The sequence below is a fragment of the Ochotona princeps genome, chromosome 14, assembly GCF_030435755.1.
Source record: "Ochotona princeps isolate mOchPri1 chromosome 14, mOchPri1.hap1, whole genome shotgun sequence".
In the NCBI taxonomy this organism is placed as follows: Eukaryota; Metazoa; Chordata; class Mammalia; order Lagomorpha; family Ochotonidae; genus Ochotona; species Ochotona princeps.
In genome coordinates, this window is record NC_080845.1 from 5,720,126 (window position 1) to 5,861,754 (window position 141,629).

At 55.1% G+C, this 141,629-nt stretch overlaps 1 protein-coding gene across 1 annotated transcript; it reads right to left on the minus strand.

The window, feature by feature from the left end:
- Window positions 1-53,905: 53,905 nt before the first annotated feature.
- Window positions 53,906-121,459, minus strand: LMX1B (LIM homeobox transcription factor 1 beta). The gene is made up of 8 exons (XM_004593564.2): window positions 121,201-121,459; window positions 120,292-120,478; window positions 57,419-57,651; window positions 56,312-56,493; window positions 56,078-56,155; window positions 55,877-55,943; window positions 54,930-55,073; window positions 53,906-54,689 (listed from the first exon to the last, which is right to left on the minus strand). The coding sequence occupies exons 1-8, from the start codon at window positions 121,337-121,339 to the stop codon at window positions 54,532-54,534; spliced, it is 1,188 nt and encodes a 395-aa protein (XP_004593621.1). The 5' UTR covers window positions 121,340-121,459; the 3' UTR covers window positions 53,906-54,531.
- Between the last annotated feature and the right edge of the window lie 20,170 nt (window positions 121,460-141,629).

Sequence of the window (141,629 nt, forward strand, 5' to 3'; positions counted from 1 at the left end):
GACTTTCCTTCCACGGTTGCTGGCAGGGCTTGAGCAGCTCTTAAATGTTATTGGCCATTCGTATGTGCTCGTTTGTAAATGGTTCCTTTCTGTCCATTGCCCCCTTTTCTATTCGGTGATTTCTCTTTCATTATTGATTTGTTGAAATTGCCTTGTGCGACCTCTATTGCTGGGGATTTATTGAGGTTTACTTTCAAGCTCATTACTTAATCAATTTGTCTATCTGCTTTACAAGCATTTGGAAAAAAAAAGTGTTTGTTGTTCCAGCTCTACCTAGATATAGTAAAACAGGCTTGTTAATGCTGTTATTTAGACTGTCTGTATGGTTTTAAAATATTTGTTCTGTTAAATTCTCAGACAGGTGTTCTCAAATCTCCCACTCTGGCTTTAGGTTTGGGGATCTCCCTCCTCATATTTCAGTCGGCTTTAGGGATTTGTTCTGTGCAATAATCGGCATGTCTGGTTCCGAGTGACGACTGTTGAGTCAGTCTGTGGTGCTGCTGCTGAGCCATGGGGTCAGGGCCCCTAGGTGCTGCGCTTGCTGATTCCCCTTTAACTGTGTGTAGCTGTGGGTCCATAGAACCTTTCTGGGTCTCAGCTTCCTCAGCTGTGAAATGGGACGAAGGATAGTATCTACCAGTAGGCCTGCTCTGAGAGTGAATAAAATTAGCCTTGTAAGTGTTCAGCAAATGGCTGTTACTGGGTTTTCCTGATGACCGTGTATTTCATCAATGCAATTACCAAAATATGTCTTCATTCCATTTACTGATTTCCCCCTAATTATGTACTTTTAAAAAAAGATTTTTTTTTTTTTATTGGAAAGGCAGATATACAAGGAGGAGAGACAGAGAAGATCTTCCGTCCACTGATTCACTCCCCAAGAGGCCACAATGGCTGGAGCTGAGCCAATCCGATGCGGGGAGCCTCCTCCCGGGTCTCCCACGCCGGTGCAGGGTCCCAAAGCTTTGGGCCATCCTCAACTGCGTTCCCAAGCCACAGGCAGGGAGCCTGATGGGAAGCCGGGCCGCTGGGATTAGAACCGGCGCCCATATGGGATCCCGGCACATTCAAGGTGAGGACCTTAACCACTATGCTACCGTGCCAGGCTCTAATTATATACTTTTTAAAAGTGGAAACAAAGCCATAAGCGTTCTTGTTTGCATTCCCCTGGAACATCTTTATCTACCTTCATAGTTACTTGGCTTGGGTACATCTCTTGTAAACTTTGGTTATAAATGATTGAAGATGGCATCCAGCCAGCACTGCGATATTGCGGGTTGAGCTGCCTGACATGCCAGTGCCCCATATGGCGTCAGTTCAAGTCCAGACTGCTGCACCTCCAATGCAGCTGCCTGCTAGTGGACTGGGAAGCAGCAGATGAGCCCAGAACTTGGGCCCTTGTCATCCACGTGGGAGACTTGGATGAAGCTCCTGCCTTCTGGCTTTGGCCTGGTCCAGACCCAGGTGTCACGGCCATTTGAGAAGTGAAACAGTGTGTGAAAGATCTCTTTCTCTCTGTCTCCCCCCCTTTCTCCATAACTCTGATGCTCAAATAAAGAAAATGTTTTAAATAATTGGCAGGACATAGTAGGTTAAACTTCTGCCTGTGGCACCACAATGGCCAGAGCTGTGCTGATCCAAAGCCAGGAGTCAGTAGCTTCTTCTAGATCTCCCATGTGGACGCAGTCTCCCAGGAACTTGAGCTATACTCTGCTACTTTCCAGGCTATAAGCAGGGACCTGGATTGGAACTGGAACATCCAGGACACGAACTGGTGCCCATATGGGATGTTGGAGCTGCAGGCTGAGGATTAGCCTGCTATGAAACTGCTCTGGCTCCCTAAACTGCATTTTAAACACATTTTAAAATCAACTTAAAAAATAAACTGCATTGATTTGAAAGACAGTGGCGGGGGTGGGAGGTGGGGGAAGAGAAGACAGAGATAGAGACAGAGATCTTCCATCTACTGGCTCACTCTTCAGATGGCCACAGTGGTGGGTTGGGCCAGGCTGAAGCCAGGAGCCAGAAACTCCTTCCAGGTCTCCAGGTGAGTGGCAGGGGCCCAAATATTTGGGCCGTCATCTGTTGCTTCCCAGGTCCTTTGCAGGACGCAGGAGTGCACGTGAAGTAGCCACGAGTCAGACCAAAGCTCTGATGGGACACAGACTTTCCAAACAGCATCTTTTAAAAACTACTATTATTTTTATTGGAAAGGCAGATATACAGAGAGAAGAAGAGACAGAGAGAAAGATCTTCCATCTGCTGGTCCACAGCTCAAGTGACCACAATGGACAGAGCCAAACTGATCTGAAGCCAGGAGCCAGGAGCCTCATCCGGGTCTCCCACGTGGGTTCAGGGTCCCAAGGCTTTGGGCCGTCCTTGACTGCTTTCCCAGGTCACAAGCAGGGAGCTGGATGGGAAGTGGAGCAGCTGGGACATGAACCAGCATCCACAAGGGATCCCAGCACATGCAAGGTGAGGACTTTAGCCATTAGGCTATGCATGCAATGTGAGGACTTTAGTCACTAGGCTATGCCACCAGGCCCTCCAAACAGCGTCTTAATCTGGTGCACTGCCAGGTCTGCTCCTAGAAGTCAGAGACTGAGACAGAGAGAGATCTTCATCTGGCTTATTCTACAGATGTCTGCAACAGCCGGATCTGGGCCAGGCCGAATTCAGGAGCCCCAGAAATCAAGCTGGGTCTTCCTCATAGGTAGCATGACTCCAAGTGCTTGGGCCATTACCTGCTACCACCCTGGTTGCCCATTAGCAGGAAGCTGAAACGCAGAGCGGAGATGGTACTAGAACCAAGGGGTGCAGGCATCCCAGGGGGCACATTCCCCATGGCACAAGATGCCAGCTCCTTGGAGTCTTTGGTGAGCTACCTCCTCATGTAACTTCCAGAGGGGCTATACTGGGGCACAAGTCTGAGATGTCTTCATGTCCTATGCATTCGATCAGGTGTCAGCTAACAGCGCCTGCTTCTTTTTGGCAGGAGCCCATCTTGTCTACCTGGAGACAGGTAACTCTTCTCCCCTGGCTATAACTTTTGTTTTGCAATCACCACAGTCGTGCTATAGGATGCTGAGATGGACCTTCAGACAAACCGGGGCGGTAGACATCAGCACCCGGTGGGAACTACGAGACCAGCTGCTTTGTGGGACTTGCAGGGGGAGTAGGTGACCAGGACACTGGCTGCACAGGTGTCAGCCCTCCCCACCTGGAACGTGTGGAGAGGGCATAGGTGGCTCCAGAAGAGAGGATGTCCAGGCTGCCTCTGCGGGGGCTGTGGGTGTGATGTGAGTCCCTGCTCCCCGGCACAGGTGCCCGCCACTCACTGTCATGGCTGGAGAGCCTGACCTGCAGCACTAGCCCTCGGGAGACGTATGCCCAGGTGCTGCTGGGGCCATCTGATGTGCAGCGCACCTGTGAGAGGGCTGCCCCGACTCATGGTGGGTCATGACCAAGGGTGCCAAGGTGCTCCCTCAGGGCGGGTATAGCTGCAGCAGCTCATGGTGCAGGGCTGAGCAGGGAGGAAGCGAGCAAGCAGCCAGACTGAGGGCCAGTGGTCTCGGTCAAGGAGACTCCATGGGGAGAACCCTGTGAGTGATGAGGACATTCACTCTTGAACTCTACAAGGGTGGTGTTGGCCCCCGTGACCACATGATGATCGCTCGCTCCCCTCACCTCCTCTGCTCCTCGCCTGGCTTCAAATCAGCTCAGCTCGAGCTGTTGTGGCCATTTGGGGAATGAGCCAACAGATGGAAGAGCTTTGTTTATCTCCTCTCCATCTCTCCTTCTCTCTGCCTTTCCAATAAAAATAAATAAATCTCTCTTGCTTGCTTTTTTTTTTTTTTAACGAAAGTTGAACCATTCATTGAAGGGAATACTGACTGGGCCTGGCGTGGTAGCCTAGTGGCTAAATTCCTCATCTTACACACACTGGGAGCCCATATGGGCACTGCTTCATATCCTGGCTGCCCCACTTCCCTTTCAGCTCCCTGCCTGTGGCCTGGGCAAGCAATGGAGGACAAACCAAAGCCTTGGGACCCTGTGCCCACATGGGAGATCTGGAAGAAGCTCTTGACACCCAGCTTTGGAATCAGTTCAACTCCGGTTGTTGCAGCTACTGGGGAGTGAACCGACAGATGGAAGATCTTGCTGTCTGCCTCTCCTCTCTGTAAATCTGCCTTTCCAATAAACATAAATAAATCTTAGGAAAAAAGAAAGGAATACCGACAAAAATAACCAGCAAGGCATACCAGGGCCATGTCGGTCCAGCCCGTCATGGTCCCTGTGGTCTGAGACCTTGCCACACACCAGTGGGCAGGATGCTCCCAGCCGCCAGGCCTCCTTAAGCTGTAGCTTCTCCAAGGATGCTGGAATGGTGGGAGGTTTAAAGCGCAGGCCAAGGTGGGCATTGCAAAGCTTCTGGGTGCAGTAAGTGAGCTGTCACTCCAAGGAGGGGCCCAGCCCTTACCTGTTCAGGTGTCACTCTGGGAGGCCCAGGAGGTGACCGAGTGACTTTGGCCCATCCTGCTACTGTGGCATTTCTCTGTAAGGTCTGGCATGATTCCTGTGACCCCAGGAAGGCAAAAACACAGAACAAAACACACCCACCAGCATGGGGGCCATGACAGAATCTGTTCTGAGGACATTTCTGTCGGGCTTGGATCCCACCAGCAGGTGCAGTGGGAGGCTCTGGCTGCCCTGACGAGCGTCTGCTCTTGTGCAGACTCGTGAAGCTCTCATGGGACAGCGAGATGGTGATGTAGGATATGAAGCTCAGCGGGATCCGGGGAAAGTGCAGAATCGGGGCTTGGGTGTACGCAAGCAATGGAGATTCATAATCATGGATGTGATCCATGCCCGAAAGAAGTTGATGTCATCTCAGAGGGTTTTTTTTTTTCTTTTCAGATTTATTTTTAGTTATTTGAAAGGCAGTTATAAAGACAGGAGAAGAGAGAGATCATGTCTGAAGGCTCACAGGGGAACATGTGAGGTGGGGAGGTTATTTGTGCTGGTCCGGCCGTTCAGTACACGCTGCGCGCACACATGCTATGGTCACACTAATTCCCACACATAGGGATGACGACCACGTGTCCATTACAAATAACAGTGTGGCTGACACAGCGGCTCAACAGGATAATCCCCCACCTGCAAAAGCTGAATGGCATCCCTATGGGTGCCGGATCGCATCCTGGCTACTCCTCTGCCTATCCAGCTCCCTGCTTCTGGCCTGGGGTTGCAGGAGAGAATAGCCCAAGTCCTTGGGACCCTGCAACCAGGTGGGAGACCCAGAAGAAGCTCCTGGCTTGGGTTCAGCTCAGCCACAGCCATTGTAGCCATTTGAGGAGTGTAATCAGTGGATAGAAGATCTTTCTCTTTCTCTCTGTAAATCTGCCTTTCAAATAGAAACAAATAAATCTTTAAAGATATATTTAAAGATATATAGATATATATCTATAAAGATATATTTAACAAGCAGAGGGACCGGAGCACCAGACGGCGGGGCAGACCTGGCCAGGGTGCTGAGAGGTGCCCCCCACCGGGCCTTGCTGGCTCCTTTGGCACGAGCCCTGGTCCGGCTGGGTTGCTCCGGCCTCCTCTTCTCTGCAGCCCCCAGCGCTGCCACCGTGCCAGGTTCTGCGAGCAGAGAAACATGGCTGCTGCAGCTTTGCTGTAGTTATTTCTCTCTCCCCTGTTTAAAATCATTTCAGTTATGGAAGAAATATGTGCTTGGTACACCAAAATCAAATAATACTAACAGAAGCTTACAAGGCACAAAGGGACTCCCTTGGCCAGCTTTGAGCAACCGGCCAATGGTGTAGTATATCCCTTGCAAATTTCACCTACGCACAACACACTTTCTTTACCAAAAGCAGGATGGTACTAGTTTTCCAGTTGCATAATTTACCTGCTAATTGAATAATTTTTTTTTCCTAAACGTATGCTTGTCGCTACCTCTCTCTCCGTGCAGGCTGGGCAGTGCTGCATTCATGTCCAGAACAGCACTGACCGATGGAAATGGAACTTGAGCCACACATGTAACTTTAATTTTCTAGTAGCTACATTGGAAGACAAACAGAATGGGCTGAGTGGGATTTCCTGCTAATCAAACATCTCTCATCTGAAAACCTGAGATCTGAAGTGCTCCCAAATCCGAAATGTTTCAAACATCGAGGTAACACTGCCAGTGGGGAATCCCATGGCATAGTTATTTTTTTTAAAAGATTTATTTTATTTTTATTACAAAGTCAGATATACAGAGAGGAGGAGAGACAGAAAGGCAGATCTTTTGTCCAATGATTCACTCCCCAAGTGAGCACAACGGCTGGGGCTATGCTGATCTGAAAGCCAGGAGCCAAGAACTTCCTCCAGGTCTCCCACACAGGTGCAGGGTCCCAAGTCTTTGGGCTGTCCTCAACTGCTTTCCCAGGCCACAAGCAGGGAGCTGGATGGGAAGTGGAGCAGCCGGGATTAGAACTGGCGCCCATATGGGATCTCAGCATGTTCAAGGCGAGGACTTTAGCCACTAGGCCACGCCACCGGGCCCTATTAAAAATGTAAGATGAACTTAGCCTTGGCAACATGGGACACCCTTGAATGTGGCATTTTGGCATGGGTCTACACCCTACACACCTCCTTATGCGTGTGCCGATGGTGTTAAACCTGAAACAGTGCCACATATCTTTCTTAAAGATTGATTTATTTACTCAAAAGGCAGAATGAAAGGGAGATTTCCATCTGCTGGTTCTCTCCCCCAAATGACCACAATACTGAGGCTGGACCAGGCTGAAGCCAGGAACCAGGAACTCCATCTGGGTGTCCCTTGTGTGGGTGGCAGGAGCCCGAGCACTTGGGCCAGTGGTTTGCTGCTTTCCCAGGTGCATCAGTGGGGATTCAAACCCTAACACCAAGATACAGGATGCTGGGGTCACAGGCAAAGGCTTAACCCACTGCACCACAATGCTGGCCCTGGACTGGCCACATTTTAAGTAACTGGTAGCCACATGCGGCCTTGGTTATTATATTGGATAACATGAGCTTCCACCACAACTTAACAGTGGGCCTGCTGGCTGACATGCAGACGGTACCCGATGTTTGCCATGATAAGCGATGCTCCAGCAAACGTTCCCAGGCTTGCCACATTTGCACATACATGTGACTGTTTGTTTAGGATAGATTTATAGAAGCAGGATTTCTGGGTCAGAGAGCTTAGAGAGTCAGACCTGGAGCCAGCTGATCACTCCCTAGTCGGGTTAACTGGATTGATACTTCAGCGGCAGCACACGAGTGCACCGCCTTGCATGCACACGTTTGTCCATCACTCCTTGCCTGTGTCACAGGGCACCTGTGCATTGCACCATAGAGGGACCGCCCCTTCTGCATCTTATCCTGTCACTCTCAGCCACAGAGGCAGTGCTTGGCTGCCTCAGTAACAGAAAAGCCAGCAGGTGTTGGATGGAACAAGTCATAGCCCTTGGTCTTGTGTGAGAAATCCAAAGAAAAAAGCTCCTTTTGGTGGAAGCCACGCCTGCCCAGTTCTTTCTGGTCCCCCGTGGACATGCTCAGCAGGTGGGGCTTCCTCTCCTGGTCATCGACTCATGGCCACAAGATGGCTGCTGCTGCACCCTCCAGAGAGTGAGTCTGTGTTCCAGGTAGGAAGGAGGCAGAGAAGGCCAGTGCCAGGTGCGTCTTAGCCAAAAGCCACCTGGATGAGTGACAGTTTTCTGGGCAGGCAGGGTCCTGTTGTGCTGTCTGTCCCCAAATGTGGGTCTCAGGCTTTCTTTTTCTTTTAATTTAATTTGATTGAAAAGGCAGATCAGCTTTATGGAGAGGATAGACAGAGAGAAAGATCCTCCATCTGCTGGCTCACCCCAATGTCCATGAAGTCAGGAGTCAGGAGCCTCTTCTGGATCTCCCATGTGGGTACAGGGTCCCAGGGCGCTGGGCCATCCTCCATTGCTTTCCCAGGCCACAAGCAGGGAGCTGGATGGGAAGCAGAGCAGCTGAGACATGAACTGGCAACCATATGGGATCCTGAACTTGCAAGGTGAGGACTTAGCCGTGCAGCCACTGTGTCGGGCCCATGAATGGGTCTTGGGCTTTTGTGTAAACACTCCCACTTCAGAGTGTGTTGACGCAAGCTGTCACATCAGAGACAATTCTTGAGCTGGAGCTGAGGCCCTTCCCACCTGTGCAAAAAGCTTCTGCCAGCATCCAGGTGGGCGAGTTTGGAAGCAGAACTCCCCCACACCCTCAGGGGCCTTGTGACAAGGTGGTCCTAGCCAGTACCCTGAAACAGGGAACCGACTAAATCACACCCTGTGGATGCCAGGGTACAAGGAGCTGTGAGATAGCAGGTGACATCAATCCATTTCCTGTTGGCGCAGCAAGATGCCCTGGGGCTGGGGACTTTATCAGCGAAAAGGCCTGCTCAGTGCACAGCTCCAAGGGGCTCCACTGCGGGGCCTTGGTGTCTGCTGGGCTCTGGGAACAGCCCTGAGGCTGCTTCCTTGAGAACTGGGAGAGAGGAGACCACATGGTGAGATGGGAAGTGGGGAGAGCGACAGTGGGGAGTCTGAAGGGCAGAACAACCTGCCCTCTGGGACTAACAGTCCCTTAGGAACCACATTCTTCCTTCTAGGGGTCGGTGCCAGCCACCCAGCATCCTCATCACCTTTTTTTTTTTTTTAACATTTTCTCTTTCTTCCTTTCTTCCTTCCTTTCCTTTCCTTTCTTCCTTTTTTTTTTTTTTTAGAATTATTTAATTTTATTGGAAAGGCAGATATACAGAAAGGAGGAGAGACAGAGAGAAAGATGGCCTCAATGGCTGGAGCTGAGCCAATCCGAAGCCAGGAGCCAGGAGCTTCTTCCGGGTCTCCCACATGGGTGCAGGGTGCCAAAGCTTTGGGCCGTTCTCAACTGCTTTCCCAGGCCACAAGCAGGGAGTGAGATGGGAAGCAAGGTTGCCCGGATTAGAACCGGCGCCCATATGGGATCCCAGCACGTTTCAAGGTGAGGACTTTAACCGCTATGCTATCGCGCCAGGCCCCCTCTTTTGTTTTTAAAGATTTGTTTTATTGAAAGAGCTATGGAGAAAGGAAGAAAGATTGAGAAAGACTTCCATCAGCTGGTTCACTCCCCAGGTTCCTGCAATGGCCAGGTCTGGGCTAGGCTAAAGACTGGAGCTAGGAGCTTCCTCCAGGTCTCTCACAAGGGTGCAGGGGTCCAAGGACCTGAGCTACCCGCTCCACGGCCTCCCCAGGCACATTAGCAGGGAACCGAATGAGAAGTGGTATAGCTGCACTCCAAGGCGCAGGCGGTACCCACTGCCCCACCAAGCCGCCCGCGGGACGGAGGGAGTTTTGACAGTGCAAGGACTCCTGTTTCCTCCAGGGACAGTCCTGGCTGCCCATTTGGCTCAAGATGTGACGGTGGAGGCTTCCTCCCAGAGGGCCCTGAAAGAGACAGCATGCAATCCAGGAAGGCGCGCCTCGGGCTCACTCCTCCGTGCCCTGCTCTCCAGCTCCGCTTGCTGAGTCACTGAGCTGAGTTTGGGCTCCATTTCTGGAACTTGCTTCTTGCTGGGTCTGCACTCAGAGCAGACACGGAGAAGGCTGATTTGTGGTGTGTATGTGTTGGAAAGAGCTGAGCTCCCTGGAACGGGAGATACAGAGATGGAAGGCCACTGGGTCACTGTGCACGCTGGAGAGGATGCTGAGGCGGGGACTGAAGGAAGTGTGTCTGGCATTGCCACTGTGTCCCTGGGGTGCGTCTCTGCCCTTGGGGTCCCCAGGGGAGTGTGCCTTTTCGACATCCTCCTGCCTCTCTTGTGCACCAAGAACAGTAAATCTGGAGCTTGCTTCCCGCAGGTGTGGCTCCCACAGTGCTGCCCCCTTCTGCAGTTCGTCCCCTGCTTGGTTCAGGGTCTGAGCGTCCTGGCAAGGTTCTGCTGCTTCCAGGCACCTGCTGGCCTGAGCCCCACCTGGCACTGCCCACACCTGCTGGGGAGCTGCACTCCCCTCCACATGTACACACACACACACACACACACCCCGCACAAGCTGCGCCTGCCCCAGCCGCTTTCGGCATTCCCGATCTCTGTTCAATGTGCGATTTTTTACGATCGATCTTATATCCGGCACAATCAGATTTATGGCTCCTGCATCTTATGAAATTACACAGATGTTGCTGCTCTGCTTCTCTCTAGGACAGTAAAAGGCAATAACGTTCTTGCAGATTTCGACAGCAGGCAATTCAATAAAGGGCCATGTATATTTTATAAGTACAATAAAGGCAAGGCTATGTGCCCGCACCGCGGCCCGCCAGGGCCCCGCACCGCCCCGGCCGCATGTCCTGCCCCCACCCTGTCTACTTGTCGATCAGATCTCTCCCACTGTCACACGGGGGACCCGGGAGATTTATTCCCTTTCTGATCCATTATTTAAGTTTGGCTCTAGGGACCGTGCAAAGGGGGCTGTTTAAAATTTAAAGGTGTTTGTGGAACTTAATACTTTCCTCATCCTGATTCACACTATAAAATTTTATCTATATTTTTGTGGCCCCATAAAACGTTTCTATCTTATCAGGGTGGCTTGTCCTTTTATGGGCAGAACCATAAATACCTGATGAGGTGAGAGTTGCTGCAAGGGATCAGAGAAGCGAGGTGAGGCTGGGGGCGTGCGGGGCGGGTGGGGAGATGGCAGAGGAGAGAACTTCCCAGGTCTGGCACTAATGCCCGGAGCTGGGCAGGTGGCAGCATCCACTGCTTGAGCTGTTGTGAGGATGCAGGCAACTGTGGCATTGCAAGAGGCTGTTTGGTCCCTGGCCATTGCACGTGCAACGGCCCAGAGGTCAGAGAGTCTGGGAGGAGATACCAGGGGAGCCGGGGGGGGGGGCTCAGTGGAAAGAAGAGGGGCCCTCTCCAGGGTTAGAAAGGCAGGGAGGCAAGTCAGGCTGGGAACGAGGTTCTGCGTCAGCTTGGGGTGGGTGGGTCACACAGCTCTTGATGCCTTGCCATCCTCACGTATAAAAGGGAGGTGATGGACTCCCCGTCTCACAGGAGAGCTGAGAAAATTGATAGTGCCTGCCAAGCGGCTGGTCCAGAACACATGCTCCATGCCCTGCTGGTACCTGTTCCTCAGGTGTCAGGGGGCCTGGGATCAGGAGAGCCCAGTGGGGTGCCCAGGGAGTGAAGTCTAAAGGCACAATTGGGAGCAGGCATCCAGAATGGCGCTTAAACCCCTATCAGAGGGCCTGAGTTTGAAGCAGCTCAAGTATCAGATCCTTCCATGTGACAGAAGGAGGCATTTGAGGAATGAGTCTGCAGATGGGAGATCACTGTCTGCTGCTGTTTCAAGCAGGAAACAAATGCAAGAGGGTGTTCACAATCCAGGGGCTTGCAGGTGCACAGGGTTCCCCACAGCAGTACCTTCTTAGTGGGCCCCAGGCTCCTGGCTGACCTATCCCTTGTCCCAGCTCCCTCAGCATGTCCCAGGGTTGAAGAAGTGGGAGCAGTTCTCCCTGGCTAGAGACCCTCCTCGGCTCTGTGAGGTTCAGGCATAACTGGGACCAGACCAGACAGATCTTTGGGTGTTCCCAGGCCAGGCCAGTCTTGGAAGTCAAGACCGAGAGCTGACTGGGCACCTGCAGCATTGAGGAGAAGCAAGCTTGAGCTGTGCCCTCCACAGGGCGTCCAGTCTTGATGGGGGACGATACCCACTGAGAGTGTAAAGGGGGCAGGGGGCTTCAATAGCAACATTGAAACAGTGTCTTCCCCCTGCATGCTTAGATAAGGACAGACTTCCTGGAGGAGGCATTTGAGCTGGACTGAAAAGGACTGGGGGAGTTTTCCTCCTGGGGGACAGCGTGAGCCACAGTGTCTGGGTGAGAGCCCTCAGTCCCTTGGAGGTGCAAGTGCAGGACCTGCAGGAATGGCAGAACAGTCAGGAAGCACCCTGTGTCTTCCAGGGCCTGAGCTGTTGGGTGCTGGGGACGCAGAGGGAGGAGTGTCCAGTGGGTGAGGCTGGTCTTCAGAGTCCTGAGCCCAGGGCGGTGACATTGGGGGCAGCTGATGCTCCCCTGGGCCGGGCCAGGGAGGTCCAGCTGCTGTTCCAGTGGTGAATGCCAGAGCTTCGTGGGGAGCCAGGCACCTGCCCCCACCTACTCCTTCCTGCTCCCTAAGATAGAAGTGAGGGTACAGCCCTGGGCTGAAGAAGGGTGGCACTCAGAACAGGGATGCCTGGGCAGAGGTACCCTGAGTTAATGTCAGGGACTGGGCATCTCCCTTCTACACCTGCCATTCCCCAGGGGAGGTAGGCATGGTCATCCTGGAGAAAGGAGTGAAGACCTTGTGGTAGGCACATGGGGTTCCTGGGGAGGGAGGGGTTTGTGGTGGGTCTGGGCTGCAAAGTTGAAGGATCAGCAGCTGAAGAGCGCCCACAGCCACCCTGGTGCAGAGGGGTGGGCAGCAGCTTCCTGCCTGGAGGGGGATGGAGTGGCTGTGGACCCACACTCAACCGGGATCTCGGCTACTCACAAGGTGGAATCAGGCTCTGCATGGCCGAGGCTGTCACATGGCTGGGGGTGGTGGGCGAATCAGGAGACCACAGTTTCCAACTGTGAAGGCTCAGCTGCTCTCGCCCCTCCCCCTCTTAGCTGCTGCTGTGCTCCTCTGGTTCCTTCAATAAAATCCCTGCAAATTATTTGTTCGAAAAGCAGAGTTACAGAGAGAGAGAGAGAGAGAGAGAGGGAGAGAGAGACAGAGAGGGAGGGAGAGAGAGAGAGGGAGGGAGAGACAGAGAAAGAGAGGTATCTTCCATCTGCTGGCTCACTTTCCAAACAGCCAGATCTCTGTGTCCTCCAAGTGAGTTCAGAGACCATATTCTGCTGCTTTTACAGACACATTAGCAGGGAGCTGGACAGGAAGTGGAGCAGCTGGCACTGAGCCAACACCCTGAGGAATGCAGTGGCTTAATGTGTTATGCCACGAAGGGGGCACCTAAAGCTCTTCTTTTGCCTAGAATGATAGTTGAGTTTGTTGAGTTGTAGTCACTCTGACTCTGAGCTTTAGCTAATACGGGGGCTGAGCGGTGTGTCCCATCATGCCCCGCCCTCAGGCAGGCACGGTTCTCCTGCTGGCACCTTTTGGAGTTCGTCCTCCCAGGCCCTGGCTGTGATCAGCAGAGGTGCACCAGAGGCTTCCAAATGTCACCTGCCTCCCCACGGCCGGGGAGCCTTTGGGACAGCAATATGCTGAATGCTCACTTGGCATGGGCTGGGAGAGCTGTCTTCCTGGCAGAGAAGAAGCCAATCCTAAAATCTAGCCATCTTTCCTGCGAGTAGCAGGAAAAAAAAGTAGAGGAATAAGTCGATAGAAGTGCGCTTCTCAGCAAGAGAGAGCTCTGCTGTCAGGAGGACAGAGGACACAGCAGGTGTGAGGAGGCACAGCCCCCCTGGTGTGTGCTGGGGACCCTCCCCACCCCCGGCCATGGTGGGCATCACGGTGAGGGGCCCAGCACGAGGGGGAAGCCGGCCCTGCCAAGGCAGGGGTGAGTTCAGCAGGCAGGAGCAGACGAACCAGAAACCGGAGGAACCCAGGGCCTCCAGAGGGAAAGCAGGGACGCACTGATGGACTAACAAAATGTAAAAGCAGGAGAGCTTGTGCGCAGGGAATGAGGGGAGGGCGGGGGCATAGCGGGTGGGAAGCCTGACCCCATATGGGTGCTCATGCCAGCTCCACTTCTGAATCAGCTTCCTGCTGAGGCAGCAGGTGATGGCCCAAGTTCCTGGGTCCCTGTCGCCCTTGTGGGAGACCCAGTCTGAGTTCCTGCCTCTTGATTTCGGCCTGCTGCAGCTCGGGGTGTTGCAGGCATGTGACATCAGTCGGTGGACGGCTTTCTGTCAAAATCTCTTTGGCTTTCTGTGTGTCATAAAGAACTAGAGGACCAAGCTGAAATGATTTTCCACCATGAGACACAAAGAGAACAGCATAGGAAGGAAAGGTGGAAATATTTTTAATCAAGTTACAGAGGAAAAAATGTGGGCGGTAGGAGGCGGTCTTTCTATGAATAGTGAACGACCCCCAGCAGCGTCAGCAGCGGGCTGAATGTAGTGAGGGCATTACACTCAGCGAAGTAAACCAGCCACAGGAGGTCAGGTGCTGTGTGAGTTGCTTCACTGAGATGCTTGGAGAAGCCCAGGCAGCAAGTAGATCCAATCATCCCAGGGAAAGGAGCTCTTGCTGGACGGGACAGAGTTTCAGTTTGGCAATGTCAATGTGGAAGCTTCCGGACAGCGGTTGTGTAACGGTGTGAACGTGCATAGCACAACTGAACAGTTCAGTGGGACACGCCTGCGGCTCATTGTGGAGTGTCTCGGTTCAAGTCCCAGCTTGGCTTCTGATTCCGGCTTCCTGCCGACGTGCACCTTGGGAGGCAGCAGGTGCTGGCTCAACTACTTTGGTCTCTGCCACACACAGAGGAGATGAGGATGGAGTTACAGGCTCCTGGTTTCAGGCTTGCTCAGCTCTGGCTGTTACAAGCATGGTGAGTGAACTGGTGATTGAGAGATCTCTGTCTCTTTGCCTTTCATACAAGTTTTTAAAGTAACAATTAGGCCAGTGCTGTGGTGCTGTGCATTAAGCCACTTCTAACGTACCTGGAAAAGCAGATGAAGAGAGCCCAAGGCATTGCACCCCATGTAGAAGACTCAGATGGAATTCCTGGCTCCTAGCTTCAGCTGGACTCAGCCCCTACCATCCCAGCCATTTAGGGAGTAAATCAATGGATGGAAGCTCTCTTTCTCTCTGTCTCTTCCTCTCTTGCTGTCACTCTGCCTTTTTAAAAAATAAATCTTAAATCAAGATTTAAGATTGATTTACTTGCCTTGTGTTTGCATGGATCAGCAGTTCGGGCTGGGCTCAGCAAGGTGGTCCCGCTGGTCTGCGTTAGGCTTGGCCATGTGTCTGCAGTCAGCTGCCACACTGGCTGGGAGGTGAATGGCTGTAGCTGGCCCGTCTGGAACAGTTTTCCCCGTGACCTCTCGTTCTTCTTCAGGCCAGCTCAGCTTGTTGGTGGCCATGGCATGGAGTCCCATGAGGAACAGCTCCCAAGTGGCACCCTGCCCCTCACTGGCTATCTTAAGCCTCTGAACAAGTCACAAGATTGGTTTAGAAGTAGAGAAAGTTCCACGTCTTGATGGGAGGAGCCGTCAGATCGCTTGTAAAAAAGATTCTGCAATCTTTTCTGCTTTCTGTGTTAAAACGCATAAATAAATAAACAAACAAACAGTGCATAGCTTACTTATGCCCCCATTTTACAGGTGAAGAAATAGAGATACAGAACTTCTGGGACCCTTCCAGGTCTCGCAGTCAGTGTGGAGGTGGAGTGGGGACACGGCTGTCTGTCCCCAATGCTCTTGCCCGCGTCAGCAGTGGGGATGCATCTTTTGTGGCTGATCTCAAGCCCCTGAAGGGCCCCCCCCAGGTGGTTGGGAAGACTAAACTCTAGGGGAACTTGGCCCTTTCTAGACAGCTGCATGCGCTCTCTGGGCACAAATCAGCTTTGCTCTAGCTGAGCTCAAGGTCAAAGAGCTTTGCATGGGGTCTTACGAGGCCCAGGAAAATATGAGAAGGAGATCACAGGGCAGACAGAGAGAGGAAGAAAGACCAAAATGCGAAAGGAAGATGATTGAGAAAGAATAAGACAAAGAAACATGGTGGGGTTTGGCGCCATGCCTCAGTGGCTAAAATCCTTGCCTTGAACGTGCCAGGATCCCATATGGGTGCTGGTTTGTGGCCTGGCAGCTCCACTTCCCATCCAGCTCCCTGCTTGTGGTCTGGGAGAGCAGTAGAGGACGGCCCAAAGCCTTGAGTCCCTGAACCTACTTGGGAGACCCAGACGAGGCTCCTGGCTCCTGGCTCCTGGCTTTAGATCAGCTCAGCTCTGGCTGTTGTGACCACCTGGGGAGTGACCCAGCAGATGGAATATCTTTCTGAGTTTCTCCTTATCTCTGCACATCTGACTTTCCAATAAAAATAAATAAATCTTTAAAAATAAAGAAGAAAGATGGTGAAGGTGTGACAGATATGCCTGTGTAGGTGATATGCACACATACACGGTGTTTACACATACACATATATACATACATGCATATCATGTTGGTCTGTGATGGACTGGGTTTCCTAGGATTTGCCACCTGGAGGGGTGGGGGTTTTAGATCACTGCATCCTGGTTAGAGAGCCTGGTTTGAGTTCTAATATACTTCTGATCCACTTTCCTGCCAACTCACACCGCTGGAACAGGAAAGAGGCGACAGCTCAAGTGTATGACTGCGTGCCACTCATTAGGAGATCCGGACGAGTTCTGGGCTCTTGGCTTCGGCTTAGCCCAGTCCTGGCTGTTGTGGCTATTTGGGGAAATGGACCAGTGGGATGGAAGGTCTCTGTCCATCTGTCCTTCTGCTTAAAAAGAAAATAACAAAAAAGAAAAATTAAGACTTGTTTCTGAGTGACCTTTGTGGTTTGTGGCAGCACACACTGTGAGGTTTGCATGACGACAAGGTCACCCGCCGACAAGGTCACCCGCCGAGGCACTCATGTCGCTAGGCGACTCTTGGCTGCATAGGGCTAGAGGCAGAGGGATGTGGAACATCACAGAGCGAAGACCGGGAGAAGGAGAGGGAGGGGTAGGAGACCAGGAGGCAAAGGGGTGTGGGGAGGTGACACTGGGGCCTGGAGCCAGCAGACAGGTGGGGACAGGAAGAAAGAGAGAGAGAGGGACAAGGTGAGAGGGAGAGAGAGTGGGAGAGAGAGAGAGAGAGAGAGAGAGAAGGAGAAGAAAAAGTCAAACAGGTGGAAAACAAAATGACAGCAAGGAGGAGATACAAATGACAGCGGAGAGCAGGGACAGGTGGGAGGGGAGACAGAGGAAGTGAGGCCAGGGCTGAGTCAGGGCGTGGCTGTCTGTCTCCCCAATCCCCAGACTGTTGGGATGTCCTCCCACCACTCCCCCACATCAACCAGAGGGAAAGTGCTGAGGGAGGGCGGGGTCTGCAAGCCCGGCTCCCTTCTTCGGAACTGAAATGCTAATGCATTCTAGAAAGCTTTTTAGCCGCGGCCGCTCTGCATGTTATTAATTTCTTTATTACAGATCTTGTTATTTTCAGGGGTCCCCAGGGGCCCATTAGCAGGGGGTTTTATGGGAAAGAAGTTGGTTAAAGTGGTGGGAAAGGCTGTGCCTCGGCCCTGAGCCACGCAGCCCAGCCACACCGAGGATAATGGAGGCTGTTTTAATTTCCAAAATAGCAACAGTTCAGACACTTAATTGCAGTTTTATGTCCTTTTTTTCCCCCTCATACTGCAGAGTGTAAAATATGTGACCAGTAATATATAATGGCTAACCACGGAGCGCCCCGCCTCGCTCCTGGATGGGAGCGGAAGCCAGCGAGCCAAGGGTGAGGGACAGAGGGCTGGCCTCTCTGTCCTGCCTCTGTCCCTCCATGGCATGCTCCCTCCTGCCACACTGCCCCCCTTCCCGTACCGGTTCTTACCACCTTCCTCCATCTCTGAATTGCAAACTTGTCAGATTCTTCTTTTTTCCCCCTTTCTCCTGTTGCCTCAGCTTCTCCAAAAACATGCTCTGCGCACCTCCCCTACCCAGGTGTGCAGTGAGCAGGCGTGATGGCTGGACCCTGCCACAATTTCCCTTCTTGCCGTTTTCAACCGCGCCCTGGGGATAGTCAGTGCCTAGGAAATATCCCGCACTTTGTCCTGCCCATCATTCATCCTGATGCTCTGTTTCTCTCCACCTTCCCTCCCATGTCCAATGTGGTGTGAGTTCCACGCCTGGCGCAGGGCCTGGCACACAGGGAAGTGCCTGACCAAGGAGTCTCCCACCTTTGAGGCTCTTCAGAACACACCGTGAGCTCTTTGCATGGGCAGAGCCTTGTGGGCAGGGCGCTTCACTCTGATGACAAGCAATTGTGCCAAGCTCTTGGTGGCAGATGATAGACTGGGGAGCACCTGTTGTGCTTGAAAGCTGCCTGTTGACCTGCCAGGGAACAGACAGCCTTCAGGCCACGTGACCTGTGTACCTGCGCAGGGCTGATGGCACCAGACTGAAAGCAGGAGCCAAGCTGAACTGATCACGGTCTGAGTGCTTTGTCTCAGACAGTGGCCGCAGCCATCACGTGCAAGGACACACCACTCCCTGTGCTGCAGTGGGCTGTGGTGGACTTGGGTAAGCCGTGAGCCACCTCTTCCACAGTCTCCTTCTGGGCCAGAGTTGACCACACAAGGAAGTGGGGTGTGGGAGGCGGGAGCATGCGCAGCTGCCGTTGTTGTCTGATGGGCTTCATGGTCCAGTGTGGTCCTGGACATGTGCTGAGATGCCCCTAACCCGTCTTCCTTCTTCCTGCTCATCCTAGGAAGTGACTTAGCAGCTGATGCAAGAAGAGGTGGGTACCAAGAGCCAGCAGCCCAAGGACTCCCAGCCACCAGGTCTCCCCTTTGTGACCCCAAGTAAAGTGGCTCAAATGGGTTTGACCTCCCAGATTCCAGCAAGCTGTCAAACCAAGAGACTTGCTCAGACTTGAAATCTGACCCCTGACCCCCTCTGGACCCTCACCTCTCCAACTCCACCCACAATAGCGTCAAACTTATCTCCGATGATAAATGCTTCCCACAGCACTCACACTGCAACTTCCCCGACCAACCGTCTGTTGATGCAGTTCCTGGTGCCGGTGGTGCTGCTGGGAGGAAGTGACCTTGAAGGGCAGGAACCTGGCATGGATATCCAGTATCAGCAAATTTGGGGGTGTTCAGGACACTGCTTCCAGGAGGAACAGGGCCATGTGCTGGTGAAGGTTTTCATCTAAGTGGTTGCCGTCAGACCCCCCAGCACACAAGACTTCGCTTCACTGAGGATCCCCTGCAGACGTGAAAGGCACCAGGACCCAGGGCTCGGTTGGCTGCTTTGCAGTGTGCTGGCGAATTAGGAGACAGTGCTGAGCTCAGAGCTTTGAATTCACAGGAGGCAGGGAAAGGACAAAGCAGCATTAACACCTGCCCAGAAAAGTTGCAGGCTGAAAGCTCTGATAAACTCCAACTCTAGCGCAGCTAGAATGGCAACACCAGTGAGTTCACGATTTGGAGGGAGAGTGGAAGGGCTCGTTTCAGAGGGAGAGGGTGCTGAAGGAGCGGGGCAGGACCCTCAACCCCGCTGTGGGGATGCCCGGACTGGTTCTGAGGCAGGTGGGAACCTAGAGCCCCAAATCGCACCAAGCCTTTCTGGTCAGTCACCCCTGGCCTGAAGAGCCTCTGCTCACAGCCTCCCGTGCGATGCTGTTTCTGCAGGGCAGAGGGCACTTCCTCAATGCCTGCCCTTCCCCTTCATGTCTACAGACCTTCAGGCCCACTTGAACCCACCGAACTTCAGCAGATCGAGTCTACAGGGCGACTCGCCTGTGACATGTCTCCAGGTCCTTAGTGACATGAGAATGGGCCCTCACGGTGCCAGGTGATGATGTGTCAGAGCTGGCTGACTTTATGATATACATGCAGCAGCAGAAATTCTTTTTTTTTTTATAAGATTTATTTTGGGGCCCGGCGGCGTAGCCTAGCGGTTAAAGTCCTCGCCTTGAACATGCCTGGATCCCATATGGGCGCCGGTTCTGGTCCCGGCTGCTCCACTTCCCATCCAGCTCCCTGCTTGTGGCCTGGGAAAGCGGTCGAGGACGGCCCAGAGCATTGGGACACTGCACCCACGTGGGAGACCCGGAAGAGCTCCTGGCTCCTGGCTTCGGATTGGTGCAACTCCAGCTGTTGCGGTCAGATATACAGAGAGGAGGAGAGACAGAGAGGAAGATCCTCCGTCTGATGGTTCACTCCCCAAGTGACCGCAACAGCTGGAGTTGCACCAATCCGAAGCCAGGAGCCAGGAGCTCTTCCGGGTCTCCCACATGGGTGCCCAAAGCCAGGAGCCAGGAGCTCTTCCGGGTCTCCCACGTGGGTGCCCGAAGCCAGGAGCCAGGAGCTCTTCCGGGTCTCCCACGTGGGTGCCCGAAGCCAGGAGCCAGGAGCTCTTCCGGGTCTCCCACGTGGGTGCAGGGTCCCAAAGCTTTGAGCCATCCTCGACTGCTTTCCCAGGCTACAAGCAAGGATCTGGATGGAAAGTGGAGCAGTCGGGATCTGAACTGGCTTCTAAACGGAATGCTGGCACTGTAAGGGAGAGAGATATAGCCATACTATACCATGGTGCTGGCTCCTGAGCTAATATATTATTTAAGGCCTGTGTGGAATGGGCAGTGGGTGTAATGAGTTAATTTTCTACTTGGGAGGCCTGCAACAGCTGGGACTGGGCCATGCTAAAGTCAGGAGCCAGGAACTCCATCAGGGTCTCCCACGTGGGTAGCAAGGGTCCACGAACTTGGGCCCTCTTTGACTGCTTCTTGGGTGCAGTCCAGCAACCTGGATCCTAAGAAGAGTAACCAGGACTTGGCACTGCAATATGAAATGCAGAGTGACTTAACCCACTGTCACAATGTGGGCCCCAGAGAAGGATCCTAGTACTCAGGTGGAGAGGACCTGCCCTCAGACTCTCTGTCAACTTTGTTCCGCAGCTACCCCCCGTCCTTGCTCAATGCCACTATAAATAGGTGACATAGAGATGCCTGGGGGACACTGATGAGCTCAGGATGGGGACTTCCCTTCCCAAAGCTGACCAGAGCATGCCTAGCTGCTGCGTGCCTAGCACTGAATCCCCAAAGGCCCTGCGCTGTAGGGACCAGCCCGCGCCTGGTGGCAGACTGACCATAGGGCACAGCATTCAGCCTGGCCACCTGTGTCTCACACTCAGGCCTGATGCGGGGCTGTTTTTCCTGCTTACGGTGCTTCTTGCAAAACTGCTACTGTCCGTGACCGTAGCCATGATTGCAGTATTTCACACTAGGTCGCTTCTGATGCCAAGATCTAATTTCACAGCAAATGCAATAACGGTGGCAGGTGGCTGGTGGAATTTGCCAGCCTCCTCGTGTCCCTGCTACCCTGCAGCAGCAGCCTGCTGAAGAATGAAATGACCGTTTGGAGATGCCGGGTGTGCGATCAGACGCTTTCAGGCTGGGGCCAAGTCTCCCAATGCTATAATGGCATCATTGGATCCAAAGTCAGGAGCCCAGGTCTTGGCATTGAGGGGTGGAGATGGGAAAAGCTACTCTCCCTGGTGCCTGGGGGGTCACCCTTTACACTCCTGACCTTCTACTTCTGCTGGCTTCGGGGTCTTGGTTCCAAAGGGAATTGTAGTTCTGGTAAACTAGAAGCTGAGCTGGCTACATCGGGCTCCTCACACCAAATGACACACACACACACACACACACACACACACGCGTGTGCGCGCACATACACGGAAAGGCTTGGTGTGCTGATTGTGCTGATTGATTCCAGAATCTTTCAGAAATTTGAGTTTCTATCATGGGGCGGGGGGAGTGTTATTCTTGAATATAAAAAGTGTTTTTTTTTTTAATTCATTTATTTGAAAGGCAGAATGACACAGAGGGATTCACTCCCAAAATGACCACAGCAACCAGGGCTGGGCCAGGCTGAAGCCAGGAGTCTGGAATGCCAACCAGGTCTCTTATGGAGGCATAGGGACCCTCTTGGGCCATTGTCTGCTGCTTTTCCAGGCACCTGAGCAGGAACTGGATCAGAAATGGAGCAACTGGGATTGGAACCAGCACCCTTATGGGATGCCTACATTCCAAGTAGGGCTTAACGTGCTTGCCACAACTCCAGTCCCTGATTACAACCCCTGAATACCTGTTAAATGCTCATGTCCTGGGCCCGGCGCCATAGCATAATGGTTAAGGTCCTTGCCTTGAACCCACTGGTATCCCATATGGGCGCTGGTTCTAATCCCGGCAGCTCCACTTCCCATCCAGCTCCCTGCTTGTGGCCTGGGAAAGCAGCCGAGGACGGCCCAAAGCTTTGGGACCCTGCACCTACGTGGGAGACCTGGAAAGAAGTTCCTGGCTCCTGGCTTCGGATCAGCGCAGCACCGGCTGTTGCAGCCACTTGGGGAGTGAATCATCGGATGGAAGATCTTCCTCTCTGTCTCTCCTCCTCTCTGTACATCTGCCTTTCCAATAAAATAAAAATATTTACAAAAAAAAATAAATAAATGCTCTTGTCCTGAAATAAGTTCACAGAGACTCACTACATCCCTCGCAGACCCTGCAGAAATGAAAGGCCCTACTAGGCAGGAATCACAAGCAAATGGGGCTTTCTGAGGGCAGAGGATATGCAAATGTGAAGGCAGAAGGAAGCTGTGAATCCTGAGTGTGACCCATTGCAGGAGTGAGGGGCTGCAGTAATTTCGAGTACTCTTGTCCTACTTTGATATACATATGCAAGTGTACATGCATATTGATCAGTTGTACTCTGTAAAGAAATCTTAGGAATATGGCAGTCAATTTTGTTTCTATTTTCCTTCTATGGATGCATAACAGTGATAAACTTCTAAGTCCACAGGGGTGTTTCAAAAGCAGGCATTGAGCAGTGGGTGAAGCTGTCCCTTGGAGCACCTCCATTCGGTATTCAACTGCCAGTTACAGTCCCGGGAGCTGTGCTTCCAACCCACTTCCCTGCTAACATGTCCTGGGAGGCAACAATGGCTCAAGTGTTTGGGCTCTTTCTATCTAGGTGGGAGACGCAGATGGAGTTCCTGGCTTAGCCTGGCTCACAAAAATTTCCAATAAGTGTAGAATGATAACAATGCTGCCTTTGAGATTGGCAGTGTCAATATTTCCTGTGAGATGCTTTTCTGCATGTGTTGGTCACATGGCTTTGTTCTCTACTATGTAATACGATGTATTGTATTGTTTGATTGTCATACGTCAACCGACCTTGCATTCTTGCAGTGTATTCCATTTGGTCGAATCATCCTTTTTCGTCTATGATAATCCTTTTCTAGAAGCTGATGGATTGGTGCATTTGGCTGGCTAAGTGTATTTGGGTCTACAGATTTCTGCTTGTTTGAGGACTTTGATCTGGTATCTGGATAGTATTGATTTCCTAAAACACACGGGAGTGCTTCCTCTTCCATTTTCCAGAAGATTTTGGAAGCAGTTCGGGTACATCCTGCTCTGGTAGAATTCAGCCGTCAAGTTCTCTGGCCCTGGGATCTTCTTTGTGAGTAGTTATGTAACGATGACAATCGTTCATTCGGCCTCTTCACTTGGTACGGGTCTATTAAGATTTTTAAAATCATTTCCAGTATTCTGTGTCTTTCTAGGAATTTATCCGTTTACTGTTGGCTATTTCCTTTGTTTACAAAATTCTCTTAAGATTCTTTTTAGTCCTGTAAGGTCAGTAGAACTCTCCTCTCTATTCTTTCTGATTTTAGTAATTTGAGTCTTTCTTCCTCTCACTTTCTCGCTCAGTTAGTCTTACTAACGCTGTCAATTTTGTTGACCTTTTTTTAATCAACTCCTGTTGAGTTTTCTCTACTAAAAAAAAAAAAAGTGGGGGAATTAGCATCCCAGATGGACAATGATTTGAGTCCCAGCTTCTCCACTTCTGATCTAGCTCCCTACTGGTGCACCTGAGAAAGCAGTAGAAGATGGTCCGAGTCCTTGGGCCACTGCTATCCATAAGACCCAGTAAAGGTCCTGGCACCTGGACTGTGGATTGGCTCAACCCCGGCCACTGCAGCTACTTGGGGAGTGAACCAGTAGAGACAGAGACAGCTTTGACAAAGAGAGACAGAGTGACAGACCTTCCATCTGCTGGTTCACTCCCCAAGTAGCTGCAATGGCCGGGGTTCAGCCAATCTAAAGCCAGGAGCCAGGAGCCTCTTCTGGGTCTCCCACACGGGTGAAGGGTCCCAAGGACTTGGCCCATCCTCGACTACTTTCCCAGGCCACAGGCAGGGAGCAGGAAAGGAAGCAGCTGGGATATGAACCAGAGCCCATATAGGATCCTGGTGCATGCGAGGTGAGGACTTTAGTCACTAGGCTACCGTGTTGGGCCCCCAAATAAATCTCTAAAAAAATTTAAATTGTATTTATTTGAAAGTCAGAGAGAAGGGGAGAGAGAGAGAGAGAGAGAGAGAGAGAGAGAGAGAGAGTTCCCATATGCTGAGTCACTCCTTAAAATGTTTGCAACATCCAGAGCAAGGCCAGACCAAGCCAGGAGCAAGAAATTCCATCAAGATGGGAGGTTCCCAAGTACTTACCCCACAGCCTGCTAGCCCATGAGATGAGCATTAGCAGGGCGCTGGAAAGGAGAGCAGGCCTGAAACTTAGATTCTGGCACTCTGACATAGGACGTGGGCATCCCTGGTCACCAAGTGCCCACCCCCTCCACTGCTTTTCTCCTTGCTATTGCATTTATTTTTTATCTTGATTAACTCCATTTTTTAAAAGTTTTATTTCATTTCCGACAAACGCAGAGTTACAGAGACAGAGTGGCCTTGTATCTTCTGGCTCACTCTCCAACTGGCCTCGAGGGCCAGAGCTGAGCCAGGCCAAAACCAGGAAGCTGAAACTCCATCTAGATTCCCACATGGGTACCAAGGCCTGAGACTTGGGTCCTTTTCTGCTGCTTTCCCAGTGCCTTAGAAAATCCATTAGGGAGCTGGAGTAGAAAGCAGAGCAGCCAGGAGTCTAACCAGCACCCTGATAAGTGATGCTAGCATTCCAGGCAGCTGCTTAACCCTGTGTGCCACAATGCCAGCTTCCAAATCTTGTGTTTAAAAAATCTGTTTTCCAGGCCCAGTGGTTACATTCTCACCTTGCATACGCTGGGATCCCATATGGTGACCAGTTTTTGTCCCAGTTACTCTACTTCCCATCAGCTCCCTGCTTGTGGCCTGGAAAAGCAGTAGATGGCCCAAAGCCTTGAGGCCCTGCACCCATGTGGGAGACCCTGAAGAAGCTCCTGGCTCTGGCTTTGGATCGGCTCAGCTCCGGCCATGGCAGCCGCTTGGGGAGTGAATCAGCGGATGGATCTTCTCTGTCTCTCCTTATCTCTGTAAATCTGCCTTTTAAATAAAAATAATAAAATGAATCTTCTAAAAAGTCTATTTTCCCAATTTCTGCCTTTTGAATGGATCATTCAAACCACTTGATCTGCTGTGATTCTTGCTAAGGTCATGTGTATGTCTGCAGACTTATGTGTTTGCTTTATGAACTATGACTTTCTCGTTTCTGCTAGTCCTTCGTTAGTGTCTTCCGATGTACCACTCCCACTCTCTTGTCATTCCTTTACTTATTTATTGGAATTGTTTTCTTAATGGCTACATTCAGGATTAGAATTAGCTTCAGTTAGGGCCGGAATCACAGTGAAGCAGAACAATCCACCATGTGCAATTCTGGCATCCCAGATGGGTGCTGGTTTGTATCCTGGATGCTCCACTTGGTTATTTATTTATTTATTTTTTTTGCTTGTTTGCTTGTTTGTTTTAAGATTTATTCATTTTCATTGAAAAGTCAGAGAGGAAGATCTTCCACCTGATGATTCACTCCCCAAGTGACCGCAATGGCTAGAACTGTGCCGATTCAAAGCCAGGAGCTTCTTCCGGGACTCCCACGCGGGTGCAGGGTCCCAAGGCTTTGGGCCGTCCTCAACTGCTTTCCCAGGCCACAAGCAGGGAGCTGGATGGGAAGCGGGCTGCTGGGATTAGGGCCAGTGCCCATATGGGTTCCCGTAAGGCAAGGATTTTAGCCGCTATGCTATCACGCCAGGCCCTGGATGCTCCTCTTATCATCCGGCTCCCTGTTAATGTGCCTGGGAAAGCAGCAGAAAATGACCCAAGTGCTTGGGCCCCTTTTCCCACGTGAGTCCACTTCCGGCTCGGCTCAGTCCTGGCAGCTGCAGGCATTTAAACAGCGAGCCAGTAGATTCAAGATCTCTAGTTCCATCTCTCATTTTCTTTCTTTCATTACTCTGCCTTTCAAATCAATAAGTAAAACCTTAAAAAAAAAAAAAAAAAAAAAAAAAAAAAAAACACATCTAACTCGTACCTGCGTGCGGAGGCGGTGTGCGTTGGAGCCGAGCGGGTCATGCCGGGCGCGTCGCTCTTCCTGCTGGTCGCTCTGCCATGACGTGGCCAACAACCCCAAGAAGCAGGAGTGAGAGAGGCGCTTTCTCCGCCCGCGGGGCTGCAGGACAGAGTCTGAGGCAAGATGGAGGGTGAGGGGCCTTCACACTTCATCCCTTCCGCCCATCGCGACATGCAAAGCAACTACACCTAGATTTTTCCAAACAACTTTTATTTCCTCAAAGTCTTCCTTAACCCTGTGGAACAGGAAGCTGCCGCTTGAATAGGGTCCAGTATTAGGGGCTGGCTTTTTTCCCTGCTTCTTCCCTAGTGTCCCTCCAATATAAAAATATAGTTAAAAAAAAACCTATCTATCTTAACTTAGAAATGCTCTAGTTCAATTTAATTGCAATATTATGCGAAAACTCTTCCTTTTATGTAACTTCATTCGCTCTTGGATTTTTTTACGCATCGTCATACAAATTACATAGAAAATTATCAGCATTGTTTTATAATTATTGCTTTATTCAGCTGTCTTTTAAGTCCCACAGGAGAAAAATACTTCTAAACAAAAATACATTTACCTTTTTTATATTTACTTTTCTTTAAATCTCTACCTGCAATTTTTATTTCTTCATGTGGATTAGATTTACTGTTCAGTACCTTTCACTGGTGGAAATTATTTCTTTAATTATTTCTCACAAGGCTAGTGCCAATCTGCTTAGTAATAAATTCTCTTGCTTTTTCCCTTTATGTGGGAGTGTTTTAATTTCCCCTCCATTAAAAACGGTTTTACTTATTAATTTTTATTTATTTGAAAAGCAGAGCAAGAGATGCAAACATGTTTCATCCTCTGGTGGGATTCCCTGACTGCCCACCACAGCCCCTGCCTGAGGCTGACACCAGGGGCACAAATCCAGGTCTCCCACTTGGGTGGCAGGAACCCAAGTTCCCAAGCCATCACAGCTCCTCCTGGAGTCCTGGTGAGCTGCATGCCAGACCCAGAACCTGCAGCTGCCCGGGAGGCCAAGCGGGTGTCTGCTAGGTCAGGTACCCACCCTTCTAAGCTTTGGTTTTCTCTCATTTCTATCTCCTTCCCAACGGCCCCTACTTGCCAGGACGTGGTTCTCATGCTTCCCTTTGGCTTTGAGGGAGGGTTTCTTTGAACTCCTGTGAACTAATTTGGAGTCTTTTCTCACCCACCCGGGCTCTGGGTCTCCGCGGACACAGCCTCCGATGACCTCCCTGCCTGTGGTGGGCCACATGTTCTTGGTTCTTGACACGTCTCAAGTCTGTGCTGAAAACACACATTTCAAGTGGCTCCAGCCATTCTGCTCCTCCCCCGCTACCCAGGGTTTGTTGTGGTGGGAGTTGGTGGCGGTGGTTGGTTTAGCAGCTTTTTTTTTGGTAAAGATTTTACTATTATTGGAAAGCCGGATATACAGAGAGGAGGAGAGACAGAGAGGAAGATCTCCTGTCTGATGTTTCACTCCCCAAGTGAGCCGCAACGGGCCAGTGCGCGCTGATCTGATGCCAGGAACCAGGAACCTCTTCCGGGTCTCCCACGCGGGTGCAGGGTCCCAATGCATTGGGCCGTCCTCGACTGCTTTCCCAGGCCACAAGCAGGGAGCTGGATGGGAAGTGGAGCTGCTGGGATTAGAACCGGCGCCCATATGGGATCCCGGTGCGTTCAAGGCGAGGACTTTAGCCGCTAGGCCACGCCGCCGGGCCCGGTTTAGCAGCTTTTCAAAACCAGTTCTGTAGTCTGCAGTCTCTGTCGCGGGTGGCTCCTGCAGTCCCTGTGTAACCGGCTTTCTGGTGAGCTGAAAACTAGACAGGAATGTCCTCATAAGCTTGGAAGTCAGTGCGTTGCCCAGTCTTTGCCAGGGCTTGTGTGTGTGCCTGGAGAGGCACACCTCACACACTCCACCTTCACCCTTGCCTCCTGCTGGCACAGAGCTTTGAGCTTGGAGGGGGAAAGGGTGGCGGATTTAGATTCTCTCCCATCTCTGCCTGAGCCTGTGCACAGCTGTGCTTGTATATAATGTGTGTGTGTGCCTGTATCCTACTGTGCCTATACGTGTGTATGCCTATGTGTGCGTGGGCCTGTGTGTTCACATGTGTGCACACCTGTACCTTAATGTGCCCCTGTGCATGTGAGTATGCCTGTGTGCCCATGTGTGTCTGTGTCTGCATGGCTGTCTATTGTGCTGTGTGCATGCATGTGTACCCATGTGTGTATGCTTGTGTGTGGCCTTCCTGATTTACTGGAGCACGGCTGAGTTTTTCAAAGCTCCCCGTTGGCCATCTCAAGCCCCACATTTTCCTTACAAGCTCTGTCTCTGGCCCTTTGCCTGTCTCAAATGTTATTGCTGCCTCAGGCAGCCAGTGGTCAACAGTTTCCTCCGACTTTTCTGACTTATGCCCCCGGAGGAGGGCGGTTGACCACGGGGAGTGCCAAGTCAAACCAAATAGAGACGGCTCCATTGCAGGGGCAGCATCTGGGGACCATGGCCCTGGTCCTGGGCTGACAGTCCCCAGCCCTGGGGCCCTGAGACCACTGCACTGCTCCCTGCCCTTCCCTGGTGGCGGCCAGGCTGTGGTGGCCTTGTTCCAACTACGGCAGAAGAGCTTCTGCAGCCCTGGGGAGGGGGCTGGGAAAGGGGTGAGTTACATGCTGCAAATCTGGCAGCTTTTGCTGAGTTTCGGGGTTTATAAAACAACATTGTCAAGCTTGCTGCAAGCCTTTGGGTAATTTCCAGTGCTCTGAAACAGTTGTTTCTGACATTTTTTCCCCAGCGCTTTCATTGTCTTTATGGAGGAAGGAGCTTTCAGCGGTCCCTACTCTGCCATTTTTACTGACGTCACATGTTTTCTTCTTTGAGGTATGTGAAATAATAGTGTTTCTTACAATCGATGACATTTGCAATTTGGTAAAATACAGTTACCCTTAGCCATAAAACATAAGTAGCGGCTAATGGAGACTTAAAAAATAAGGTGACGCTAAATGCCAGACAATAAAAATAGAGGTGAATTAAATATTTGGATCTCATATTATCATGGAAAATGGTGGAACTATGGATTACCTCTTCAGTTTGTTGCATCAGCTACTTATGCTACATTTGTAAAAAAAAAAATTACATTTATTTGAAAGGAAGAAGTTATAGACAAGGAGAGAAAGAGAGTGAGAAAGAGAGGCCTTATATCCACTGGTTCATTCCTCAAATGGCCACTGTGGCTGGGACTGGGTCCAACCAAAGCCGAGAGCCGGAAGCCTCCTCCCATTCTCCCATGGGGGTGCAGGGGCCTGAGCACTTGGCCCGCCTTCCGCTGCTTTCCCAAGTGCGTTAACAGGGAGCTAGATCTGAAGTGGAGCAACCAGGAACCCATATGGGATTCCAGCATTGCTACAGTGCAATGTCACAATGCCACCCCTTTCTGTAATATTTAGGGATAACTATTCAAACATAAATAGATTACAAAACTCACAAGCCAATGGAAGGGAAAGGGAAACATGATTAGGTCAGTGAGAAGCAAGAAAGAAGGAAGGTACAGAAAGGAGACCCATACTGAGACAAATAAAATGTGGTAAACAATTTCTAATACATTGGCAGGCATAATAAATCTAAATAAACCGACTTCACCTGTTGAAAGACAGAGATTTGTATATATGGATTAAAAAGCTTAGCCATGGTGGTTGGCTCAGCAGTTACCTTTCACCTGGGACACCCACTTCCCATACTGCAGCAACTGGATTTGAGTCATGGTTCTATTTCTCAGTTTAACTTCATGTATACCGTGGGAGGCTGCAGGTATGGCTAAGAAGTTGGGCCCTGCCACCCCACAGGAGACCTAAATTGAGCTGCAGCTACTGTATTAAAAAGGAATGAAAATGCAGATACAGAAGAGATGAAAAGGATCATACAGAAATATTTTAAATTATCTATGCCAAACATCAAAAAACCTGAAGGAAATAGGGATCTTTTTCAGAAAATGTTTCAATAGTCAATTAGATATTCAGCAAAATAGAAATGAAAATAAACCTATGACAGCTAAAACACATAACCCACAATGAAAAACATCAGAACCTGGGCCCAGCACGGTGGTCTAGTGGCTAAAATTCTCACCTTGAACGCGCCGGGATCCCATATGGACGCCGGTTCTAATCCCGGCAGCTCCACTTCCCATCCAGCTCCCTGCTTGTGGCCTGGGAAAGCAGTCAAGGACGGCCCAAAGCCTTGGGACCCTGCACCCATGTGGGAGACCTGGAAAGAAGCTTCTGGTTCCTGGCATTGGATCGGCTCAGCTCTAGCCATTGCGGTCACTTGGGAAGTGAGCCATCAGACAGGAGATCTTTCTCTCTCCTCCTCTCTGTATATCTGCCTTTCCAATAAAAGCAAAGCAAAACAAAACAAAACAAGAAATCAGAACCTGAATTTTTTCAAAAGAGCTATTCTTTTCTTGAAAGGCGGAGAAGAGACACACATCCTCAGAAAGGTCTTCCATCTGTAGCTTTACTCCCCAAATAGTTGCAAATGCAAGAACTGAGCTGATCCGAAACTGGGAAGCAGGAGCTTCTTCTGGGTCTCCCATATCAGTGCAAGGGCGAAAGGATTTGGGCCATCCTGTATTGCATTCCCAGATTATAAACAGGGAGCTGGATGGGAAGTAAAGCAGCCAGAACTTGAACTTGTGCCCATAAAGGATGCTGGTGCCATAGGTAGAAGCAGTCTACTAAGCCACAGCACCAGCCCCCAGCAGCTGAATTTTTGTAAAAGATTTATTTATTTTTATTACAAAGTCAGATATGCAGAGACAAGGAGAGACTGAGAAAGATATTCCATCTGCTGGTTCACTCCCCAAGTGGCCACAACTGCTGGAGCTGATCTGATCTGAAGCCAGGAACCTCTTCTGGGTCTCCCGCGCAGGTGCAGGGTCCCAAGGCTTTGGGCCGTCCTCGATTGCTTTCCCGGGCTACAAGCAGGGAGCTGGATGGGAAGTGGAGTAGTGGAATATGAACTGGTGCCCATACGGGATCCTGGCACATGCAAGGCAAGGACTTTAGCCCCTGGGCTACTGCACCAGACCTCAGAAACTGTATTTTTAAAGGTGATTTCTTTTAGGTGAGTTTTTATTAAAATTTCAAGAAACAGGTAAGTTCTATCTTATTTAAATTGGTTCCCAAATGGAAAAAAAGTAAATTTCCACCTCTACATACTTTCCTTCCTTCCTTCCTTCTTTTTCTCTTTCTTTTCTTTTTCCTTTTTTTTTTTTTTTTTTTTTTTGAGGAGATGTAGAATCTTCCATCTGCTTGTTCACTCCCTAAGTGGACTCTGCTGGGCCAGGCTGAAGGAACTCCACTCTGGTTTCCTGTGTGGGTGGCAGGGGCCGGAGCACTTGATCTTGGGGTTCACAGGAAGGGGAGATGAAGCCGGGGGGAGCTGTGGCTTGAGACGTACAGGTAAAGGCTGACGACAACCCATGTGATAGCTTTTCTTTGTTTAAACATATATCTTATTTTATTTTGGAAAGTCAGCTATACAGAGAGGAAGAGAGAGATCTTCTGTCCTTTGATTCACTCCCCAAGTGACCACAACAGCTGGAGCTGAGCCAATTCGAAGCCAGGAGCCAGGAGCCTCTTCCCGGTCTCTTATGTGGTGCAGGGTCCCAAGGCTTTGGGCCATCTTCCACTGCTTTCCCAGGCAAGCAGGGAGCAGGATGGGAAGCAGAACTGCTGGGATTAGAACCGGCGCCCATATGGGATCCTGGCACATGCAAGGCGAGGAATTTGGCCGGTAGGCTACTGTGCCAGGCCCAGTCCATGTGGTATCTAAGACTACCACCCACCTCCCTTTCTGTGACTGAGGTGACTTTAACACAAACGAGAGTCCCAATGTACTCAGGAATATAGAAGCAGAAATCCTTTTGAAACATCAGCAAAACAATTCTTTTATTAAAAAATATATATATATTCTGGGGTCTGTGTTGCAACTCAACAGGTTAATCCTCCGCCTGCAAGTGCAGACATGCCATATGGCCTTAAAAAAAAAACACTTTGTAAAAATTTGAAATGCAGTTATAGATAGGAGACACACGCATACAGAGAGAGATCTGTTGGTTCACTCCCTAAATGGCCACAATAGCTGAGCCAAATCGTAAGCCAGGAGATGAGAGCTTCTTTCATATCTCCTGTATGAGTGTGGGGAGGGGCCCAAGAACTTGCGCCATCCTCTGCTGCTTTCCCAGACATTACTAGGGAGCGAGATTGGAAATGCAGCAGTTGGAATGTGAACCAATGCCCATGTGGGAAGCCAGCCCTGAAGGCAGAGGATCAGCCTGTTGAGCCACCTCGTCGGCCTCCAAGATGCGTCTTAAAGTTCATATTACAAAACTGAATTAAGTTCATCCTGGGAACACATGAATGGTTTAATATTACTAAATCTATATGTATGTGCATAACACTAATAGATTAAACAGTTCAATTTCAGCAGATGGAATTGCTTGAAATAACAATAAAATATATCGATGTCCTTAAAAACTGTATAATCAGAGCAAAATCGCTATGTAAAGAAAACTTTTAACTAATTAAGTGAGCCTCTGGGGAAAAAGTCTACTAAAAAGAGTATCGGTGGCAGAATATTAGAAACAATTCCTTTGATTTTTGTTCTGAAAAAAAAAAATGGAGCGGACTATAGGTAGGGAAAGAATTAAATTGACATTCTTTTTTTTATGTGCTTTGTTGGGGGAAAAAACCCGACTGATCTTTATGTGCTGGGAGGGAGAAGTAAAACAAAGTTTCCACTCTTGAGGAGGCAGACAAAAATAAACCAATGATTTATTAAACTTCAGGTCTGTGAAGAAACCCACGGCAGGCTAAGAGGATAATGACGTGGTGTGTGCAGTGCCTCAGGCAGGGGCTTGGGAAGCTCGGAGGTGAGCCCGTGTTTGGACAGGGCCCAGCCTGTCTCGGGGGCGCACCTTGCACTCCTCAGGGGCAGGCAGGTCGCTGGCATAGGGAGGGACAAGCAGGGGCATCTCTGATGTGGTTTTCTACACAGAAAACCCAAAAGCAATCGACCTTGCTGGAGCTGAGGGAGGAATTCAGCAAGGTAAATATTCCAAAGCCAGGGAGGCTCCTTCGCAAGGGCAGGGCAGGGCGGAGAAGGGGAAAAGGAAAGAGTTAATTCTCATGGTGATAGCTGCCCCTCAGTGGGGGCTGGAGCTATGGTATGGCAAATTAAACTGCCACCTGCAATGCCAGCCTCCCACAGAAGTGCCCACGGAAGTGGTTCACAGACTGCCCCGTTTCTTTTCCAGCTCCCTGCTTCGTGGCCTGGGGAGAGCAGAAGCAGCAGATCCAAGTGCCGTGGACACCTGCCACTCTCATCACATGGGAGACCTGGATGAAGCTCCTGGCTTTGCTCTGGCCATTGCGGCCACTCGGAGAGTGACCCAGGATATTAAAAATGGATCTCTCGCTCTCTCCATGTATATATATAAAACTCTGCCTTTCAAGTACATTTTTGAAAAAATTGTTGGAAAACCAACTGAAGGAGCTGGCACTGTAGACTAGCAGTTAAAGCCACCTGTAGCACCAGCATCCCAGAATCCCTGCTGCTCCACTTCCTTTCCAGCTAATGTGCCTGGGAAAGCAGTTGAGGCTGTCCCAAGTATTTGGGCTTCTGTAACTCATTTGGGAGACCCAGAAAAAGCTCCAGGCTCCTGGCTTCAGATTGGCTCAGCTCCACTGTTGCGGCCACTTAGGGAGCAGACCAGCAGATTTCTCTCTGTCTCTCCCTCTCTCTCCGTAACTCTGCCTTTCAAGTAAGTCAATAAACTTTTTCTTTAAGAAGCAACTAAAGGGGCCCAGCACTGTGGCTCAGCAGACTAATCTGCCTGTTAGCACCGGTATTGCAAAGGGGCATTGGTTTGTGTCCTAGCAGCTCCACTGCCAATCCTTTCCAATAAAAATAAATCTTTTTTTTTTTAAAGAAAAGCGACTAAAAATAATGTAACATACACAAAATCCATGTATAAAGCAAATAGTAATATCTAATAAAATAGCAGCTAATAATATCTGCATGAATGAACTATTTAAGAATGGAAAACCCCAATATTACAAAGCTGATAAGTCTCCAGAATTTTTATTGTTATAAATACTAATTTTCAAATTCAAGATTTATTTACTTATTTGAAATGCAGAGTAAGAGAGAGAGCAGGAGAGACAGAGCGAGAGACCTTCCATCTGCTGGTTCACTGCCCGAATGGTTACAATGGCTGAGTCAGTGGGGAACCCCATCTGAGTCTCTCACAGGGGTGCAGGTGCCCAAGCACTTGGGTCAGCTTCTCCTGCCTTCCCAGGCCATCAGCAGGAAGCTGGATTGGAAGCGGAGCAGCTAGAACCGAAAGCAACAGTCCACTGTGATGTCAGCACTGCAGATGGCGGCTGGATGCTCTGGGCCGTGATATCGGCCTCAGCAGACTGAGTTTTTAGGTCAGTTATAGAATCACAGCCAAAGGGCGCAGAAGGCATGGAGATTTACTGCTCAGCTCTCTCCCAGCATGGTCAACATGCACCCCCCAGAGTGCTGCACGGAACACTTGGTGACCCCCACATGGGCACACCCTGTGGCCCTAGGTCTAGAGTAGCTCGCCTCAACATATTCTGTGGGGTTGGGCCAGCTGCTATCCACATGTGTCCATCCTCGGACTATCCCAGGGAGGGGCTTCCTAGTGGGTGAATTCCTCTCTGCTCTGCCTCCTCATTGTCTTTTAATGAAAAATTTTTTGACTAGTGGGGCTGGCATTGCATGCAGCAGGTTAAGCCGCCCCTTGCCATGCTGGCATCCTATCAAGTCTGGGCCGCTCTGTTTCTGATCTGCCTCCCTGCGACTGTATCTAGAAGGCAGTGGAAGATGGCCCAAGGGTCTGGACCCCTGCCACTCACCAGGTCAACTTCTTGGCTCCTGGTTCCTAGCTTCAGCCTGGATCGGTCCTGGCCATTTGGGAAGTGAACCTGTTGTAAAAAATCTCTTTTTGTCACTCTGCTTTTCAAATTAAAATGCAAACAAGTGTAAGCAGTGCCTGGTGAACAGCATTCCCATTCACGTCACTGGCTGGCTGGAGTCTGCAGGACCACATAGGGAGACCATGAGATGGAGCAGTGATGCCAGGACCCAGCAGAAACAGGTACAGAGAGCAGCTGGCCAGTCTCCGACACATCTGCCATCTATCATGATTCCTTTTGCTGATGTAATCTCCAGAACCTTGTGGTGGGGGCACGGGAGCACCACGCACAGGTCCAGTGGAGCCCCCAAGCAGAATAAATAGAACAAAGGCAGAGCCAGGAAGTGGACTCTCAAGTCACTCGAAAGTCCCCGTAATACAGTGAGCATTGCACGCGGTAGCAGGGAAGAGAGAGCGCACATCCAAATGCTGGTTCACTCTCCAAATGCTTGCAAGAGCTGAAGCCAGGAGCTGGCAACTTCATCTGGGTCTTCCTTGTGTGTGGCAAGAATGCAGTGAGTAGAGCCACGACCTGTGACCTGCTGCCTCCTGGGGAATTAGGCTGGAATTGGGAGCAGAGCTGGACTCCAACCAAGACAGTCTATGGAATGGTGGCATTCCACGCAGCATCTTAGTCCACTCCAACTTCCATTTGATCTATGTAGTCTACTTATCTACCATACCCTCACCACCCTCACCTATCTGTATCATTCCACCATCTTTCTATTATCTACCTATCTAGATGGTGGGGGGAGAGGCAGAGAGAGAGAACTCTCATTTGTGGTTTGCTACCCAAATGCTCTCAAACACTGGACCAAACCCAAGGAGGTGGGAACTCAGTCCAAGCCTCTCCCATGGGTGGCAGAGACACAGCCCCCAGAGCCACCACCTGCTGCTGCTCAGGGTCTGCATTAGCAGCAAGCTGAAACTGAGAGTAGAACCGCAACTTGAATGCAGGCACGCCATCTTGGGCTGCAAGCATCCCTGTAGCATCTTGCCCCAGGAAAAAATGTCCTAAGCCAGAGAAAAGGGAACAAGGCAGACAACAACAGGAAGGAGGGAGGTAGGGAGGAAAGCCAGCCCTAAGACAACACCATGTGTTACTGAGTCTGCTCCCTGCTACACTGCTTCCTCCTGCCCTGAGCCAAGTCACTGTGTTCAAAAAAAAGAGACCCTTGCCTTGTCAATTACCTTGACTTAATCATTCTACAAGATATCACCTAGTACTCCATAAATGTATAATATATGCTACTTCTCATATTTTGAAGAATTATTTATTTGAAACACAGGATTACTACAGAGAGATAGAGAGGCAGCGAGGGAGAAGAAAGATCTTCCATCTGCTAGTTCACTCCCCAAACGGTCACAATGGCTAGAACTGGGCCGATCCAAAGCCAGAAGCCAGGAGCATCCTCTGGGCCTCCCACATGGGTTCAGGGGCCCAGGTATTTGGGCTGTCTGCTGTTGCGTTCCCAGACCATAAGCAGGGAGCTGGATTGGAAGAGGAGCAGCCAGGACTCCAACAAGCTCCCAGTTGGGATGCCGACACTGCAGATGGCAGCTTTACGCACTACACCACAGCACTGACAGCTACTTCTCATTTTAAAGTGAAAAGGAAAAAAAAAATTGGAAACAACAATCTTCCAAGAATTTTCAGATGACAAAATGGGAGAAAATACTTTGAAGGGACTTAAAGGATCAACATTCGGATTACAGAAAGAACTTTCTAAATTCAGTTAAAGACTGGCAACTGCAGAAGGGCAGAGGGTTTGAGGAGTTCCTGCACAGCAGACGTCACAGCCATGTCCCATAACAACAACAACCAAAAAGCACAAAGAAACAAAACGAGAAGCAGCTTGAGTCCGCTCGCACTGAGATGCCGCGGCGCCTCGCTCTTGGGCGGACACATGATGCCCGGCGGCACCCAGTCTTCATGGGATGTGGTACATGAAGGTCCTTGCACATCGACAGTGGGAGGGTGAATTAGCACAGCTGTGGGGAACATCTGGAAACACAGCCTCCCAGGCCCCAGCAATCCCACTGCTCGGTCTGCACACCAGACATTTTGCTCTTTTGCACAGGAATGCTCATAGCAGGATCATCTGCCATGCAATGAAATCTGAATATAATTGCTATTTCTACCAAAAACAGATATATAAAGGAACTCTAGGATCTTGGTGCCAGTGCTGTGGTGTAGTTGGCTAACATCTGACTGAAATGCCAGCATCCCCTATGGGTGCTGATTGGAGTCCCAGCTGCTCCACTTTTGATCCAGCTTCCTGCTTGTGGCCTGGGGAAAGCAGCAGAAGACGGCCCAAGTCCTTGGGCCTTTGTACCCATGTGGGATTCCTGGAGAAAGCTCCTGGTTCCTAGCTTTGGATTGGCTCAGCTCTGACCATGTGGCCGTCTGGGGAGTGAACCAGCGGGTGTAGGATCTCTGTCTCTCTGTCTCTCTCTGTAACTCCACCTTTCAAATAAAATAAAATAAATCCTTTAAAAAAATGTATAGGGTCTGGCGTGGTAGCCTAGCAACTAAAGTCCTTGCCTTGCATGTGCCAGGATCCCATATGGGGACTGTTTCTAATTCTGGCAGCCCCGCTTCTCATCCAGCTCCCTGCTTGTGGCCTGGGAAAGCAGTCGAGGACGGCCCAAGCCCTTGGGACCCGGCACTCACTTGGGAGACCTATAAGAGGCTCTGGGTTCTTGGCTTCAGATTGGCACAGCTACGGCTGTTGCGGCCGCTTGGGGAGTGAATCAACAGATGGAAGATCTTCCTCTCTGTCTCTCCTCCTCTCTGTATATCTGGCTTTGCAATAAAAATACATAAATCTTAAAAAAAATGTATAGTGTTTCCACACAATGGGCTTCTCTTTGTTAAGCAAAATGAATTGAACTAGGGTTATACCTTTATTGCTATGGATAATGTTGGGTGAAAATAAGTCAAGAACAACAGCACATACATATCATAGTGCAGGTGGTTTTGCCATCAGCATGAACTGAACCCAAGTGCATCTGTGCTGAGCAAGCGCAGATAATCCTTCTTATTATTCCCTAAAGGATGACATCTAACGGCCATTTGCCCTGCATTGGACATCAGAAGTCACCTGCAGATGACCCAAAGCATGGGCTGATGCATGGAGCTCAGATTTGTTTAATGAAGACGCTTGGGCACCCATGGACTTTGGATCTTTGCAGGAAACCCTGAAACCACTCCCCTCCCCCATGGGACAGCTTTATTGTTCAAGTCTGCCCAACATGGTGACAAGCAGAAGGAGTTTGTGATGTTATTCTCTGTCTTTCCTGAGCATGACAGAGGATCCCAGGGAAGGGTTCTGGTTGGCCTGTTCTGGACCACTGGCCCCTTTCTGAGCCCGTCGACCAAGGGATGGAAGAACATGGCAGCTTTTGCTCCGCCTTGTATGTGAAGTGGGCTGGGGTTGTGGCTCAGGGAGAGGGTTGAGGAACTGGAGGGCTCCAGTAAGCCACCCAGACGCAGACAAAGAGCAGGGTGACCGCCCCAGTCACTCAGCAAGTCGCTTCCAGCGCCCAAAGCCTGTATTTCCACAAAGCTCCCCAGCTAATGTGATGGCAAACTGTGGTTAGAGCAGTCACCTTGCCCAGGCAAGTGGGGCCACGCCTCTAGCTGTGATGCAGGTGCAAGGTCAGGAACGGCTGCCCTCCACCCTGAGCCACACACCACAGGCAGCTTGGATTCCAGGAAAACACCACTGGGCATGGCTGTGAATCCCCGAGGGTGTGGCCTCAGAGGGTACATTAGGGAAGGGAGGCACCGATTCTCTGAAAACCCTTTCCTTTTAAAAAAAAAATTTGTGTTATTTTTATAAAGAGAGAGAGATAATCTTGTATCCATTGATTCACTCCACAATTGGCTGCAATGGCTGGAAATGAGCCAATCTGAAGGCAGGAGTCAGGAGCTTCTTCTGGTGTCCCAAGCGGGTGCAGGGTCCCAAGTTTTTGCACCATCCGATCTCAGCTGCTTTCTCATGTTCATACACAGGGAGCTGGATCAGAAGTGGAGTAACCAGTGCCCCCAGAATTCTGATCTTTAAAAAGAAATATATATAGTAGAGTTACAGAGAGAAAGAGAGAGAGGGAGAGACCACTGGTTTACTCCCCCAGATGATCACAACAAGCAAGATGTGGCCAGGCTGAAGCCAGGAGCCCAGAGCTCCATCTGGAGCTTCCGTGTGGGTGGCAGGGATCCAAGCACTGGAGCTGTCTTCTTTGCTGGGTGAACGTGCAGGGAGCGGATGGGAAATGGAGCACCTGGGACACAAACCACTGCGGGTGCTAGCATCGCAGCAAACTGTGGAACCACAATGCTGGTCCCTGGAATCCCTGCTCTTAGTCACTTGCCCTGGGGAATCTTGGGTCCCTGAGGTCCCTTGGCAGGGTGGTCCCAGTGCCTCCTTCCCCTTGCTCCCTGCCAGTGCACCCTTCTCCAAGCACCCAGGGAACCACAAGGAGGTGATGCTGGCAGAGATGGCTGTCTGCGTCTCTTACCGTTGCCACCCTGCCTGTTCTTACCACTCTTCTTTCTGCCCAGTCCCTTTGTGGCAAGACCCTCAGTGCTCTGCAGCAAGAGCAGCTGTGGGGTGCTCATCTCTGTCGCCCCCAGTTCAGCCTGTGTTCCAAGTTTCCAATCTCTGTAGCCCCAGCTGCGGAGTCAAGGGAGAAGATGAGGGTGAATGAAGGAGTGGTAATGGCGATGGGAATGAAAAGGTGGCCTCCGCAGAGGAGGAGGAGGATGCGGAGTCTGTAACCATGGCAACGGCGATGGCGCAAGCGATAGCGCTAGGGAGATGGTCACCATGGTAACACTGATGGGGAGGCTTGTTTGGACAGTGCTAGCCTTGCAGCTGCCCCCAGTCCAGGCCAGGCCTGAGTCTGTGCGCCCTAAGCGGTTATTGTCCTGCCTGCGCGGGATCCTAGAGACCCCCCAACCCAGAGCTGAGCGGCTCAGCGGCCAAGCCCTCTGCCTGAAGGGAGGCCGTACGGGGAGGGGGGGCACCTGCCCGGAGTTGGGTATACAAGAAATTACTCCATCAGTCATTGAAAAAGAAATTCAATGATATTTTTATTTTGGTGCAAAAATGTTTGAAATCCACACACATTCGCACCTGCGCAGGAGACAGGCAGCGTGATGGGCCAGGGGATACCGAGCGGTTAGCACCCAGCGCTTACGGTTCCGCTAGCGGCTGGGTTAGGGAGAAGAGGGATCCTGGGTGAGGGGTCCTGGGATGTGCGCGGGCCGGCCTCGTGGCTATCAGTGCGGCGCATCCCATGGGTGTGTGGTGCGTGCATGCATGCCGGACGCGGGCCCGGCCGAATGCGGCTGGCGGTGCGGGGTAGGATGGTGGGGCCCCTGCCGCATCCATCACGGCGCGAGCGCGCAGGCGGATATCACGGCGTGGCCAGGCGGCTGGGCGCACAGATCTTATCCTCTTCATTTCCGCCCGCGCCGAGCCCGCCCGCGCTGGCTCCCTGAAGGCTCCATCCATCACGCGGGGAAGACGGAGGAGGGGGTGCGGGAGGGGTCGTAGCTTGGGACAGGGGAGCGGGGAGGGGGGCGCCGGCAGCGTAGCAAGATCTGCCCACAGCGGACCCCGAGGGAGGGGACCCGCAGAGGCGGGCCCGGGCCTTTGGGTGCCCGCGGGCAGCGCCAGGGACCTGCGGGCCCGGCCCCCAGAGCAGGCGGGTATGGTGCGGGGGCCGCACCTGGCCCCTCCGGGTGACCCGAGCCCCGGGCTGCGGGCGCCCCGCGGGGAGGCCTTATTTCATTTCCCCGCGCTGCCGAGGCTCTGCGCAGTGTCTCTCTCACCTCTTTAAATTTTACTGCGTTTGGCCCGTGGCCGCGGGGCTCCGCCCCGGGGAGGAAGCCGAAGTCGGGCTGGGAGTCTCCTCCCACCCCCCAGCTCCCCCCACCACCACCGGCCCCACCGGGTCAGGCCCCGGGCGCACGGCCTCGGCGGGACACCCAGCCTGCTACCTCCTGGCAGGGACTCGAGATCACGAACCAACCCCCCCTCCATGGCAGGCTCCCACTCCCCTCAACCTCCCACCCCCCATGGCAGGGCTCACCTCGGAGCCTCCCAGGCTCGACCCTACTCCTTGGGCAGCTCCTTCCCTCCGGGGAGCCTCTTGCAGTGGAGATGGGGTGAGGGAGGCTGCTGGGAGAGGGAGCAAGGGGGATAGCCACGCAGACCAACCGCTTGACAGCTCCCCCAGACATCCCGGGGGTTGACCAGATGCGGTGAGGCGAAATGCCTGCAGCTGGGCAGACCTGCAAGGTCGCTGGGTCACCTGGCCCCAGGTGGGGGTTGACGCCTGCTTAGGGAGCAGGTTGGGGCAGGAGATGCGGGGAGAAGTCAGGGAACGACCCTCTCAAGAGCCTGCCTCAGTCCCAGGAGGGGCCTGTCGATGTGATCTGGAGGGTGAGGGAGGGAGAAGAGGGGAGAGAGAATAGGAGACCAGCGTGAGCTTGTGTGTGTGTGTGTGTGTGTGTGTGTGTGTGTGAGCAGAGTGGAAGTGTGGACGCAGGAGGCAGGGGCCCAAAGACCCACTGGGCAGTCAGGATTGGAACCCCCCACCCCGGCTCCATGCTGGGTGATCCCAGCTGCTGTTGTTGCACTCTTGGTCCTCAGCCTGGTTCCTCTGCAATTCACTGAGTATTCACTCACACACACACACACACACACACAGAGCCAAGCAGCTACAGCTGGAACTGCCCAGACAGTGGTGGGAGCTGCCAAGTGGAAAAAGGCTCTGGAACATTCTTTTTTTTTTTTTTTTTTTCTATTGACCTGGAGAGGAAATGTCCTGGCTGTCCCCCTCCAGAGAGAGGAAACCACAGGCATCTGTGTACAGGGAAAAGCAGTCACCTCCGCCGGACCCAGCAGCCCCAGCCTCTCCCCTCCCCTTCCATCCTTGTCATACCCAGCCCCCAGGCTCTGTCCTTCTGCTCAGAGGCGCCCTGGGCCCTCAGCATCGCAGCAGCCTTGTTGGGTGGGGTCTCTGTCACGCATGCATCCCAGGTGCCATGATGACAAGGGGAACATGTCACTCCCACCCGAAGTAACTAGCAGAAAGGTTGGCCACAGTCCGGTAAAACTCAGGAGCTGATCACTGGAGCCCAAGCCTGGCCAGGCTCCCCCACCCTGCTGCAGCCCCGGTTCCTCCTGGTCAGTCTCACTGAGGCGCCCTCTGCCGGCAATGCCCTTCCCTCCCTTCTCCACCAGGCTGGGCTGCAACTCCTTGGCCCTGGGAAGCCTTAGGGGAGCGCCCGCTTCTCTGTGCTCTGGAGACGGGGTGGGGGGGGGGTGGGGGGGGTGTCCCCTGTGTCATGGACAGTGGGGACACGTCTGGCCCTGGATGGACAGTTCAGCAAGGCAGGATCCTGGGAGTGGGCTGGAGGAAGCCTGGGGCCTAGTTCTGAACGAAGAAGGGGAACTTGGGTATGGCTTAGGACTTAGCACAAGGCAGACCCAGCCTGCTCACAGCACCCTTTGCCCTGAGACTGGGGCTGTCACAGCCGAAGTGTGGGTGACAGGGAGCTGGGGAGCATGACGTGTCCCCCAAGCCCATCCCGCATGATCCCTAAGTCTACAGGAGATGCCCTGGCACTGAGGCTTCAGTGCCCAGGAGTTTGGGTAACTCAGGGCAGAGGAGGATTGATTGGTTGTCATGGAAACCATACAGGAAGTGCCTGCTGGTTCCATCCCTGGGTGGCAGGTGCAGGCCCAAGGCTTTGGAACCCTGTACCCGCTTGGGAGACCCGGAGGAGGTTCCTGGTTCCGGCTTCAGATCGGCGCAGTACCGGCCGTTGCACTCACTTGGGGAGTGAATCATTGGACGGAAGATCTTCCTCTCTGTCTCTCCTCCTCTCTGTATATCTGATTTTGTAATAAAAATAAATAAATCTTTAAAAAAAACCCAAGAAAACAAAATTAGAACAAGGGCTAAAATAAATTAAATGGAAAAATGAAGATATAATAGAATGAGCAAAGGCAACACTCAGATCTTTGAAAGGTTCATAAAGCAGGTTGATAAATGCCTGGTTTTAAGAACAAAAAGATATAGGTAGGAATGGGCCCAGTGTGGTAGCCTAGCGGCTAAAGTCTTCATCCTGCACACATTGGGATTCCATACAGGTGCCAGTCATAGCCTGGCTGCTCCACTTCACTTCCCATCCAGCTCCCTGCTTGTGGCCCGGGAAAGCAGGAGAGGACGGCCCGATGCATTGGGACCCTGCACCCACATGGGAGACCCAGAGGAGGCATGGGTTCCTGGCTTTGGATTGGTGTAGCACCTGCGGCCATTGGGCAGCTTTGGGAGTCAATCGTCGGACAGAAGATCTTCCTCTCTATCTCTCCTCCTCTCTGTATATCTGACTTTCCAATAAAAATGAATAAATCTTGGGCCCAGCAGCGTGGCCTAGCGGCTAAAGTCCTCACCTTGAAAGCCCTGGGATCCCATATGGGCGCCGGTTCTAATCCCGGCAGCTCCACTTCCCATCCAGCTCCCTGCTTGTGGCCTGGGAAAGCAGTTGAGGATGGCCCAAGGCTTTGGGACCCTGCACCCGTGTGGGAGACCCGGAAGAGGTTCCTGGTTCCCGGCATCGGATCGGTGCGCACCGGCCGTTGCGGCTCACTTGGGGAGTGAAACATCAGATGGAAGATCTTCCTCTCTGTCTCTCCTCCTCTCTGTATATCCGGCTTTCCAATAATAATAAATCTTTAAAAAAAACGAATAAATCTTAAAAAAAAAAGATGTTTCCAAAGAGACTATTCTATACCACTTGGTATTAGTAACCTTAAAAACAAGCAAAATGAACCAAGTCATATACATGTGTATCTTATTAAAACTGACTCAAGAAGAAACAAAAAGCCTGGATTGTGTCTTAGGGGAACCAGAGCAGGTGTGGTGGTTACAAAGTTTCCATGTAGCAAAGGCCAAGGCCAGGCAGCTTCAGCCCAGGAAGGACGGATGAAGGACGTCAGCTCACAATGCAGGAGCAGCAGGACCTTACCCTGACAGAGAACCTCACACAGGTACATAGATACAGAACCCGAAGTCAGCTAGGTAAGAACTGACTGCAACAAAGTATCAAGAAGACAAATACCCAAACCGCTCATACCATGGATGTCAATGTGTTTAGCACTGACAACATCTTCTGTATCCGTAGTGTAAATATCGCTTTAGGTTATATTACATAATAACATATAGTACATCCTATAAGGGTATAGCATGTATTCAATACTATATAACGATATATATATATATATAATGTATAAATATGTACACAGTGATATCGCCAGGTTAAAGGAGAAAATTCTGCACAGAAGAGTGTTAAATAAGAACCTGTGCCTTGTCGTGCGCTACAGGAAGACAAAGGTATTCTCTTGACTTGAAAAATTAAGCAAAATTCTACCCGGTGGTAAGGAATTAGAAAGCTTTCCCGATGACAGACCAGGGTCCCGGTTGGCAGCCGAGGACGCCCAAGACAAAAGGAAGCAGGATCGAGCCCTACTGTCATTGCCAGGCCAGGCCTTGGCACAGGGAGGCCCCCCGCCATCCGCCGAGAGCTTATCAGAATGAATGAAAGGCTCGATTCAGGTGGCAGGACGCGAGATCAATATTCAAAACAAAATTGCTTTTTCTCTACGCTGGCTTCCACAAGTAAACAATTCCGGAAAGTGAAATATTTAGAATAGTGACAGAAAGAAAGGAATCTAAAAATAAATGTAATAACAGACGTGCGAGGTGTGATGTGGAGAACGATACAACTTTATTGGAAAACATTAACGTCCTAAATAAACAGTGTAAGAAGAGAAAGCCTTATTACCTGCAGGCTTATCAGTTCTCTCCCTGCTGATCAAAAGAGTGATTTAATTCCAATCAAAAGCCCTCCAGGGTTTTTTTTTTTCCCAATGCTTTGCAAATGGATTCTACAGCCTGTGCGGATGGACAGAAGCCTAAGTGGAGGCTGGGGTCTGTGTGGGAGCCATGAAACAGCCAATGTGGAGCTGACCTGGGTGCGACCAACCACAGAGGACCCGGGACGAGTGCGCATGTGTGTGGAGGAGATCTGTGCATCACAGCGCGGGTGGCTCTGACTCCTGGCCCAGTGTGGACACCAGCGTTAATGGGCTGGGATGACTGGCAATCCACTGGAAAAGTGCAGGAGGAGACCCTAAGGCCACTGGATCCCAAGAGTGTGCATGGGGGGGAGAAATCACTCTTTGATGGATTAAAGATCTACATGTGAGGGGCCAGCACTTGTGGTGTGGTGGGTTGAGCTGCTGCCTATAATATCCATATCCCATAGGAGTGCCCATTTGTGTCCCTTCTGCCCCACTTCTGGTCCAGCCCTGGCTGGTGGGGCCATCTGGGGAGTGAACCAGTGGATGGAAGATATTTCTTTCTGTCTCTCTCTCTTTTTTTTTTTAGATTTTATTATTATTGGAAAGCCGGATATACAGAGAGGAGGAGAGACAGAGAGGAAGATCTTCTATCCGATGATTCACTCTCCAAGTGAGCCGCAACGGGCCGGTGCGCGCCGATCTGATGCCGGGAACCAGGAACCTCCTCCAGGTCTCCCACACGGGTGCAGGGTCCCAAAGCTTTGGGCCGTCCTTGACTGCTTTCCCAGGCCACAAGCAGGGAGCTGGATGGGAAGTGGAGCAGCCGGGATTAGAACCGGCGCCCATATGGGATCCCGGGGCTTTCAAGGTGAGGACTTTAGCCGCTAGGCCACGCTGCCGGGCCCTCTGTCTCTTTCTTAAAAATGAAAGTATTTATTATTCTTAAGAGTTACAGAGGAGAGAGAGCACGCATGTCAGATCTTCCACCCATTGGCTCACCCCCTGAGTGGCTGCAACGGCCAGGGGCGGGCCAGTCCAAAGCCAGGAGCTTCTTTCGGGCATTTGACCTGTCTTCTGCTGCTTCCTCAGGATCTTTTCAGGGCAGCTGGATCTGAAGCGGGGCAACCAGGGTTTGACCATCTGGGATGCCAGGGTTGAAGGCAGCAGCTTAGCTCTTTATGCCAAAGCACTGGCCCTGATCATTTTGTTGTTGCTGTTGCTGGGAAAGTTGCCAAAGGCCACACTGAGTTGACATCCCTTGCATAAAGGCGAGGCAGAAGAAGATGTAATCTCAGAGTACTGGGTGTCCATGTGTAAAAAGCGGAGCCATGCTAAGCACTCCACCTGGGCCGGACTGAGGTTGGGCATGGGCCAAGGTAGGAGGCACAGAGGCCTCCGTGGCTTAGTGGGTTCTGGGGTTCCCACAGGTCACACCAGCTGCGTGCTGATTATACTCATGTCCCTTACCTATCTTCTTTGTGTCTGCATCCAGTGTAGCATACTGAAAATAGAGAACTCCACTTGCCTGCTGCTTTTCTCAAAAAACAACAAACCCTTGAAAAGCTATGAAGACATCGTCAAGCTTAGGGCTGGACAAAGACAGGCTGGAAAATGTTACGGCCAACACAAGAGGCACATGGCCAGGTTCCCAGGGGTGTCACCCTGGCCTGTCCAACACTCCCAGTCCAGCTGCTGCACCTGCTCCAGTGTCTGGGATGCCCATGTCCTGGTGCCCAATGCTCCCCAGCATTCTAGGCTCCTGATATGTTCAGTGAACTCTAGGAAAATGCACCTTCATTTTGGGGAAAATAAACCCAGCTTCTGTCTTCCCTGGGGGTGGCAGAAATCATCTTCTGCAAGCCAGGCAAGGTGCCAACCGCTCTGGGCCCTCCCCGTGGCATCTGAATAGCACAATGCCATGGGGAGGCCAAGATAGCCTGGGCCCGGGCTGAGATGGAGCAGGAGTTACTTCCTTGGCAGCCGCTCTTGAATTGCAGTGCCCAGAGAGCGGCTTAGGAGGGGGAGCTGGAAAGAAGCCTCCTCACTGTTCCCCCAGGCCGCTGCAGGGAGGTGCTTGGCTCCATACACATTGGAGGCCTGCCACACCTCTGCAAACACTTGGCCTTCCTTGCAGGCAGGTCCCAGCGGCAGGCAGCCTGCTCTTGGGGATCCACCAACTCTTAGAGCTTTGGGAGTGGCGGGCTGGGGCCATGGATTCTCCAAGTGGAGATCTCAGGGATGACCCCAGATGCACCAGGCCTGTGGGAAGCACATGGGGCCCAGCAGCCGGCACTGGTGCAGTACTTGCCATGGAGTCCCCATCCTGGCTGGGGGGTCCTCTGCCCTTGTGGCCATGACTTCTGCTGGCTGACATTTGGGGGATGGGTATCACCTGATTATTTGCCTATTAGAAACTCAACATGAGTAATTCACTCACTGTTGCTCCCCCGCCTGTCCCTGTAGAACAACTCCCCGGATCTGCTGTGGGAGAGGAGGGTTTTGGTGTGCGCATGTAGAGGAGGCACAACAGGGGATCCCCCAGGTGGGGCTCACAGCCACAAAGACTGGGATGCAGCAGCCATGGAGTGTTGACCACCACTATCATCATCATCCTCCCTTTGGACAGCGTCCCACCTACTGAGGCCACGCCTCCCCAGTAATGTCTCTAGGTCCCCAGCTGGAGAATCCATGCACCTGCTGGGTGGAGTTTCCTGCATCCAGGAAGTGGGCTGTTGCTGCGGGGAGGACGCCATCTTCTCTGCTTTTCCAGTTGAGTTCTGTCTTTAGCATCAGAAACTTGGAAACGTCTCATGTATTCACACAAGAACTAGGGGAGGCCACAGGGACGTCAGTCCATAATGACAAGCAACAGAGACTCACAATAGCTTAGGCAATTGGGGGTTAACCCATGTTGACTTGCCAGCCTTGGGCAGGCTGTCCCTCAATCCATCTTTCCACTTTTCCTATAGTGATTTGGCCACGGTCTCTAGGGCTCCCTCTTGTGGTGAGGAACAGCAACGCATGCCTTCCCATTTTGGGAGCCAAGGAGATCCCCCAAGTTCAGCCCTGGATTCATCTCAGGAATGGGTCCTCCAGCTACCAGATCCAAGCCTGGCTGACCAGCACGGTCAGACTCCCACCACCCCTGCGTCTGCTCACCTACCTGCTGTCTGTCAACCTCAGAGAAAGGGGGAAGGAAGGCTGGTGTCACAGGTAGAAACTCCAGGAAGCCCTTCTGACCTCGGGGGTTAGAGGTTCCCTGTCCCAGCCATTCCGAGAGTGGATAGGAACCTGGCGCTGTTGGGGGAGCCCCGTCTCCTGGTTCCCCCACCCTGCCCCACCCCAGGTGTCTAGGTCTGGGGGAATGTGAGGCTATCCTAGGACTTGGGCAGGGCCTGATCTGTTGGCTTTCCTCATAGGGGGAAACAGGGTGGACAGGGCCCGAGGTTGGCAGGTGCAGGGGGCTTGGGACCCACCCTCCCTTCGGCTCACACAGGGTTGATATCCCAGGAGTCAGGGTGCGGTGGACAAGCGGCCTCCCCCAGGCTTTCAGTCTCAGCTTCCTTATCAATGAAATGGGTGGGTATGAGGAGGCAGGGTAGCAGGTGGCACAGCAAGGTTGCCATGGCAACCTGTAATTCACCTCCCTGTCCTTTCCTCCCACATGGTTTTCTTGTAAGTCCCAGATCAACTCCTGGATGAGGGGTCTCTGATGGGTGCCACTCTCTCTTCCTGCAAAGTGGGAACTCTCACCCTTACTTCTCAGGGCTGCCATCGGGGAGTGCCCCGGGGTCCCTCCGAGCAGAGCGCCCACCCAGGGCCTCTCGGACCCCTCTGCAGCCTCCAGCACATGGCGAGGTCCCTGGCGGACCCCGGTGCGTCTCAGAGCACAGCCTGTCCTGCCGGGCACTGGCCTGACTCCCAACCGCCACCTGGTGGCCTGACGAATGACTGCAGATTGAGTCGCAAAGTGCAAACCCTTTGTGGTCGGTCAGGGTAATGTAGCAGCCAGCCTGGAGTTCTGTTGCCACAGTGGGTGCTGTTCAAGAAATTCTACCCGGAGGCCCCACGGCGCGGGGAGGTGCATCAGGGACGGCTGATTCTGTGGTGAACGTGTTCTTTGCATCATCGTTGCCGATGCTATTTGGACCCATGTTTTCCAAAGGAGGGGCTGCAAGCTCCCAGGGTGCCAGTACCAAGGATGCCTTTTCAGGGTAGGTACTGGGCTTGGCGGTCAAGATGCCCATGCCTCAAACTGGACTCCCTGGGCTGAAAGCCTGGCTGTGCCTTCGTCTCCAACTTCCGGCTAATGCAGACTCTTGCGGTGGTGGCCCAGATGATGGGGTTTCTGGCACCCACACAGGAGATCTGGATGAAATTCCCAACTCCTGGCTCCAGCCCTGGTCCGGTCCCAGCTGGAGGTGTTCTTTGCCTACCTGTCCCTGTCTCTGTGTCTCAACTCCTCTCAAATCAAGAAGAAAAACTAAGGTGCCTCAGTCCAGAGGTGCTGCAGCCTCACCTGCATGCCACGGAGACACAGTGTGGTGGCCATTCATGCCGCGGCTGCACCGCACTAGGGGCTGTAGGTCACCATGGATGGTTTCCCATACACAATGGATGTCATTGATTCTAGGCAAATGTGTTTTAAAACAATTCATTTTAGGGACCGGCACAGTAGCTTAGTGGCTAAAGTCCTCACCTTCCACACGGCAGGATCCCATATGGGCACTGGTTTGTATCCCGGTAGCCCCGCTTCCCATCCAGCTCCCTGCTTGTGGTCTGGGAAAGCAGTTGAGGACGGCCCAAAGCCTTGGGACCCTGCACCCGCGTGGGAGACCTGGAAGAGGCTCCTAGCTGCTGAGGCCACTTGGGGAGTGAATCATCGGACGGAAGATCTTTGTCTCTCCTCCTCTCTGTGTATCTGACTTTGCAATAAAAACAAATAAATCTTTTTTTTAAAATTCCATTTTATTTTTTAGAAAGGCAAAGTTAGAGAGAGACAAAGAGAGGTTCCATCTCCTGATTCACTCCCTGCATGGCTGCAATGGCCAGTCCAAAGTTAGCATCCCATGTGGGTGCAGGGGCTCAAGCAGCTGGAACATCTTCTGCCTTTCAGGTGCATCAGCAGGGAACTGGATCAGAAGTGGAACAGATGGGGCTCGAACTGGCACCTATAAGGAACGGCAGCACTGCAGGAAGTGGTTCTACATGATATGTCACCGTGACAGCCCTAGGCAAATACATTTTATAGAAGAGACTTGCACCTCTCTGGACTAGATGTTCCTCTGTCCAGTCCAGTGTCCCACTGAGGGCCAACCTGATGCCCAGAGGGACTAGCAAATAGGACTGCTTGCTGAGCCTGGCAGCGCAGCCCCAGGACCCACACCCCCGCCACCTCAGCCTTCAGGACTGGAGGTGAGTTTGGGCTTGCCCCTGCTCCCAGCCGTCAGCAACGCCAGCCTCTGGACTTCTGTTTTGGTCACTGCCTCTTCCCCAAGGACTCTGACCCATCCTTGGAGCCCACTCCTCCAGGCTTTCCTGGGATTTCCCCAGGTACAACCAGTGAGGCCCCACCCCTTGCAGTCTTCTGCACCTGTCTTGTGATTTCTTCTCACACTGAGCGATGAGTTCTGGGGCTGTCTCCCTTCCTCAGCCCAGTTCCAGGTCAAAGCCACCAACAGAAAAGAGGCCCCATGCCCACCAGGACCTGAGCTTAAGCTCTGCCCAGCATGGGGTCCGGGTGCATTATTAGCAGGGAGCTGGATCAGAATTGGAGAAGCTGGGATTTGAACTGGTGCTGGGATGTGGCTGTGGGACAGAGCAGCCCTCTCGGGACGAGGTGGAAGTGGAGACTGAGCCTGGCCGTGCAACCCCGCCTCCTCCTGTCCATAGCTCTTGGCCCTCCCCCGCCAGCTCCTGGTACTCTGAGGGAAATCTGTAGGGGCTGGTAGCTACCAGGGACTCAAGGCATCAGGACCCTGCCTAGGGTCTCCCTCCTCTGGGCTTCAGGCCCCTGTAAAACAGGCTGTGTAGGGGGGACATCTCTCTCATAGTCTTGCTCCTCCCACAAGAGCCCTGGCCCTTGTTCGGCTGCTCCAGGACCCCTTCCAACCTCAAACCACCTTCAGTGGCTTCTCTCTGGCCTCAGTTTGCTCATCTGTGCAATGGGAGAGCCTGGGGCTGCCAATGGCAGGCATGGGCTGCTGTCAGTCCTGCTTCAATCTGGCTCCGTTCCATGCTCTTTTCTGCCTCCAGGGTCTCCCTCACCCTCCCAAGGCTACACCTTCTGGGCCAGGAAACAGGCAGGTGACAGGGCCACTGGCTCACACCCACACCACCTCTTACAGGAAGCCTGCCAGGATGCCCTATTCTCCCAGAGTATGCTGTGACAAGCTCTGTGCACACTATTTTCCTCAAGGAGGCACACCTGTGGCTCCCCCATTCTGAGCTGGCATTTGTGGGGCCCTCACAGATACAGGCTTACTGGACGCATGAACAGGTGTGCTGGGGGAAAGGAACGCAGGCAAGCAGAGGGGGGTTTTAGGTAGCTGCAGGTGGCAGAGGCACAGGAGAAGGACGGATGGGAGAAGGGAGGATTATGGGACAGTATGGGCAGAACCTGAACCCCAGGCCCTCTCTCCTCCCTGACCACTGTCCCTGGACAGCCACCAGGGCACCTGGCAGTGTCTCACAGGCCCCTGAACCCCCGCCCCAAGGAGAGGCAGTGCAGGCGCGTACAGGTTGGTTTATTTACAAAGTACACCATGTCTTGGCGTTTCCTGCGGTTGGTTCCGTTTTCTGCTTTTGTGGGAAGAGGCGGAAGGTGAGAGTGGAGGGCAGGGTGGGTGGTGATGTGGTAAACGCTAATAAATAATTTAACAATGACAAGTTATTAAATAAAGTGTGTCTGGGGATGGCGGGTGGGCAGTGAGAGTCTGTACAAGGGAAAACAGAGGGATGGCTGGGCTCCTGTGGGACCCCCAAGCTGGAAAGAGGCACCGCATGACCAGGGTCCTTCCTGCTCCCGCTGGTCGCAGGCGCCCCCACCAAGTGCGTCCTGGTGTGTGAGCGTGGAGCCCCCTTCCCACGGGCAGCTTGCAGGTGCTCCCTTCTTCCCTGCCCCCGTCCCCACCAGGGGTGACCCACTGGCCTCCTCTGAGACTCCCTGTAAAGTGACAGGGCTATCATTAGATGGTGGGGACGCCTCACCATCCAGAGGCCCCGAAGCGCGCTGAGGTTCTCTCCCTCCCGAGTCCTGGGCTGGGCCCTAGTCAGGGCTGCAGCTCCACCTCCTCTTGCAAGCCTCCCCAGGGTGGGCCGATGAGGCGCTGGGTGTGATGAGAACACGGCTTCTCACCCCTTCCTCCATGGTCCTCAGCAAGGAAGCAGAACCTGCCTGCCCCTCAAGCTGCCCCGCCCCCTCTGGCTGATGCATTTCCATGACAGCAGGTGCATGTGGGGGAAGTGGTCCTGGCTACCTCTGTGCTCTTCCTGCCAGTAAGGGTTGTGCTTGCTCCATGGAGCTCGTCTGCCCATCTCAGCCTGCCCAGCCCTGTGTGCTTCTGCTGGGGGACCTTGACCATGTCACTGGGGAGCTGGGCCAGCGAGCGTGGTGGCAGGCATCTTGGGCTGAGAGCTCACTGTGGTCCCTTTGGCCTTTGCCCATCTGGATTGCGGGCTTGGAGCCCTTACCTAGTGCCTGGGCTGGTATAATGGGGAAGAAGAGACCCTTCCCCAGGGGCCAACAAGTTTCCTAAGATCAAGCTCTGCCCTCAGTTAGTGGCCACACCCAGGGGTTTGTGAGAGGTGCTCCTTGTGGGTTCCAGCTCTGCAAGGTCCCACCTCCCAACTCCTGGCTCAGGCTTTCCCAGCTGTCAAAGAATTTGGTAGACCAGATAGCCCATTCCTGGAGCGGGGCAGAGGGCCAAGCCTCTTTAGTATGGATGTTTGTGGGTGATGGTGCTGGTCACCCTGGGGTTGCAGAGGGACTGAAGCCAGCTCAGAGCCTTGGCCACATTCTGTGATGTGCAAAGACCCATGGTGACTCAGAGCCACATCTTCCTCTCAGCAGCTCTGCCTGGTGAAGAGGGGTGGGGTGCAGAGGCCCAGGGAGCACAGAGGGGTCTGAAGGTAGAGCGAGACCCTACCTGGCCCCGTTCTTGTCTGCTGAAGGCCATGGCAGGGCTCAGGGTTGTTGATTAGGTCAGTGAGCAGGGCTATGTGTGCCTGGGACACTTGGCATCCCCTCAACATCTCCCCTCGGCTGCTGGGCACATCTGGCTCACAGAGTAGGGCACCGTCCTGTGGGCCTGGGGCTGGGAGTGCAGAATGGGTGCAGGAGGCCTGCCTACCATGTGGCACTGTGCCAGGAATGGGCGCCAGGCCTGGGGCCACAGGCTAAGAGGAACTGGGCCCTAAGCGAAGACCATGGCCTGCACGGGCTCTCCACCCCCCACTTATGTGCGGGGGCCGACCATGGGAGGCCAGGGTGATTTTCCAGGACCACAGCTGGCTGCTGTCCATGAGCAGGTGGAGTTGGCCGCCTTCCCATATACGCCTTCCTTGGGGAAGCCAGAGCCCAGCTAAGGTGTGGCTTTCACAGGATAAGCTTGAGGATGCTGTAAAGCTGGGAGTCAGGGGTGTGGCTAACTTGGGGATGGCAAAAGCAGCATGGGAAGGAGTGAGCTGCACAGGCCAACCTGAGGGCCCTGCCTACTGGCCTGACTCTCCCTGGCTCTGAGGGGCTCCCTGTAGGCCCCTGGCAGGTGGCCGGGGCTGCCTTCCCTGCCCCAAGGGCTTCTGGGTCTGTATGCTTCAGGCTCACCCCTTCCCCTCCATCTGCTCCAAGAGAGGGGGTGGGGAGGTCCTGCTCCTCTAGGGGGTGCTTCTTCCTCCCCAAGGAGGCACCCCTCTGCCTCCCGCAGTGCCACTGTGACCCGTGTGTGCCTTTGCCCAAGTGCATGTGTGTGTGTGTCTTCAGGTGCATCTGTCCCTCTGGGTCTGCCTGGGCTCCCTCCACACACATCCTGAGCCGCTCGTCACCCCGTTTCTGGCAAAGTACGGTGAGCCAGGCACCCACTGCTGACTGCCCCAGGCTCAGACTGGCAGGGGTAATCCGGGAGCAGCTGGGAACCTCTCCCTCCTCTGCCACCCGAGGCTGCCCCTGCCCTGACTGCCAGGAGGGTGGGCATGAGCGCAGAACACAGGTGCACTTGCTTCTTGGGTCCCAGGCACCATGCCCCAATGTTGACATCATCCTGGAGTGTGGGGGGGAGGAGAGGTGGGTTTGCTGGACACAGTGAGGACATTTAAAAAAATAGAGAGAATTTAAGCTTCCCAAAAAAGAGACGGGGAGGGAAGAGGCAACAGGGCCGAGCTGGGGCCAGGACACGAGAGGGTAGCTGTGCGAGACCTCTGGGTCCCTGTGGGCAGGTCACAGCCCCTGCTCAGGCCACACCCAGCTGCCCATCTGGTCCGGCCCCACGGGCACGCTGGCCGTGGGCAGGGCACCATATGGCTGTCTGTGAAGTCCTTCCGGGCAGTGGGGCCGGGGGCAGGCCCCTAGCCCCTGGGCCCAAGCGTCCTTGCGCCCTGGCCGGCTCTCAGGAGGCGAAGTAGGAACTCTGCATGGAGTAGAGCCGGTCGATGGGGTTCCCCACACGTGCCTGCAGGGAGCCCACGTCGGAGGAGCCCAGGAAGCAGTCGCTGAGGCTGGTTAAGGAGGTATCACTGTCGATGTCATGGAAGATGGAGTCGCTCCCTGTGGGAGGGGATGCAGGAGAGAGGCAGAGGGGGTGTCAGTGTCGGGGAAGGTGGGAGGAACCCCAGTCCCCACCATCCATCCTGTGGGTTCTGGGGAAGGGGGTGGCATGACCTGTGGACCAGTGCCTGAGTGACGGGTGGCTGTGGAGGATGCCCCAGGCCAGCCCAGCTGGGCAGGGGTAAGCCCTGGTGGTGGTGGTGGTGGTGGTGAGGTTACCACAGGGGCTTATGGAGTCACCTGGCATTTGGGGCGGCGTGAGGCCTTGCTGGAAGGGATCGCTGCTACCGTAGGGGCTCTGCTCCATGGCCACGATCTGCTGCTGCGGCGGGGCCAGTGGCGTGTAGGAGGCCATCATGCCTTCCATGCGGCTGGACAGCACCTCTGGGAATAGGGCACACCTTCACACACCAGCCTGGCAGCGCTGGGTGGGCGCCACAGGCGTTCCCCTGGGAATTCCCCCTGACCTCACTGCCTGCCGCTCTCCAGCCCCTCCCTGCCCGACTTCTCAGCCCCGTCCTCCAGAAGCAGCATTGCCCAAAGAAGTAGCCCAAGGGGCCCCTTCCCTCACCCTCCAGGAGCACAGCCCAGGCAGAGACCCAGGAGGGCTTCCTGGAGGAACACCCCTGCCCCCACCTTGAGTGTAGGCAGGTGACAGGTAGACAAGAGTAGTGGACAGGAGTAGTGGACAGGTAGACAAGAGTAGTGCCGTAAGAGTCAGGGGCCAGCCTACAATGATCACAGCATGCGGACTGAGGACCCAGAAACTGCTCCTTGCCTGGCAAACTTAGCCAACACAGGGAGAGGAGACCAGGAGGGCCCGAGGGGGCTTTGGGGCTGCTGGCCTGGGTGAGCCAGGGCATCTGCTGCAGTGGGGCGGGGAGGAGCTGGCCGTACTTTGTGTGCATGGCAGGGATAAGGAGCACAGCACAGGCTGTGTGGGCACATGGGTAGGGGCAGGGAGCATTCTGGGGGAGGCTTAAGACACAGCTGGGATGCCCTCGCACTGGGCCCTCAGTAAGCCTGGGGCCCTGGGGTGCAGGCTCACCTTGGCCCAGCCCCCCCCATCCGAGGCCCTGGGGTGCAGGCTCACCTTGGCCCAGCCCCCTCCCCATCCGAGGCCCTGGGGTACAGGCTCACCTTGGCCCAGCCCCCTCCCCATCCGAGGCCCTGGGGTGCAGGCTCACCTTGGCCCAGCCGCTGAGAGTTCTGTTGCTCCTGCTGCTGCTGGTGCCGCCGCGCCAGCTTCTTCATCTGTCAGGGAGCAGCCAGGTCACACCTCTTGGCTGGGGATCCCCTCCGCGCTCCCACCTGCTGGAGTCTCCTGTCCTCTCCTCGACCCACCCCCAGGTGCTGCGTACAGGTGGCCCTGCGCTGTTGGCTCTTACCTTGGCTCTTTGGTTCTGAAACCAGACCTGCACCACGCGCACGCTGAGGCCCGTCTCAGCCGCCAGGGTCTCTCGGACCTGGCCGGGACAGAAGGAAGACAGATCAGATGCCAGGGCCAGAGGCTAGGAGGGGGTGAATTGACAGGGCACAGTGGGGGTCACACTCCCCCTAGCAGGAGCAGCAGGTGGTGTGGGTGGGTAGTGGGGACTGGGTATTCCCTTCCTGCCCCTCACCTTCCGGCAGGGCTTCGAGGACACCTCAAAGGAGGCCTTGAAGGCCCTTCGCTGCTGCGTGGTCAGGATGGTTCGCGGTCGCTTGGGCCTCCGGGGATCCTTGCCGTCATCTCCGCTGCCCTTGCTCTGGCCGCCCTGTCCCTTGGCCGGCTTCATATCCCCGTCCTCATCCTCACTCTTCACTATGGGGACACAATCAACCCATCAGGGAAGGCTGGAGCAGGGTGAGTCTGGGCCACCTTATGGCCACCTGCTGCCCGCCAGGGCTAGCCTCTCCCCACCCTTGCTGACACCTGCTGTGGTGCCCCAGTGCCCAAGGCAGGTCAGCAGCTCCGCCCTCCAGCCCATGGGTCCTGCCTGGTCTCTGCCCTTGTGTCCCCTGTAACCGTCCCTTTGCCAACACACTTCTTATTTCACCCTCCTGGGGCCCCAGACACAGACCCTCACAGGAATGGGCACACGATGTCATAGCAACCACAGGCATGTGTGGGCGTGTACACTCCTCACCCTCCCAGGGTTCACGGGTGTCCTGAGGACAGCCTGGGACCAACCTGGGTATCCCTAGAGCCATCTTGTGTGCTGGCGGGACAGAGGACATGAGCCCAGCATGGCAGCCAGCCGGGCTCCAGGGTTGTGAGAAGAATGTGAGGAAACTCCCTCCCCAGGGCTCCTGGACACTAAGGCACATCCACCGACCCTGCCACACACCAGCATTCATGACCACAGTGTGCACCTGTGCCTGCACACACACACACACACACACACACAGGTACACGCTGAGCCGCTCACCTGTGCAGACTGGAGCATGGTCTGCAAAGGTCTGGGCAGGTACAGACAGCTCACAGGTGCACTCCATGCACACACACACGTATGCATGTGTGAGATGTATACATGAGTTTGCATGTCTAGCACACGCCACCACACGTGAGGATGGACACACACACACTTGTAGCCTATGCATGGGTGCCTGGTGAATGAACAACCTGGATCCTGAGTGTGTGTGTACCTGAGTAGGGATGTTTGCGTGTTTGTATCTGTGTGCGCATTCACATGTGCCCACTGGCACAGACTCCTGGGGGCTGTGCCCAGGGCCGGGCTGGAGCTCACCAGAGTCGGATTCGTCGGGGCTCACAGAGCTGAGCAGATCCTTCTCCTTCTCGTAGTCTCCCTTGCACAGCAGCTGGCCCTCCTTCAGCACAAACTCGTCACCCTTGCGCAGCTGCCGCTCGCACACGCAGCAGCAGAAGCAGCCCAGGTGGTACACGCACTCCAGCGCCCGCATCACAAACTCCGTGGGGGCGATCTTCTCCATGCAGCCACTGCACTTGGCTGCGAAGAGCCTGCAGGGGGAGAGGGGGGAAGGGCACAGAGCATGGGCTGGGCACTGGAGTCCCTCCAGGGTGGCATCTGCCCCTCCAGGCCCTCTCCTAGGGGCACAGATCATTGCCACGGTGACCACCAGAGGGCAGTGTGTGGGTCAGCCTCAACCACCCTGGAGCCGGTGGAGAACCAGGCTCAGCCAATTCTTCTGCTCCCTCCAATCCCCCTCTCTCACCGGCAGCTCCCAGCAGGTGCAATACTCCTTCTATGCTGGCCCAGCCTGGGCCTTGCCTCCTCTGCCTGTCCCATCTCTGGCCTCCTAAAGCCTTTTTCAGCCTCCCCACCACCCCCACCACACAAAGGCTCCCATCTGCCCAGGCCGCCCCCTGTTCTGACCTCTTCTATGGCTGGCATAGAGGGCCTGAGCCCCAGCTTAGGTCTCAGAACCCCACTAACCCTGCTCTTCCTGCATCACGCTCTCCCAACCTCCTCCCCCTACCCCTCTTTCAACTTCCACGTGCCCACCACACACAGATTTGACTATGCAGGTGCAGAGATGTCCCACAAGAACCCCAGGAGTTGAGAATGAGTTTTCAGCCCATTTTAGAGATAAGGAAACCGAGGCACGGGGAGGTAGTGGGTTGGCTCAGGTCCATGGGAGGAGTAAACACTGCTGGGGTTTATATCAGTCCAGTCACAACAAGACAGAAGCACCTCGCACCCCAGGAGACACATCCTGGGCAACATGGGTGTGTGTAGCCAGTGCCTGGACAGTGTGTGTGTATACTTGCTGACCGCTCTGCTCGGCACCCCGCAACCCCGCAACCCCATCACGTGCCCTGCTCGGTGGGAACTCAGCCTCAACAACACTTTGATGGAAAAATTTATGAAGAATCAAATTATTGCTGCTGGGAGGGAATTAAAACCATTTTTCATTCGTGGCGTCCCTGGGCCACGTCTGCGGGCGCCACCTTGGGAGCACCGTGCACGTCCCAGCCCTCTTTATGGCCCACCACACGGGCACAGATCACAGCTGCAATTCTCCGCTAATCGGCTCCTTGCACGGCGCACACTGCCTGCCTCCCTTCTTCCTGCAGCCACCGTCAGTGCCGCCCACAGCCACCTGCCAGGGCGCTGTGGACAGGGCCAGGTCTGAGCAGCTCTGCCTGCTGCCCTGGCACGTCCAGAGCCCCTGTCGCCACTCTCTAGTCTACGTGGCAGGCTCCTACTCATCCTGCAATGCCCAACTCCAATGCCACCCCTTCCTCTGAGAAGCCTTCTCTGATACCCCAGACTGGGTGGGTTCCCCTGAGCTCTCTTCCGTGGGCAAAGGGGGCTTCCTCCAGGACTAAATGACACAGACTACAGAGACAGGGGAAGGAGCATTGCAGTGGAGTGACAGCATCTATTCCCACAGGCACTCAGTGCTGCCTGGGTGTCCAGAAGCAGGACCTGGCTCCCCTCTGACCATCCAGGAGGCTTCGGTGGGTGCATGGGTAGCAGCTGAACTAAGGCAGGCAGCAGGTGGCAGCTCGGGCCACGGAGGAGCAATGCAGTGGGGGCTGGGGAGGGGAGAAGAGCTGCATATAGGCTCTAGTTTGTCACCGGCCCATGGTGGCCTCAGGTGGAACCCCTTGCCTGCCCAAGGCTGCAGGAGTTGTGGCCTCACCCCCATCCCTGTGCTACACCTGACTTGGAAGCCCGACTGAGGTTTGCAGCCTGGCTTCGAGCCTTGGGAGTGGACAGGCCATGGGGCTACTCTGCCAGCGCAGCAGGTCGTCCAGCCAGGGTCAGCAGTGTGCCTTGGGAGGGGGGCGGGGGCAGCTGCAGGGCTGACCCGCATTTGTGGCTGACACCAACCGCGCGCATGTGCAGCCTATGCTCGGAACAGCCACACTAATGCCTTCACAGCAGGGGGTCGATTGCTACTTTCTCCAAACTCATCAACACAATCTATTATTAATACTTCTCCAAAGGCTCCTGGCCGCCATTACAGAGGCAGCGCCAGCCACTCGGGGCATCATCTGTTATCTAGATTGCAAAAACCCGGGAAATAAAACAAACGGCATGCACTTTATAAACAGAATGTGCCATCCGCTGGGTCTCCGAGCATCTTTCCACCCAATAAAACACCAGGGGGGCACGCATGAAATACTCACTCCCAACCACGGTGGCGCTGCCTTTGTCTACTGCATGCAAGCTAAGAGCTGCTAACGGGGTGTGGGAGGGGCCCTGCTACCCTTCCTGTCCCACACAGGGACCCAAGGAACCAGCCACTGAGAAGCAGGCCCGAGGTAGCACCGGACTCAGATGGACTTGGGCTCGGAGCCTGGCTCCACTACTGGCTGGCTGGTGACCCGACAAGTCATTTCTGCTTTCCGGGGGCTTCAGCTTACTGTTCTGTATAATGGGCCTGACCTTTCTGTCTACTTCTTGGCAGGAAGAAGTAGGCAATGGCAGGTACAGGGGCACAGCCTTGGCTTGCATCCTGGCTCAGCAGATTCTGGGTAGGACAGTCAATTTGTTGGAGTCTTGGGGTCCTCATCTGGAGGAAGGTGGCATGGCAGGGAGCAGGAAGGAGCTTGCGGGTAGGGTGTGTGCACTTGAAGGTTTGGCCCTGGCAGGTAGGAGACACAGGATGGCCGTCCCACACATCTGCCTTTCTCTTCTGCCAGGATGCCAGAGTTCCTGGGAGCGGCCTTGTGGATGCCACTGGTCCCAAAGAGGCCTGCCTCCATGACCATCCTGGGACATGGGCCAGCCCTTCAGCACCTGCCTGGTGGTGCATGTGTCACTCCAGAGTAACAGAGAAAACTGGGGGGGGGGGTGTCAGAGAGCAGGAGGAAGGGACCTTCCATCCACTGGTTCACTCCCCAAACGGCCACAATGGCCAGAGCTGGGCCAGGAGCTCCAACCAGGTCTCCCACGGGGTCAGCAGGGGCCCATGCCCTTGGACCATTCTCTGTGGCTTTCCCAAGTGCATTTCCAAAGTGAGCCAGCTGGAACTGGAACCAGTACATATATGGAACGCCAGCATCACAAGTGGTTGCCTAACCCCCAGCGCCACCCTGCTGGCTCTCTAATCCCATTCTACAGATGAACACACAAAAGTCAAGGTCAGATTCTCCTTCAAGGTCACCCAGGATCCTGACACACTGTCTCCCTACACTGTGCACCCTGGTGTGCCTTCACTCATCTGTCACTCATGCCCTACCTTCTGGGTTCCTGCCCCAAGACCATAAACACCCCAGGCAGCGGTGGGGTTCACCCCAAGTTCTTACCACTGTGCAGGAGCCTGGTGCCCCCTTCCTCCATGTCTGACATGTGGTTTTTTTTTTTTCCCCTGGCAGGATCACCCATGAGTGTGGAGACAGGAACTCTGCACTTGGAGCCACCTCCCTTGGAGAGTCCCAGGCGGGAGGACACAGCCCCTTCTCCTTTCTGTTTTATCAGTTTCTTCGTTGCATGCCCAATTTATTAAACTCATAAAGCTAATACACAAGACTCGGGAAACCCGTTTCTCTAGGAGCACTTGAGCGCAGATTAAAGGCAGGGATGGATTTCCCTTACAGCCTTGGCAGCCGCGGAGATGCAGATGCCTCCAGCTCTCATGACAGAGGTGCCTATGGCCCTATGGATACCCCAGATGCCAGCAGCCACATGGCAAGCCTCACACTTGGAAGCCTGGTTTTGTCCCTTCCCAGAACTGGGACCTTGTCCAAGGCCCCCCTCCATCCCTGGGGCTCACGGTGACAGAGGCTGCCCCGCAGGGCACAGTCACAATTCAGGCCCAACATACAGGGGTCACCACTTTGCTGTCAGTCTCCCCACCACCTATCATCCTTGCTGGGCAAGTGTCTGCTGGCCCTCCCCTCTGCCTGTGCCAACATCCTCACACGCCACTGCTACACTTCACAGTTTACACGGCCCTGCCTGGGGTTCTCAAAATGATCTCCACTCCAAGGGGCACCCTCCTGGGGGGGCCCTCTCCACCCCTCCAGACAGCCCTGGGCGCCCCGCCCTGAGCAGCCCGGAGGCATGGGAAAGGATAGGTCCATCACAGCAAGATGTGAGGCAGGAACCCAGAAGGCCAAAGTCGAGTCTGCCTCCTCACCAAGTCACATGGGAACAGGTACTTCCTTCATTTCCTCATGGCCAATGGCACAGACATTTCAGGATAAGGCGAGACGACCAACTGCGTCACTCAGGGCTGCCCACCCCGGCTCTGCGGGCTAAGCTCCTCGTTCCCAGTTGAGACACACCCAGCCTCTCCTTCCTGCCTTAGTACTTAGCACTGCACCTGAATCCTAGGCTTTTTTCTTCCCAGGGTTCTTGCTGAACTACTCATCCTTCAGGACCCAAATCGCTTGTCACCGCCTTTGTGAAGCCTTCCCTCTTCGCCCCCCGCATACCAGCACCCTCCAACGGTTTGTCTGAGGTTCCTGCCAACCAGGAACCAGACACAGGGGGTCTATGTACCGGCCAGGCTCTTGCGATGTTATGTTCTTGCTCAGTGACTCCCCTGGACAACCCACCCTCTGCCCCAGGTCCCCTCCTCACTGGCTCCTGGGCTGCCTCACTGTGACTCAGCCGTATGGCTTTCCACATCTCCAGTGCCGGCTGCATGGCCTGGAGTATTTCATGGTCTTTCTCTGAGCCTCAGTTTTGCCTTCTGTACAATGGGGTATTGACTCTTCCTGCCCTGGGCCATACGGATTCTAAGACAGGATGCCTGACACACTGAGGTGGAGAAGGGGGCTGGCCCAAGCCACAGGGCTGCCCTCCCCCCGAGGGCCCCAGGGGACTTTGGTGAGCTGTGCTCAGCAGACTGGGGTAGGGAGCTGCCTAGAAAAGGTGAACCTGCTTCAGGAAGTAGAAACAAGGGCCCCAAACTTCCCAGTTTGCTGGTCTCAGGGCAAGACCCCTACACCTGTGAACTCATTTCTTCTCTGCAAACTGAGGATCCTGGTCCCCACCTCACAGGTCACCAGGACAAAGCAGCCACACTTTCTTCCCAGGTGGGTGTCAGGAGTCAAGTGCATGGTGCCCCTGCTCATGGGACTGGGTGGGGGGTAGGGGTCCCAGGCTCATGCAGCTGAAGGATGCACCACATGGCACAAGAGGACCTGGGATAGGCTCAGGGCCCAGCGAGGACTGCAGGAACTAGGTGTCTGTCACTCCTGCCACGGGAGGCCCGGCCAGGCTCTGCCTGCTGACATCTCCCCCACGTGCCGGCTGCGTCCTTATCATTCCGGGCATAGCTGTTTTTTATTTTTGAGACAAAAAGGGGACTGTTGATGGTACTCCAACTCAAACCAGCTGCAAACATCTGCTTTGATGCTGCGGTGCAGGCCAGGCGGGCGGCGGCGGGAGCCGCAGGGCCTCTGCGTGTCTGTCATGGGCTGGAATGCGCAGTGTAGCGGGCACTCGCTCAGCGACCACAGGCCTCTCCGCAGCCTGGCTATGCCTGCCAGGAAGGCAGGCCGTAGATGCAGCTGTGCGGGTTGGCCCCATGGCCCTTTGATCTGGGACTGGGGCACTGTCGGGAGCCCCCAGCCCGGGGCTGAAGGTCACAGGCCAGAGGCAGGGAGGGATGGGCACAGCCGGGAGCCTGGATCCCATGCCGGGTGGGCGGGAGGGTACACGTGCTGTCTGTGATTCCACAGATGTTTGTGCAGCACCTACTACTGCTGGGCGCAGTCTGGGAGCCTGGACACAGCACAGGGCCACGGGCAGGGTCTGCTGTGTCCCCACAGGGTTGGTCAGGGCACAACAAAACGTGTCTTGCTTTGGACCAGACACAGCCAGGGTATGCAGAGCAGAAAGAACGGTGACCACGTGGGGAGAAGTGGCAGAAGAGCAGTTGGGTGTGACTTTGCCATCATAACAGAGATACCCAAATCCCAAGGACAGGGTCCCAGGGACAGGGTCCCAGGGCAAGAACCCTGGGAAGTGGATGTATCTTCCAAGACCATGAAGACATAAGCTGGAGTAGTGCGGGGCAGAGCCAGGAGGCGGGTCCAGTGACACCACTGACAGATGCGTCCACCCCAGGCTTTGCAGATAGCAGGGGCGGGGGCAAGGGGAAGGGGGCAGGGGCGAGGCTTTGGGAAGTCCAGGCAATGGTTCAGGACCAGGCAGGAGCACAGCAGGAGCTGAGGGGCTGTCCCACAGGGAGGCGGTATGAAGGTGCAGGGATGGGAGATGACAGGAGACCAGCCGCCTGCAGAGCCTAGCAGGTGGGAGAGGGGAGGTGGGGAGGGCGGTTCCAAGGTACTGCGTGCAGGGCAGCCTTGCATGTGTCCAGAGCAGCTGCCCCTGGAGACTGGGGCTCTGGGAGAGGCCAGGCTAGAGACGACATTTGAGATACAGACACACGCGTGTGCACTGACAGAGACGCACAGAGACATCCACGCACAAAAACATGCACTGAGTGACAGACACACATACAGACAGGCACATTCAGACAGAAACACATACACTTGGAGGCACATGCAGAGACAGGCACACAGCCACAAAAACACCCCTGGAGACACACACACATACACAGACACAAGTGTACACACTCCAGAGTGTCACCAGCCTGGCACCTGACAACAGCCCTCCTCCCCAGCCTTCTCTGCGGGCCAGACCTGCCTGGTGACAAGCAGGTGCACTCCTGGCCTCAGAGCATGCAGGAGGGAGAAGCATCCTACCTCTGTGGCCATCTATCCATGCATCCCTCTGGCCGAGCTGGGGACACTGCCCTGGAAGCACTGCAAAGCATGGCAGAGCCCTGTTCAAACTCCACACCGAGGGTGCACCTGCCCAGCCCTTTGCTCAGAGTCTGCTCTCTCTTCCTGCTGCCCCTCCTGGGTGAACCTAACAGGTGACTCATTCTGCATCCTGCCTGCACTAAGTATGTTCCACACTGGTCCTGCTGCAGGCGCCTCCTCCCACATGCTCATCAGAACCCTCCAAGCTGCTGAGGGTTCCCTTCCCCCATCACTCAGGTCCTTGGACCTGGCAGTCATTTTGGTGTGATGGCTGCTCACTAAGGTTTACTGAGTGTTCCCTAGCTTCATCTGCACACAGATTGCTTCTCTGTCAGCTCCCTGTGTGGTGGGCACTGCCCTCTTGGGGCTGGCAACCTGGGTTCTGGCACTCCTGCTGGTCCCCCATGGCTACCACTCACCTCCTACTGTTGAAGCCCTCTTTTACCCCTGCCCACCTCCTGGACGGACTCTACCCTCGCTCCCTGAGCTCAGGTGCTGCGGGCTGCAGCTGCCGCCATCCCAGAGATTGGAGCCTAGGTCTAGGTACTGACACAGGCAGCAGGGAGACAGCGCACACCAGGAGGCACAGAGCCTTCGGACTTCTCTCTGGAGTTCCGCATGGCTGAGGGAATTCAGTGGGAGAAGTGGTGGGGCTCTGAGTGGGGACAGAGAAGCAGAGAGGTCTTCCTGAGAGGGAGATGTTGACAAAAAGCAAAATCATAGAGAGAACAGAGGGCTTCTTCAGGGCAGACCACATCCATCCATCCACTACCCATCTACCTCCATTCTTGCCAAAGCACACGGCCACCTAGCCATCTATTATTCATCCATCCTCCTACCCACTGTCTCAACCATACATCAGCCTTTCACCTGTCCATCCCAGTATTCACCCACTTATCCAACCATCCCTCTGTCCCCTAACCAGGTACCCATGCAGCTGTTCACCCATCAGACTTAGTACCTGTGTCAAACCCTGTGCGAGTGACCCCTCTTCTTCTTACAGAAACTTATTTGAAAGCAAGAGAGAGAGAGAGGGGAGAGAGAAATCTTTTATCCACTGATTTAGTTTTCCCAATGTCCACACAGCCAAGAATAGGCCAGACCCAAGGCAGGAACCCAGGACTCCATCTGCGTCTCCCACCTGGGTGGCAGGGACCCAAACCTTTGAGTCATTGCCTGCTGTCTCACAGGAGGCTGGAATGGAACGTGGAGACAGAGCACGAACCCAAACCCTTGGATGTGAGTTGCCAAATGTCCTGAGTGGCAACCTAACATAACTGCCCTGGAAGACTTCTGCTCAGAGACCTGTTACCCTACCAGCATTTACCACACTCTTGTCCTGACCAAACTCCGAAGTGACAGGGTCACCATCCCCAGGGAAGGCCTGGTGGGGTGGCGGGTCTGGGTAGATGGCTCCAGGGCATCCCAGAATGTCACAGTTGGGTTGGTGGATACTGTGGACACCATGCTGACCCCAAGGTTTCTGGATACAGGCCATCCATGGCCACAGCATTTTAAATAACGGTTATAACCACCTTGATAAGTTGCCTTGGTACAAGCCTTGTCTGGAACCAAACCCCATCAACCATCTGAATTTCGGGTCCATTTTCTTTCTAGTACAGCTAAGTCATTTGCAATCTTTCTTTTCATTTTTATCTTATGGAAATTATTTTCATCGAGACAAATGGCTTTTTCACAGAAGACTTTCTACAAAGGTTTGCTCTGGCCCTGGGACGGTTGCCCGGACGGGCTCCTGGCAATGTGCTCTGGTGGTTCTGCAGCCATTACGCTATGGTCAGCATTTCCTTCTCATTACTGATCAGGTAGGATGGTTCCTGACATCACCCATGTTGACTGGCACAAACAGTACCCAGCAGCTGCCAGAAACAATCAGGGCCATGTGATGTGGGCAGTGCAAGTGCCTGCTTCAGCTGGGACCCCAATGACTCGGGGATTGGGGTCCCTTCTGGCCCCCTTCCTCTTGGGTTCAGCTTCATAGGTTCCTGTACCCTGTCATCTTCTGAAGGAACCAAACCTCCTCTACCTGCTACGTTGTGCTGCTCTTAACCCAGCCAGAGCCAGCCCCGGCTCTGTGGCTCCTTTCTAGCTCTGCTCTCCTGGAGATCTGGATGAAGCCACTTCCTGCCCGCCCAGCACCTTCAGTCACCTGTTCTCAGAACCCGGCCTGTAAATGTCAAACCAACAGCGGCCAACCTGGCCCTGTGCCCATAGCTCCTCTAAGCATGGGCACACCAACGCCCAGGCACCTGATTCCAGCCGGCATTCAGAAGCACAGTGGCAGTGGCTGAGCCGTCGACAACGAACTGAACCAGCAGGAGGTCCCTAGGCTGAGGGGAGGGGAGCAGGAGGATGGGGGCCCTTGGCTAGGGAGCCAGGGAGGAGCTGGGAGGTGGCACTCCTGGGTCTCGGGTAGGCGTGGAGGGGCAGGGCACACAGGGCGCTCCGGTCGCTGCAGCCGCCCGCCCGCCCGCCCATTTAGTGGGTAACTGATCGCCCTGCGCCCCGCCCCAGCCGCCCGCTGCCCGCCCCAGCCGCTTAATCACCGCCCGCCCGGCTACATTAGCATAGTAATGGCCTTTAAATTGAGCCTCTTTGTTTTTTAATTAAGCTCCCAGCAGGTACAGAGAAGAGCGATTATTGAGGAAGCTGCCAGCGCTAATCGCCCGCAGTCGTTTGACAATTAAAAAAGCGCCCGGCTTTAACCCTTTCTCCGCACCGCGGTCGTCCACACCCCCTACTCAGCCCCAACATACATCCCACGCTCACAACGGGAGTACCTTCCCTCAGGGTGGGAGCCTCGGACCCGCCTCTCAGAGCCGTGCCCACATTCCCATTCTGCAGACCAGCAAACTGAGGCCCAAAGAAGGGAGTTTGCTTAGGCAGAGGTGAAACAGACTGGCAAACAGGCTGCTGGGGACTACCTCGCCTCTGTGCAGCCCTCTGCTTAATAATCCTCACCCTTAAGGATAGAGGGGTCTCTCCTGCCTCCTGCTGCTTCGTCGGATCCCCAACTCCGAATCAGGCGCTTCCAATTGGTCAGTATCAGTGCTGAACGCTGGGGGGTACAGCAGTGACCAAGCCAGGCCTGAGCTCTGCTTATTTGAGTGCAAATGGCCAGCAGGGGGACAGACACAGTGGATCCCCAGGACCCCCGCGGGGAGCCAGGGGAGGCTCTTTCTACACACAAAGCTGGGGCTCGGACAGGGAGAAGAGGGGGAGTCGGTGGGGATGGGAAGCAATTCAGGGGTGGAGCTGCAGGGGAAGGGCTAAGATCTTGAGACACCAACAGTCAGAACCCGAAGGAAAAGGTGCAGTAGGGCCGTGTGCCTGCAGGGTGCAGGGTCTGTGAGTGGGAGCTGGCGCTTGCAGACCACCTACTTGGAAAGTTTGCATATTTTTGAACAGGTAATGCATTCCATGACATAATATGGAAATCTGCAAAAGAGGTTGTTGAAGTCCCCTCCAGCTCACTCTACCCATCCTGGCCACCTCCCTGGAGGAAGCATCGGAGGTCTTCCCACGTACCTCCTTCCAGGGATGCGCGACCTAGGTTTGAAGCCGGCACCTCACCACCCTCCCACTCCCTCCCCTGTCTGCTTTTGTTTTTAGAAGGAGGATTGGCAGAGTGTCTGTCCTGCTCTCGACTCCTTCTTGCACCGCTGCTAACATACAGATGAGCATCTCCTAACCCAGCTTGGGTTTCCCTGCCTGGTCCCCGCCTGCACTCCCACCAGGGGGCCCAGAGCACCTCCAGTGGAGGTGGGGGCAAACCCTGATTTATTTAACCTGTGCCCTGTTGATGGCCTTGGGGCCACTGGAAGGCTTCTTCATCTGCAGAACCAGGGAAACCACTGAAATGCTTCAAGTTGGGGAGTGGCCGGAGGGATTTTGAAAAGACCATTTTGGTGCTGAGTGGGGGACCCCAAGTAGAGAAAAAGCAGGGTGAGAGGCCAGCTAAAAGGAGGCTGGGGATGATGTGAGCAGCACTGTGGAGGGTGGACCGCAGGGTGGGGACCAGGAGGCTCCTGGAGATGGCTACAGGATTCTTCCCTGGCCCTTGTCTCCCCCGAGGCAGGCTCTCAGACTGTGCAAGAGGAGTCTGAGATGTGCCCAGTCCCACTGGGCTGGCTCCAAGCGCCCTCCACCAAGCGCTCTGGCTGAGCTGGTGCTGGGGGCACCTCTACGGGTGTTTAACAAGGAAGGCTCTGTACGGAGGGCAAGTTCTGTCTGCTCTCCCCTTCTCTTCTGTTTCCAGGCCCCGGGAGGTACGGGGTTGTTCTATGCCCTGGCCTCCCTTTACCGGTGCCTGATGTACTGGTCCTGTCTCAGAGCTAAGAGAGCAGCCAGGGAGCAAGGCAGCAGGACCAGGCATACCACCTTACACAGGGGAGGAGAGCGTAGCGAGCAGCAGGCACTGCAGGCAGCGAGGGGTTAACCGTTTGCCTACCCCCATCTATCAGCCAGCATCTCCCAAACAGACGGACAGACAAGGCAGCTGTCCAAATAGGCCTGTGTACCTGGCCACGGCAGGGCAGCGGCTGTTTGCTTTGCTCCTCACCCCGATACACACACACACACACACACACACACACACACACACGCACACACACACACCCCACATGCACCAGGCATTTTCCTGCACTCTCCTCTTTGGGGCTCTGTCCCCAGTTCTGCCCTAGCTACCCAGCCTGAGCGAAGAGGTGCCCCTGCTGTGGCTGGGGGACTGGGTAGCTGGTGGCTGAAGTAACTGATTGGTCCGTTGCTGCCTCCCTTCCCCTCCACTGCACCTGCCCCGCCCCACCCCGCCCCGGCACCCTGGTACGAGGCCCTGTAACTGCGCTCTTAGTAAGGTTCCTGGTGGCCCCTGTATGTCCAAAGTGAGAGCGGAGCTCAAGGATGCCTGGGTGGGGCCCGGCACGGTGGCCTAGCGGCTAAAGCCCTCGCCTTGAACACCCCGGGATCCCATATGGGCGCCGGTTCTAGTCCCGGCAGCTCCACTTCCCATCCAGCTCCCTGTTTGTGGCCTGGGAAGGCAGTTGAGGACGGCCGAATGCATTGGGACACTGCACACACACACACACACACACACCCCCCCGTGGGAGACCCGGAAGAGGTTCCAGGTTCCCGGCTTTGGATCGGCGCAGCACCGGCCGTTGCGGCTCACTTGGAGAGTGAATCATCGGATGGAGGATCTTACTCTCTGTCTCTCCTCCTCTCTGTATGTCTGACTTTGTAATAAAATAAATAAATCTTAAAAAAAAAAAAAAAAAGGATGCTTGGTTGGAGCCCGTGCCTACACAGGGCAGGTGTAAACCCTTGGGGCTTGCCTGACCCACTCTCTTCTTGCTCATGGCCACCTAGCAGCACCACCTGAACATCCAAAGCATGTGGGAAGCCCCACCCATCTCCCCAAATGACAGGGCACCCAGCTCCTCTCACCCCCACTCCCTTACTGACCCTCTCAGTAGCCTCCCAGAGGCTGCCTAGATCTGATCTCCCTTCTTCCCTGGTGCTTGCGGGAACCACTGTGTCCAGTCACCAATGCCCCTCCTCCTGTATTCCCCAACCCCCACTCTGCTTACCTCTCAGTCCCTCCAAATGCCCTTCTGCTAGAGAGGCATTGCCTCCAACACCAGGGACTCCTGCCCCACCCTGGCTAGCCCTTCTGACACCATGCTGCCCGCCCAGCTCCTGTCATGACCTCCCTTCCTCTCCATGCTGGCAGTCAGAGGAACCCAGGACTCTGCCCATTTCACAGATGAAAACGCTAAGGCTCAGTGAGGCCATGGGCCTGGGGCCAAGCCTCAACAGCCAGCTAGTCCCACAGCCCTCCTATAGAGAGATAAGACCTGTTTGATTTGGCACAGGACAGGAGCCTCCTCTTGCTGCGTGTGGGCAGAGTTCCTGGCACCCTGTCTGGCACAAGTGGGAGGTGAGAGGTGTGAGATTTGGGCTTGGGCCTCGCTGTGTGGCACCATGAGTCTGTGGAGCTCCCTGGAGCTGGGCTGGCACCTGCTTCCCAGCTGGCATGGACAAGGAAGAGTGACCGTGGCAAACACGGGGGACTTCCCAGGGTACCCATGTCCTGCTCACAGGGAAACCCCGAGACCCAGGGAAGGGTGCTCTTGCCCAGGCTGGCTGCAACAGTGTCCCAGGCTATGCACCCGTTCCCCGACCCTGCCCTGCCCTGTGACATCTTTTTTGCACATGCTGGAGCTGAGAAAGGCCTGGATGGGGCCAGAGAGAGGCAGGACACCTCTCAAGTAACGGATTGTAAATTCCTGGGCCCTGGCTCTCCATCCCTAACAACCTTGGCCCAGGGCTTGCTTGCCGCGCCTGTCCCTTCTCAGCCAATTTAAATGAGGGGTCCCAGACCCGGGGCGTGAAGCATTCCAGGCTACGGAGAGGGGCAACTATTGTTTCTTTTGGGCGTTTGGGGGGGGGGATAAAATAAAAATAAAATAGGCCGGGTCTCTGCAGCTCCTAATCACTCTCACATGTGCCGTACGGCTCTCCTGCTTGCTGCAGCTTATGAACCCTGCAGCCCCCAGAGCCCCATTCTCCAGAGGGACAAACTGAGGCAAGGAGCTGGGGAGGGAAAGAGCAACCCTGACCTGGGCACCCGCTTGTTTCCTACTAGATGCTGGCTCTGGCTGAATCTCCTACATCATTATCTGATGCTCCCCCATCACGGAGGGTACCATGAGTACATGGCCCAGCCTGGCACATGGGCCTGGAGCTGAAGAGCTTGTCCTTGGTCAGCCCTGCACCAATAACCCTCCAACCTCTCCTTGGGCAAGTCCCCACCACTCCCACAGCTGGGGCTGGGCTTCAACAACAACAGAAAAAGATGAATTTGCTAGGCAGCCCCTGCCCTGCACACAGGCTGCTGGGGGGCACTGGGCAGCGGCGGGGGAGGGGCCTGCCCAAGCTGGAAGGAGCTGCTCTCCCGGGTAAGCCCACAGGATATTACGCTGCCTTTGTGTGCCTGGTGACCCAGCTGCTGGTTATTGAAAAATTCCACCGCTCGGCCCGGGGCAGGCCACTGACCCCCTCATCCCGGGACGGGCCTATCTTTCAAAAGATCTGGGATTAGGGAGCCCGCAGCAGAGCCCATGGGGCGGCTGTGTTTTCCTGGCCCCTCGGGATCCTGGCTGGAGTGGGCTCTTGGCGCAGGATTTAATTAGTTGGAATCAGCCTGTGATGACTGTGGCGACTATTTACCCAGCCACTCAGCAGTCTGAGCCCCACTTCGAACAAAGATGGGCCCTCAGCCCCCCTGGCTGGCCAGGCCAGGGGCCCCAGATGAGCCCGGGCCCAGCTGCTGGGCGGGCTGCAGGCCCGGCCAGGCCTCCTGGCGGCGCACCTCATTTAGCCGATATTTGTGGGTTTTCGCAATGCGAAGCATCTACGTGGGGCTTTTAAAAAATTAAAGCATCTCCAGAAATTTACGGCCAACTTCCGAGCGGGGGGCCCTCCCCTAGTGCATGGCTCTGGAGGTGGAGGCAGTGACAGCAGTGGAGTGGAGCGGCAAAGCCGGGTGTGCTGGGGCAGGACTGGATTCCTGCAGCCGCTGCACTGCAAGCTGGCACGGGAGCTACGTGCACCCAAGATGCCCAGCCTTGGGAAGGGGGGTAGCACCCCTGACCCCCACCCTGGTGCCTCGTGTACCCTTGGCCATGGTCCCCACCGGGCAGCCTCAGTGGGGTCAGCTGGCCTCACGAGGAAGATGAGGCCAAAGCCTGCAGGTGCATGTGGCTTCCTGGTTCTCATGTCTACCCATCTGTGTTCCCATGACAGATGCCACATGAGCACGAAGGTACCATGTATGCACACCTATGCATACCTCCCAGCCCACGTCAACAGCCTATAGCTAGGCCTCCAGTCACAGCCACCTGCACACACTTGCCAGTGCACCTGTGTAGGCTGGCACGGTGTGTGCACATTCTTTTACTCAGGCACTTCTAGCTTCCAACATCTACCCACACATCTGTACCTGCCCAACCCTGCCATTCTCACCCCCTCTACATGTACAACAGGACTGCAGATCTGAGCGTGTCCCTGCTGACTCCACACACACAACCCATATGAACTCATATGTGTCTGGCACCTGCTGCTATTTGTGTACCACTCTACGTGCAGGTTGGGCGCACGTGCATGACTGCCCATGTGTACACACACATGACATGGTGGTCACTGCCTCAGCTGAGGACATACCCGGCAAGAATACGCCTTGGGAGACTCAGGAACTGCTCTAGGAGTCTGCCCCTTGGAGGGTGTCCCTCAGGCCCAGAGCCAAGGGACTGCTTGGGGAACATGCCCTGGTGACTTTTTGGGAAGCTAAGGCACAAGCCAGAGATACTTCTGGAAATTCTGCTCGCCTCCTTCCTGGTGCCAGGGTTCAGGAAAAGCTGCCAGGCCAGAGCTCAGGGCTGTGCTGGGCAGACAGCTCCTCCCAAGGTCCCACCCCTCTCCCCTGTCTCCGCACTGCCATCTCAGTCATCGGTGCCTGTCCTGCCTCACGGTCTAAGTCCTGGGGGCGCTGGCAGAGAAACAAGCTGCTCAGATTCAGGGGACTTTAGCCCTGATGACCTCCCTGTGCCCCTGCCCTGGAGCCAAGGGACCTCAGGCTTTAGCCTAGAGCCCCAAGGCCTCCCAAGTACTCACAATCACACAGGGCCACATACCATAACATGTATGCACACACGTGCAATATGCAGCAGGGGCTGGATGTCACTTCCTTACCCAGGGAAACACACACACACATACGAGGAATGAGACACACAGGGTGTGCACGCATAGAGGTACCGGGGACCTTGTGAATACAGCCTCTTAAGAGGCTGAGATACCTGAGGCTGCACAGGCCCGCACAGGTGACTGTAGCTCGCAGGACCCCGTTCTGAAAGTGGTCGCAAGTGAGTAAGTCTGCTGGGCAGACTGCGAAGGCCCAGCCGAGCACTGGTCAGGAAGCAGCCCAGGGGACAAGCAGCCGTCCAGCTCTGTCCCTCCCTTTCCGCCTGCTCTGCTGTGCTTCACGGCTCCCACAACCACTGGACACCACCACCCTTGGCTATCGTCCTCCTCTGCTTCCCCACTTTTTCTTGTCCATCTCCTTCACGTGTGCAGCAACACTCTCCCCACCTGTCCCTCTGCCTCCCCTTCTTCTCCCATTCTGCCTGCCCACGGCTAGGCTGGATCCCAGGCCTGTCAGTCTCCATGTCTACTTCCTTTTTATTTTTTAATTTTAAGATTAATTTCTATGTACTAGAGAGACATGAGAGACAGGTAGCAGAGAGCAACCTCATTGGCTGGTTCACTCCCCAAATGCGCCCAGGGCCAGAGCCAGGAGTATGAACTGGGTCTCCTACAAGGTGCTCAGGTACCTGAGTTAACACTTGGGAACTCCCAGCAGGAAGCTGGGCTGGAAACAGAGCTGGGATTCAAACCCAGGGACTCCCCTGTGGCAGGTGGGCACCCTGGCCCTGTATTAACCTTGGTGCTGAACGCCCAGTGCAGCATCCACGGAGGCTAGTGGAGGAGGGCAGTGCAGACTATTCTAGCCAGCCCTGACCTTAGGGACCAGCCAAGCAGCTCCCAGACCTCTCTCCCATTTGTTTCCTCCGCAAAGCAGCACCCCAGGGGTCCCAGGACTGCTGAGGGTCAGGGAACAGGAGGTGGAGTCTCTCCTACCTCCGTATTAGCCTGTGTCCTGGGGCCAGTGACTCCACCTGCAGAACCTCAGGTTTTGCATCTGTAAAATGGTGGGGTGTGAGGAACCGGTGAATGCTGACACCTGGACAGAGCTCAGGAAGTGAGTCCCTCTCCTCCTCCTGGCCCTGACTTCAGCTTCTGCTGACAAACTAGAGGGACCTGCACCCCAGGCTGTGGTCCCTGAAGATCCTAAGCTGCTGACACCAAAGTCCTCCCTACTGCCCACCCCCAGCTCCCTCAGCTCCCCAACAAGCCCAGCTGCCACCCTCCCTGGCAGGCCAGGCTCCCAGGAAACACTACCACACCCATAGGTATCACATCCTCACCTGTACCACTTGTCTCATTCAGCCGAGAAGATACCTACAGGGCCTCCTGACGCACATACCTCCTGCACTGGGTCCCGGATTGGGTCTGCTGACCCAGGTTCACTGAGTGACTGTCACTAGCCAGGCACTGTGAAGGGAGCTTCAGTGGCTGACACTGTGGTGCAGTGAGTGGGTCAAGCTGCTGCCGTCTGAGGCATCGGCATCTGGCATGCATGCTCCACTTCCCACCCAGCTCTCTGCTAACGTGGTTGGGAAAGCAGCAGAGGATGGTTCAAGTGCTTGGGCCCCTGCACCTACATGGAGACCCTGGTGAAGCTCTGGCTTTGGATGGGCCCAGTCCTGGACATTGTGGCCATTTGGGGTATGAATCTGCAGATGGAAGATCTGTAATTCTGCCTTTTGAATAAATAAATCCTTAAATAAAAAGAAAGAAGGGAGTTACTCATGAGCTTACAATCCCCTCTATTACTCGCCACAGGCACCACCTCTTCCTTGAGCAAACGCCATGAAGGCACAGGCTCTTGGTCTCTCCACACACATGGACTTCAAAAAGTTTGGGGCAACACCAGTTAGGCATCCACTGTGGAGGCTGGCATCTCATCTGGATGCTGGTTTTAGTCCCAGCTACTTCACTTCCAAATTAGTTCCCTGCTAATGCATCTACAAAAGCAGTGGAGGGGCCCGGCAGCGTGGCCTAGCGGCTAAAGTCCTCGCCTTGAGTGCCCTGGGATCCCATATGGGCGCCGGTTCTAATCCCGGCAGCTCCATTTCCCATCCAGCTCCCTGCTTGTGGCCTGGAAAAGCAGTCGAGGACGGCCCAAAGCTTTGGGACCCTGCACCCGCGTGGGAGACCCGGAGGAGGTTCCTGGTTCCCGGCATCGGATCGGCGCAGCACCGGCCTTTGCGGCTCACTTGGGGAGTGAATCAAAGGACGGAAGATCTTCCTCTCTCTCTCTCCTCCTCTCTGTATGTCTGACTTTGTAATAAAATAAATAAATCTAAAAAAAAAAAAAGCAGTGGAGGATGGCCCAAGTGTTTGGGCCCCTGAACCCATGTGAGGGACCCACACGAAGCTCCTGGCTTTGTTCCTGCTGTCACAGCCATTTGGGGGAGTGAACCAGCACATGGAAAACCTTTCCTTCTTTCTGTCTCTCCTTGTAACTCTTCTTATTTTTTATTATTTCTTAAAATATTTATCTTTTTTATTTGAAAGGCAGAGTTATAGAGAGGAGAGACAAAGATGTTTTCCACCTGTTAGTTCACTCTCAAATGGTTTCAATGGCCAGAGCTGAGCTAATCTGAAGCCAGGAGCTTCTTCTGGGTCTCCCGCATGGAGAGGCTCAGGGAAGCCACCATCCTCTCCTACTTTCCCAGGCTATGAACAGGGACAAGCGAGCAGCCGGGACTCAAACAGCACTCATATAGTTCATGGGCAGAGGCTGAGGCTACTATGCCTTGGCGTTGGCTCCTACTTATTTTCAAGACAGAATTACACAGACAGGGAGGGAGAGAGAAATCCATCTTCCATCTGTTGGTTCACTCCCCAGATGGATGGGCCAGACCGAAACCATGAGCCATGAGTTCCACCTAGGTCTCCCACATGGGTTCAGGAGCCCAAGGACTTGGGTCATCTTCTACTGCTTTTCCAGGTGCGTTAGCAGGGAATTGGATTGGAAGTGGAGCAGCCATGACTCAAACAGGCACCAATATAGGATGCCAACATTGTAGGTTGTGGACTAACTTGTTGTGCCACAAAGCCTGTCCCAAGTCTGCATTTCCAAGAAATAAAGATTAAATCAACAGCAACAGCAACTTAATATTTTGGTGCAGAAAAGGTTTAGAAATGTACATCTAGCTTTCACACATCACACATTTCCATAGACTTTGTGAAGGCAATTCCTTTCTGCAGCTTCCTGGCTCTACACCTACTCTGACGTGCTGAGACTGTCTTCTGTGGCTTCTATTGACTCATTGATGCCAAAAGTCCTCAAACCACCACGTCCAGTTCCACAGCACCGCCCCTCTTTCCAGACCTCTGTTCCTCATCCCTGCAGCTCTGGTTCAGTTCCAGGCTCCTTGGATGCCCAGGGCAGCCCAGCCTGCTGATGTATGATGTGTGATGGCACCTGCCTGTAGGGAACTGGGGTGTATACAACCAAGATCACCCATCACCTGGCTAGCTTGTCGCAGCTGAAGACACAGAGGCAGATCTGCACGCACCTGCCACATGGGAAAGGCCACTGCCAAGCAGACGCTGGGGGATGCACTCACTCACTTCAGCAGGACTCACTCCAGATACAGGGGCAGGAAGGAAAGCTCTGGAATGTCTGTCCATTGGTTGCCAGACAGCCCCTTGGGGGAGGGGCACAGGACTGTCCCATGTTGCGTCACATCTGCCATGCCTGAATTTACCTGACAGTGAGCAGAAATGACTTTGATATGTACATGTCCATGCATGCAAGCCAAAGACAGGCAAGAAGTAGAGGAGACACACAAAATGACCCATTTGCCACTTGCCTAAGCTCCGCTAACCAGCTCTGCTGTCTCCTGGCTCTCCGGCAATCAGAGTCCTGTTCCACCGCCTGCAGAGTCTCTCACGGGACTGGACAGCCTGCCTGAGCCCTCCCTCCCAACTTATAAAAAGGCACAAAGCCCTGGCAGGGGTCCTGGGATCCCTGTCCTGCTATCATGCGTACCTTCTTCCCCCTGCCTCCTCGCCCTCTCTCTCCCTCTCTCCATCCCTTCCTCCTTCCAGCAGCACAAAGGCAAGCTCTCTCAGATCTGGCCCCTGTCAGCCCCAGGAGCCTCTGGGGGCCCTGGAGTCTGAACTCTTCCAGTCACTCATCCCACTTCTAGCGCTGTCAAGGGATGGGGTGCGGAACACTTTCCACCCTTCATGGCTATATTCAGTGGGTACTTCCTCCTGGGAGGCCGCCTGTTCGCTCCTGCATCCTTCCGGGGGCTGCCCTGAGATCCTGGGCCCTGGAAGATTTAAGGTCAGCAGCGAACAACCAGATCTGGGTTCATGATGGGCTCTGCCACGCTCCAAATGCCAGTTCTCCCATCCGCAAAACAAGACAAAAGCACTGGTTTCCCCAGGGTGTTAGGAGGGCACCATGAGGTGCACTGCACGGGGCCTGGTGTGGGTGCACCAGGCCTGGTGTAGCTGCAGGGGGCTAGGCGTGGGTGTCCAGGGTCTGTGTGGGTGCTCACACACCACAGCTGCGGGCAAAGGCCGGGCTCCTCCAAGCTTTGTTTCCTGGCACGGGCAGCCCCTTAATGCCTTCTGCTCCAGCCTGGTCTTCTTTCACCCTGGAGACAATCATTTAGCCCGCAGGGAGGGTCCAGACGCTGCTGTGGGGGTGGGGGGTTGTCCCCACGTGGGAGGTGGGGGATACAGCTGAGTTGCCCCCGGCTGGCACAAGCAGCCCCGTCAAGCAGGCAGACTACCCCCGGGGCTGGTGGGGGGCAGCTGGTGTCTACTCTGCTTAAAGCCCAGCGATTCTCCACGGCTACTGGGGGAGGGGAAGGGGGACGGCAAGCAGAGGCGCCTCCCCCCACCCCACAACATATACCACCCAGGGATCAGAGACTGGAAGCCCCGCCCCTGCAGCCCAGGGGCAGGGGTGGGGGAGTACCCAAAGGGCCACCCCTTCTGCAGCTGCCCTCCTGCCCCTTTAGGAGTGGCCCTGCCAGCCAGCGGCCGGGCCAATGGGTGAACCCCTGCGCCAGGCCAGCCTTTTCCCCGACACTCAGTAAATACGCAGTACTGCATTAAGGCAATAAATAGTCATTTTAAGGAAACCGAGACTCAATTTAGCCACCCGAGTCAGGAGTGGCAGTTAGCAGGGCTGCGGAATGTCACTGCACAGCTGGCAGCCCCGCCCCTTTGAGGCTGTGCCGCCCCTCCCCCCCAATCAGGTTACTGGGGAGGGGGAGTTGGGGGGGGAAGCCAGAGGCTGGAGGGCAGAGTGGGTTGCCCCAAGCCAAAGCGGAGATAACAGCAGCAAACAAAGCAATAACAATAATAAACAGCAGCAGCCACACAGTGGGGTGGGTGCCATGGGGTCCCAATGAGGCAGGGGTCTGCTGAGGCAGAGGGATGAGTTGGGTCAAGGTCAGGATAGCTTGCACATTTATTAAACACCTAATATACACCAGCGAAATCCCAGTGACCAGGTCACACTGCAGGTCACCCATTCTATGCCCATAGCCAGCAAGGGAAGAGAAGGGGCTGGGAGACCACACCTCCTGGCTCCCTGCTCAGCACCCCTCAGCATGTATGGAAAGCAGAGGGGGTATTGATCCTTGTCCAGCCCCAGGCTTGCCTGCTGATCAGCTGGGGTGTGGGGGGAGGAACAGTTGGGCTAGGCAGGGACTTGGAGGACCTGGCTTCCCCCGACCCCAACCAAAATAAACAAAACTCCTAGGTGAAGGGCTAAGGGGTGGGTGGGTGCGGGAATGTCTGCTTGTTGCCATGGGAACCATACAGCACTGGGGGGGAGGGGAATGTGGCTGGGCTCCCGTCACTGAAGTGAGACCCCACGGCCTCAGATCTGGGCCCAGGCAGCTAGCCCAGCAGTGGGTGGCCTGGAGGCAACTGTTAGAGGCAGGGATGGCAAGAGGCAGAGGAGCTGAGTTAGTCAGGAAGTGCCCAAAATATCAGGAACAGGTTAAGAGCAGCCATATTTCTCTACCTGCCTACAAACAGGCTGCACTGAGAGAGGCAGAGAGACAGGGAGATTCCCTGGAGGAGGCCTGGTCGGCTGCTCCTATTGGGTAGCAGTGGGTGCTGCTCCTCCAAGCGCCCATTGCCCAGGTGGGGCAAGCCAAGCCACTTTACTTCCAGCAAAAGCACCATGAGGCTCCATGCGGGCCAGATGTGGGCTGGCAGGTGGTTCTTGAGCCTCCTTCACCCATTGCTGGCTGGAAGGAGGACAAAGACACCCAGAGCTGCAAAGCAGAATGCTGGCTGTGCCCCTCCCTACGCCCTGGGAGGAGGAGAAAAGCATGGCACCTGTCCTAAAGTCACACAGATGTGCAAGGGGCAGAGCTGGATCTGAACCAAGTCCCTCTGAGTCCAGAGCTCGGAAACCTCAGAGTGTTCAGCCGAGGCCTGGAAGGCTCAGAGAGAGGACAACCCCTGATCCCAGAGCAACACAGGCGGGCTTGGAGCTCTCAAGTCCTCCTTCCCCTCCTGGGTCCCTGTCTCCTAGCCAGCAGCCTGGCCCTTCCGGAACGCCCCATCTGAGCCAAGAGCACCAGCTTCTCTGACTGCCCCAGGTGGCAGAGCCCTGCACTGTGTGCGTGGCTGCCCTGTCTAGACACTTCTCGAAACTCGGCAGTGGTGGCCGCTCTCATGGGTCCCAGCACAATGGGCCCTCTGTGCCCAGCCCGGGGCCTGCTCCAACAAGCCGCCCACCGCCTCCTAACCCAGCCACACTCACTTCCGCCTGCCTGTACCCCCCTTCAGGGCCCCGAGGCCCACCCTGGGAGTAGGCACCTTCCTCTTGAGGGCAGGGGTGGGAGCGCTGTCCCCTCAAACTGGGAGGTTGGTTCTGCAGACTCCTCAGGACTGAGGCTGGGACTGGGATGTTCCCAAGGGGCAGGAACCAGGCTTGGGCTCCACTCTGCAGCCAGGCAGATTCCAGGAGATGCCGTAGGCAAGGCCCACAGGGAGGCCTTGGGTGGAGTCCACAGTGACTGCCAAAGGATCAACTGATCATTGCAATTCTTATTTCCCTGAGGCTGCCCTGATCTGAGTATCCATCATACCAGCATCATCACGCCTTTCACAAGCACCAGGTCCCTGGGAGCTCAGAGAGGTGGTGTCGCTGGCAAAGGCCACAGAATGGGCAAGTGGCATGATGCCACCAGGTAGTGGGATCCGGTCTTGCTGGGTTCAGGGAGGCCCTGTGGAGGGTGGGGGGCTGCTCTGCAGGTGTCCCCTGTGCCTGGTGGGCCCCCTTCCCCCCGCCACAATCCCTGCATTGTTGACTCATTAGGTAATTTCCCTGGAAGCACCAGCTGTTCCCAGGGTGGGGTGATGACTGACAGAGAGGGTGGGGGTGGGGAGCCTGGGGACCGCAGGGCTAGGCAATGCAGGCCTCCCCCAGGGAAGAGGCAAAGGTCGAGCTCAGCCAGGTGTCCTCCTTCTCCAGCTGCAGGTGAATCCTGAGGGCAGGCTAGTGCCCACCCCCCACCCCCAAGCAGGGCCCAACATTTGCAGGTGTCAGCTCAGCCTCACTACAGGCTTGGGGGTGGGGCGAGGCGGGGGGTGGGGGTGGGGGCTCCTGGCTACCCCAGCTGGTCTAGGGACTGGGAGGTGCATCCCTTGTCTAAGGCTCCTCAGAGGGCTACTTCCCTACAGCCTGAGGGGCTGGCTCATCAAAGCTGTCCCCACTGCTCCATAAACAGACAGCGACCATGTGCTACTGCCCGGGTCAGCGCCTCCATGCCAGGTGCTGTTGCCCTGGTGATGCCTGTCCGCCTGCCTGGAGCCCAACCTGGCCCTAACAGTGCTCCTGGGGGAGGTAGCAGCAAGGTCCCTGTGTAGGGTACCCCAGTGGCCTTGGAACCCTCAAGGGAGACCCCGTCTGGATCCCTCCTTAGATGCTGCTTTTACACAGCTTTCGTGGGGTCCCTGTCTTGGCTGCGAGTCCCTGGCAGCTCTGGCGATGTCCCCATCACAAGTGCCTCCCAGAGTTCCCTGTCATTGCCTATTGCAGTGTTGGTCACCACAGGAGGTGCTGACTTGCACTGACTCGGTTATTGGGAGGGTTGTTCAGGGGACACCAATGGCCAGTGACCTGGGACTTTGAAACATGGATCCCCGGAGCTTGTGCTGAGCACCCTGTGGCATGGCAAAGGCGGTGGCAAGCACTTTCTTGGAGCTTTGATAATGAAATCCTTTGTGAATGGTTACATGGAGTAGAGTTGCATCCTGTGACGGCCCTGGCTGAGGCGCAATGGGGGACAGATGTCACTTGCCCAACCTCTCTTGGTGGTGGCGCCTGGCTCTAGCCTCTATGCTTATGGTAGCCTAACAAGTTGCTTCTGCAAGGCTGCAGAGGCCACGGCTCACACTGCTTGGGCCATTGCAGGACACCTTGCACGGCCAATATGGAACTCCCTGAAGCTAAGCCAGCATTTGCAGCCGGTCCTGGCCTGCCCTGTGTGGGAGAAGCTGCCTGGGCAGAGTAGGGTGGGGTGAGGGGGGCGGGTGCCTACAGGGCCAGCTGGGCCACAGGCAGGCCGGCCTCCTGGGGAAGGTGTGAAATTGCCATTCTCCACTGCTACAGGGCCCTTCCTGGGCCCAGCTGGGAAGAGGTCAGCAGGTGGCCCTGAACACTGGCCAGCCCAGGCACTCGGGACCCTCCTCACCACCTGCCCAGCGCTGGTGGCCAGGACAGGAACCAGACAGGCCTGGGGCACGGACACAAGTCGCCTGAAGCTGTCCTGCTCGGTAGGGGTGAGGCATCCATTCAGGCCTATGACAAGGCCCTTCTGGGCCCAGACAAAAGGCCCTGGCTCCCGGCAACCGCCAGCGACAAGTGTGGCTGGGCATCTGGGAGCATCTGCCGGCCTCGCTTGGCACACGTGAGGGGCAGGACCTGCAGATCCCCCGCCACACTGTTCCCCAAAACACATCCCTTCCATCCTATGTCCTCACAAGCCCAGCCAGGCCTCTTGTGGCTGCCCGCCGCCCCCAGCACAAACTTCCCCCACCCAGCAAACAAGGTCTGACAGGGGCAGGGGGCTTCCTGAATTTGGACACCTGGCATCTCTTGGGCTGCGATAAATGCAAATGACTTTGCCAAGGTTTGGGTTTGATAATTTGATTACTTGTTCAGCATTTATCTTAAGCAAAGTGGATGACAAATAACTGCAAACTAATGTGATAAAAACCATTTATAACGCGGCCTCGTTCAGGGGCCTCCCCCTAACTCTTTATGACAAGGTAATAACGCGGCGGCGCGCGTCCGCCTGACTTTAAATTGGTTACTTAAACGTGTGATGGATGAGGCCCCGGCCACCTTCTTCTGAGGAGAGCTCCTGATTTCTGATCTCATTTTGGGGGATAATGAATTATATCTAATTAGTCCTTCCCAAATCGAATCAGGAGGTGGGAATGTAGACCGGAGTGAGGGGGGTGGCGAGAAGCAGGGAGGGCGCAGGGTCAGCAGGTGGGGTACCCCCAGGCCATGGAGACCCCCAGCAGGTACACAGGCCAAGTGTGAGGCTTGCTCTGACATGCTTGGATACCCAACCGGGGAATCCAGGGCAGACAGTGCTTTAGATGCTTCCTGACTCACCTAGCGCCCCAGCCCTGGCCTGGCCACTAGCTCTCTTGCCTGCTGCCCCTGGACGTCTGCGCAGGCTGGCGACATCCTCAGGCCGTCACATTCAGGATTCTCCAGGATGACTTTGGTCCCTTAGCAGCTCTTTTGACATCTGTTCCATCTGCTGTCACCTCCCCTGCCGTTTGTTTATCCTTCTCTGGAACCTCTGTTCCCCAAGCTCCTAGCCCATGCTGCATCTCACTGCATCACTGGCTTGTAAGGACCCGTGTCAGGTGAGCAGCGTGCAAGGTAAAAGGGGCAAGAGTGTAGCCTAGTGGTGAAGACCTCGACACCTGGGTAAGATGCTCGTGTCCTCTCCCTCCAGACTCCAGCTTCCTGCCAATGTGTACTCTGGAAGGCAGGGGTGACGGCTCAAGTGACTAGGGGACCTGGGTTGAGTTCATCCCCATTGCGAGCTTCTGGGAAGTGAACCAGCAGATAGGCACTCCTATTCAGCATTTTATGTTTGTATGTATTCACAATGCAAGGTGGATTACAGCTCCCCACTCACCCCATTACCTGGTGCCCTTGTGCGGTGAACAACCCGCACTACAGTACAGGACTAGTTCAAAGTAGTCTTGTAGAACTAGAAACTCCCGGAGGCTCTGCTCTTGATCTCTGTAAGTCCCATGCTGAGCCAGGTAGCCAGCACGCCACACACTCTCATTGGTTACCAGATGCCTGCTTGATAGGATGGATGGCTGAGTGAAGCAAGATCCTTCCCGTCCCCAAACTCTGGCTCAGGAGCCTCCTGTCCCCTGGAAGTGACAAGACTCTATAATGAGGATGCCCTGCCACCCTGCCCAGGGAAGGTTCTGAGATCTTAAGCCCAAGGGTCTCCTCCCCACCCCCATCCCTGGTCCAAGATGCACACAGGCAGCTCCTGCTTCCACATAAAGGTGTCATTACTGGATGCTCCACTGGCAGAGCCCCTGGGCACGCCTGTCTGCTCTGCCTGCTATGTGAGCTCTGTGTGTCACAGAAGTCACCTGTGCTGTCTTTAAAGCTACTCGCCAATGGGTTTGATGCATGATCACATGCATGTTTCTCATTATTTTTTAAGATCTGAACTTAAAAAAATTGTTTTAGCTTTATTTGGGAGGCAGAGACGAGAGAGAGAGAGAAATTTCTCATCTCCTGGTTGACTGTTAAAGGCTTGCAACAGCCAGGTCTGGGTCAGGCTGAAGTCAGGAGTCTAGGATTCCATTTGGGGTATGGTGTCACCTATATGGGTGGCAGGGGCCCCCTCGTGCTTGGATCATCATCTGCTCCTTTCAGGATGTGCATGAGCAAAAAGCTGGATGGGAAGTGTGGGAGTCAGAAATCGAACCAGGAACTCCCTTGTGGGACGGGAGTGTCGTGAGCAGCCGTGTTGGCCTCTCCTCCTTCACTTCACTTGTCCTCATGGTCAGGTTCATGCCCACTTGTCAAGCCGGTGCCCCTGCTTCTGTGAAATGTGTCCCATTTGTTTCACTTTTGAAAGATCTCTGAACTAAATGTAACATTTCTTCAATGGCTTAAATGCTGTTTACAAGTAGACAGCTGAGTGTGTCCCCTCCCAAGAGTATGATTCTATAGATAAGGGCAGAAGGTATGTTAGGCACTTCAGGCCCCCAAATGTGTACATACCAAGTGTAAGGCCAGAGGCCTAGTATCTGCCCAAATGGTTCCCCCCACCAGCCATGACCTTGGCCTCCAGGGGACATCCAGCAGCTTCGGGAGGCATCTCTGATGGCTATGACTGTGGACTGTGGCTGAGGGAGTTGTCCAACACCTTGCAATGTCCAGGACAGTTCCCCATGATGAAGAACCACCTGACCCAGAAGGTTTAAGAGCCAAGCCTAGTGGTATCCAGTGAGGCCACAGAGAGCCACGCGACAGTAGGGGGAAGCTGACATCTCCTCCTGGTCCCAGGAGCTCCCTGGAGCTTCCTATCCCTCCCTCCCCACCCAGCTCCGCCACCAAGGTGTCTGTCTGAATCCATGAGCAGGAGATGCCGAGGTTTTCTGCATCAAAGGCTTGCTCTACTGAATGGGTATCAGCAAGGGCTGGCACTCTGACTCCTGCCTGTCTTCCACTCTTCATAGCAGACGCTTGCAAAGCCCAGCCCCCCCCCCGCCCTTCCACACACACACACACACACCCCTCCCCGAAATACCACTGCCAAAATGAAGTCATGAGCCTCTGATATCTGACAATGTGAACTCCCCACCCTTCCTGCTCTGGCTGCCAGGATGTTCTGTGCCCAACTCCATCTTCCACTTGTCATTCAGTTCTTCAATTCGGTCCTCTGTTTTTAGGAATCGGAGGCTCCTAGAAGCTGCCTCACATCCTTTCAGTGTTAGCAGGTGCATCAGACCCTAAGAAGCAGCTCACACCTGTGCAGAATGCTCACTCACCCACATCATCACTCCTGATGCCCAGAACAGCGCCGTTCAGCCTCACAGCCAGACTAACGGTTCACTTTAAAATGAAAGGTTTGAGGGGCTGGCATTGTGGTATCGGGTAAATCTCGGTCTGTGGTGCTGGCATCCCATACAGGTACCAGCTTGAGTCCTGGCTGTTCCTTTTCCAATCCAGCTCCCTGCTAAACTGCCTAGGAAGGCAGCGGAAGATGGCCCATGTATTTGGGCCCCTGCACCCACATGAGGAACATGGAATAAGCTCCAGGCTTCTGACAGGCCCAGCTCCTGCCACTATGGCCATTTGAAGAATGAACCAATGGATGGAAGATCTCTTTCTTCCTCTCTCTGTAACTCTGCCTTTCAAATTAAATAGGGGCTTTTAGGGGTCATCTACTCACTAAAGTAATCAATTGAGATGCCCACATTTTGGACTAGCTCTGCTTCTGATTCCAGCTTCCTGCTGATGTGTCCCCTGGGAGGCAGCAGGTACTGCCTAGAGGACTTTGGTCCCTACCACCCATGTGGGAGATTCAGGTGGAGTTTCTGGATCCTGGCTGCATCCTGACCCAGCCCTGGATGTTGAGAGCATTTGAGGAACAACCCAGTGGATGGGAAATCTGTTTTTCAATTAGACAAAGATTTTAAATGTGAATATGACACTATGTGTGAAATTGCATGCTATGTGAGATATCTAAAATGAAATAGCTGGAGCAGGTGCTGTGGAATAGCATGTTAAGCTACTATATGCAAGGCCAGCATTCCATACTGAATGCCAGCTGAACTCCTTGCTACTTTGTATTCAGTCCCACTGCTTGCTAATATGCCTGGGAAGGCTGTAGAGGATGGCCCAAGTACTGGGGTGTGTGCCATTCACGTGGGAGGCAAGGATGGAATTCCTGGCTCTTGGTTTCAGTCAGGATCAGCTTTGCTAGCTCTTGCGGCCATCTGGACAGAGCGAACCAGTAGGTGGAAGACCTCTCTGTTCTTCCTTTCTGTCATTCTGCTGTTCAGATAAATCTTACATAAACACAAAAGGAAATTGGTCATCTATGCAAGTTTCCAGTGGGGGCTTAGAGAAATGAAACAATTTTCCCCGGGTTGGTTCATCCACTCAACAACAAGTATTATGTGTCGGACACAGTCTGGGTGCTAAGAACACGTTCATCCCTGAACAAAACCGCAGAAAGCTATCCCTCCCCGCTGCCTGTGGCATGCAACACTTAGCAGAAGCACGGTCACCATCCCAATCCATGAGGCTAGAGACCTCCAGGCTGCCTTCTGGGACAGAATTCCTCTGTGCTGGGCAGGTGTCCCTGGGCAGTGCTCTCAACCCCAACAGCTCCCACCTCACCTACTTCTCCAGGAGGATCAGGTGACTTGGGGCAGTAAGGACACGTAGCTCCTCCCCAGGAAGAGCTGACCACAACCTGAGGCCAGCAGGGCAGCCTTGGGCAGGTAGATAGTACAATGGCCAAAGCACAGCCATTTGCAACTCTGTGCTCCCCTCACTCATGCCCCCTCCCAGGAACCCCAGAAGCATACCACTGTCCATTTCAGAGGATAAGGGGCATTGCCCAGGGCCTCATGGTGGGGACAGACGCAGGACTGGGTATCACTCCTGTCTGATCCCTGGTTTGCTCAGGGCCTGCCATACATTTCCTTTTTCTCTAGAATGGGCCGCTAGGGCCCAACCTGGGGAGGTCTTCTTATGCTTTGGACAAGAGAGAAGCACACAGTCCCTCCCGGTGGTACTGTTTTGGCCCTCGGCTGTCTGTTACCACCCGCAGCCAGCACAGAAGCTGGATTTGGTGCCTGCCACCCACCTGTTCATCAGCCAGGCCAAGTGGAGTCCAGTGCCTGCGCCCTGCAGTGCCTGAGACCTGGGCTCATGGTGCTGAACCAGACAGGCTCTGCCTGCAAGTTATTTGCCATCTCTGAGGAAGCCAGGAAAACAAACAGCTGGACAATGCCCAGGACCGGGGCAGGCGTGGAGAAAGCCCAGGCAAGAGGTGGCCACCCTGGGAAGGGAGGGTGTCGGAGTGAAGCTGCAACCTACAGCAGGGCGAGAGCCACCCAGAGCCAGGGGACAGTAGGATGGATGGTGGCGTGTCCCCGGAGCCCTTATATGCCACTCAGACAGGGGTGTGCAAAGAGGACAGATGGGAGGACACAGCAAACACAGGTGCAGAGGTAGGCTGACAGCAATGGAGCTGAGTGAGGTAGGGACAGAGTGCAGTGTGGCTTGGTGGGGACCCAGGGACAAAGAGCAGAGCAGTCAGGACATGAATGGGGAGTGCAGGGAGCCCCAGAAATGCACAGGAAGGGCCAGGTCTCCATGACAGACTGGATGCAGGGGGAGGGAGTAAAGATAGTGGTACTACAATATATTCTGATGTTCAGCTTGCGGAGGGGGGCATTCACTACAACTAGATAAAACCATAAGGAAGTTAGGGCTGGCCATGGGAAAGGGTCGGCATGGCTACAAGGGTACCAGGGGGAAGTGTTCTACGCCCTGTGGTATTAGACAATGGATCCCACCCATCTGATCGAGGTGCACCAAACCACACGCATGTAGAAAGACACACACACAGATACTGTGCAAAACTGCTGATGCCTGCATCTCAGGTGTGACACTAACCAAGATGCAACCACTGAGAGCTACTGACCAGAGGGTCCAGGGCATCTGTCATTGCTCACAGAGACAGGCAAATTGACAGTTACCTCTAAAATAAAGCAGGTTTCCCAGCACCATGACACCAATGGCCCATTGGTCTGGCCCATTGCTAGGTCTCCCTTGGCTGTTTGTGCGCATCTGAGCTCGCCTTGGCCCTGGATTCTCTCACAGCCCCTTTCTTCCCATCAGCACCGCTGCCCGCCCCAGGGGTGAGGGCACACTTTAGTGGGAACCCCCCTCAGAAGCATCACCTGGTATCAGACACTACAGGCGAGACACAGGTGAGGCCAACTGACTTGGCACTCAGGCAGCACCTGGTCAGGCCCTGAGGCCAGAACTGAGCCTTTCCTTTTGCTTGCTGTGCAGGGCAGGTCTCTGGGCTCCCAGACACACAGTTACACATGCACACATATGGCTGGGCTAGGAGCATACACGGGCACTGACTGTAGGGACCTCGGTGTCCTGGAGCTCGGCGACCTGGCAGCCCTCCCCCCACCTGCGGGAAGCCTTCCTGGCCAGGTGCAGTTATCGCCCCAAACCAAGCCCAGCTGATAAGGAGGCCGCCTTTGAACACGAGCCCTTCCCTGCGTGGGGGATCAGATAAGCAGGCTGCAACGGGCTGCTGGGGCGAAAGGGAAAATCCCCACTGCGTCTCCGTCTCCCGCAGCGCGGCTGCTCGCTCCGCCCGGCTGCCTGGAGCCTGCAGCGCCCTCCACAGCACTCTCAATCACCGGGATCACAGGCGCCGTGGCAGGCGGCTCCTCCGGTTTGGCTTTCAACCTCTGCGAGCTGTAGCCTCAAGCAGCAGAGCCAGGGCCCTTACACCTGGGTCTGCTGGGGTGGGAGACCCCAAAGTGCCCCCTCCATAGCAGGTGTCCCCGTCTGAGGCTTTGTCTCAGGTTTCGGTGGCCTGGTTTGGAGTGTCCTCAGCTCCAGTTCCTGCCTCAGGTTCCCCAGCCAGGCCCTGACTTCAGATACCTGGTCACCTGAATCCCCCTTCACCCCTCATTCCCTGTGGTCCAGCTCGGCTGAGAAAGGAGGATGCCGCAGGAGGGAGAGGACCTGGGCTGGGCAGGGGAGGGGTTAAAGGGCAGTTCTCACGGCCTGACCTGGGGCGGAGGTGTAATTAGAGGTCTCAGGTGTGTTGGGGGCAGGGCTTCAGTGTTGTTTCTTCTCCACAAAGATCCCTCCCCCAGGGGGGCCACTGTCCCACTCTCCAAACAACCTCACATCTCAACTCTGCTGACCCCAGTCCCCAGCCCGGCATCCTGCCTTGCTTGCACCTGCCAGCTGCCTGCTGAGGAGGAAGAGAGCCCTCGGGGTTTAGGGAACACAAGGGGCCTGCTAGGCCAGCCTGCCCTGGAGCCCTGGGGCGGTCAGGATGCTCCCCACTCCTCCAGCCTCTCCCTCCAGGTGCCTCCCCAGCTCAGCTGACTCAACAGAAAACCCCATGATTTATTTATGCCCCAGGCAGCCTCTGTCCAGGACGCACAACGGAGGAGGATGCATTCAGTCCCAGGGAGGTGTGGGGGGGGGGGGGGAGAAGGGGAGGCAGGAGAGGAACAAGACAGAAGACGGCAAGCCTGTCTTCTCCACCCTGGAGTCCTGCCCAGGCCCTGTCCCTGTGCCCACATCCTACAGAGACTTTCCCTATCACCCTCCTCGTCTGGGCCTTAGCAGTCCCAATTACTTATAATAAACAATTCCGTTTATCTTTATCAGAATCATTATCTAAATTGGCTACATGACACATACTGTTCCCTAAGTGTGCCCCGGGGAGGAGGGGCCATAAACGCTGGGTTCTGCACTCCGTAATTATCCCTCTATGGGCCATAAACCATCACACTGGTGTTTAAAATAGGTATGGCGAGCAGTTTCCCGGCTGCCCAGGGCACCCACGGAAAGGAGGTGCTGGAAGCTCTACTGTGGCCAACAACGTCCAGTGGCTCAGTGACTCCTGGTGGGTTGCTGCTAGGCCCTGGGCACTCCAACAAAGACAAGGCGACTGGCTGGAGTGGCGGGCAGCAAGTCCTTCACCGGGGCTCTCCTGCTGCGCTGCCTGGCTGGCGTCCTCTCTCAGACTCCGTCCCTGCTGACTTGGGTTCCCTGGCTGTTTGCAGAGGCACCTCCACCACCCGCCCACAGAGCTGGTCTCACCCTTGCCATCTTCAGGGAGGGCCGCATCAGCAGCTCACTCGTGATTAAAACAAAACACGAGCTGCCCCCTGGGAGCCCCCGCCTGCCTTTTAGCTGACTGGTCAGAGCTGTGACTCTGGCCTCGTCTTCCTGGACACCGCCACTCCTTTTGGCCTTGGAGAGGGGGTGGTCTGGGTCTGTGTGTTCCTCCAGGAGGCTCCCAGATCCCCTACTTGACATGGCAGGACAAGTTGCCAATTCAGGCTGAACCACAAACCCTTTTGCCGAAGCTTCCCATTCCCCAATGGGAAGGCCATAGGGACAAAAGGGTTCTGGGCCACAGGGGCCCCTGGCTGGCATCAACCTGTGGATGTGGGAGAAAGTGGCTGAGGTTGGAGAGCAGGAAAGAAAATTGCTCACCCCAGTAGGTGCAGCAGGTTGCAAAGGTTTGGAGGTGGGAATGAAACAGTATCAGAACCTCACACAAAATTTCCTTAGCCTCACCAGGGAGCCTGTTAGAAACGCAAACCCTCAGGCAGGTCCCAGCCAGACCTCCAGATCCAGGCATTGGGAGAAGTGGCAGTGGCCATCTGTACTGTAACAAGCATGCCAGGAGGTTCCATGCCTGCTCAAGTCGGTCAACCCTGGCACGGAAAGCACATATTTAGACGGCGGGCTTCGAGGATGCAGGGGGATATACCAGCAGTTACACTTCTGGAAGGTTCCCAGACATCTGGAGTCCCTGGGAAGGGCTGGAGGGGCAGGGAGGACGAGGGACAAGATCAGAGCTTAAGAAGTTTGCCCACTTCAGGGTGCAGACAACAGGCTGGCAGAAGGAGAGGAAGTGGCCTATGCAGTTGTCCCCTGGAACTTACAGTGGTCTATGTGGAGGGGAGACAACTGGGTCAAGGGGTGCCATGGCCAGGAATGGTGCAAGGGGAAGCAGACAGGAAGGTGCAGGTGGTTTTGGCTTTGGCACCTGGGGGGATGGTGGGTATCTCCACCACAGGGGCAGGCCAGGTTCCGAAAGGACAGGGCTGGGGCCCATGACTTCAGACCACGCTGACTGTAGAAATCACAGAGGCAGCTAGCTGCATGGTTCCATGCGGGTACAGTTCAGCATCCAGGACCTGCCATCGCCTTCCTTCCTTATTATGTGGGTCCCAACTTCCAGCCCCTGCAGTCCCAGGCTCCTCCATCCCCATGACCCTTACGTTCCTGGGCAGCCTCATCACCCCTGAGTTCACCAATCTCCCCAGTAGGGCTGGCTGTGTCCAGCGTACTGAGTCACTGTGGTGTCACTCTCCTGGCCAAGGGTGATGCAATTAGCACCACTACCTAGATGGGAACATCAACAGACAGGGGCCATGTCACCTGCCCCAGGGTTAACAGCACACAGGTGGGAGGAGCTGAGGTTTAAACTCTCCCCTCCATCAAGAAGGGGCTGCATTTTCTTTCAGCTGCAAAGACCACCCGGCTCTCCTGGCGCGGGCAGACCTATGGGGCAGGGAGCCCTGGGAGCCTGCAGGCCTCCTTAATGTGCCCATAACTCATGCCCTGGGTTCACTAATGTTCCCGGCTATTAGTGCCGAGCACAGCTAAGCAAACTACAAAATATTCCTCTGGCTCAACAATCAATTTCCATATTGTTACAAATGGAGTCCGCGTCCTCTGCGGTTCATTTTTCTTCACGGTCCTTTTGGCCCCGCCCCCCACCCACCCTGTTCTCCCTCCTGCAGCACAGTGAAGTACACTGGGTGTTATGAATTTGCCAACATCCTGGAAAAAATAAAAGCCCATAGTGCCCAGAGCCAGGACCCCTTGGGAGTGGCAAGGGTCAGCCAGGCAGGAGGCCTGGCTACTAGGGGACAGGGGGATGGAGAGCTGGGGGCAGAGGCTGGCTCTCTGGGGAGATAAGCCTGTGAACTCACCCAGCCCAGGCCTGGAACTGCCCAGGGCTGGCCACTTCAGAGCTGGGAGATTTCTCAGGGGACACAGCAAGGGTTGTGCTACTCTGCTCCCCTTCCCTGCAGCTCCCTCCTCCCCCTTCCCTCACAGCCCCGAGCAGGAGCTGCAAATTGTAAGTGTCCTCCAAGCTGAGATTCCCGAAAGAGCCACTGGGTCACGGATTGCACCAGGAAGGCATGCAGTTCAGCCACCTGGAACCACTAACTGTTCTCCAAACTGGGCAGGTCTGAACACTGATTGAGAGGCTGGGATGCAAACCCAAGGGTCATGAGGGGACCAGCCTGAGGCAAATGCTGGGCCTGTGGTGAGGAGGAGCTGAAGGCTGGCATGGATGGGACGGCCTGCGATGTGAAAGACACAAGCTGCTCACAACGTGTGCAACACACGTGCACGGGGTCCGGCAGCGACGTGCAAGAACTGAATGGAAGTGAGCTGAGAAGGCTCCCATTGTCCTTCCTCCTGGGCAGTTTCTCTTCAGCATCTGGGCTGGCTTGAGAGGCAGAGGAGGGATGATCCACATCTTTACACAGTCTGTATCTGCTAAATTTTTCCGAGCATGTACTGCTTTTGTCCTAGCAATTTCTGTTGGGTTGGGAATTTGGCACAGTGGGTAGGACACCTCTCAGAATGCCCACATCCTATGTCAGAGCGCCTGGGATGGAGTCCTGCTTCTGTTTCCCATCCTAGCTTCCTGCAAGTGATGGTCCATGGACTTGCGTCTCAGCCTCCTACGCGACAGCGCTAGGCTCTTAGCTCTGGCCAAGAGCACCCGGGGACTGCAATCAGCAGCGGGGAAATACCTCCTCTTTCAAACACCTAAAAAAATACAGATGTAAAGAAAAGGAATGTATTCCAGAGGAGTCTATTCCTCTTCTGCAGAAGGTTCCTGGATCCACTAGTGCTGGGAAGCCACATGCTGTTGTGTCCTGTAGGTACCACCCAGACCTTCTCAATGGAGGCAACCAGTGGCTCCATTTACCTGTGTAACTCTAGAGTCAGCACAAGTTGTGGAGTGTGAGGTCTCAAGGACAGGGGTCTTGGCTGCTGGCCCCTCAGCAGGACAGGGTTTGGCCTGGGAAGGAGTACAAGGAAGATTTAGTGATCGGCATAGGGTTTGGCTTAGGGGACACCCTCCAGACATGGACCAGGGGCTAGGGGGCTCATCTTACAGATGTGCAAACAGCAATGGCTGTACCCCCACTTTACCTCCCCCTCCCCCGAGGAGGCTGCATTCTACCCCCCCCCCCCACACACACACAAGAGGTACAGTGGGCTGTGGGCCAGAGAACAAGGCCTGACTGCAGGCTTTACGCTGTCTTCATGTGTCTAACACAGGGTCAATATGCATGCAATGGAACCTCAGGGAAACTGGGAGGATAGATGAAGGATGTGGAGGGTTGAGGGGTGGATGGGTGGGAGGATGAATGTGTGGGTGCAGGTAGATGTGTGGAGAGAGGATAGATGTGGGTGAGTGTGTGTGGGGGTGGGCAGGTGGGTGAATCATGGATGATGAATGTGAGTGGATCTGTGTGGGGGTGGGTAGAAGGATGGATGGGGAGGTGGGTGGGTAGTGGGTGAACAGATGGGTACATGGTGAGAAAGGATGTGGTGGGTGGGTGTGGATGGATGAGTGCAGATGGATGGATCAGTAGGTGGGTGGGTAGTTGGTAGATGATGGATGAAAGAATGTGGGAGGGATCAGTATACCTTCTTGCTTTTATTACTATTTTTTAGGATTTATTCTTTTCTGAAAAGCAAGAGACAGAGTAGCAGAAGGAGAGAAATTTTCTACCAGCTGGTTTGCTTCCCAAATGCCCACAGCAGCCAGGACTGGGCCAGGCCACATTCAGCAGCCAGGAACTCCATCCAAGCCACTCCCAAAAACTTGAGCCATCCTCTGCTACTTTCCCAGGGGCACCAGCAAGGAGCTGGATCAGAGTGCAGCAGCCAGGACTAGAACTGGTGCTCATGTCGGATGCTGGCGTGACAGACACTGGGTTTACCCTCTGCCCATGACACCAGCCTCTCCTTCCGCTTAACACTCAGGGCTCTTGTCACCCACACTTTTATCACAGGGTCCGTGAAGCAGGTGTGGTGTCATGGCCCTCTCCCTGAAAACCCCAGGAAGCTGGGGCCAACTCAGACCATACTGGAATCAATTTGGCTTCTTCCCCAGGCACCCTTGGAGGTGCTCCTCAATGGCCCAAGTCCCCATCATCCCTCCACCATGGGGGTGGGGTGGTATCGAGGGGGCTCAAGACCCCTGCATGGCAATCTTCCGCCCTGTAGCCTTGCTTGTGTCCCCTCTGATTTCAGGGATCCACACCATCATCTTTGTAGATCCTGGCTCTCCCAGGCTGCCCTCAATGGTGAACAGGCTGTTCAGAGAACAAGATGCTCATCAAAGAAGTGAATGGGCTGAAATTCAGTTTCTACTCAGTGAGCCTATCCCCTACTCCTCTGGGCTAGGGGGCATCCCTCCAGCACAGCAAGATCTGTTTGTCACCCTTATGAGACTAGGGACAGGGCTGGGGCCAGGGTTCCAACAAGGTGCAGCGGGAGGGGCCTAAGGCCAAAGGCAGAATTCTGAAGAGCCCGGCGGGATGAGCAGGAGTCAGGAGCAAGCCGGAACAAGGCTGAGGCAGCAGCTGGCCGCCACTGGGGGCCAGGTGGGAGATGGGAGCAGCGAGAGTGACAGCAGGTGGGCTGGGAGGGCAACAGGAGCCCCCAGGCCTCCATCTCTGTCAGCACTTGGCAGGGATTCTAAGGAAATCAACAGCAACGCTGAAAGGACCTGTCCTGCTCCAGGGAATCCCGAGCAAAACATGCCCAACTCCCCCCGATTCCGCCCCACCCCCTCAAAGCCACCCCAGCCAACTGCGGAGGGCTCCTCCAGGAACCTCCTTCTCCTTTTCCAGGAGCCTGGCACACTCCCCAACTCAGTGGAGTGGAGTGGAGAGAAGAGGAGGGGAGGGGAGGGAAGGGGAGGAGAGAAGAGGGGAGGGGAGGGGAGGGGAGAGGAGAGGAGGAGACAGTTCAGGAGGGGCAGTGCCAGACCCAGACTTAGGGGTGGCACAGGCTTGCTGGATAGGGTCTCCCCGCTCACTGTGGTTGAAGGTAATGGCCTTCTGCCCGCTTTGCCTAGTCCACTCCATCTTGCCCAGGGCAGGGTCAGGTGCTAGGGAGGGGAACAGGGGCTCTACCAAGATGGTTACCCTGAGGCTAGGCCGAGGGGAAGCCCCCGCACCTGTCTATCCAGGGAGTGGAACGGGTGATCTTGGGAGGCGCAGGGAGAAGATGAGGGGTGCTTAGCTTTGGCCTCCCCTGACCTCACCATCCTCTACAGCCACTCAGCTTAACCACTAACAGTGCCGTGGGCACAGCCTGCCTTGGATCAATAGCTCACCCAACAAACAGGTTTTGCAAACCTGTGGTCTGTGGATCTCTCTCCCCCTCCAGCTCCTTCTGTAATCCTGGCAGCTGCTGAGTGGTTAGGGGCAGACTCTAGCCCAGGAAGCCACTGGCTGGAGGGCCCCAGGAGGACACCAAGGGCCAGGTGAGGCCACTGCTGGCCAAGAGCTCGCTGGGTCTGGTTACCTGGCAGGGCAGGAGGACTCCCACCTGGCCCCCAGATGGCTCTTGATCAGTGTGGCCTCCGCCATCCAAGCGTTAAGTCTGCAGCATGGGAGCTCATCAGGGTCACTTTCACTTCTGCCCCTTCCTGGCTGTCAGATTCCTGGGACTTCATCTGGAAAGTGGGTATAGAAGTGGTGTCTCCTCCTAGGGCCACGGTGCTAATTCAATGAGAGAACACAGAAAGTGACCAAGTAGGAAGTCCTTCCTCCATTGGAGCTGTTTCTACAAATGCCCATTACAAGATCCCAGGAGCGCTTCAGCCATCAGCGAGCTTTGGGAGAAAGATCAGGGAGGCCCACAGGCATACCCTGACATACCTGACCTTGACCCCCCTGGAGAAACGCCTTATTGACAGGTGGCTGCAGGCCCCCAGGATGCCCCAGGAGTCCAGGATTGCTCCTGTGGATCAACTGCATCCCCTTCCCTTCACTTTGGATAATGCATTTGTTGTTGGGCTGGTCAGCTGTGTCTAGGACAGACAGCATGTTGCAAAATCTTGTCAGCAGTTTGGGGTGGTGGGGAGGGACTGTGTTGCCCAGTGACAGAGGTGTCGGTGGAGGTTCAGAGACGGAATGGAACATGCCCTAGGACTGGGGGTGAGAAGGCCAAGAAGCTGCTGAAGACTGGAAGGCAGAGGGCTGAGCACGGCCAGGGGCAGACCGAGGCCTGGAGCCTCACTCCCCACCACCTCCTGCTGCTGCTGTCCACAGAAGCAGGCAGCCTGCAGAGAGCCCCTGGCCCCCCAGCTGTGCACACAAGTCAGCCTACCCCAGGACAACAAGCTGTGAAGATTCTATCAGGCCCCTGCCGGGGTGGCTGACCCTAGGCAGGCGACTGTCCCGTGCCCGCTGGATCTCCCCCAACCCCCGCCCCACCCTGCCCCGGGATCCTGTTTTCTTTCCTAAGTGGACATCAGATTACTGGGCTCTGATTTCACTGCTGGATGGGGGTGGAATGGGGAGGGCCGTCCACTTAACACCTAGACACAGCGTGGGGTGCCGGAGGGGGCTGCTTCTCCATCACTGTTGACAGCGCTCCTGTCCACACCCAGGGCTGATGGCTCCGGCCCGTTCCCCTCCCTGCACAAAGTGGGCCTTGCAGAAGGTGCAGGAGGCTAGAACGAGGAGGGACTGCCCTGAGAGGACCACAGGAGTGTGTCCTCCCCTGCCTTCACTCTCTTCACGCATTCATACCCCAGACCTGCCCCACCATCTCTGCTCTGATGATGCAGTCTCACACCCAGGTCACTGGAGCAGCAGCAGTTGGCTGGCAAAGGCAGCTGAGGGTGTCCCAGGGAGTGACAGGAGAGGCTGCCCAGGGGCCAGGGTGTGCCTGAGAAGAAGGGAAGGCAGAGGGGGCAGCATGGAGAGGAGAGGTCCAGGACAGGGCAGATGTGAGGTGGGGCTTGTAATTGCTAACAGGAGACCACTTGGCACCCAGGCCACAATCTCTGTGGAAGGAGCCCGAGATCCAGGGGTCTTATCATGTGTGCTGTCATTTGTTCCCATGTGTGGGAATCTGAGATCTGGGTATACCAGGATACAAACACAAAATGCCATGGTGGCCAGGTGCCAGGACACAGGCAAGGAAGCTGTGGGTCAGGGTAGGCATTGTGGCTCAGCACGTTAAGCTTCTACTTGCAAAGCTGGCATCCCATATAAGAGTGCTAATTTGAGCCCTTATTTTTCTGCTTTCAATCCAGGGTCCTGCCAATGCAACTAGGGAGTGGCAAATGATGGCCCACGTACTTGGGCTACCCATGTGGGAAACCATGATTACTGTGGAGTGAAACAGTGGTAAATGATCTCTCCCCATCCCCCATCTTTGTGCCACTCTGCTTTTTAAACAAATTAATCCTGGGCCTGACGCAACAGCTCAAAGGCTAAAACTTTACAAGTCCCAAGATCCGATATGGGTGCCGGTTTGTGTCCCGGCTGCTCCACTTCCCATCCAGCTCCCTTTTTATAGTCTGGGAAAGTTGAAGAGGATAGTCCAAAGTCTTTGGACCCTGCATGCATGTGAGAGATACAGAAGAAGCTCCTGGCTCCTGGTTTTGGATTGGCTCAGCTCTGGCCACTTGGGGAGTGAACCAGCGGATGGAAGATCTTTCTCTGTCTCTGCTTCTCTCTGTAAATCTTATCTGCTTTTCTTTGATAAAAATAAATAAATTTTTAAAAACTTAATTTAAAAAATATTTATAGGTGGGGCTGGTATTATGGCTCAGCAGGCTAAGCTACCACCTGCAATGCCAGCATCCCATGTGAGTGCTAGTTCAAGTCCTGCTGTTCTATTTTGGAGTCACCTCCCTGTTAAGACCCTAGGCTCTTGTCATGCATGTGGGAAACCTGGATGGAGTTCCAGGCTCCTGGTTTGGGACTATCCCAGTTCCAGCAACTGCGGTTATTTGGGGAATGAGCCAGCAGATGGAAAATCTTTCTGCCTCTCCCTGTTCGTATTAACTGCTTTTCAAACAAATCATTTATAAACACAGCTATAGGTAGTACAGCTGTTTAATGGAGGAGTGTGTGTGGTGGGAGAGACCCAGCAGGAATGTGTCTCCCTGCACCTTAGTGCCTTCAACCTGTAAAATGGATGAGTGCAGTCTCTGCCGTGAGGTTGTGAGATGAGGTGTGTAAGGGGCCAGGCCTGGAGGGAGCTCGGAGAGCTCTGGGGTGTCTAAAGCAGCTCTGCAGAAGGCACACTGGACATGGGCGAAGCCAGGGACATGTGGTGGGGTCAGAATCAAGAGGGTGCACAGGGCAATCCAGCGGGTCCAGAAGTTCCCTGAGACACACAAAACCTGCTGAGGCTCAGGCAGTAGCCTAGTGGCATCCTGGCCAAGACCAGCTCCAGGACAAGGCATGGATGAGAGCAGGAAGCGACAGGAGAGGATACTTGCTGAGGCTACAGCTCTTGTCGCTACCCCAACCCCAGGTGCTGGCTCCATGAGAAGAGACCTCTGCAGACTCTAACTTAGGGTTTGCAGGTCCCACAAGACCTGAAGTTGTCTCCCAGGGCTCCACACCACATGCTGGGTCACACCGCCCACTCTGCCCAGCAGTTGCCTCCTGGCACCCTGGTACCTAGGACAGAGGGACTTGTTCCCTCTACCTGCCTCCTACCACCTGTTCTGCTTACTGCTAAGCCATGTCACTGCCAAGTCTGTGTTCCTCTGGACAACTTTGGAGAATATTCTAGAAAATCCACCCCTGTTGGCTGTCAGTACAGAGGCAGGTGGCTCTCATGTTAAACCCTCTGTGCTAATGCAGGTGGCTCAGCTCAAGCAGGTGGGGACCTTGGACCAGGCAGAAAGGGCCAGACAGGTACAGAAGTCGCCATGGCCCTGACCCTGGGGTGTGGGAGAGGCTGTATTTGGTGAATGTGGCCAAGCACGTCATAGAATCACCCCCAGCTCTCGAATGCAGGCCACAGTGGCTGTGGGAGGCCTGGCCTCCTGGGCTCTGCAGCTGCCCAAGGTTGCCCAGCAGGAAATGACCTGAATCCACCCAGAGGGCACTCAGCTTGGGACAGGTAACCCTGTCCAGCCCTCAGCACTTCAATCCCCACCCCCTGCCAGAGGCAGGCAGGTACCTGGGCCCCAGGAGCTCTCTGGAAAATACACCTTTACATCCATGCCAGGGTGCGGTGCTCACTGTGCCCCCATACCCCCTCAAACTCCATCTTTCCATACATTGGGTTCTAAAATTGGGGCTATCCCGCCACCCGCATTAACTGTGTTTAGGAGGAATTATAAAAAGAAATCAGATTTCCCATAGCATTTGAACGCCATTAAAATGCCAAACAATAAACTACCAGCCTGCAAATTAGATCAGTGGAAATATCAAACACATTGAGGTATAAAATCCATAATTGCATTTAGTGGTAGCCGTCCCTGGAGAGGCCCCTGCTAAAGATCATCCCAGCCCAACATATGAGAAGCTATTGACAGAAGAATAAAAATCGACAGGCCAACCAAATAAACCGCACAGGGTTCATTAAATATTCAGCAACGGAAATTTGACTATCCTGGGCCTCTCCCCTTGGTCCCATCCCGAGCTTACCAGGCCCCAGCTGGCCCCTCCCCAGGCGTCCCCAACAGCTTGCACCAGGCGCAGGGGGGCTGGGGAGGGCCCTTCCCCCTGCCCAGGGCCAGGGCGGTGGGATGGGGGTGAGGTTGCAGCAATAACAGGGGGGCTCCGCAGGGACCACGTTATTAGCTTCCACCTCAGAGTAGGTGGCCCTCAAGTCTTTAATTAGGTCATTACCGGGTGATTTCCAGGGAGATTTTAACTCCTTAGCAGCTGAAGGAAGAGCCGTGAGGCTGAGTCCACATTCCCAAGGGGGTGGGGGGCACAAGGGCCAGGCCCTCCAGGCAGGAGAGGAGAGTGGGGGCTAGCAAGGGCAGGGTCGCCCCCCCACCCCCGGCTTTGTTCCAGGCCCCTGGTTCCCGGGGGAGGATCCAATACACCTGCCTTAGATCAGGCAGGCAGATGGAGGGATAGCAGGCTGGCCAGGAGCTGCCCTCATCCAGTCCTGGGGACGTCAATGGGAGGAGCCTCATGGGCAAAGTGGGACTCCCGTCCCAGTGGGCTCCAGCCCCTCGAATCTTCCTCCTGGCTTGCCCATACCTTAGCCGGCTTCCCCCTCGGCTCCTGGCCTTGGCCTCTCCCCATTCTTTTCCGCGTCTTTCCCCTCCCCTTTCCTCTCTCCTCCTCTCAGTTCTGCTTCCCAACGACTCCCTACCCTCCTGCCCCTCCCGCCCCTCCACACCTAGGCGCATGTATAATGCATACAGTGGAGGCACCCAATAGGATTAGGCACCTCCGCCCGGCCTGGCGGAGAGAAAGTTTATGTAAATGACTGATGACAGCGCTATTGTGCGAGGAATATCAATGGAGTAATTACAGTTACATCGGGCGCCCGCGCCGCCGGCCCGTGTTAATTTTTCACCGGCTCCCTCGGGAGAGATCGCGGCGCGCTCGGAAGAGCACAGCTAATAATGGGAGCTCGGAGCCGCCGCTGCGCCACGCGCCCTGAGGTCTTTCTGAGCAGACTGCTAAGCACTGGCTGTCTCCCCGGAGAGCCAAGAACAGAGATAAAATGATTAAAAACTGCCAAGCGGGCCTGGCAATCACTCGCTCCGCTGTCAGCCCGCGACAAGACAAATCTCTGCGATTTTTCTTGTCCCTCCTCTCCCTTTGTGAGCCCTGAGCTGGGACATGGGGGTCAGGGTCAGCTCCCCTGGGTGACAGGGCCTCAGGCAGGGCAGTCAGTAGGGGGCAGGGAGGGTGCCCAGGCTGCAGGGAACCCAGAGGCCCTGGCTCCTCCCAGAAACACTCCATCAGGGTGCACCTGTCAAGGCACACCTGTTGGGGGACACAGGCAGCACATCTGTGAGGACATATGGGGGCACGCCCACTGGAGCACACCTGTCAGGACCCATCTCCCAAACATACCAGCAAGGAGGGGGCCCACCTGGGCATGGGGCTTCTCTGGCTTTCAGGGAGCTGCTCCCCCTCATTGGCAGCCTGCGCGCATTGATGGAGTTCCTGACCATGGTCCCAAAGTAGCTTGCCAGGCAGAGCCCAAGCAGGAGACAGATGGGAGGATGTCTGTGTCCCTTCACGTGCAGGGAGATGCTCTGGGTGGGCCTGAAGTCAAGTCCAGACCCAGCACAGAAGCGAGCAGCACAGAAGGGAGCAAGAGGCGCTGGCTGCCCTCACCCTGGCTGAACGTGTCACCCACCTTACACCCCGTGTGTTCACCTGCTGTGGCCACTCTAGCTGGGACAAAGGTGGGCAGAAATTCCTACCAACACCCGGGGCAGAGCCCTCGGAGGCCTGGCTGTAGATGGCATAGGCCAGGAGGGGCAGTCTGCTGAGCACCTGTCACATACCACACAACAGGACCCATGTGCACCCACACCCTGCCACAGCCCACCACGGTTGACACCACATCCTCTCACCAACACCTAGTGTTCCCGAGACAGCAGGTGTGCTACACATGATAGTGTCACTGGTCCACAGACGCTGAGGAAGGCACACACAGCTTGGCTGCCTGTGCTCGCTGACAGGGTGATGTGTAGGTACGTGCACACACATGCACGCTGACACAGGAGGTTCTCCTCCGCATACCCACCTGCCCTGTGCTCTGGTATTTAAACACAGGGAGGAGGTGCTGGGCCTGCCCCTCCAGATGCTCTTTGTTTAGAGCACAGTGTGACATCCCCACCCTGTTGCCCACCCCCACAGGGTCAGCTCAGCTGGAGAGAGCCAGCTCAGCATTGCAGCCATAAACTGTCTTGGACAAGCTGCAGCAGCAATGCCCCTCCCGAGTCTGGCACAAAAGCTAAGGCTTGTGCTGGTGGCCTCTGGCCAGTCCTGGCTATCAAGACCAGGAGGAGTCTATGCCAGGCTGGGCTCATGTAGACTAGGTCAATGGCTGCCCACCCTCCTGCCCAAGGCGTCCAGGGCCCCTCCCAGGCCGTGTCGCTGGACGGGGGCTACCATCCCAGGATTCACCACAGGCACTCACACATACCTCCAGAGACATCATGACATACTCCATCATTGCGGAAGGGCATACATAGGCATCTGTCCGGCATCCCCTGACATCTACCTGCACTGAGTCCCCTGCCTGGGCCGGATCCTGGGCTGGATGCCAAGCGCCAACATGGGCCTAGAGGACTGGGGGACTCTGATGGAATGCCTGACACGTGGGCACACAGGGGCACACATCTGAACCCTGCCTCACAGCACGCCCCCCACCCCCGTCCACAGCTTCTGCCCACTCTTCCTGCATGGGGCCAGTCACAGAGCAGAACACTTCCTCACCTCCTGTCTCACCCTGCACCCCTGTGCAGACTCCCTCCACCACTGTTTCCAAGACCGCGTGCCAGCTGACCCCCGTGGGTCCCTGTGCCTGCCCATCTCTACCTGTAACCCACTGCCTGCTCTCAGATAGGATGGTTCCTGCTCCAGGAAGTTTTCCTTCATCCATGCCCTGGTCTGGATAAGGAGCCCCATCCCCTGGGGACCACAATGCCCAGGTCTTCCTCCACCATACATGTATTTCTCCCACGGACACGGAGCTCTTGGGGGGCAGCGCTGTCTGTTCAGCAAACACCAGAAAAAAGCGAGGCGGAGGCCCCCATGCAGGGCCCTGGCTCCCTAGAGATGGGCAGGGGGCTGAAATGGCACAGAAGACTCCCAGGAATCTGGGACTACCAGGCTGCCCTGTGACAGGAAGTGGCTGTCACTCCTGGTCCTTGGAGCCTGTTCCGAGGCCAGGGCAGTGGAATGCCCAGCCCCAGCTCTCCGCTGTCCTGCCAGGCAGCAGCACTTGGGCATTCACAAGGTGCAGCCCTCAGAGCTCCTTACGGGCTCACGCTTCCCAGCTGAGTGACCACAGAGCAGCCACCTAACCTCTCTGAGCTCGTCTGTCCTCGGCTGCCTTACTTCATCACTACCACCATCATCAAGCACCTATCACGTCTCCATTTGCCAGAAGTTTTGACTTGGGTTTTCAGGATATCCATTTTACAGACCAAGAAGCTGGGGTTAACATGGCAGATGGTGGTACAACTGAGGCCGGGACTGGTGGCTTCTGACGCACAAGCATTCCGAGGTCACCTGTGTGACTGGTCACAGTTGTGGCTGGAGATCGGTACATGTGGTCTGGGCTGGCCAGTCCTGCAGAGCAGGACCACGCCTCCTCTTGACTGCATCTTAAAAGCTCCTGGCTGCTAGCTCCTCCCATAGCTCCCCTGTGCCTGCGTGAACACCTCTGGGTAACAGGGCAAAAGGGGTACAATGAACCAGCAGGGCACAAGCTGGCGACTTGGAAGAGGACTGGGGGCAGACAAGCAAAGGGAGCAGAACCTGCTGCTGCCTTGGGTAAGTCACCACCAGGTTCTCAGCCTTGGAGTTCTCATCTGTAAAATGGGACAGCAGCAACAGTCTCAGTCTCTCTTTCTCTCTCTCTCTTGGGCGCATCAGTGGCTTCCTGAGGTGCTGTGCCTGCAGCAGGTGTAGGGCTCTGGATCAAACCTACAGGACTGCACTGCACTGGCTGGCATGAGAACAGAGTGGGGCAGAGCAGACGGGGAGGTGGGCCCTCTGTTCCTCCCAAGCTGCCACAGGCTTCCATGTCTCCTAGAATAGCCCCCTCCAGGCCTTTCCCATCTCTGTCGGGTATCTCCTGATACTTGTACCCCAGCCGCAGTCTGCACCCCTTCTATCCACCAGAGCTGCCACCCATGGGAGCCAGCAGGGCTGGTCCTTCGTGCTGGCCCCTGTGGGGCTTCAGGTCCAGTTATCTGTTCCCTGCTTGCTCCGTGTATGAAGAGAGGGAGATCCAGGGAGCAGGGTGGGAGGTTGTGACAGAAGCGGGAAGGAGGGGAGCAGGAGAGAGTGAGTCAGGCTTTGGTGCATCTTGGGACGATTCTTCTAACGAACCAAAATGTTCCCATCCACTGGCTCATCCCAAATGCCCACGATGGCCAGGGTTATAATCCCCCACTAAATCAAGAATGGCCACCAGGGTAGTGACAGTGGACAGGAAGCCTCTCTCCCTCACCTTCTCTTTTCTGAGCAATAAGCTTTGCACTGCACATCTCAGAATCTTTCTCTTGCTCATCCCAAGCTAGACCCACTTCACAGAGGAGGAAACTGAGGTCAGGGGATTCAGGATAGAGGCTCACAGACTTGGCCTCAGAGAGTGCCCACCACCTGGCACTCTGGGGTGTTGATTCTCAGTCCCTAGGCTGGATCCACATGGCTTAGCACCCCACAGCAGGGCCGACAGCCAGGACACCCCTCATTCCTCACCCAGGGCCTCCCTGAAATGAACGCTGTCTGAAGACATTTGTCACCAAGGCCCCTCAGTGCCACTCCAGGCACACCTGGGTAAAGGGGCTTGGGCTCAGCACAGAACATTCTGGATGCCCCCAGCAGGTCTCTGCATACCTGCTAAGGTTAGAACTTCTCCTCTGGGAGCTCCTCCCACCCCCGCTCCCCTGCCCTGGTCAGGTCGTAAGGATCCTGCTCCCTCGGGTCCTGCCTGGGCAGATGGGCAGAGCGGGCTTCCTTCTTTCCTCACCGTCTCAGGCGCTGAGCACCCACTGTATGCCAGGCACTCCCAGGACACCAGAAGCAGAAGCCACAGGGGTGGAACAGGCAGCTCAGGGGTCAGCTGGTGGATTGCTATAGCTGCCCTGTGATCCCGGCTAGCTGACACTCCTGCCGGTGCCTCAGTTCCCACATCCCTCAGATAGGAAGAGTGACAGGCACTGTCTTTGGACTTGTAAAGAGACAATGTGAGTCCTTGGCTTTACGGGCTGCATAGCACAAGAAGAGCTGTCAGGAGGTGAGCTTGTAGCAGTGTGTCTCACGACCTTACCTCCCTTCCCCAATCTGCTTCCAGGGTACTCAGTATCACCGGCATACCCCTGCCTGGCCTCTGTGTCCTGGGCTTTCAGAGGGAGGGAAAAGAACCTGACCAGTATTCCAGGATGGGCTTCTATTCCCATGTCCTCCAGACTTGCACCTGCTCAGTCCTAGCCCACAGTGCCATGCCAGGCCATACTGTGTGCAGTGAGATGGGCAGCCAGCCACAGCTCATGCGTTCATTCAAGACACACAAGTACCTGTGCCAGACTTGGAGACCCCTGGGCAGAGATTCTCCAACCTCAGTGTACACATGCTCTCCCAGGGGCTGGCACCACCCCAAGCTCCAGCCCTTCGGCAGGCCTAGGACTCCACATGCTTGCAGAGTGAAAGGACACATCCCACCTGGCTGCTTTGAGGGGTTCAGGGAGACCCCATGAGGCCCATGCACCTTATGCCAGGGCTTTTCCAGAAGAAGGAGGGACAATGGAGGCAAGTAGACACGTGCTGGGCACCGCCATAGCCTGAGCAAGACTTGGACAAGGACAAGTGTGCTAGACGCATGGGAACAGCAGGTGAGTGGCTGGCTCAAAACATGCAAACCCAGAGCTGCTTGCTGCAAAATGGAGAATGTCACAGGTCCTCAGCAGAGCAGTAGAGCAAACGTAGGCCCCTCATCCATAAAGCCATACGTCTGTCTGGGGATCCAGTCAAGTGAGTCAGCGAGTGCTCAGGTGCCCAAGGCAGCAGCCAGGCAGCTGAGCACCCAGGGTCCCAGGCCCGCAGCTCCAAGCCCTGGGCCTCTGTGATTCTCCATCTACCCTGCCCTCTCCCATCAATTCCCACAGCTGCCACCTGAAGTTGGCTCAGATCTGTCCCCTCCCCTGCCCCCAGGTTCCGAAGGAGCAGTGGCCTCCTCCTGCCAGTCCCTAATCCCACGCTCATGCTGCCAATGTCATCTCCATAAAGTGCCTCTCTAGTTCCCATCACTCCCCTGTCCAATAACCTTCAATGGCTCCCTCCTGCCCACAGGATAAACTCCATACCCTGCAGTACAGCCACTGCCCCTGCCCCGCTCTGTGGCCTCATGTCCCAGCAGCCACACTCACTGGCCTGGCCTGCCCTTCTCGATCTGCAGGCTTAACTCCTGATAGTCCTACCAAACAGTACGTCCTCCTGGAATGACCTCCCTGCATCGGCTGGTCCACCCACAGCACAGCCTGCTGTCTGTAGGCCTCTGTCTTTTCAGGGCACCAGCGCATAGACTCTCACTGTTCACCCCAGCCCTTCCCCTGAATGAAATAGTGCCCACCGACCATGCACCCCTCACCCCTTCAACCCCGCCGACACCCACAGAAGCTAGGTTCTCTGATCGTCCTAATTTTACCAACTAGGCAACACGGGCTCGGACAAACTGAGGAACTTACCAAGAGTCACACATCCAAACAGTGTAGCCTAGTCTAGCTCTTGCCCTATTTCCTGTGCTTTCTGTCCCAGCGAAAACACCACCTATGTCCTGTTCTAGACAGGGCCTAGGACCCAAACCAGACACCTGCTGGGGTCTTACCCAAAGGACCATAGGCACCTCCATCACACAGCCTGCTGGAGCCACAACTGCCATGGCTGAGCCACAGATGCCTGCTCCTTTTGATCTCATCCCTCAACAGGCACAGAGAGGCAAAGCACTGAACTCAAGGTCACACAGCCAGGAGGCAGCAGAGGGCAGACACCACCTCGGAGGCTCTGAAGTGCTATGAGAAATCTAACTGAAGTTCTTGGTCTCCCAAGCAATGGGGTCTGGAGCCATCAAACCCACGCCTGCAGGCATAGGGGCTATGCTGGCATGACTCTATGCTGGGGGAGTCTGCCTGTACTCCACCCCCCTGGGTGCAGGCATGATGGGAGACTCCTCTGCCTGCACCCCACCCCTGGATCCTGGGAGCTCCCTGAGGTCAGCATGGGGTGGGCCCACCTCCTCCTGGCTCACTTTAGAGAGCACCTGGCTGGGAAGGCCCCCACCTGGTTCCTGGCCTCTTATCTAGCACATACTCACCTGTGCCAGCAGAGTTCACCCCATCAAGCCCAGGATGGGTCCCTGATGCTCCCTGGCTGCCAAGTAAGACATTTCCTTTCACAGATTATCATCATCATTGCTACCACCACTGCTGTTCTAATTTAAATATGTGCCGTGCAGCAGCAAGGGCCTGTCTGCGGGTGACTGGCCAGCACGTGGGACAGTCTGAGCTGTGGGCGGCCTGTCCTGGCCACCTCCAGGGGTCTGTCGCTGCTCACTTATCAGACTAACATGCCACAGGGGGGCTGCTGCCTTGCCCGCCCCTCCGGCTCCAAGCCTGCGGACTGGAACAAGATCTGGAGGGGTGGGCGGGTGGCGGAGGGGAGCTCCTAGGGGGAGGCCAAGCCCTCACCACAGGCCCCTTTGCAGTTCAAAGTGACACACTCAGGCGGCAGTCCCTTCAAAGGGCAGACAGCGCCTGCCCAGTGGCTGCCCCGGCAGTCCGGAGCCAGGAAGGCACCGCAGGGGTACAGGTGGCCCTGGGAGGGCTTGGCCGAGCCCCTGGATGCAGGCTGGGCCTGCTTCCCTGCCCTCCTTGGCCTCTGCCATCCCGTGCAGGAGGGCGGATGTTGCTGTGCGAGCCTGAGAAAATCAGCCTTCTTCTCCACCCTTCCCTGCTCTCACCACGTGTCTGCAAATTTTTTAGGGCAGTGCTGCCGCCAAGGCTGATGATTGAGGAGGATGATTCAATCTCCCTGGACAAGCAGCACCCCAGAGCCAGCAGCCCGGTTTACCAGCTGCACCACCTAAGAAGAGCACTTCTGTGCCCTGGGCTTTGATTTCCTCATCTGCAAAATGGGTCTCAGAGGGGATGCAGCCACACATCTACCTGGCCCATCCCTGCCCTTACCTGCTGCCAGGAGAGGTGCCCAGCCCAGGGGAGACCCACCCAGAAGCTCAGGTTCCCTGAGGCTGAACACTGGTCATGAGAGCAGGTCGTGGCACCCACCCAGGCTGGCTCTGTGCCATGCAGCCCCTCAGTGGCTGTGCAATCCAAGGGGTGTGGCTCCACCTCTCTGAATTCCAGGGCTGTCACCTGGAAACCTGGTGCTTTCTGGAACCTTCCTCAAGACCCATCGAAATGTGGCTCAGCCCCATGCTTAGCCACAACACTAAACTTGGACTGGCGGTCTGCTCACCACCTTCTGAAGCTATATGACCTTGAGGCAGGACGGAAAACAAAATTCAGATGACCTGTCCGCAGGACGGTGAGAAGCAGCAACAAGAGCTGCCAGGAGGACCCCAGGCCCAGCAAAACGCCTGATTCGGGGACTCCAGCTCCTGGTTCCCCCTCCTCCTTGCTGTGTGACCTTGGGCCAATGACTGGGTGTCTCTGTGCCTCATTTCCTGAGGACGAAACAGCAACTATCATGCATTGAATTCTAGAGCCGCCCGGGCAGCAGCTGGGATGGTTTCTGCAGCCGGCCGTGGCTGCGGTGTGCTCCAGAAAATCCCATGCAGCCGAGCCTCTTTCTGCAGCTTACAAACTTGGGAAGCATTAGGCTCTTGTGTGGTGCCCAAGGACCCTGCAGATCGGAGGAGGCTTCTGTGCGCTTCCTCTCTGGTCTGTTTCCCAGGCAGCTGGAACGCTAAGGGGGGGGGGGGGGGGGAAGCATGCAGCCTGCTGGGTTTGTCCAAGCAGGGCTGCCTTGACTCGAACCAGCTTTGGATGGCAATTTTGCGGTTATAACAAGTACTTTCTTTACATACTGCTATAGAAAGGGGACTCCCCCCCTCCAGTGCCACTTCTTTTTTTTATCCTAATTGAAGACACTATCAAGCATAAATATGCTGGCGTTTTTAATAAAAAACACAACGAAGGAAAACATTCAGAACTCAATCATCAGAAGCAATTCGCGTCGGGAGCAGAGATGTGTCAACTGCCCCCTGCCCACACCCGCTCCATTGGCCATGCTCGCTCAGCTTGGACTGGCAACTTTAGACCTATGGCCAAAAAAGAAAGAAAAAAAAAAAAAAAAAAAAGAACAGCAGTGAGGCTGGGAGATAGGCTGAAAAATATCCTGGAAAAGAAAAACATATGCCAAAGAGTGTGGTGTAAAAGCCATATTTCATGGGTGACTTTAGAGAATGTTAATAAGGATTAGAACCATACTCCAACAAAACAACCATCAGTCAAGGCGGAGTAACGGATTGTACTTCAGATCTCTGCTTCGGGAAATGAAAGCGGAAAGTGTTGTTTCACAGCATCGGGATTCCAGCGACCCAAAGAACTTTGCCAGAGCCGCCACCCCAGCCCAGAAGAAACCTGGCTGGGGCTGGCGGCCTCTCCCCATCTGTCTCCGCGTACATTTGGGAAACTCTGTCGAGTCATTACAATATCGGACTCTTTTCTTTTCTCAAGATTGGCTAATAAATATCATTAAGATAACACATCCCAAACCACATGTCCTCAGCTCGGCCGCCGACATGTGGAGGACAGATGTGTCTCCTGTGCCCAGATGACCCAGCCGGCTGCTCCCCCCGGGGCAGGGACCCTGGGAGACACAGCAGCCTCCAGAGGTCCCTTCACGGCCCTGGCCATGCTGCTGGCCTCCCAGTGACCCACTTGGAGAAGGGCAAGGCCAAGCCCAGGGTACCGATCCGAGACAGGAAGGATGGAGGGACAGTGGCATGTGGCCATCCCTGGGTTCACCTGCTGCCTGCCTCTTGCTGTCCTGACCTGGAGGGAGACATTCCCTGACCCACATCACTTCACCACCAAGGCCCGCCGGTTCCTCCCGTGACAAGCCACACTCCAAGAACCTTCTTTCCCTAAGACCTCAGCCCAGGCAGGAGACAGCGAGCCAGTCAGTGCCAAACTCACAGTCTGAGAGAAATTTCTGGGGAAAAACCACCACCACCCGTGGAGATGCCAGGCAGCCAGCAGAGGGGGTTTTGGCCTCCGCCCTCTTACAGGTCCCTGGCTACACCTGGACCTCAGTCTTTCCTTCTCTCAAAGAACCTGCAAGAGCTTTCCAGCTGGAACATTCTAAAGCTGCCCAGAGCACCCACAGGTGTGGCCTGGCAGCCAGCCTGCTGTGGTCAGGACCCTAGGAAGCTGTAGGAAAGCTGGGCCCTAGGCCATCAGCTCTGGGCAGACTAGAGCCAAGAGCTCCACCCAGCCTGACAGCACAGACCCCCAAAGCAAGGCGGTGGGCCCAGGTAAAAGGGCCAGCTTTCCCCTGGGGCTGGTGGAGACAGAGGACCCTCTGCAGCAGGCTGGGGTGGGGTGGGGAGACATTCTGCCAGGATAGGCCAAGCAAATGTGGCAGAGTGGGTAGTGGGCAGGCAGGGGTCAGGGCACCTTCCTGGGTAAAAAGGCCAATAAGGACCCCTGGGGGAGGGGCCTGATGACGCGAGCCGGCCCCAGCTGCCTGCAGGGCAGGGTGGGCTAAGAGGCTGAAGGCTCTCACTTCCTGCCCAGTCCCTGCTCAAAGGCTGTCCTGGGCAGACAGGGGGTGTTAGGCTCCTCCTGAGCTGGACAGGGTCGGGACCAGATGGAGTAGCCCCTCTATCCCGCAACCCGTGGATCCCTGAGGCCGCGGGACGTGCGCTCTCCCCGGAAGACTCCAGGCCCTCCGTCGTCCCAGGCAGAGGAGCCGGGCCGCCAGGCGGGCTCTGCGGGCGCAGGGTGCGGCCAGCCCGGCTGATAGGAACCATCTGCGTTGTCTTAGGCCGCCCCTCTGCCCACTGTCCCTCTGAACTCGGCCGGTTCCCGCGGGCCGTTTGATGCTCGCGGGGTCACAGACCCCCGCACACAAATCACCGCCGCCGGGCTGGGGGTGGGGTGGAGGCTCTGAAACCTAATCCGCAAAGTTTGCCGGCCGCCAGCCTATTCCTTCCTTCACTCCTCGACGAACAACCCCCCCCCCCCAACAAGGCTTATTTTTCTTGCCAAGAAAACAAAGTTGGTATCAAGTGTTTGGAGGAAAAAAAAAAGTCTAACCACCTCCCTCGCCCCCAGCCTGGGCTTATGAGGAAGGACTGGGGTTCATCGGCTGAGCCGGGGATGCCGGATGAGCCGCGGGCTCCTCCTGGATCCCGCCTGCCCCGATCTATTGCCAGTTTAATGGCCCTACCCTGTCCTCCTGGGCAGGTCCCCTGCCTGGATCAGGGCAGGGGACAATGGGCAGTCGGCGATGGGAGCATCACTTCCTGCCCCTTCTTCTCCATAAAACAGCTTTTGCCTGTTGCTTTTACGAGGTGACACGGGGCTCTCAGACCGATCCTACCCGGGGCCCCAGGCGGGAGGAGACCGTGTGTGCAGCCAGGCGTCCCCGAGCAAGCGCTGCCAGGGCCCACGGGGGTCCTTGGAGCACAGCCCAGGAGCCCTGCGAGACTGCAGAGCCAGGTACGCGGCAGACGGATTCCTCCGAAGCCCCGCCTCCAGAGCTCCAGCGCCCTGGACTCTTTGGGGGCCCGCCCAAAAGAGTGTGAAGGAAAGACCCTAGGACTCCCCGGCTTCCTTTGCTAAGTGTTGGTTTTGATTTTGTTGTTGTGTTTTCATTACTTTTTTTTTTTTTTTTAGTTGGTGCAGGACCCGAAACCGTTGGACACTGGTCAGCTGCTACCTGCTGCTAAAGTGTGTGCACTGCCTCCCCCTCGCCCGTCCCCGACCCCATGCCAGCCTTACAGGCTGGGTTTGTGGTTGTGCCAGCAGGCAGCCTGGCCTTGGGCGATGTGGAAAGGGCCAGCCTGCAGAGGAAGGACAGACCTGCAAACGGTGGGACGCAGGCGGTGGCGGCGGCAACGGCAAGAAGAAAGGCGCCACGGGCCGGCGGAGAAGCGGGTTTCCGCGGGGGTCGAACAAAGGAATTCGCCCTCTGAAGAAAAGGGCCAAGCTCTGGGGAAGGGCTGGCCCCGGGAGGCCGAGACTCGAGTCCCAGGGAGCCAACGAAATCTGCCCCGAGTTGGACCCCAGCCGGGCGAATCTCACTTGAATAGGGGTGGCAGGGGATCGTCCCAAACGCTACCTTTCCCGGGGGGGAAGAAAACCCAGTGGGAGGGTGGGGGGAACTCTGCTCTGTGGTGGAGGCCAAATGCCCCCCATCCCCAGCCCCTGTCTCCTTGGCTCCTTGCCCCATTTTACAGGTGTTGCCAATCGAGGCTGCTCCCCTTTCTGGCTCCAGAGACCAGGGCCCACTCCGAAAAGTCAGAGGTCAGGGCCTTGGGGATACAGGCGTGCGGCCCCCTCCTTCCTTCCGCTGCAGCCACCCTGCCCTTGGAAGGGGTGGAGGGGACACGGTTGTAAGGTGCTCTGCTTCTTTCTCTGCTTGACATGAATAAGGGGATTAGGACGGCAAGTTTCCGTCGTTCACTCGGCCGGACAAAGGGCTCTGCGGGTCGAGCGGAGCAGCCGCTGATTAAACGACAGAGCCCTGTCACTCAGCATCATCCTAGGTACTTGTGTCCGTGACATAATCTTATTAGAAGATAAAACCGCCGAAATCCTTTTCATAATGAAAAGTTACATTTAATGGCTGGACTCGCCTCCTCGGACCCTGCCTGCCTTTCCCCCCTGGTTGCTGTTGGATATGGCTCGGCTGTAATTGGCATTTAAAGTATCAAGTCCGGGAGAAAAACGGGGTTTAGGGTTTTTGTAATCCCCCTAAACTGTCTTTGTTCGAAATCTCCACAGATACAAGTTTGTTAAGAGTAAATATTTGTGGATTGATACAACCACATCTCCCCCCTTGCAAACCCAATCTGGGAGGGGAAAAAATAGAAGAAAACCCTCTCCTGCCGGTCCGGTCCCCTTACTCCCGTTTCCCGGGCGGGCTGGGGCGCATGCAGGAGGGAGGGGGCTGGCCTCTCCCGAGCCAGTGGCCTGGGGTCTGGGGTCTGGGGCACAGAGAGCAAGGCACCGCACTCTCTCAGGCCCCTTTCTTTCCTTTGATTTTTCTGTTCCCTCAATAAACAGATCTCTTGAACTCACTGTTTTCGGGGCTGCTGGAGGGGGGTCGGTGGCAGGACTCCCCGAGAGGAGCTTTCCACTGCCCACCCTGGCTCTGCTTGCCTGCCTTCTGTGGGGGGGGCAAAGCCCCGGGCCAGGGAAACCTTCCACTGATTAGGGCACCCCAAGCCACACCCAGGGAGAGGGGCCGAGCTGCCGGGGCTCCCAAAAGAGCGGAGGCTGCTGTGGGGTCCGGGCTCCCAGCTCCAGCCCATCCCGGCTCCAGCCCAGCCCAGCCCAGCCCAGCCTGGCCCGAGATCGGATTCCTTCATAAATCAGCAACTGGGTGAAAAGGGCTATGCTTTGGAAAGGGCAGGACCGTGTGCGCGTATTAGAGCGCGCGGTTCCCAAATCCGGGCTAAACCCCTGGTGACACCGAAATTCATCAACCGCCACTGGTGCGCCCGCGGGCCCGGCGAGGAGGCCCAGCGCCCGGGTTCAGTGCTGCCTCAACTCCCGGGACTGGAAATCACACAGAGGAGCAGGCGCCGCCGCGCGGAGAGCTGGGTCTCGGAGGCCGTCGGAAGCCGACCCACCCGTATGTCTTATATGTCTGTATTCCCTGGCGGGGAAGGCAAACAGTTCTTCCGACCCCTTCTCTCCTCCTCTGGGCAGGGGGCATTCCGTGAGGGAAGGGCACTGACCCCCCTCCACCTCCTCCAGGCTGGGTGCCTGGGGGGCATCCCACAATTGCAGAGTGGAGCAGGGGCAGGCCGCACTGGGAGCCCATCATGCTTTTGGGCGCTACGGAGTAGAGCTCCCAAGGAGCTTGGTCTGGGGAGAGTAGATGAACCTCCCAGGCTAATCAAGTCAGTGACCTTCATGGGGGGGGCGGGACAGAGGCTCCTGCCCTTTCCTCCAAGATGCAGTCGGGCTGGGCAAGACTCTGCCGCCTGCTCCCCCTCCACACATCCCGTGCCCCACCACCATGCCTCCCCAGGAGCCCTGTCTGACCTGGGCAGCAGGCAGACCTGCCCTTGGTTTGCTTCTCAGGACCCCCCAAACCTGGGTAGGGGAGCAGAAGGATGGTCAAGGCCTGCTTCAGGAGGCTGCACTTCCTGGGCCTCCCACACAGGGCAGACAATGCATTCCTGTGGGGCCGCAGTAGGCTCCCTTCCCAGCAGAGAGGGAGACAGCCCGCTGGCTGAGCAGCCTGCCATTCTGGGGTCCGGCTAGTGAATCCTCAGAGCAACGCAGGGATGCTGGAATAGTCACCCCCATTTCATGGGAGAGAAAAGCTGAGGCTGGGGAGAGCCAACCCTTCCCTCCCTCAAGGTCCTTGGCCTGCTCCATTCCGGTCACCAACGGCCAAATGCCCTGAGAAAAAGTGCCTTTTCCCGGGATTCCTTCCCCTGGAGGAGGTGGCCCTGGAGCACCTGGCTGCTTGTCACCATTCAGGCCTGCCCCACCCCCCATATCCCTAGTCCCCAGGGAGTAGTCACACCCAGCTGGTCCCAGCCCAGCGGGGGTTGGGGGAGGGACCCTTCACGCAGAGTCCCTCCCCCGTGGCCTGCTCATTCACTCCAGCCAGCTGCAGTGGGCATCTCTGGCGCTCTGAACGGCCCTGGGAACTCTACCCCTGCTGGAAGTCAGGAAGCAAACAACTTTGTTTCTTCTGGAACTGGGCTGTAGGAACCTAGTTTCCCCCAACTCCCTAAGTTTACCCAGCTAGCACCAGGGTCAGCCAGGTGCTTCTCCAAGCTGGGGCGGGGATGAGACAAAGCCCCCACTCCATCCTCACTTTCTAAATGTGCCCACAGCTGCTGATATCCCCAGACACCCCCACCCGCCTGTCAGGACCCCCAGGTCAGTGAGGCAGCTCCGATGACTGCCAGTCTAGAAGCTGGACAGTTCAGGATCCCAGGGACCCCATCTTGCCCTGGGAATAACAAAGGAGGCCCCACCCCACCCCCAGGACTGTGTCTGTAGGGCCTGGGTAGGCCAAGGGAAGGGCATTCAGGAAGGGCTGTCAGCCAGGCCTGAAACCCAAGAAAGCCGCACAGTGGCCCCTTCTATCCGTCGCCCGCAGCAGTAGTTAAAGCAAACACGGCCCTTCACTGCCCCGTCAGTTACACCTTCCCCCCAAAATTACACACACTTTGAAACATTTTTTTCTGAGGGAAGATGGATGCTCCAGGAGATGTGAGGTCAAGGCTGGGCTGTTTCAAGTATATTATTCACAAATAAACATTTACTACACCCCCCCCAAAAAAAAGAAGGGAGGGAAGGAGAGAGAGAGAGGACAGAAAGAGGGAAAAAGAGAGAGGGGAGAGAGGAGGGAGGAGACAGGAGAGAGAGAGACACACAGAGACAGAGAGAGACAGACAGAAAGAAACCCCTATAGGCCACTGAGGAACCAAATCGTGTTGCTTTTGGCATTCAACGACAGGGCACATTTAGGACGTGAAGGGGGGATCCAGTGCCTGCCACTCCACTTCCCTGGCCTTTAGGAATCAACTTGTGCGCACACGGGCTCCGCCTTTACCCTGTCCTTCTCGCCACCTCCCCACTTCTGACTGCGGCAGCTGGGAGAAAAGACCTATCATTTTGATTTTTGCTCTTTGTTGCCATCAGCACAGGATCCCGGGGTTGGAGAGCGCTGCGGGAACTTCCGGCTGGGTCAGCCAGAAAGCCAAGGGCTCTGGTCTGCTGGCACCGGGATGACGACGGCAACGCGATTCCCTGGATGAGTGGATCATCCAGCTCTTGTCTCTATTCCTGAGCCCGGGCTTCACAGTGGTGGCCAGTAAATTGTAAGTTATAACTCATGTCACTGGGAGCATCCTCCATCCTTCTGCCTAAGTGGTGCCAAAGCAGGGCTTTTTACTATATTTTTTTCCTTCTTTCTCTCTTAAAAAACAAACAAACAAACAAACCACAGAGCCACGGGAGGAAGGCAGCTCTTTGGCTAAACACTTGGAGCCCACTGCAGGCGAAAACTTCACCAGGCCACAAAGTCTGAGCGGGAGGGGCCCCCTCCCACCTCCTGTGAGCATTCCTACCGAAGCTGCTCCCTCCCCCTCCTCCTCCTCCAAGTGGCGCACACACACACTTCTTCCTAATCTCACCCTGTCATTCGAATCACAAAAGCCAGCACTCTGGGTTCTTCAAATATAAATCTGCATTACTGAGAATGCTTTCCCAAGCTGTTCAAAAACCCCTGCCGCGTAGGACCGGTGCTGAGGAGCAATGGTCCAGCAGGCTGGGCTCTCCCTGCTGCCTGCACAAAGCACTCCAGGCACCTATGCCCTGCCATGCCCTGAGAAGGTCACCTGCCTCCTCTTCATGAGCAGGGGGAGAGAAGGGACCCAACCCCACCCCGCCCCAGACAGAGGCACCCTCTAAGGCTCTACCAGGTGCCCTGGGGTGTAGCCGGCTAGGTGGCAGCCTTGCCTCTGGTGTGCTGATGGGGGAACCCAGGGTACAGAGTGGAGGGAGGTGAGCCCAGGTCTGGCTCAGGGGCAAGTGTGCCTTTAGCTCCTGCCACAGAACAGGCTTGTGGCAAGCCCAGCAGGGCAGCCGCTCCTTGGGACAGGACCTATGGGCAGCATGGTGCGTGCGCAGGACATCAGGTCTTTCCTGCCATGCTCGTGGTGACAACGACAACTTCCAGAACATTTTAGCAATACTCCAGGCAGGATGCCATGCCCTACGGGGCACCTTATTCGGAGCCCTCTGAGTGCTCCCACCAGCCCTCCCCCATCGCCAGTCTTCACAGGTGGACAGGCTCTCCTTGAACAGAATGGGATGAGCTGGGGGTGCCAGGGCTGTGTGGTCCCAAAGCCAGGCCCCAAGGCACAGGGATAGAGGGAGTTGAGAGCCACCAATGACACAACTACACCTGAGACCTCGGCAGTGGGCTTCTCCCAGTTGAGCAGAATCTGGGTCACCCTAGCTCTGGGGAGGAAGGGGTGGCCGGGGAAGAGCACTGCTTTTGCCTTGCTCAGCAGCAGGGACAGCCTCTGTGGGTCCCCGAGACAGCTGGGGGAGAGGAACCTTGGAAGCGGCCGAAGAGTCCCCAGACGTGGGCTGGCAGAGTGTGCCTTTCAGTGCCCCGGGAAGGGACCCCAGACCTTTCCGTCTAGCAAAGCTCCAGTTCCTCCTCCTCTGAAGGTTGCCAGTACAGGCCTGAGGGTGGTGGCAGGGTGATTACAGCCTTGCACGGGGCCAGTGGGGTGTGCTGCTTGGGACAAGGTGGACTGCTGAGGGGTGGCACCCTGCTGCCACTGGGCTGGCTGGATTGCCAGGAATGGTGGCCAGAGAAGGTTGCCGCCTGGCTTTGCTCCCCACCTGGACCACGGCGGCCAGCAGGCTCCCGATGCTGGGGAGAGCAGGGCCCTTTCCTGGCATAAACACTTTAGAGGAAAGGAATGTGCGGGGAAGCACACTGCAGCCAGCTGGGGGAAACTAAAACAAGAAAATCATCGCTGGGACTCAGAGGGCTTTTTGTGAAGCTCCACCAATGCCCGGACGGCCCTGCTTCTGCTGAGGTGGGCGCATCCCACCTGGACAGGCTCCGCGGTGGTGGCTGCATCGAGCTTCAGACACTGCTGCCCACCAGGCGCCCTGGCAGGAACCCACACAAAGGCTGTTGCTTGTACAGCGACAGACACAGATGCGTCTCCGGCCGTCAGACCTGGGAGCTGTCGTACAAGTGATTAGACTCCATTTTGTGACAGATTTTTGGACTCTTCCCTCTTCCAGAGCCTCTAGGAATTGGCCACCTCCTTGGGACACAAACACTTCCAGGCGCGAGCGCGAGAGACGGGCAACGGGCTAGAACGGAGTGTTACATAATTCTCCCTGGCCAAGCCATCTAGGAGGAAAAAAAAAAAAAGGACACTGGGAGGGGGGACCTTTTTTTCCCCCTCAAGATTCTGCAGCGGACAGAAAGAGGTGTGGAGGTTTTGTGCTTCCTCTCGGCTTCCAAAGGGGCTGAGGTTGCCCTGGGTCCGGCAGAAATGCTGCTGCCGCCGGCTGGTGCTCGGCTTTGCTCGTCCAGCAGGACGCCACTAATCCCCCCTGTGGTGCGTAAAATAACTTTGCATGTCTGGGTGCCCGGGATCTTGGGGAACAAATCGAAAGGAGGGAGAGCCGATGTTTACTAAAAATGGCAACTGCTTTGTTAGGACAGAACGCTGCAGCTCCTTACTGGCAAAGGACACGGGTCTTCAAAAGTTACGGGGTGGGGGGCAGGGAGGAAGGCTGGGGGTGGGGAGCTGTGAATTTCCCCCGGACCGCTGACGCTGAGACTTGGCAAAATGGAGAAGGCACGTTTCTGCGCCCACTTGCCTGGATTCTTGTCTGAAAAGCATTTGCGCACAGATGAAATAAATATGTATTTGCGCTTCACAAAGGAGGGAAAAAAGGAATCGTGAATAAAAAAAGATATTTTCACGGTGCAAAGAACAGTGTTCCCAAAAAGCTCCCACCCACTTCTTGGACCTTGCCGGCCGTGGTGTTCATGCAGCCGACCAGAGATTCAAGATCCGCAGAATTGTCTCGATAACAACCAAGCCTGGAAGCCACCCTGCCCACCCCAGCTCAACTGCTAGACCTCAACCCCAGATACCTAATTGGTATTATTGGAAGAAAAGAGGGGACGGGGAGGAGGAGCCGAACACTGAGAGCTAAGAGAATGATGCCCCCCTAGAGGCTCCAGCCTGGCAGGCCCCAGACTGGGACTCAGGGTCCAAAATCGGTACCAAAATGTATCCCAGCATCCCAGTACTGGATGGGAACAGCCCCTAACTCCAGGCTCGCAGCCATCTTCTCCTTTCCTTTTTAAAACATGATCGCCTCGCACACCGCACACCAATGCAGCCACCATCAATATTCTGTACTGCGACATCCAGCTCAACCAGGGGACCTTAGGGTTCAAAATCTGGGGAACCAGCAGCTCTATAAAGAATATGGGGCTTCTACGACAGGTTTGGATGGAGCCTTTTCAACGTGTTTTAAACATTTCTCCATCACACAGACTTCCCAGCCCACTGGCCCCCACATGTTGAGTTCTTGAAACTGGTGGTGACTGGTCCATAGTGGGCGACACTAATGGACAGGAGCCCAGCTCAGGTAAAGCAGGGCTAGGCGAGGGGCGAGGGGCATGGGGCGTGGTGAACCTCAGCAAGCTGCTCCCTATGTAGGAGCTAAGTCTTCAAGCACTTCCCACAACAAACGACCTTTCCCATTTGAAGGGTGCTGCTTCCTAGCCTGGCTGAGGCCCACAGCCTCAGCTTCTCTCCAAATTAGCAAATGAGTGCAGGGCGTAGCAGCAGCCCAAATCAGTAGCAGGGTGCCCAAGTCTGGGGTGCTTCCCACAAAGCAAGAGGCCCATGGCTAGGACTCTGGAACCTGCCAAAGAGTTAAGCTTTTGCACGGACCCCAATTGGTGCCTGCAGAATCGCCATCAAGCAAGCAGGAAGAACAAGGTGCAAAAGGCAGCTCCTGCCGTGCCCCCAGATGGGCAGAGTGTGAGTAGAACCTCTGAGGGTAGGATCTGAAACTCAGTGTGGGCCCTGCATTTGCAACCAGTCACTGGGCAAAGCCAGTGGGTACCCTAGCCACTCAGCCCTAGACACCAAACTCTCCCAGAGCCCCGGCACACAAAACAAAAGGCCAGCATTACCTCTGATCTGTCGCAGGCCCCTGGCCACACAACAGCTAGGATCTCGGCTTAAAAATGAAGGTCAGCAGCGTGCTGGGATCAACTCTTGGTCCCTGGCCTCGACCGGGAAGGCGTGAGCTATAGCAGGGCAGAGCAGGCGCTTCCCCGTGAGCCACGGCCAGCCGAGAAAGGAGGCCTTCCGGGGGAGGGAACGCGGACCACTCCCTTCTTCAAGCGTTCCTTTTCCTCTTCCGACACCGCTTCTCCAGCTAAATACGCAGGGAAGCGCAAAATTCCCGCATGGGACGATCTGAGGAAGCTGGACTGCCCTTTCTCTCCACCAGGGATTTAAATGCAGCTGACCGCCTGGTAGGAGGGAGCCCTGCCTCCGACTGCCCACATCTACGCCCTTAAGCACCAGCTTCTTCTAAAAGGCTCCCTAAGTCAGGCCTCCTGTCAGCCACAGGCCTTCCAGTTGCACCCCAACTCAGCGGCCCTGCATGGGTTTCCGGGTCCACCAGGCCGGCCCAGCCTGCGCAGCCCTTGGAGCAGCCGGGCCTAGCGGCGCGCAGAGCCCCTAGCCGCCACAGCGTGGGCAGGCGGTGGTAGTGGTGGAGGCGGCGGAGGAGGCAGCGGCGGGGAAGGAGGAGGGTGAGAGGCGCTTACTGTTGGTAGTCTTGTTTGCAGTAGAGTTTCCGATCCCGGAAGTAGCAGCTGGTGGTGAGGGCTTGCTGACACGCCGCGCACTGCAGACACTCCTCGTGCCAGGACGATTCGTTGACTCGCATTAGGAAGCGGTCGGAGATGGGCCTCTGGCAGCCCTCGCACACGGCGGGATGCGGGCAGTCCGAGCCTGCAGCGCACAGGGCGAGAGCCCGCCCGTCAGCGCCGCGCGATTCAGCGTCCGGTTCCCGCGGCGCCCCGAGTCCCAGCCCCGAGGGCGAGGGCGTCCCAGGAGCGCCAGAGGCCGGCTACGGTCCTAACCAGCTCGTCCAAGCGCCGAGAGCCTGTGGCTGGACGCTGCGCTCGCCCTTGCTCCGGAGAGATCTCGCTGGGCGCTAACGTCAAGGGCCAGGAGCATTGAGGGTTTGCGGGCTGCGACCCGGGCAGGCGAGGGGAGGCTGCGGCGCTTGTTGGCGGACACGCCCCACCATCGCGGTCCTCTGCTCCGTGCCCTCAGTGTCCCCCTACCAACCCGTGGTGTGGGTGGCCCGTGGGACCTTCTGCCAGAGGCTCCCCCTCGGCAGGTGACCTGGCATCTCTCCGAGGTTCATCCAGGTAGCAGCTTGGTTCCCCATCACCCTTTGCCAGCTGTAGGCTACCCGGGTCGGAGGGATCGTTCCAGAACCCTCGACCCCGCAGCGGCTGGCAGAGGGTGGCCACAGCCTGTCCTAACTGCTCGCGCACAGGGGGATGTCCCCCGCACACCTGCAACCGGACTCCGGTCGCCTCCTCTCCAGCCATCCCTCCAAGAACCTCCCGCCTATGAGCCCACCCCACAGGTCCTCTGGCAAGCCCATCTTCTTCATCCGCCAACACCCGTGTCCCCTCAGGCTCGCGACCCCCCGCACTCACCGAGCAGCACCCCCAGGGTGGCAGGTCCGGGGCGCAGCGCGTGCTCTTCCATCTTGATGCCGTCCAGCATCTTGGCGCAGTCCGTCTGCCCGCGAGGGAAGCACCTCTCCAGCGACTCGGGACCTGTTGCTATATCCATGGGACGCGGGGCGCGCTGCAGACCACGCCGGCCAGGCTGCTTTGCTCGCCCGCCCGCCCGTCCGGCCGGCCGGCCGGCCCTGGAGCCGAGGAGGCGCGGCCCCCGCGGGGCTGGGGCTGAGGCCGGGGCCGCCCGCTGTCCCCGGCGAGCGTGCGGCGGTGGCGGCGGCGCGCTGGCCCCGGGCCCCGGTGACGGGCCGGGGCGGTGGCACCCGCGCCGTGCTCTCCCTCCGGGTCCCTCGCTGCCACGCGCGGCTCCTCTGTCACCTGCTTGTCAGCGCCGGAGCCCCGCGGCGGTGGCGGTGGCGGTGGCGGCGACAGCGGCAGAGGCGGCGGCGCGGACCGAGTCCCGCGAGGAGGAGGAGGCGGCGGCAGCGGCGGCGGCGCGGGCGGGGGAGGGGCGCCCCGCGGGGCTGGCGGGGCGGGGGGCGCGGGCGGCGCGGCGGGGTCCCGGGCGGGGCGCAGCGGGCCGCGGGCTCCGGGCGCGCTCCCCGCGCTACTCCAGTGCCATGGTGCGCCCGCCGGGCCGCTCGGTTTAGAGCTGGGGCTGGAGGCGGAGGGATACCCCGGCCGCAGCCGCCTCACGCTCCCAAACTTCCTGACATTTGAACTCATTGGCGCGCCTCGTATCCCTGCGCCGGGACGCGCCGGCCGCCCCACGTCAAATAGTGCCGCGCCGCCCCCCCCACCACCTCCGGCGCTCCCCGTGCGCCCCCCGGGCCTGCGCCCCCCGCGCCGCGCGCCCGGCCCCGGCACCCCGACCGCCCGCCCCGGCCCTCGCCCAAGTCCGGGTCGTCTTCGAAACCAATCCCTCTGCCCCACCCCCTGGAAAAATTGATTTGGGAGTTGGGGAGCGAAGTTTTTTTTTTTTTCCTTCCCTTCCTCTCGTGCCTTCTTGATTATTAATATTTTGCCCAAAGCTCCCGCGCTCAGAGGAGTGGCCCCGAGCAAGGCCCGAGCGCCGCATGGACGGCAGCGGCGAGAGCGGCGGCGGCAGCCCCGGGACCACCCCCCCCCACCGTCGGCTGAGGTAGGTCTCCAGGGTTGCTGAGCCGGCGGTCCCCCACCCGAGCGGGCGGCGGGCCCCGTGGAGAAAGAGGGCTGTCTACGGGGACTGAGGGGCCCGGAGAGCCGAGGGCGAGGGCTGCGGGCCCCCTGACTCGCGGGATGCGGCCGTGGCCCGGGGAGACACGGGAAAGGGGTCCTAGGTCGTTTCAGGCCTGGCCGCGAAGCGAAGTGGATGTGGGCCCTGGGATCCAGAGTGAAGGGACTTCGGGGGGACAGGCCCCAGGTATAGAAAATGTTAAGTTCCGAGACTGGGGTACCCTGGCCGGGGCAGGGACGATGGGCGGGAGCCAACCCTGCCATGCTTTGGAGTGAGGGGCGCGGTTGGAGGTGGTGACCCAGGGCCGGTTGGCTTACTCCTAGGAGAGCGCGTTGGCCGCAGTGTAGGACGGCCTGCAGGCAGGCGAATAACCCTGCCGCGGCGACCCTAGAAAACAGCGCCCTGGCAAGCCCGGGCAACGTGGGCCTCGGCGTCCTAGAGGCAGGGCTGCAGGCGCCCACGGGGCCTGGCACCCGCGTCGGGCGCGGGAGCCGACTGCGTCGGGCTGCAAGCGTGATATCGTGCTTGAGGCCCGTTGCGCTAGCTGGGGTGTGGGATAGGGTGGGGCATCCCCAGGTGCCCACCAGTGTGAGATGATGGGGCCTGGAGCCGGAAGGCGGATGCCACCCCCGGGCAGGCGCGGGTTGACCCCTGGGAGCCGCTGCGCCGGGCGGCCCCGGCCCCTCCCGGAGCGGAGCAGCGGTGCGGAGCGGGGCGGGGGCGGAGGGCAAGAGAGGCGGGTCCCCTGACCCCGCTGCAGGCGAGAAGGCGGATCGGATTGGAAGCCTGCGGGAGGATGGGTCAGAAGTGGCCCCCTGTGCGGCAAGGGGCCCCCGGCTTTGTGGCGGATTAGAGGCCCCCGCCCCACCCCAGTACCTGCGTGCTTGCCGGTGGGTGTCTGTGTGTGCCTGTGCGCATCGGCTTGCCCGCCTCCGGGACACCCGGCAGCGTGCAGTGTGGCTCGGCGCGCCCTGCGCTTCTGCGTCCTCGAGACTTTGTGAGCTCGCGCTGCGTGCATCTGCGACCCTCGTGCATTCGTGCGTGCGTGCCTGCCCGCATCCAGGTGTTGGGACGGCTTTGTTGTGTCTGCCGTTTTGCGGTGCCCCTCCGTCTTTGTGTGCCAGCCCCTGTTCTGCGTCTTGGGGCCCTGTCCTGTGTGTGTGCGCAAGCGTCTCCAGGTCACCTGTGCCTGCCTGCCTGCCTCGTGTCTCTGGGCTCTGGAGCGAGGTTGGGTGGCGTGGCTCCTGGAGGTGTGTCTCGTGCGGCTTTGTGTCTCCGTGTATTGCTGGGCGCCTTTGTGTGTCTGTAGGCAGGAAGGGTGCGTGAGTGCGTGTGGAGTTCCTTCTCCACGTCCGTGGGCCCCAGTGTTTGCTCAGCTTGGCAACCCCAGGCCTTGAGCCCCCGGAGGTTGGGCCTGTGCGCTCCTCTCGGGGTATGTGGAGTAGGGATGCGGCAGCGGCAGCGAGGAACCGGGCGGGCAAGCTCTGGTCCACGGAGCCGGGAGCTGCGGAGCCCCGCGCGGCCAGCGGGTGGGCCTGGTGCCTTGTGCCCTCTGCTGGCCGCGCTGTGCGCGTGCAGCTGCTGCCCAGCCGCGGCTCGCAGGCAAGAGTCCGCAAGCAGCAAGCCGTAGCCAGCATCCGCACCGGCTTCTTCCACTTGCACGTGGGAACCTGCCTCCGGTCACAGGCCTTGCACATCCACCTGAGCCCCAGTCGCTGTTGAAACTTCCCAGGCCCCTGCCTCAATTTTCCATTCTCCTTCCCTGTGCCAGCCTCTTTCTCCGGGCCCCTCTTTCCCCGGCTCAGCTGAATGGGAATCCCTAAGGCCCGCAATCCAAGGCTTCCCTGACCCTGAGGTTGCGGTTCAGAGCTCAGGAGGAGCCAGTGGCTACGCCCGAGGCTCGTTCCCCAGGGACCCCCAAAGGCCGGGTCTCAGCATAGAAGAATGTGTGCTCCGGTTGGGCGCCATCCTCGCAGATACCCAGTGCTTGTCCCCGAATCGCAGCCGGCTGCCGAGGTGAGGGGCCGGAGCGCTCACCCGACAACTGCGGAGGCGCGCTGCCTTCTCTGGCGCACCGTAGGACTGCTGAACTCGCAGCGTGGTCCCCATCCCCGTCTGTTCCGCTCATTTTCTCTGTATCTCCCCCGCCACATTCCGCAGAGGACCAGGTCCTCTGTCTTTGTCCTGCTCTCCGGTCCCTGTTCCCAGGCAGTGGAATCGGCAGGACCCGCATTCTTCGCACCCAGATGTGCGAAAGAGCTCCTGCGCCTTCCGGCCGCTGCTCCTGCCGAAGAGGCAGACTGGACAGCAAGAACCGGGCCCGGGCCTGCGGCTCCCGGCGGCCGCTTGCTCCGAGCGCCGGCTGATGGGGCTGCACCTTGGCTCTGAACACCAGCCGCTTCACATCCCCTACAACAGGACACAACCAGGAGAAAGGAGCGCGCAGGCGGGAGACTGGGATCTCGACCATACCCTGGCATCCCCACCCCTTCCCAGTCTTCTCCAGCCCATCGCTACCCGCCTCCAGCGAGCGCAACTCTGAATGCTGATTCGAGGATGAAGCGGTGGCCGTCCTGCCCCGGCCCTTTGGCGCTTTTGGCCAGATCCACAGCGGGGGTCCCCTAGCTGGAGGAGCGCGGGTCTGGACTAGGACGGAGCCCCAGGGCGCAGACGGGGAAGGCACAGATGAGGAGCCACCAGCATGAGAGGAAGCAAGCTGAAATTCCTCAGCCCCAGCCCCAGCCGCTAGAGGTGGCCAGGCTGGGCTGTGGGCCCCAGTTGGGAGCCGCTATTGCCCCAGTCAGTGGCCTGGGTAGAGAACCACGCAGACTCTGGAAATGGAGATGGGAAGCCAGAGCCCGCCGCGGTGCTGGGCGCTGGGCGCTGGGAATTTCCTTGCCAGCAGTGGGTGGCTGCGAATTTCCTTGCCAGCGATGGGTGGACCCACGCTGGCTTGAGTCCTAGCCATGTGGACTGGAGGGCCAGGTCCCTTGTCAGCAGAGAAGGCCCTGTGTGACGATCACAGCGACGGGGCCACTTTCCTACACAAAGTGTGGTCTTCCTGTGTCAGCACGCAGTGGGGGAACCCTAGAGGGGAGAGTGGCTGGGGAAGAGGAGTCTCCTATGGGGTCCTTTTGCTTCTGGGCAGGGAGTCGATTCCTCCTTTCCTGTCTGTGTCTTCCATACTGGAAGGAGAGGGGGATGACCTGGAGACAGCTGCCAATGGATGCTGCAGTGAGCCGTGTACTGGTATGTCCCTGTGCACAGTCCCAGACCCAGTCTGGTTCCTGGGACCTCCTTGCCTCCCTGGGGGCTGCCACAGCCTGTTGTGGCCACAGGCTACAGCTTGCTCACTGCACAAGGGCTGGTCATTAGCCACAGGACTCTCCAGCACCTGGGGCAGGAGATACAGCTCCTTTAGGTCAATTTAGAGAGCGACAGAGCCGTGGCTGGGTGGCCCAGTGCTCAGGTCTCCCACAGGCCCAGGGATAGGATAGAGAAGGTGGAGAGCAGATCTTAGGAGCTGTGTGACCCTGGGATCTTACTTGCCCCGTCCCAATGCACTTTAGCTTTGGGAGCACCTGACTCACAGAGGGGTACACCATTGTGCACACAGTAGGTGTGATTAGATGGAGGGGGATGGGGGAACCTGCTATTCAGACTAGGGGGAGATTGCAGCTGTCTCCCCTCCCTCCAGGGCCTCCTAAAGTCAGCCCACCCTTCCTTTCAGAGTAGGTGAAGCCCTGGGCCAGACATTGCCACACCCAGCAGGGATAGCTCAGTGGCCCCCACATCCCTGGCTGCCTGGGAGCCCACAGCAGTGTCGGCAGGGCAGCCACGGCAGCCATGGCCTGGGAAGCAACAGCGGGCCACTCGCCAGGTGTCGTTTATGTTTGTTTTTTAAAGGAGTAGTTTCCTTTTAAAAACTCAGTCTTTGGATTTTGTGCAAATAAATTTCCTCCCTGAATCCTGGGAGCTAGAACAAAGAGAAGGGGCAAGGCCCTATGTGAAGCCATAAAAACCCCATTAGGGTACTAAGAATAACTTGCAGAGAGACATATTCTGTGAATTCACAAAAGCCAGAAAGCCTGTGGGTCTCCAGCCCCCCAAGTTCCCTGGCGGGGGAGAAGGGGCAAGCCAAAACTATTATCTGCAGCCACTTCAAACACACCCAGGGCTGACCTGAGGTAGGGGCTCTCCGCTTCCTGCAATGACTTGGTATCTAGTAAAGTTTTTATGAGTGTCTGTGCAAATAACTGCATTGGGTTGCATTTGTAACGGCGAGTGTCACTGTACGGAGAAGGTGCATGCGTCCTCAGAAAAGAATGACAAAGTGAGTATGAGGGTGATGCCAAGACCTGCACACCAGACTGGGGGTGGGGGCGCTGGCCAGTCCCACTGCTGACCTCCACCTCTATGATGGGGGTAGGGGGTTGCCCAGGGACGCAGCTTTGGGGCTTGCCACGTGAGGGTGCTCAGGCCTAGGAGGTGGGGGGAGGTGCAGAACCCCAAGGTTATGGAAGCTTTATGCCAACAGCGCACGGCATGCCTTTTGCTTATCACACTCTCAGCTTTCTTGGTGAGGTCAGATGGACAATAACTCGGGGTGCATGTGGTGGGCATCATTGCATCATCCAAGTGGCAGGGAAGCCTGGCTTTCTAGAACATGAGCAGAGGAATTGGCAGAGAGGCGAGGTTGAATGGAGACCTGGCACCCCAGCCCTCTCCCTACAGGGTGGTGGAGGTAGGGGACAGGATGGGTTTCCTCCTGTGTGCTGGAAAGGCTCGTGTAGGGGTTCCGCCACTCACACCTGCCCCTTGGAGGGTGAAGGGTGTATTCTAGGGGACGAGGCTGAGGGTACCCAGCCCATCGTCCAGGTGTTCACAGAACAGCCCAGGGACTGGGACCCAGCCAGCAGGTGCATTGTGTGTGACTCCCATGCTCTTGACATGTTTACAAATGATCACAGTTTTTTATTGACATGTAACATATGTATAGGAATTTATACAGAGCATCAAGTCACAGGAATGACACACCCCTGTCACCCAGTGCTTAGGTGAAAGGAGGGAGTGTTTCCAACTTCCTGGAGTTCCTCCTCCCAGGCACACCCTGCTCCTTCCTACAGGGACATCATGTGCAAGTCCAGCCTGGTTTTGAGGTTTCATTTTTTAAGTCTATACTTGTTTTCATCTTCTTGGGTGGCAGAGCGACAGACAGATATGTTGCCTGCTGACTCACTCCCTCAAATGGCTGCAATCGCCAGGACTAGGCTAGGCCACAGGAGCCAGGAGCCAGGAACTCCACCTGGGCCTCCCGCATGGGTGACAGGACCCCAAGTATGTGGGATGCCATTTGCTGTCTTGCAGGTGCATGAAAGGCAGTTATGAAGAGTGGAGGAGAGAGAGAGAGATCTTCCATCTGCTGGCTCACTCTTCCAATGGCCACGTCGGCTGGAGCTGGGCTGGTCTGTAGTCAGGTGCTTCCTCTGAGTCTCCCACGTGGGTTCAGGGGCCCAAGCACTTGGATCATTTTTTCCACTGCCCTTCCCAGGTGCATTAGTAGGAAAGTGACTTGGAAATGGAGCCGCTGAGATTCCAGTTGGCACCCACAGGCAATGCTGGCACTGTAGGTGGAGGCTTAGCCAGCTACACTGCGACACTGGCCCTGGTTTTGAGTTTTACGTCAGTGGAATGACACAGCATCTGTGCTTTGTCCTACTTCGAACATGAGATTTTGCTTGAGAAATGGGGCTTCTCCTGACATGTCAGGAGTTTACTCACTCTGAGTCTTCATCCCAATGGGGCTCTCTGCCCCCCAGTCTTTCCTCCCACCCCCCCCCAAGCAGTTTGTGTTGGTAACTCCTGCTGGTGTTTCCCCCGTCCCCAAATCCCATACACTGGGGAAGGACATCTAGAATCTTCTCTCATACCTGGTCCTTGCATTACAGCCAGGACCCTCAGAGACCAACAGCATGAGTCTTTAGAACAGGTGAGGACATCAGTAACTCAAAGAGGGAAAGTCCCTTGCCTGGGGTCACACAGTGTGACAAGGTATCAGATCATAGATTTGAAAGAAGGGCTGGTTGGATTGCCTCCAAACCTCAGGCCCTTGTCACCACCTCCCTCCACCCCCACCCCGCATGGCTCCCCCAGGCGCTCTGGTCCAGGCGTGAACAATCCCCTCCTGCCTCCTTCTAGGAGGGAGGAAGCTGGACTTTCTCCAAAGGAAACGCTGGGAAACACAAAACCCAAAACAGAAAACAGGGCAGGGATGGTTCCCAGGCCCTGGCCGCCTAACCCCGGGTGATGCAAGTCTCGCCCGGGCTGCACCAGTGCCGGGTCCCCGACTCATCGTGGGAGAGCAGTCTGTGTGCTGCCCTGAATGTCTACACACACACATGGCAAGTGCTCCTCATTGGTGGTCCCATGTGCCCACGAGGGAGATGTTACTGTAGAGGACTGCTTTCCCGATGGACAACTCAGGCCTGGGAGGCCAAATGTCCCGCCCTGGAGAGCAAGCGTCTGAGCCAGGCTTTGCATGTGACCCCTATGCTTGTCCTGGCTCTGAGTTTCCAGCTCCACCATCTTGTGCCACGTGCCCTCTCTTATTGTACCGGAGATGTAGCCGGATGCTCTCCCTCCAGTGCTCAGAGATTCTGGGGGGGTTGGGGGTGGGAGGTAGAGGGGGTGGTTTTAATTGACCTGGCTCAAGGTTTAGCTCCAAGGGTCACTGGCCCATTTTTCCGTCAGAAAAGTGGGACTATTACTGCGTTCCATCACCATTTAGGAGTTCTGCCAGGTCTTCGTGAGACAGGATGAGCTGGCAGTGGCCTGTCGGAGAAAGGAGGAAGTTCAGTGTCCTTGCAAAAGGTCCTGGGGCAGGAGAAAACCTGCCCTGTTGGATGGAGATCCCCATGACTGGGACCCAGTGGGGCTCTGGTGAGTGGCTGAAGGTGGAAGCCTGGCCAGACCACAGGACAGTGTAAGCAATGGTGAAGAATGCGGACTTGAACCCAGGGGCAGCTGAGAGCTGAGGGGAGGGTCGATGCGGGGCAGTGACACGGTCAAGTTTGTTTTGAAGGAAGATCTCTTTGGCTGTGGCAAGGGGTGAGTCCATAGGCAGGAGGCCGGTGTTGAGGCCTCTGGGTTTCAATATCCCTTTTGTATGGAAAAAGGTTGGGCAGTCGGCAGAGCAGAGTTTATCCTCCAATTTCCCATAGAGGTCGCATTTCCAGATTCAGGGTTTCATGTTACACAGAGTTATTCTTTCTGGAATGTGTCCCCCGAGCAACCCCCTGGACCCTGTGTGGAAGGAGGGGCTCCTCTGAAGGCAAAATGTACACACACACATACCCTCAGCATCTTGGCCCTGGGACTTGGCAGCACTGCCCCTGACGTGGTCCAGCAGCCACCAGGCAGGGCAGTGCCCAGGCAGCAAGCCCTGCCAACAACACTAACGGCCATCAGGATGTTTACAGATGACCTACTAGTCCTGGCCTTGTGTGCAAGCTTCTGCGACATCACTTAGCTTGTGCAATTATACCCTGAGCCGGCAAGGGAGCTGACAAGGAAAGGGAGGGCGCAGGTGACTCAGGTGTGCTGTGGAGCCTGGCTGGATCCAGGCAGTCCTGCCACTGTTCCCAGTCTGCAGAGAGGCCAGAAAATTCCATCCTGGGGGTCTTGGCCTCTTCCTCGGCTCCAGCCCACACACAGTACAGCAGTTCCTCTCCCTGGAAGAGCCTGCTAACTCAGGCTTTCCCAACTCCGGGAAAGGGTTCCAAGTCCACACTTGGCTCCCTTGCTTTGTCTGTTCTCCTGCCCCTGGGCTCCCTGCATCATGCGCCATGCGCCAAGCAGGCTGGGCCTCCACCCCCCTTCCACTTCCCAGGCATGGGGCGGGCTATTCCTGTGGCTGGTTGGCTCTCTCTTCCCTTTTCCCAGCTCACTTCTGCTCCTGCTGTCCTCAGTGCAAACGTCTCACCTCCTCCAGGAAGCCCTCCCTTCACTGGACCAGCTCAGGCCTCAACCCACCTGTGTTTCCCTTCATGGTGTGATGCTGCTGGACTTCTTCACCTTGTCCTTTGCAGGGACTGAGAGAAACTCAGGGGCTGAACACAGAAGGCACCCCTGGAACAGAGTATGTCCTTATTAGGATTGGAGTTGTGGTATGGTGAGTTAAGCAGCCACCTGCAATGCCAGCATCCTGGAGGAGCACCAGTTCAAGTCCAGGCTGCTTTACTTCTGATCCAACTGCTTGTTAATATTCTGCAAAAGGCAGCAGAAGGTGGCCCAAGTGCTCGGGCCCCTGCCCTCCATGTGGGAGACCTGATAGAATCTCAGGTTCCTGGCTTCGACCTGTCTCAGCCCTGGCCGTTGAAACCATTTTGGGGAGTGAAACAGTAGATGGAAGACCCTTTCTCTCCCTCTCTCTCTCTCTGCTATTCTGCCTTTTAACTTTTAAAAAATCTGTAAAATAAAATAAAATAAAGTAAAATAAAAGAAAATAAAGAATGTGGTCCAGGTTGTGCTGGGTGGGTGCTCACCCCTTCTCTGTGGGCCAGCTGGACACTCAAGCTAGGAAGCCATCTCACCATGGGGGGGGCTGCTGACCGCTGGCACTGAGTCAGTTGGCCCCCCATCTCCCTCCCAGGAGCACCAGGCATGGAGGAGAAGCGCATGTGCAGCTGGAACTGGCCGAGCTCCACGCTGGGGAAACCAGGGCCACTCGGTCTTGGGAGAGGGAAACGGGGACTGGCAGGTGGGGGTCGAGAGGGGGCGAGGAAAGAAGCGGCTGCTTGTTAAGATTTTTCTTGTTAACGATATGCACATCCATTTATACCTATACATAATATATACTACACACATATATACGCATATGTCTACATACACTTCTCAAAGGAAGATATTCAGATGGCTAATAGACATATGAAAACATGCTCAGACTTCCTAGCTCTTAGGGAAATGCAAATAAAAACCACATTGAGGTTCTACCTAACTCCAATGAGAATGGCCTACATACAGAGATAAACAGCACCTGCTGGTGAGGATGTGCAGAAAAAGGTACCCTACACCCTCTGTTGGTGGGAGTGCAGACTTGGGTAGCCAGTGTGGAAGTCAATATGGAGAGTGCTCAGATAAAATTGATTTACCGTATGACCCAGCTATCTCCCTCCTGGGAATATATCCAAAGGAAGTGAAATTTGCATGCGGGAGAGTGACTGTAGTCCACAATAGTGAAACAACCCAGATGTCCATCAACAGATGAGCAGATAAAGAAACTGTGGTACAGCTACTCTGGATACTAAAGAAAGAGTGAAATCCTACTGTTTGCAACAAAATGGTCCTGGCTGGAGAGCATCATGCTTAGCAAAATAAGCCAGTCCCAAAAGGACAAATACCATATGTTCTTGCTGGTGTAAGATGCCTTTAGGCAAACTACAAATTAAATAGATATAGGTAATGAAGTATGTCCATAGACTCATAGATGATGATATGTTATGGTACGTGTCTACTCCTAAACAAAAGTAGGACACTCTTTTAAAAACATGTAAATATACCAAAACAATGTAATGCCAGAATTTCTACCTGTACCTATCATGTCATGATACACTTGAAAATAACAGTAAGTTTAAAAAATATTTATTTTTTTTGGAAAGGCAGATACACAGAAAGGAGGAGAGACAGAGAGAAAGATCTTCCATCCACAGGTTCACTCCCCAAGTGGCTGCAACGGTGGCTAGAGCTGAGCTGATCTGAAGCTAGGAGCTTCTTCCAGGTCTCCCATGCAGGTGCAGGGTCCCACGATTTTGGGCCATTTTGTATTGCTTTCCTAGGCCACAAGCAAGGAGCTGGATGGGAAGCGGGGAGCAGCTGAGACACAAACAGATGCCCAGATGGGATCTCAATGCTTGCAAGGCGAGGATTTAGCCACTGAGCCATCATGCTAGACCAAAAAATAACAGACTTAGTAAGGGACTACACTGCTGTGATAATTTGGGAAATAAGAATGGGAGGAAGAAAACAGGGAGGGAAGAACCATACCTGTAAAACAGTAAAAATAAAGTATACAATATACACATGCATGTCTACATACCATAACATAGACATAATATACATATATGCACATTTACAGGCACACATATACACATAATAAACATGTACAATGCACTTATATTTACATTCTAAATGTATACTTATAGCATGCACATTTACACATTTGCACATACATATATACATATGCACATATACATATCCACCCACACATATATGAATTCACACAATATACAGATAGACACAGATATGTAAACACACAATACACATACATGTCCAACACATACACATGCATCTACATAAAACATGTACACACACATATACAACACACATATACATGCACACACGTACATATGTATACACACAGGTACATATGCACAAATGCACACACACAAATATCTGCATATACATATATACACATGCGCATATACGCAGAGACATGCTATACACACATATGCACACATACATGTGCTTATATGCACATACACATGTATATATATTTGAAGGTGTGTCAAGGAGTAAGATACCTTCCATCTAGTGGTTCACTCCTGCTGAAGCCAATCGAGTCTCCATGTGAGTGGCCTAGGCCCAAGCATTTGGGCCCTTGTCTGCTGCCTTCCCGGGAAGCTGGATCAGAAGTAGAACAATCAGGGCCTGAGCTGGTGCTGCAGAGTGGGGCGCCGGACTGGCAGTGGTGGCTTACCCTGCTGCTCCCCAACACCGGCCCCTTCCTGTGGACTCATGGGGGCAGCTGAGGGAGAAGCTCCGGGTGGTGATGGCTTTACACAGTGTGAGGAGGCAAGAGACTGTGGCCAGGGGCCTGGTGGCGTCACGAGTGGCTGGTGTCAATGGCGGCTGGCAGGATTCTGCCCTTTGGGCCTTGTGCCCAAGCCTGCCACAGTGAGCAGAGAACCTGCAGGCCTGCTGCCCGTCGAAGGCTCCTTGTGGGGGCAACTGGGAGGCAGCAGGCCTGAGGGGACCCTGTAAGGAAAAATCTATTTCAGGAAACCGGGGCACCAGAGCAATGTCAAGACTCTTGTTGTCACCTTTGAATGCCTCCTTCCTTTTCAAATTAAAAAAAAAATGCTAAAAAGCCAAACTCCAGCCCTGGGGTGGGCGCTGTGTGGGTAGTTCTGGTGCTAGTGGTTATGCCCGTGTCCCACAGTGGAGGACCTGGGTTCAAGGCCTGGCGCTGGCTTCCGACTCCAGCTCCCTGTTCATGCAGAGGCTCCGAGGAACAGGAGATGGCTCAGGTGCCTGCCAGCCCTGGGGGAGATCTGGGTGGGATCCTTGGTTCCTAGCAGGCCCTGGCAGGCATGTGGAGAGTAAAGCAGTGGATGCGATTGGTCCATTTCTTTTGCTCTCTGCCTCACTAATAAAAACTTCTAAACAATTTTTTAAATTTTGTTTTGTAAAGATTATTTACTTCAAAGTCAGAAATGGAAAGAGAGAGAAATCTTCCATCTGCTGGTTCACTCCCCAAATGGCCGCAACGGCCAGAGCTTGCCTGGTGCAAAGCCAGGAGTCAGGAGCTTCTTCTGGGTCTCCCGTCTGAGCGCAGGGGCCCAAGGCCTTGGGTCATTGTTTGGTGCTTTCCATGGGCATACACATAACATATGCCCATATACATGCACATGCATATACAACACACATATATACATAAGTACATATGTATACACACAGGTACATATATACACAAAAAGACAATATACATACATATGTACACCCTGGGCATGAGCAGGGAGCATGGTTGGAAATGGAGCAGGCGGACATGTCTGGCATCCAGCGGGGTGGCTGAGCCGCAAGTGGAGCATTAACTTACTATGCCACTGTACCAGCCTCTAAAAATTTATATTATAACTTTTATTTACTTGAGTTACAGAGAGAGATGGAAAGGAGACAGACCATCTGCCCCCTGGTTTACACTCCAAATGACTGCAGGGGCCAGGGCTGGGCCAGGCTGAAGTCAGCAGCCTGGAGACTCATCGGGTCTCCCACAGGCGGCAGGGGCACAGGTGTTTAGGTTGTCCTGTGCTACTGTTAGCAGGGATTGGAAATGGAGCAGCCAGGACAAAAACCAGTCCCTGTATGGGATGCTAACACTATGGGTGGTGACTTTAACTGCCACGATATGATGCTGTCCCCCCAGCCTCCCAACTCCCTCCACCTTTAATTTTAAATGAGCTATTTAGGGGTACAGAGTGATAGCCTGGTGGCTGAATCCTTGCCTTGCATCCACTGGGATCTCATATGGGCACAGGTTCATGTCATGGCAGCTCCACTTCCCTTCCAGCTCCCTGCTTGTGGCCTGGGAAAGCAGAAGAGAATGGCACAAGGCCTTGGGACCCTGCACCTGCATGAGAGACCTGGAATAAGCTCCTGGCTCCTAGCTTCAGATTAGCTCAGCTCTCACCATTGTGGTCACTTGGGGTGTAAACTAGCGAACAGAAGATCTTTCTTTCCAATAAAAACAAATAATTGCTTTTGAAAAATTGAGCTATTTAGACACCAGACACTAATTGCTGTCTGAATGAGGAAGTGTCCTGTGAGGAAGATGGCCGTCTCCGTCCTGAGACTGAACCATGGTCTCAGTCTCTTATGGGGACTCAGCATTTCAGCACCACCTGGGTTGGGAATGGCAACGAGAAATGATCCCATACTTGCCACTAAACATGCTGGAAGGAATGGGAAACACCTTTGTGTTTTCCCAGTTAGAAGATGCCCCTCCAATTGCTTTTGGCTGACTTGAGTAGATAAACCCAAGATGCTGAAGCCTCGAATGCCTATTCAAAATGTTACATGTAGGAGTTGGGCATGATCTGTGAAAGAACACAGTTTAAATTTTATGTAACTTTGGGTGCTTACAGCAGTAACTTGACGGATAACTTAAAAACGAGATGATATGTTACAAATTTGGATTTTTCTTTTAATTTGAAAGTTTATTTTTATTGGAAAGGCAGAGGTTTACAGAGGAAAGGAGAGACAAAGATTTATCCACTGGCTCATTCCCCAAATGGCTGTAACAGTGGGAGCTGAGCTGGTTCAAAGCCAGGAGACAGGAACTTCTTCCAGGTCTCCCATGTGGGTGCAGGGTCCCAAGGACTTGTGCCATCCTCCAGTGCTTTCCCAGGGCATAAGCAGAGAATGGATTGGAAATGAAGCAGTCAGGGCAGAACCAGTGTCCATATGGGATGCTGGTACCTGAGTAGAGGATTAACATATTGAGCTATGGTGCTGGCCCTAGATATGGCTTTTTCTTGTAATTCAGATGCAGTCTCCTTCAAACCCTCCATTGTATTCTTCGTCTTCCTCCACTGCTTTCCCAGGCCACATGCAGGGAGCGGGATGGAAGGTGGAGCAGTTGGGACTTGAACTGGCCCCCACTTGGGATGCTGCATTTGGATGAAGGTACAGGACTAGCCAATAGAGCCATTGTGCCAGCCTCTGTAACCGTTTTTCATTGTGGTGAAACAACATAAAACGTACATTCTCACTCATGCTGAAGTGGCATGTGCAGATGCATCATTGTTTGGCTTTCGCCAACATTCCATCTCCCAAACTCCAACCGGCAAGACAAACTACCTCCCCATGAAACCCCAACACTTTTCTACCCACCACACAGCATGTCCCCAGCCCCTGCCACCCGCGCTCTGCCTTCTTCCTCTATGACTCCAGCTGCTCACCTTGGTGGAGTTGGACTTCCCAGTGCCCTCGTGACTGGCATGTTTCCCCTGACACAGTCGGTGCCCTCTGACTCAGCCCACCGTGCACACATCAGTGTCTCCTCCCTTCTTCAGGGCTGAGGGATGTTCCCTAGTCTGCATGCATCGTATTTTGCTCATGCTTGTCAGAGGACACCTGGCTCAGCTCTTGGGAATCACACTGCTGTGAAGCAGGTGTACAGATGTATTCCTGCTTTTGGTTCTTCTCGGTAAATACCCAAAAGTGGGTCACTAGATCATAGGTCCTTCTTTCCTTCCTTCCTTCCTTCCTTTTTAGAAGCTGCTACACTATTTTCCACATGGCTGCACCAGTTTGCCTTCCGACCAACAGCACATGGGGTTCCAATTTCTCTACTTCTGCTGTGTGCTGGACAGGAGCCATCCCGACAGCCGGGCGTGCTGTCCTGCTGTGGTTTTGATGTGCGTCTGCCTAAGGAGCAGTGGGGTCCCGCAGCTTTTCATGTATGTGTATTGGACACTTGTATCCTTAGCCAAGTCCTTGCCCCATTTTTCATGAACCTGTTTGGGAGATGTTGTTGAGTTTTGGAAGTCCTGTAGGCATTCTGGATTTAACTTCTGACTGGATAGATTATTTGCAAGTATTTTCTCCCATTCCATGGTCTGCCTTTTCACACGGTTGTGTCCCTGATGAACATTCTTCATTTAAAAAATATTTATCTATCGGAAAGTTGCAGAGAAAGAGGGAAAGAGAGAGAAACCTTCCATCTGCTGATTGATTTGCTCAGTGGCTGCAACAGCCAGGACAGGAGTCTAGACTGAAACCAGGAGGCAGGAACTTCTTCTGTGTCTCCCATGGGGGTGCTGGTGAGCCAAGCACTTGGGCCATCATCTGCTGCTTTCCCAGGCACGTACATTAGCAGGGAGCTGGGTGGGGAGTGGAGAAGCTGGGACTTGAACAAGTGCCATAGGAGATGCCAGGACTGCAGATGGTGGCTTAACTCACTATGCTGCAACATCAGCTCCAGGTATTTTCTCAGAGATGTTGCCTGTGCCTCACCTATGGTTTTCAATGTATTTGAGATGTTCAGCACACTTTTCCAGCATGCGTTCCTCATTTCTAAGGTGTTTGATTTACACATTCATGTGCAATTATCCCAAGGCACAAATACCCAAATGTTGAACACCAACCCACCGGGGCCCTCTTTATTCTCCTTGTTTCATGGGTCTAAATCCATGATCTGCGTAGCTTTTGCATTGCATTAGAAAGGGGGCTGTAAATGGTTTGCCTGTGATGACCGTCTCCATGAAGGTTCTAAATGGCTTGCCTATGACCGTCCACAACCCCTCTGTGTGCAAGGCCACACTCCCAGGAGAAATTCTAGAACTGCAACAAAATTGCGTTACCTCCCTTTTTGCCTGTTAGCCGAGTAACCACAATTAATACCCAAAATGAACATCCAGCAAGGTCATTTCAGGCCAAAGCATCTTTTCCAAAACCTTGCTATTGGTTGGAATGAAATAATGGAGGAACAACATGTTGTGTAAGGGGTCCAAGGTAGGGGGAAGTCTACTTTGTATGTTGGCCATGTGATAACAGTTCAGAAGCAGCTGCCCTGTGAGCAGGCGCTGTGCAGTGACGCGAGCTGCCACTTGGGAGCTCGGCCTCCCCTAGCTGCAGGACTGGATCCACTCTGAGCTGCCGGGTATCTCATTCAGCTTCCTCCTAACGCATCAGATGAGGCGGTATCTAGCCCTGCCACCTGTGTGGAAGACCCCGATGGAGTCTAGACACCTTGGCTTCTGTCTGGCCCAGCTCTGGTTTGGGGAACGAACCATGCATCTCTTCCTCTTGCTTTCTCTGTTTACCTCCCACACATTCTCATGCTGAATTAATTCAGGTAACAGCCTCATGAGGCAGGCATGTCTGTTCTTCCCAGTCTATAGATGGGGGGATGGAGGCACATAACAGCTCATGCTAGGAGCCACAGAGGGGCTGACAGGTGGATCTGCAGTTTGCAGCTGTGTCCTCCCAGAGCCCAGGTTGTAAATCACAGCATCACCCAACTCTGTTCTGTCCAACTCATGCTTGCTGGGAGCACCCGAGCTGGCCTAGCCCATCAAGTTTGCTGGGCTCCTGCCTGGCACCTACTGACATGCCTGTAGTACTGGGGCCCAAACCAAGCGTGGTTTCCTTTGCCAGGCAGTGGGTCCCTCCCGACGTGCAGGCTGATACAGGCAGAGGACATCATATCTGGTCCCTCCTCACACCTGCTCTCATGTGGGTGACAGGAGCCCAAGAACTTAAGGTCATTTTCTGCTGGTTTCCCAGGTGCATCAGCAGAGAGCAGGTTCGAATTGTAGCTTTTCCTCTTCTGATCTTGGTTGGAGTTCTAGGCTTGTGACATCAGCCTGGACTAGCCTTGGCTATTGTGGCCATTTAGGGAGTGAACCAGTCATTGGAAGCTCTCTCTGTCCCTCTCTCCTCTCTCTCTAACTGTCATTCAAATAAATGAATCTTTTTTAAAATCCACATTTATTATTTTTAATATCTATCAATATCATCCATGTCTGTCTGTCTATCTATCGTAACACATGGTTTCTCTCTGTCCCTTCTCTGGGTATCTCCAGCCTCCTGTCTCTGTGTCCTTTGCCTGTGGAGCAAGCCTGGCTGCGTGTGCTGTGCCATGTCCCCCAGCCTGATTTTGTGGCTCATCTTCCTTCAGCTCAGTCCTCTGCCCTCTGTCTCCAGGACTTACATCTGGACGCTGGCTCAGATTTAAACTTGAGTTTTGGCAGTAGGTGCCTCACAGAAGTTTGAATCCTCTGTCGGGCGGCCTGAGTGTCCTGTGATCTTTCTGTAAAAAACAGTGGTGGTGTTCATTGGCCTCAATTGATTGTTTGATTAAGGTTATAAAATATGATATTTTGGGCTCGGTGTGGTAACCTAGTGGCTAAAGTCCTTGCCTTGCACATACTGGGATCCCATATGGGCGCCAGTTCTAATCCTGGCAACCCTGCATCCCATCTAGCTCCCTGCATGTGGTCTGGTAAAGCAGTTGAGGATGGCCCAAAGCCTTGGGACCCTAACCCACGTGGGAGACGTGGAAGAGGTTCCTGGCTCCTGGCTTCGGACCAGCGCAGCTCTGACCATTGCGGCCGCTTGAGGACTGAATCAACAGATGGAAGATCTTCCTGTCTGTCTCTCCTCCTCTATATATATCTGACTTTACAATTAAAATAAAATATGATATCTGATTCTCCATTTCTTTGCTGAAATATATTTTTAAATTTATTATTATTATTTTTAATTTATTCATTAATTACATTGTATTACGTGACACAGTTTCATAGGTACTTGGATTGTCCCCACCCCTCCCCAAACCCTCCCCCCATGGTGGATTCCTCCATCTTGATGCATAACCACAGCTCAAGGCTGAAATATATTTTTAAAAACATTTATTTACTTTTATTGGAAAGATAGATTTGCAGAGAAAAGGAGAGACAGAGCAAAAGAGCTTCCATCTGCTGGTTCACTCTCCAAGTGGCTGTAGCAGTAAGAACTGAGCTGATCCAAAGCCAGGAGCCAGGAACCTCCTCTGGGTCTCCCACACAGGTTAGGGTCCCAAGGCTTTAGGCCGTCCTCTACTGCTTTTCCAGGCCACAAGCAGGGAGCTGGATGGGAAGTGGAGCAGCTGGGACATGAACTGGCACCCATGTGAAATCCTGGTATATATGAGGTGAGGATTTAGCCAGCCCACAGAGGCTTGGCTCTTAGGGGTGCCCACATTGGCGGGGCGGGGTTCCTAGTAGCTGGGAGGTCTCTGTTAATTACCTGCCAGGGTCATGTGTGCAGGGAGTTGATGCAACTCGCTGTGTTCCCTCCCTTGCATGTTAATTCTTACTCTTGCATGGCCACACGCAACCGGAGAGGAGCTCTTGACATGGCCCCTGAGGCCGGGGACCCAGCAGGGTGGTCCCTCCTTGCCCTCTGGGACAGCCAGGCACTCTGGACTCACCTGTACATTGCAGACCTAAAGTCAGCCATTTCTCCAAGGAGCCGTGGCTTCCTCATAAGAAGCCTGACCTGGGTTTCAGCAGTGTTCCCTGTTGTTGTGGGTGGCCGTGGTTTCTGGGCGCTTTGAGTCGGCTAGAAACTCCTTGCTTTTATATTTTTTAAATTCACTTTTTAAAAAGGATTCATTTATTTGAAAGGCAAAGAGAGACAGAGAGACAGGCAGAATAAGAAGAGATCTCCACCCAGTGGCTTACTCCCCAAATGGCCACAGCAGTCATAATTGGGCCAGGCTTAGGCCAAAACCAAAAACTCCATGTGGGTCTCCCATGTGGGGGGTAGGAACCCAAGTCCTCGCGCCATCATCCACTGCTTTCTCAGGCACTTCAAAAGAGAATTAAAATTGAATTGGAAATGAGTTAGCCAGGACTTGAACCAGTGATCTCAGGAGGGGTGCTGATGTCACAGATGGAGGCTAAACCTACAATGCTGGCCTCGCTCCAGTAAAAAAAAAAAAAATTGAAGAGTTATTTATTTTTGTTGCAAAGGAAGAGTGACACAGAATGAGTGAGACAGAGAGAGAGAGATCTTCTGTCCCCTAGTTCACTCCCCAAATGGCCTCAATGGCCAGAGTTGGAACTCAAGGGCTGGAGCCATCCTCTGCCGCTTTCCCGGGCCATAAGCAGGGAGCGGATAGGAAATGCAACAGCTGCATTCAAACTGGCACCCATAAGGGATGCCGGCACCATAGGCGGAATCTTAGCCACCTCGCTGGCCTGCTCTATTATTCATTGATTTTTTTTCTAAGATAAAATACATCCTGGACCAGCACAGCCAGGGAAGCGGGTGGGTGGAAGGTGGTAGACACGCACAGTCACGGTAATGCAGCAACATAAAGAAATGAGCTTGCAAGCCGTGTCTTAAATGCAGCTGACCTCAAGAGTCTACAGTTTGTGTGATTCCCACGCCAGGCCAAAGCTGCTGGGGAAGATGTCATAGAGGCTGACAGGTGTTGGGGGAGCTGAAAAGGTGATGCAGTGGTGCTCTTCTGTTGAATGCTACGATAGTGCCCCTCCCTGCCTCTCTCAGGGACCCCTGGCCAACCATGGTCCAAAAGTATGAAATGGAAAACTCTAGAATTAATTCTGCCATTCTGAGCGAAGAACTGTCATGTCATCTTGGCACATTCTTAACCTCTCTTCTCCCTTCCAGGATGTGTATCCACACTGGACATACTACTGCCTGCCTGTTGGGCACTTGGCAGGGATTTTATCAGATCAGCTGTGGAAGTGTTGGTCGAGATGGCCAAGTTGAGCACCTCACTGGGTCTCCCCCTGTGGTCACAGTGCTTCACATCATCACAGGGCAAAGGTGAATGGGTACAGAAGCTGTTCTGAGAGAGAGAAAGGCCACATCAACTAAGTTTTATTACAGTGTGCTG

What these genes read in the sequence shown, in the direction of transcription:
- LMX1B (XM_004593564.2), bottom strand. Translation starts at nt 121,339, where the DNA reads ATGGATATAGCAACAGGTCCCGAGTCGCTGGAGAGGTGCTTCCCTCGC. An exon ending in CCTCGAAGCCCTGCCGGAAG is followed by an intron (nt 56,156 to 56,311) that starts GTGAGGGGCAGG and finishes TGTCCCGGCCAG; the next exon opens with GTCCGAGAGACCCTGGCGGC. An exon ending in CTCTCAGCGGCTGGGCCAAG is followed by an intron (nt 55,074 to 55,876) that starts GTGAGCCTGCAC and finishes CCCTATTCCCAG; the next exon opens with AGGTGCTGTCCAGCCGCATG.